This window comes from Alnus glutinosa, chromosome 14, assembly GCF_958979055.1.
Source record: "Alnus glutinosa chromosome 14, dhAlnGlut1.1, whole genome shotgun sequence".
NCBI classification, from domain to species: domain Eukaryota; kingdom Viridiplantae; phylum Streptophyta; class Magnoliopsida; order Fagales; family Betulaceae; genus Alnus; species Alnus glutinosa.
In genome coordinates this window covers 10,858,361-10,982,500 of record NC_084899.1, presented here as the reverse complement: position 1 = coordinate 10,982,500, position 124,140 = coordinate 10,858,361, and the positions used below count along the sequence as shown (strand labels likewise).

At 38.3% G+C, this 124,140-nt stretch overlaps 4 protein-coding genes across 5 annotated transcripts; 1 reads left to right on the top strand and 3 right to left on the bottom strand.

Moving 5' to 3' along the window:
* Positions 1-4,593: 4,593 nt before the first annotated feature.
* On the bottom strand, positions 4,594-55,149 carry LOC133856619 (translation factor GUF1 homolog, chloroplastic). Its single transcript, XM_062291675.1, has 22 exons — positions 54,840-55,149; positions 54,577-54,753; positions 53,263-53,349; positions 51,947-52,003; positions 48,578-48,643; positions 37,656-37,718; positions 26,160-26,204; positions 25,964-26,064; positions 17,918-18,014; positions 17,604-17,675; positions 16,257-16,411; positions 16,096-16,153; positions 14,900-14,980; positions 14,675-14,761; positions 13,701-13,772; positions 13,443-13,577; positions 13,206-13,279; positions 12,400-12,487; positions 9,616-9,693; positions 7,590-7,665; positions 7,205-7,245; positions 4,594-4,905 (listed from the first exon to the last, which is right to left on the bottom strand). The coding sequence occupies exons 1-22, from the start codon at positions 55,095-55,097 to the stop codon at positions 4,810-4,812; spliced, it is 2,064 nt and encodes a 687-aa protein (XP_062147659.1). The 5' UTR covers positions 55,098-55,149; the 3' UTR covers positions 4,594-4,809.
* A 9,712-nt stretch (positions 55,150-64,861) lies between these two features.
* LOC133857381 (phosphatidylinositol 4-phosphate 5-kinase 2-like) lies at positions 64,862-69,704 on the bottom strand. The gene is made up of 8 exons (XM_062292636.1): positions 68,193-69,704; positions 67,900-68,064; positions 67,580-67,745; positions 67,257-67,367; positions 66,952-67,145; positions 66,661-66,791; positions 66,478-66,571; positions 64,862-65,601 (listed from the first exon to the last, which is right to left on the bottom strand). The coding sequence occupies exons 1-8, from the start codon at positions 69,293-69,295 to the stop codon at positions 65,292-65,294; spliced, it is 2,274 nt and encodes a 757-aa protein (XP_062148620.1). The 5' UTR covers positions 69,296-69,704; the 3' UTR covers positions 64,862-65,291.
* Positions 69,705-75,396: 5,692 nt separating this feature from the next.
* On the bottom strand, positions 75,397-91,089 carry LOC133857129 (oxysterol-binding protein-related protein 1C-like). 2 transcript variants are annotated; one of them, XM_062292262.1, is made up of 10 exons: positions 90,165-91,089; positions 89,735-90,088; positions 86,398-86,497; positions 81,321-81,755; positions 78,491-78,597; positions 77,518-77,685; positions 77,302-77,442; positions 76,417-76,650; positions 76,208-76,321; positions 75,397-76,097 (listed from the first exon to the last, which is right to left on the bottom strand). In XM_062292262.1, exons 1-10 carry the CDS (start codon positions 90,747-90,749, stop codon positions 75,927-75,929), a joined length of 2,409 nt encoding a protein of 802 aa, XP_062148246.1. In that variant the 5' UTR covers positions 90,750-91,089; the 3' UTR covers positions 75,397-75,926. The 2 variants fall into 2 exon arrangements, with proteins under 2 accessions (XP_062148246.1, XP_062148245.1); XM_062292261.1 differs by having other exon boundaries at positions 78,491-78,646; positions 81,313-81,755; positions 90,165-91,086.
* Positions 91,090-92,636: 1,547 nt separating this feature from the next.
* On the top strand, positions 92,637-93,360 carry LOC133856707 (probable methyltransferase At1g29790). The gene is made up of 2 exons (XM_062291762.1): positions 92,637-93,125; positions 93,304-93,360. Exons 1-2 carry the CDS (start codon positions 92,637-92,639, stop codon positions 93,358-93,360), a joined length of 546 nt encoding a protein of 181 aa, XP_062147746.1.
* The last annotated feature ends 30,780 nt before the right edge of the window (positions 93,361-124,140 follow it).

Genomic DNA, 124,140 nt, shown 5'->3' with positions numbered 1-124,140 from the left:
TAAGCTGAAGGAATCCATTGAAGACCCCTTCAGGTAGGAGACCTGGTTGGGAAGCATTCATGTATAGGTACACGTCAAAGTGCAAGGTACAATCGCTACATCGGGGTATGTGAATGTACTGCTTTGTTATTAGCTTTGTCTTCTGAATAGTGGAATTCCTGGGTTTGGCTTCCTCGGAGTGTTTTTTCTCTTAATTGAGTTTTCACTTCATTAAAAAATATCTGTCTCATTTAAATTTTGCATTTTGATATTTTGTTACACATTGTTCACACACACACGGTAAATTAGAAGTCTTTATTTTTTCAGAATATATAGGGCTTTTCCTTCATTAGTAAAGTGGCTCGAGGTTGAATAATTATAAGACAATCTAGAAGATCTGGTCTAATGGTAGAAAAATCTAAGAGTTCGTTAGGAATTGATAGTTGTTGTCTTGACATAGGAGCCACAGCCGGCCAGGAAGAGGAGAGATCAACGACAGAGCTACTAGCTACTAGTTGGAAAGGAAAGGACGAGACCACCTTTCATACATTGCTCCTAGTCCAGACATTTGAATAGCGAACAAAAGACCAAGAGATTGGATCTAGAAAGCACTTCAAGCAAGGTTGATGGCTATGTGGCCCTCATTCAGCTGGAAGTAAGAAATCAATCCCGGCAAGACCGATGACTTAGTCTCCTTTTCCGCTCTGCCCCTACTAGGCATAAAGCGTTTGTAGGTGGTTTTTTAAGTTCACTGTCAAATCCCAAGGCTCAACCCTGGACAAGCGGTGGAAACTACCAAGCTAGAGAATGGTAGGTAATCTGAGAACTCGTCTGACATGTACTCTACTCCGTTGTCGATGCGCAGACACTTGATTTTCTTACCAATTTCACTTTTAACCATTTCCCTAAAAACTTTAAATTTATCAAGCACATCTAATTCTACTTTTAGAAAATAAACCCATACGTACCTTGAGAAATCAGAAATCATCGATAAAGGTCACTATATATTTGTAAGCACTAATAGATGATTGTTTCACTTTTCCAAACACGTCTGAGTGAACAACCTTCGCTCTGTAATTTTACTCATTGTATGGTAGTTGATGCGCTTTACCATTCTGACATCTGTTAGTTTGTGATTGGCTGCATTCTGTTGGACAAAATTAGTTCTAAGTAATGATGCTTTTAAACAGGGATTCAATTATTTTTAGAGTCTTCTTATTCAGAGTTATACTTCTAGAAGATTCTGCACAGATTTCAAGTAAGAGCAAACGGATCCCTTGCATCCGTCCGGGCGACGTGATATTTTGTCTGGACGCTCAACTGTCAAAGCATCATCCGTTCGGATGACGAGAACTTTCTGTTTGGACCTTCCTCTGTGTCGAGAAGCTTTGAACTACTCCAAGTGGACGTCTTAGCAACGCGGCCGGACGCCTTTCAATGTTCGACAAGGAAAAAGGATTTCGTTCCAAAACACAGATATAGGAAGACAGCTGCAACTGTCTAGACGATGTGTGTTCCCGTCCGGACGCTATCCTTGATAAGGCAAGTCGTGCATACAAAGTTCAACCGTCCAAACGTCAATCTCCATGGTCGGGACGCGCAAGCCTTAATATGGAAATAGTGTGCCATAGAAGTTCAACCATCCGGACGTCAGTCTCCATGGTCCGGACACTCAAGCCTTAATATGAAAATTGCGTGCAGCTGAAGTGCAACCGTTCGGACGCTAGGGCAACACCGTCCGGACGCGGCTCTATTCGGGAAAGAATTTCAAGCAAATTTGGAAAGCCGATCACACAGTTGTCCGTCCAGACGCCCTCTGCTACCTTCCAGACGCTACCTAGGAAAATCGCATCAAACACGATTTAGGTTTCTATAGCCTATAAATAGAGACCTCTAGGCATGTATTTTATAAGAATTCAGTATTGAATTCCGTATAGGTTAGAGAGTTTATTTTAGGAGTTGTGCTAATCCGCTCACTCTCTAGCTGTTGCCGTTGTGTGATGTTGCTGTGTTGAAACTGAAGTCCATCTTAGGGGTTGACCCTAAGGTAAATGATTCCATTAAAGACCCCTTCAAGTAGGAGACTTGGTTGGGAGACTTTTGTGTTGGGTTACACATCAGAGTTCAAGGTACGACCATTGCATAAGGGTATGTGAGTACTACTGCTTTGTCTTCTGAATAGTGGATATCCTGGGTTTGGCTGCCCTGGAGTGGTTTTTCTCTTAATTAAGTTTTCACTTCGTTAACAAAATACTTGTGTCATTTAAATTCTGTTGTTATATTATTTTGTTAACACATTGTGCGCACACACACAGTTAAAATAGAAGTCATCTATTTTTCAACACCCAGCACAAATCGTGTCTCCACGAATCTCCAATTGGGGGAAGCCTTTAAGCATCGATTACTGCATCATTATTTCAAATAAAAGTAACTAAATAAATGTACAATATTAGTGAATGTTATATGTTGTTATTTGTCACCACAAAGATATTTAGTTATTTTTATTGTCATTAGGGGGTATAAGATTTTAACTTCTAATGCCCGACAGAGTGACATGCACACGCACACATATTGTGCACAAGAATTGTATATGATGTCTTTTGAACGTATTGGATATGCATTTGGATTATGTCTTTTTGCTGTGACATCAATGTGGAAAAAGAAAAAGAAAAAATTGTGAGGGGTTCGGCCACCCCTATGGCCGAACCACCCCCAATGGCCAAAATCCTCATATATATATATATATATATATATATATATATATATATATTTTTCTTTTTCTTTTTTGGCTTGAACCGCCCCCATGAGCCAAGGGGGTGGTTCGGCCACCTTTCATGGCCAAAACCTTTACAAATTTTTATTATTATTATTCTTTTTTCCCTTTGGCCTTTGGGGTGGCCGAGCCACTCCCATAGGGGGTGGTTTCGGCCACCCTCAAGCCGGCCAAGGGAGTGGCTGAGCCACCCATTTTTCTTAATTATTTTTTTTAATATTTTAATTTTTATTAAGTTTATTAATTTTAATTTTTTAATTAATTTTTAAAGATTTTTATTTTCCATTTTTTAATTTTTTTTTATATGCCACGTGTCAATCCTTAGAACTTGGCACGTGGCAGACCATTAAATATTGGATGGAAAAATAGACGGAGGTACCAAATCCGTCTTTTCTCAAAACCCAAAAATTATATGTGATGCGAATTAAAACTGAAATACCAAAAAATAAAGTTTTTAAACCATATGTACCAAATATGTATTTAACCTTATTATTTAATAATAAATTAGAATGATATAATGATTACATACCTTCAACTTTTGAAGAAAGAGAAATTGTCAAAAAAAAAAAAAAAAAAAGGCCTACTTTTTGCTTCGTTCTAAGCAGTCTTTTCACTGTACACCTCTTAGAAAAAATAACTAAGCACTTGATTTGAATTGTTGAACGGCTTGAAGAAGAGAAATTTGACTGACTCGAACAACTTTTGCAAATCGTTGTGGTACGTATATTGTTGAACTTGTTTCAAACTTTCATAAGCAAATCAAACAAAAATATATATACTTAGGTTTTTAAGTTGGTGTTAATCAACATATTATTAAATGCCTGGTTTTGGTTATCTCAATGTTTTGGAATTTGGTCAACTCAGAAATCGCAAATCGCAATATGCAACTCACACAAGTTTAAATGATGTGTTTTGTCATATACCATATAAATTTAAAAATGCATCGTCTAACCCAAATCTCTGAAAGACTGGAAAAGCTTTGTTGGAAATGTTGATTGCCCTTGATGAGTGGCTTAAGGATAGACAACCACGACATCTGGGGTAGCTCTACCGGGATTAAGGGAAATTTTTGGGGGTCAGAGAGGGGGGAGTCCCGCCCCTCCCAAGGACATGTACAAAGTCATTGCAAAATAAATTATAGAAATTTTCTTGTGCATCCATATAATTTTTTTTAGTTTACATTAAATTAAAACACACGTTAAAACAGCTAATCATATGGTTAAACAAAGGAAAACTGAAAAAGAAGCAAAATTGACACCCACCTCTTAGAGTCCAATGCTTTTTCTTTTCTTTTCTTTTCTTTTTTTAATTATTATTATTATTATTATTATTTTATAGATAAGAAAGTCCAACGTTGTTTCTACAAAATCAATCCAAATGAACATTCTTAACCAAAACTGACATCATTATGGGAATCGCAATCGCAAATTGTGAGCTGTTGTTTGGAGGTGAATTCTGTTGGTTGAAATCACGGCGTCTTCCGTAAGCTAGTAACATTCACCTGGGTTTTCGGAAACGGACATGATCATCATGTGAGTGATGATGGAGAGTATATTGATTGAGGTTGAAGATAGGCTTATTCCCTCACAATCCCACCCGTCTTTTATTTATTTATTTATTTAGGAGGATAAATTTGTAGTTAGAATAGATATGCCACATGGAACATAGAATTGTTGCATTTTAGCGCAAGCTATGTGTCATCAACTCAGCAGTCTGACGTGGCACGCTATTAATTAATTAGACAATAGGCTGATAGAGAGACCTTAATTTGAAACTTAAGTAAAACGCAAGGACTTGTCAAAATTAAAAACCTTGGGACCTAATTGAATTATGCGCAAAGCTAGGGACTAAATTTAATTTTCCCTTTTTCTCTATGAACTCTTAGATTGGCTATTAACCGATGTGGCATAAATATGTTTACAAATTGGAGGAAATGAGAGGCTCCCAACAGGTGTCGGCACTCCCCTATCTATGAAACAAAAACCAAAAGCATCCTCATATTTCCCACAATTACTAGAGCTTTGCAATGATGTTGCAAACTACAAAGAAATATGAGATCATAATACCTCCTTTTCAAGTTTCAACACAGCCATGAAGGCTTCTTGAGGTACATCAACTTTACCAATTGCCTTCATTCTTTTCTTCCCTTCAGCCTGGTAAGAAATAGACAAGAAAACTTATGCACAATACTAACTGCAAATCAGAGATTTTATATCACAGGAATAACCCATTGCATAATATGAAGCTTATAAGTACATTAGAACTGAAAATACCTTTTCCTTTGTTACTGTTGAATACAATATGAAAAAACTGGATTTTGAAACTTACTATAACTCCCATTACCATTTACAATGCAAATTGGAAAGAAATTGATTCCTCTTATCAATTAGATAAAGGACACTCCCCTTCCGCTGTTGTCAAACAATCTAGTAAGAGTGATGCTTAAAGCACATATATGTTGTTCTTTCAAACACAATTTTTCAAGATGTCAGTCCCTTTCAGTCATACAATTATAGACTGAAGTCGAACCAGCCAGTCTCAGTAAACGTATCCAGTCATCGACAAACCTTACAAATAAATGCAAAAACAAAATCAAGACGAACATGGCCCGAAGGAAATAATCACAAGGCGGCCAGAGTTATTGAATCTCAGTTATATATCAATTCAAAATCCAAGACTGTAAAAGTACACCAAATGAGCATTTTCAACGTAACATCCCAATCATTATAGTAGAACGATAATCAATTATCCACAAACTGTTAAATCACCAGCTATTAAGCTTGTAGGACAATTAGTGATTTAACATGGTATTAAAGCAAAAGTCCTGAGTTCGAACATTGTTTTCGTCTTTCACCTCCCGTTTCAATTAAGTAGTCCACGTGCTGGACCTTATTTATTAAGAGGGTATTTGAGCCCACACATGAAGGGGATTGTTAGAATATAAATTAAATAATTAAATTCATCTATTCTTATAATTTTGGGATAACTGGTGATTTAACATAGACCACATAGGCTCGTAAATGCTTCTTGGCTAGAAATAACAGGATAAATCTGGCAATGAAAGACATGCAGGTCATCACCACAGTGACTGATCCATGGAATATCTCAAGCCCACAATGATTTCTAGTTTTGAAGACCATCCTACTATTTGACATCATGTGATCTTTTGTACCTTTATCTTGTTGTTTAATCCAAACTTTTCCTTTTACTCCAACATTCTCTCATTGTTGCTTAGCAAATATACGCCAATGCACAAAGCATGGGATCAAATAAACCATCGATAGACACCCCCCCCCCCCCCCCCCCCCCCCCACCCCCCCCGCACGGGCAAAAGAAAAATCCCAAAGTTTGAAAGTCAGGATCGCTAACAATCAAGTGGGAGTTGAGAATAGTAAACAAAATTTAGTTGTCTGGATTGACATTCAAGATCTCAGACACCAGCTCTGAACTCTTCAAAAGCCCCTTCTCAGCTATTTGACACAGCACTCACAGACAACTAAGGTTTCCCACCAAAGGGGTAATCATGGAAAATGTGAAAAGAACAACATTAAAACAAGCATGCACTTTTTTAGCATCAAGCTACTTTCTAAGGCAACTCTGACAAGAACCGAACATTTGTCACTGATTGCTAAGAAGATCAAAGCAAAATTGCAAGGGTAATACTACGTAATGCAACATGACACCAAGAGTGGGAATGATAGGTAATGCAACATGCTGAAGATATTCCAATTATATAACCATGCAACTGTATGGCAGTCAGCTCTTGTATTTTCAGTACTTTCAGGTCAATGGACTAACATGATTAAAAATCCATCCACAGGCTATACCTTGCTCTTTGAATGCCCATATTTCATCTTTTAAAAAAAGGTTTCCTGCTTCAAGTAATTGACATCCTCAACCAAAGTATAGTTATAGTTATTGAAGCAACCCCATCCAACCCACCCCCCTCCCCCCCCCCCCCCCCCCCCCCCCCTTTCTTAGGTTCACAACTGTTACTTATCAAAGGACAACTTGTTACTGTTAAAGTGTCCCATATCGCTAAGAAATACATGACTTGGGCACTTTATAAGCCATGGACACCCCTCCTCTCTCAAGGCATCTTTTGAGAGTGAGTGAGGCTCATGAACTTTTACATGGTATCAGAGCCGGTTCTTTGGACGATAATAGGCCTTCCCCCCCCCCAAAAAAAAATGTTTTGGCTAAAGTTGCCACACGTGAGGGGACGTGTTAAAGTGTCCCACATCGCTAAGAGATACAAAACCTGGGTACTTTATAGGCCATGGACACCCTTCCTCTCTCGAAGCGTCTTTTGAGAGTGAGTAAGGCCCATGGACTTTCACAGTTACATCTATAATAAGATAATATGCTTCATGATGTTCTTAAAGCCTTGCATCATCAAAACACAGAAATATAATTTGCTAACAAATCCAATACTTTTGGCAAGTGCAGCACCTGTTTTTTAAGCAGTTTCTTTTTCCTCGTAATATCCCCACCTACAAGAATTTAAAAGAAAGAAAAATATTAATGTAAATGCAGGAATAAACATCACTCACATCAGGGACAAAAGGAAGGAAAGAGTTAACCCAGAAAATTTGAAAATCTATTTATTTGAAAAAGGTTGTATGAGGACAAGGAACCCTTCAATGACAGATAATATATGAAACTAATAGATGATGGAAAGAAAAAAAGGAACTGCGCTTCTCCAGAATTACAATTCGGACAGCTATATATCTTGTGACAAAAAATCTATTTACTTTGAGCACGTATATGCACAGAAGCTCCTTCCTGTGCAGGCTTCAGAAATAACTGCACATTCTCAAGAAGATTCTAATCTTACCATAGCATTTAGATAAAACATCCTTCCTAATAGCTGATAAAGATTCACTAGCAATCACTTTTGCACCTATGCATGCCTGTCATGGATATAATACACAAATGTTGCAACCGAGTTAGCATAACCAGAAGAATCAGAGTTAAGCAAGGCCACAGAATTATGTGCTCTATCTATAGATGATTCTAGAATAGGATATCAACAAGGGAGAAAAAATTGAATACCAGAAAGAAAATATTCTAGTGGTGTGAGGACACACTAAAAAGACCAAGGTACATAGTGAAATCAAACATATTTGAAAGTAGACAGTGCAAATCAATGGTACACAATGTTCACCATACTGGCTCCGATGACAAGTTTTGTTACTTCCTTGGTTTATACTAGACATGGGTAAGTGATTATAGTTTTGATGCAACTTCACTAGACAAACAGATTAAATAATCTTCTCCAAGAACTTGTTCAAAATTAGAACCACAATAAGATTGTTCTACATGTATGAAAGTGAATACTAATCTTAGGGGTGCAAAAAGGTAGAAAAGTGAATACTTGGCATTCTCTCAAGTAGTGCTAGTACAGCACGACAGCTCATGATTTTCAAATCATAAATCCCATATGAGCCTTAATTTTAATGTAATGGTTAAATATAAATGTATCAATGTATCTGTGATTTGGGAAAAAAAAGTGACCAAATAAGATGTTTTAAGTTACTCAACAAGCAAGCTTCTGCAAATCATTTACTCAGTCTAGATGTCAAGAAGAAGAATATCATGAAAAAGTGAAGACAAAAAGATATCTCAGAAGACAACAATAATATCAACAACAACAAAGTTTCTGCTTTCCATGAAAGAGTGTTTGGCGGATTGAGGCTCCATTGAGTACGACTTTTTTTGCTTGGTTGGAGTTCCTAGGAAAGATCCTTACCATGGACAATCTCCAGAAGCGGTGCGTCATTGTGGTAGATTGGTGTTGTATATGTAAGGGATAGGGAGTACGTGGATCATTTTCTTCTTCATTGTGAGGTTGCTTGTGTTATATGGAATGTTTTCTTCAATCGGTTCGGGCTGTTTTGGGTTATGCCTAGACGAATAGTCGATTTGTATGCTTGTTGGTGGACTACTGGAAACACTCAAAGTGCTGTTGTGTGGAAGATGATACCTTCATGCCTTTTGTGGTGTATTTGGAGGGAAATAAATGACAAGTTTTGAGGACCGTAAGAAGACTTTGGAGGAGATTGAGTCTTTTTTTCAACACTATATATCTTTGGATAACTACTTATTTTTTTCTCCTTTGGTAATTAGTTTTCATGATTTTCTTATTCTTTTGTACTTAACAAAAAAAAAAATTCTTATTCTTTTTGCTCCTACTAGTTAGGTGGCTTCTTTTGTATACTCCCTATATACTTGGGGACACCTTACGCTTTTAATATCTCGATTACTTATAAAACAAGATAATATCAACAACAGTAAAATGCACCTGCAAACACTCTTGACTTCCTACTCCTAAATTCAAAAACGCTAGTTTAATTTCCTATGTCCAAACCCTAATTTTAGACATACAACCCTATTAGCTCCTCATTGGTTGTGCATTAGAAAGTTTCTCCTAGCATCTTAAAAGGAAAAAGGTCAAGTTACCAAATGTTAAACTTTCAATATCAGTCTCCAATTCCAACTAGAGGAGTTCTTGATAGCCCTCTTGACCTACAACATTATTACTCAAAGAGTTTAAGTTGTTAAAAGAAATTGGCTTTCACTTTTGAACTGAAAATGCACAAAATGCTAAAATAAACACATGCACCCACGAATACTTGTAAACGTGTCTCTGTCTGTATATTCAATCGTATGTATATATGAGAATGTAAGTAACATGATGATTCGATTTGAGAAACACTACAAACATGCATTATTTCTGAAACAAACATGTTGCACTTTGTGGAGCACATTTAAGCAGTTTTGTCAAGAACAAAACGGTAAATAGTATCATACTGCAGCTTTTGCATTACTTATAAACTACAAAAAGAGCATATGGATCTTACTTGAATGGGAATTTTAAACATCTGTCTTGGTATAAGCTCCTTCAGCTTTTGTGTCAAAGCTCTACCCACAGCATATGCCTGAAAAAAGGCAACTTGGGTTGATTGCATAACAATAACACCTTTGTCAATGTTAAATATTTTTTTTTTTGATAAGTAAGAAGAACTTTATTAAAGAAAGCGTAAGGCGCCCCTAAGTACACAAGAAGTATACACAGGAACAACCAAAGCTAACCCAAAAAAAAAACACGCAACACCAAGGCCCTAGAACACAAAAGAACCAAAACAAGCTACAAAAGATCCCAACTAAGAACAGAACTACCCACTACCCTTCAAGGCACAACAAACCTACAACATGTGTGCCTTGCCTTTCCTACGCGTAGAGGGATAGTTCGCATCACCATAGTTAATGGAACTATGCAAATTTAGAAGCTCCCTTTTCCCTTTAGACTTCTGGCGCGCAAAAAATTGGAACTCCTCTTCCATGGCATCCCGAATAGCCAATGCCTCCTCCCCAAAATCTCCATCCATCGCCCAATCTAATGGCAAACCATCCCAATAATCATCTTCATCCTCCTCCCACACCACAATCTCCCCGTTATAATCAAAACCAACTGACCAATTCCAAGATTGGGAGAAACCATTAAAGCAACCACTCGAAGGGGAAGAGGGGCCTACCACCCCTCCATTGTTGACCTCCTGAAGCGCCACGAGAAGGACTGATATTGGGGGAAGGTTGGGAAACCCCTTCCTAAAAAGGCCTTGATTCACTGACGTCATTGACTTCTTCATTGCAGGAGGCTTTGCCACCTTCTCAGCTGACAGCTCTGCACCTGAAACCCTCTTAACAACGTCGCCAATAGACATCTTCACGGCTTCCAGTGAGTTAGAAAGTAGCCCATCATTCCACTTCACAGAATGCCCTTCCCTCAGATTTTTCGCCCTCCTGTAGTAACACTGAAAAGGCTTAGAAACCACCACAGGGAGGGGAGAACGCAGCTTCTCTCCTAAAATAGCTGCTCCAGCGAGAGACAGAGCGGCAGAAAGGGGTTTAGGAGTCTGAAGCTTCCCCAATGGAGTGAACTTAAAAGAAAAAGGAGCAGGATCCACCAGAAAAGTCAGATCCGATGCCGGAGGAGGGGGGAAACCGAACAGATTAGAGGCTGGAGTCCGACTAGAAACCGCCGGAAACACCTGGGAATTGCTCGACTCACCCCCGGAAGAAGACTCCGTCCCTGTAACTGTCCCTGTACCTGCCGCCGACGAGTGCTCCAACCTAGAGGAGTCCCCAACAAAAGCCGATGAAGCTGGACTCGCGCCCTCTTTGGCTCCCAACGCTGTAACCTCCAAACCCCCATGAGGAAGTCGATTCAGAACCAACCCAGAGGACACCTCTGTTGTCGTCACCGGCGACGAAGGCGGCAGGCAGGAAACTTTAGGTTTCCGCTTGAGTCGGGCCACGCGAAAACCTAATTTTCGAAACAGCCCCGACCCGGCAAACCGGATTAGAACTCTCCACACAGCCCGGCCCAATGCCAAATAAAAACTGGGACCCAACTTACGCCACGTCCGCAATCTCGAATTTTCAAAATTCAAACGAGAGTGCTTACCCTGTGGACGTACAAACTGGTCTTTGTCCAACAGATCCAGCGGGTGAGACTCCAAGGAAAAGCAATCCACACCGATCTCGTACTAGCCTCTGCATGCCACACCGCCGGAAAAAGATCAAGCTCGCAATGTGTCGCCAACGAAGCCCTTAACCAGGAACGACCATCACCCACTATGGGTATCGTCTTCGCAGCAGTGGTCGAATCTGACCTCAAAACCTCCGCAAAAGAAGGCCCCGTCCACTTTGGAGCCAATCCCAGAGTTGGCCGAACATCCTTCACAGCCTTCTTCTCCGATGTAGAAGAGGAGCCGGGCCCGCCACCAACCGAGGCTGAGAAAAAGTCTACAACGTTTCTCATCTCGTCGGAGAATTTAAGCCATCTCCACCCTCCACGGCCCTCGGGGATAACAATGGACCCTTTCCAACCGCCCAACCCAAACGTTGTCGCCTCTAAAAAGCGCCCAGCTTTATTCCCACCTCTCCAAGCAATTAGGACCTTCGAACCTTCTCTGAACGACTTAACAAAATCTTGCTCTGCCGGGAGACCCAACGCCACTTCCAACGACGACGCAAGCCACTCGGAGCTCTGAGCATTCAAAATGACCACACCCAAGAAATTTTTCCTCTTCTCCTCCACCCTCACCGTCGACGCCCCACCCAAAACCGAAAAGGTAAAGGACTTCGACTCCACTAAGAAGTTCTTATCCATCTACGACACACCCGGGACTATGGCGACCAACCCAAAAAAGCTACATCGCCAAACAAAGAACCACCCAACAAAACAGATGACCGAATCACAAAGCTAGAGGACCAAGCAGGAGGCTAAGAGAGATAGAGAAAGTGAGAGGACGGAATAGAAATCGAACCCCTAGCTGGACGCGCTCTCACGCGCCGTCACTAGGACACAGAGAGAGACCCTAACATATTAAAAGTGTTAGGCTCAATTACCGCTCCGGCTTTCTTCGGAATAAGCAAGACAAAAGTCAAATGTTAAATATTGATACATATAAAGTCTCCAGCTAAGAGTTTACACGGCCTGACAAGACATATCATATATAAATAAGTGATATGCTAACATCACAACACACACATGCACACACGCCCACACATACTCACACTTTGTCTAAAAATTTAAAGTAACTACTATGATGAGCATGAATTGAACAGAAGTTCATTACCTTATCCTTGTGCACAATAGTTGCCAAAGGTTCCACATGATCACCATTAATCTGAATGTCAAGTTTTAATAATTCACTTTCCTTGTACCTGGGAATCAAAAAGTGGGAATAAATGGAAAGTTATTACATAAATATCATCTGTCTCGCAAAATAGTAAAACACAAACTGATCATCCACTAAGCCAGAAAGGGAGATTTGAGATGCTTAATTTTAGAAAGAAAAAAAATAATTCATTTCACAGAACAAAAAGCATCCTAGCAAACACGGTATAAGTATTCCAGTCTAATCAATAGAACAGCCTTCTTTTGTCTAATAAAGGAAGAACTGTTGAACAACTGCACAGGAAATAACCTCAAAATTTGCACCAGATGATCACTAGTGCTGAATGAATGCCATATCCGTTACATGATAATGTATCATGCATCAAATGTAAACCTTTACTAGTATATAGAAAGCAACAGAGGGAAAAAATTAAAAATTAAAAAATTAAATTAAATTAAAATGGCTTTCCATCACTGGTGAATAATTTAGAAGTTCCTCTCTGAAGCCTGTCAATGAAACTCCTTTAATATAGAAAAGTTTAGCTCCTCCTTCAACCTGTTCTATGACCAATGTCAGCTGTATAACTCAGCAACCAAAATGTTGCGTACGTTCTTGACGATTGGTTGAGCAAATAAGTCAACTTTAAAGTGGGTTTGTTGTGCAAAGAGTGCACTATGACCCATGTAAATTTATAGAAGATCATCAAGAAGCTATACATTCCATCCTATATAAATTCATGGATGAAAAATTTTACATGCATTTACCCGAGAAAGGTATATTCCATGCTAGCATAACCCTTACTTCTGGACTTCAGCTGGTCAAAGAAATCACCAACCATCTGTCATATAAAGATATGAAGACGATTAAGGTTTGAAAAAATAAAAATAAAAAATAAAACCAAAATGTAACAGGGCAGCATAAGAAAAACCAACATTAACTAAAACAGTGTTAAACATGGGAGCTGATCAAGGCAAGTTGACTACAATAAAGCAAAAGGTTACCTCTGCCAGAGGTAATGAATAGGTGATGGATGCTCTATTCTCTGTAATATATTTCATTTCTTTAAACTCTCCCCTTCTGTCTTGAGCGAGCTCCATAAGCGGACCAATATAATCTTTTGGCGTAAGCATCTCAATCTGCAAGTATTATTTCAAAATGAAATAACATATAATTTGGCAAGCCAAAAAATAAAGTTTTATCTTGATTAATTTAACATTTAAGTTAAGCAATATATATCTCAAGGTACAAGAAATAATAACCTTAACAAACGGCTCCTCAATAGACCTCCTTTTTCCAGGTTCAGGAAGTAAACATGGATTTGAGCACTCAACCTTTAAGAATATCGAGATTGAAACATTAGTAATGAGATGAACATGACATCCACTTTAAACAAAGGAGGTTTATTTGCATATAGGGAATATATAATCAATCAATTTGCCATGAGATAATATGGAGATCAGATCAAAGAAAAGAATTAAAGGAATGTAAGCTTTTCCACGAAGCAATGCCATTAAAATCACTAAGACAGACACAACATAAAACATTCGAAACTGTGTAACAAGTCCATCATATAGATGCATAAATTGAAGATTACACTATAAGTATATCCCAAAATTTCCACACTTATGTCCAGCCTTATTTTTCCAATAATAATAAGGGAAAACTTGTTGGCTGAAGGATTAGTCTGGGAAAATGATGATTGATTTTCTGATATGGACAAACATTGTGGGATAAATTAAATATAAAGGACAAGAATCTTAGTTGGAAAAAGTTGGGGCCAATGGAAATGCAACCACAACAAAATCGAACATGTAAATAAAATGCGCAAACATGCACATACAAATAACACTACAGAAAATACGAAGGAATGAGAACACATGATACTCATACTGATATCCTAAACGCAGACCTGAAACTGTACCCATTTTGTTGCGCCTGAGTGTTCCCCGGCCACATAAATATATTGTTAAGGTTAGAGTGGGTTAAGTTGTGATAACAAGACACCAATACTAAAACCCTATAAATGTATGTCTTACAATCGTTGATGCAGATATTTTTTTTGCCAATGAAAAATGAGATATATGTTTCCACTTAGTTTCCCTTGTCCCTCAAAGTTTGAACCATATGCATAGATGGCAGTTTAGTAAGAGATAAAATAATGACATCCATCTCAAATTCTTGAAATGTATAAATCAAAACAAATGCATTGAGTTTAGGATCAAGAAGAAATTACAGTATCACCATTTACACAATTCACTCTATATACAACACTTGGAGCTGTAGTTATCAGGTTCAAATTGTATTCCCTCTCAAGCCTCTCCTGTAAACACAGAAAGTAGGTACGGATAAATAAAAGACTCCAAAAGTTCAGACACATTTAAAGTACTGAGAAAAACAGCAGACACTCCATAGCCCCCAAAGGACAAAAAAAAAACAGACAATTGAAAAGAAAGCAAACCTGAACTATTTCCATGTGGAGAAGACCCAAGAACCCACATCTAAAGCCAAAACCCATGGCACTTGAGGTCTCCGGCTCAAACTGCAAAAGCAGCATTGAAAAAACAGTTTTTTAATTTAGTTTATCAATATCAACTCAGTCTATCAATGTCAAATGTTCAAGGAATTACAACATAATATGCGGAAGTCAATGTGTTCCAGAATCATGAGCTACTTAATAAATAAAGAATAAAGATGAATAGTTTGATAATTATGTAAAGGGTAAGCCTGGGGACTGTCATAGTTGTATCTCAAACAATAAAAGCACCTAAAATGTAATCATAAAGAATGAGACCACCATTCATAATTAAATTATTTAAGAAAAAGTTAAAATGATGTTTTTTAGAGGGCGAGAAACAAAAAAAAGGTACGAAGAAAAAAAAAAAAAAGTGCAAAATGCAGATTAATTTTTAATCTTTTCAATTAAACCCAATGTTTTGAAGGAGCACATTGTCCAAAAAAGCATGAGTCACTTTACTCATAGGTACATATTGTCAACATACCGCTCAAATCTCGGGTTCTCTACATATCAATCCTTTTTTTTTTTGTGGGCACATTTCAATCCTTTTATAAAAATCCAATTTATAAAACAAAGCTTTTATTGAAATTTATATTGAAAATTAACAAGTGATTGAAATAAAGAAATGCAATACTAAAACTTCTAGAGGTACATCCGGCATGGGTACTTCACTGTGATTAGTCAGTGTCCAAGCAAGTAGTGTAGATGTCTTCTTTTAACTTTCCTCAGGTTTCAAGAATTTCAGATCCAAATTCATAGTATGTAAGTTTCAACATTTTTTTTAAACATAGAGAGATACCATTGAAGCATCTTAGACAACTACTTCATCTTATGAGACTCATGTCAAAGATGAGTGCCTAATACCATAATGAAAAAGCAGATTTTTTTTTTAATCATAAAGTCGATAATAATTTCTTTCAGATCTGCTTATCATTTTTTACCTTAGTTTTTTAGCGGGTAATCATTGTTTACCATGCATAAATTAGGGGTAAGTATTGGAAATTCGAGTCTTTTTGCATCACAGCTTGGCTACTAAACTTCATGATATATTTTTACATAATCATATAACATACACTTGGTGGCCAAAAACTTAAAATAGAAGTGCTCCATTCTTATAGCATATTAGCCATGTACTGCACCTTCAATGCAGCATCATTAAGTTGCAGTTTCTCAAGTGCATCACGTAACTCAGGGAACCTGGCAACAGAAAGGATTAAATTGGATGACACTAGAGACACCGGAGCACAAAGTTCCATCCTAGAATTCAGAAAACCAATGAGAACAAGCTATTGATCAATACTGGTCTGCATCAACAGGAAACATGCCGCAGAACACCATAGGAGTGGCTTCCTCGTATCCAGGGAGTGATTTTTCTGCCTTTCTACTGTAGTGTGTAATCGTGTCACCCACCCTAGCATCAGCTACTGATCTTATAGAAGCTGAAAGATAGCCTACCTGAAACAGTAGGCTAAGACATAGTTAAACAGATATATCAAGAAATTTCTGCAGCATCAGCAAACAATATTTTCATATGAAAACCAAGACCAATTGCTTTGAAAATACTCCAGGCAAGAAGGTTGAAGCGTCAATGACGGAATATTAGATAAATCTCGTCATTAGTTTTTCTATTATTCTATTACTCTTAATAGTAAATTGCATTTCTCCACCCTGGTCCCTAAACTATGAGGTTGGTTGCTATGTGTCCCTAAACTTTAATTACGAGCAATCTAAGCTATGGAGTCAATTAGTTAAACTTAAATTCACGTGCTTATCATATTATTACATGACTAAATGCTTGTTTTTTACTTAATTTTTTTCTATCATTATGTGATACTCATATGGAAATTAAGTTTAAATATGATGAAATAAAGGAAACTTTAACAATGGGGTACATTACAAGTTATCACATAGATTAGGGGATTTATTGCTCACACTTCAGGGTTGAAAAGTACAATATACCCTACTTTTAAATATTCAATCAAGCCATAAATGGACATTAACAGGGATAAGAGAGAAGAGATAACAGATTCTACAATGGTCTTAAATGTTGCTCGACGGCAAACACAAATAGGAACATCTAAAGGGGGCCCAAGCTTAAACCTAAAACCATCATGAGACAAAACACATTCCCCATCACATCCACGGGAACCAATTCACTTATCCCTGGCACTATGCTAGGTAGTGGGGGACAAAGAGGGAAGGAGAAGGGGAAAAAGGGGTAAGGGAAGTGCATCTTTGTGACAATTAGGGTGTGCACTAACCACATCTACACAATATCCTAAATAACTTTTTGTAATTGGAACTCTTTGTACCTTCTTTACCAAATTGTTTTAACCTCAATTTTCTTTATTGCATGAGTTCTGACTCATAAACTGGAGGTGCAAGTGAATTAATCAAGAATCATGTTTATGGAATCTATAAATATTAAAAAGGAAATCTGGAGAGGATGATTATTTTGAACAAAAAAAAATTCCACTACTGACCTAGTTTTCCTTTGAAAGCAGAGAGAGAGAGAGAGAGAGAGAGAGAGAGAGAGAGAGAGAGAGAGAGAGAGAGAGGTGGGAGATGGAACGAGAAGCACAAAAAGCTTCAAGCCATGAGATACATATCATACTAAGAATCAAATTATTGAGATGTATGACTTTACCTCCCCGGCAAACAGTTTTCCAACTTGCATCTGATTGGGAGATAAAACTCCAATTTCATCAGCAAAATAATCCTGTAGTTTAGTGAATAAATGGTGTAAAAATTAGCACAAAGGATGGCAGAATTATACTTGAAGAGGCAGAAGGGAAAAAAAAATGACCCACAATCAATTCACACTGCTCTGATAAAGTTTCAGTATAGTATATTAAATAAGCAAGCAGTAGTATACAAAACAATGCATACAGATCTCAAATCAGCAGGTAATTCCGTTAAAGTAAAATCTGATGGAAGGAAGAACCAGAACAAGTACTTTACCTTCTTACTGGCCATAAAATAAATTCGGTCACCTTTCTTTACAGTCCCATCAATGACTCGAAAATATACTATAACACCTCTGTATGGATCATAGTAACTGCAAAAAGATTCAAGAAAGCAAAATATATGACTTGTGGCAAATGTGCTGTTTCTTTCAACAACTAATGGATAATTAGTATCAATGTGAAAAATATAATTAGCTTCAACAAGCATGACTGATGGATTCTGCAAATTAGTTTTGGGAAATAAGAAAAATAGTAAAATAAAAGGAAGCTTTAAGTTCCCAGGGAGTGGATCGTTCATATTGAATTCAATGTAAACGTCTGCTTTGGAAACCAAAGCTTTCATTTGGTGCAAATCCTAAAATGAGAGGGGGTTTTGCACAGATAAGTCACAATTAAGTGTACTTTTAATTGCCCATACTTCCAGCAAAATTATTTACAGCCTAATAAATTGTTTCCCATTTAGAGTATAATGTACCTATCTACCCAACATATATAGTTCCCATGTGTGAAATGGACAAAAGTGCAAATGAAGAGGAAAGTTTAAAGACAAAATTATTTTTTTTTTATTAAAAAAAAGAAAAAAAGAAAAAAAAATTAGAGGAAATCTATCAAATGAAAAACAATTGACGTAAAACCATGACTAAGATCACTACTAAAAAAGACTCTATCCCATATATTATATGGTGACCACAAATTTTCTACAAACTAGTTGGAGATTGAAATGTTCAATGCAGTAGAAAACAGATAGACTGGTTTGGTTATACCACTATTCTGGAGATGTGCACCCATGTTTACAACTTCAGATAGTTCACCAAAGGCTCCAAGCCATTGGATGCAAAAGTTCAATTGTGCCAACTCAGCTCAACTCAAGTCAACTCAGATAAGTCTTAATCCATCTAATTGGGATTGGCGACATGGATCTTTATACACCACTTGGCCTTATTTAGGGCCATGTTCCCATTTACCCTAATTGAACAATCTTGAACCAACTCATCCCTGGTAATAAGTATCCGCGCCTGTTGCAAATCAAGCCAGGCACCAGTAATTGGCAGCACTGATCCCCACTCTATAGTCCAACCTATTAATGGCCACGTAACAAGTCAAAGAATGAAACTACAAGTCTATTCTTTGTGCATGTTTAATTATCCTAGTTTGCACCTCGCCATCTTTTATGTGTGTATGTGTTTTCGTACTAAAGTCTCTTCTTTGTGCATGTTTAATTATTCTAGTTTGCACCTCACCATCTTTTATGTGTGCGTGTTTTCGTACTGGTATGTCAGACATACGTCTAATGGATCTTGAACCCAAGACCATATCCTCCACATTATTCTTAAGGTAAGATGGGATCGCCATTTAAGCTAAAGCTAATTAGCCAACCTTAGACTGACATAAATTCTTATTATATCAAGTATGGCAACCTCAATATTTCAAAGCCACAAATTGTCCTTTTATAAGTTCCTACATGCGTAGATTGTTACTATAAAGTGCATTGTAGAACCCCGATGTGCATCTAAAAAATCAAGGAATTTTGATTTGAGGATAGGGTGGATTTAGAATATTTAATTATGATGAATTTGGAGGATTATTTTTAAAAGTATGGATTTTTGACACTTCATTAATTTATTCTTCAGATAACTAGGATTTATAATCATTTTTGAGAAAAGATACATTGCATTATCATCATGGTATTTATTATTTTGATGGATTTAATTTTATAGGCTTTAATTAAAAAGAGTAAGGATTTTAGGTGGAAATTTTAATTATTTTGAGGTATTTTATTACTGAGTCTTGTTTTAAATTACGAAGGATGTGGAATTGTTAAAGGATTTTATTTTTAGGGTTAATGAGGATTTAAGAATTTTTTAACCCCAAGGGGTTGGCTCAACTAATAAGAGCCTTGGTCTTTGTGGTAGTCCCATGAGGTCTTAAGGTTCGAATCCCCTTGGGTGCAAACAGTTCTATGGAGCCAGCCCGCCGGCGAAGCCGGAGTATTACCCGATCTGAGTGGAGGGGGCGTTTTACATGAGTTTAAGGTTTACCTGAAATGGGTGGGTACACGAAGTGGCCCTACCTTGAAGGGGTTCTTTGTCATTAAAAAAAAAAAAAAAAAAAAAAAAAAAAAAAAAAAAAAGAAGAAGAAGAAGAAGAAGAAGAAGGATTTAAGAATTTTAGTGCCCTGGTCCCGGCAGCCAACGTAAATAGATCAACGACCACCGAGGTGGCAGCCACCATCATGGGTCAGGCGGCTACTAGTGGCCACCACACTAGTCTCTTTTTTTAAAAAATTTAATATTTTAATTCTTATCTTTTACATATAACAAGGCAGCCTTCACACTTGAAAAGAATTATACATATGCCATCTCCACTCCTGAAAAAAAAAAAAAAAAAAAAAAAAAAAAAAAAAAAAAGAAAAAAAAAAGGAGAAGAAGAAGAAGGGTACCATATTTAATTTTTTTTTAGGAGTGTTTTGTGAAAAGAGTTTTGTGATTTGTTTCAAAAAGTGTGTAGTAGTGCAGGCCACATGAAAATCCATTTGGGTAACTGATATTTGAGAAGAGAAGCGAAAAATGATTTTGAGAAAGTTACCAATATGAGAAGAGTTTGTCTTAGTTTCCAACCTCGCCATCTTTTATGTGTGCATGTTTTCTTACTTGTCAGTCATACATGCATCTAATGGATGTTGAACCCAAGACCATATTCTCCACATTATTCTTAAGTTAAGAGGGGATGGCATTTAAGCTAAAGCTCATTATCCAACGTCAGACCGACATATTCTTTTTTCTTTTTCTTTTTTCAAATGATGTCATATTATTAAAAAGCGCAAAGGGGCGCAATCCTAGTACACAGGAAATATACAAAAGTGCCCCTAATCAAAGGAAACAAATGAGCAGGAAATTAAAAACTCTACAAACGTAACACAACTCGGGGTATGAGCCGAGACCCATACAAATAACATATTAAGCACATTTGGACACAACTCCAAGACTGGCATTTCTACATCTTCAAAATGCCGTGCATTCCTCTCACGCCAAATACCCCACATAACACACAAAGGAACCTGCTTCCAAATTTGTTGAACTTGACCACAACCAAGCGAATTGCCCCAACTACTCAACAAATCAAGCACCCATCGCAGCATGACCCACTCCACACCAAACAACCTATAGAAAAAACTCCAGGTATCCCGTGCAACATCACAATGAAGTAAGAGGTGTTCTTCAATGGATTTTCCAGTCTTCTAGCACATACAGCACCACTCAACCACCACTATATGACGCCTACGCAAGTTGTCATGCGTCAATATCTTTCCTAAGGCCGCTGTCCACACAAAAAAGACACCCGCAACGGGACCTTAACACGCCAAATACTCTTCTAAGGAAAAGAGACAACCTCTTGACTAGCTAAGGCTTTATATAAAGACTTCACTTCAAAATGCCCCCTTTTAGAAAGACTTCACACCAACCTGTCAACTGCTCCATGCCGAATCCGATGAGAATACAAACGCTCATATAATGAAAGGACCATCTCCACCTCCCAATCTTGTGCAAGTCGTGTAAAGACAACATTCCAATGTGGAACTCCACCTACCAAAGACAAATTCTCTACCACCCAAGCGTCTTGAAAACAAGCAATACTGAACAAAACTGGATAACAAAACTTTAACGGCATATCTTCACACCACAAATCATGCCAAAATCGTACATTATATCCATCTCCCACCTCCAATCGCACAAACTTATAAAAAATATCCCACCCCTTTTGAATATACTTCCAGACACTCACACCATAAAACCCCCCAGCCGCTAATGAACACCAGCCACCACTCAAACTCCCATACTTAACGTCAATCACCGATCTCCATAAAGCCTCCTGCTCCTGAACAAATCTCCACATCCACTTCCCCAATAAAGCTCAATTAAATTGAATCAAATTTCGAACTCCCAAACCACCTTCCTTAATTGGAGTACAAATTGTATGCCAGTTTACTAAATGAAATTTTACCTCATCCCCAATGCCACTCCATAAAAAATCCCGTTGTAGTCTCTCAAGTCTCTTAGCCACACTCACAGGAATGGGGAACAACGATAAGTAATACGTAGGAATGCTGGAGAAAGTACTTTTGATCAGAGTCAACCAACCACCCTTAGACAAATATAATTTCTTCCAACAAGCCCAGTGCAAGGCTAGGCTGAAACAAAAAGCCCCAATGACTCATGAGGCATGCGTAGAAGAACCTACAACACAGTGGCAAGTGTATACTCGTCAGTCTCCTCGCAAGGAGACACCTCAGTGGAGAGTTAAACCGGAAGTGCCGAGAACGTAGTCTACTCCCAATCGTCAACTGGCTATTGAGGCGGTGTAGTCTGAGAGGGCCGAACTAGCTCCTAGAAGTGAGACAGAGGTGGTTGCTAGCGTGATGTTGTTGGCGGGTTCGAGTTCAGATGCGCCTCAGGCAAACACCACCGAGAAGTGGACTGAGGTTGTCGACAAGGTGGTTGAGGGTGGGTGTTTTGAAAAGGAAAAAGAAAAGGAAGTTTCAGCACTTGAGGGGGGCACGTCGGTGTGTATGGAGGTCGGAGGATGTGGTTCAGGGCCAGATTGTTTTGTAATAGAGGCAAGACAGTTTGTAGCCTTATTAGAACATGTAGTAGGGGTGACGGGTAAACTTGGGGTATGTTCAGAGTTAGCCGATATTACTGTTGGAGGAGCTTTGACACCGGTGGCAGCAGCTCAAAGTGTGGCTATAACGGTGGGCAGGACAGACATGACTCAGCATGAAAAAGAGCATGTTGAAGAGAGGCTGGGCAACGGCAATCCTGGGGGTGACGTTGAAGAGCCGCAGTTGTCTGGCCAGATGGGAGTAATACTTTCCATGGGTCATCCTTGAGAGATGGTGGGGTCTAAGTTCTTGTCTTCTATGGAGGTTGATGGAGAAGGGGAAGAACTAGAGGACAATGGCCCATTATCAATTGTACCCTTGGCAGTGAGTGTGGGCAAGGAGCCTAGCTCTAGTGTCTCCTAGATGGGTGGTTGAGCGGGTGAAGGGTTTTTACAAAGTCGTAGGGTTGTTGTGTGATCGTTTTGAGGATAAGTTGATGACACTTTTTGAAGAGATTGAAGCTACTAGAGATCAATCAATAGCAGAGACTGTCTATGGTTACCTCCACATCAGGGCTGAAGGGCCAGCGGGAGCGAAAGCGTTTGGATTGTTCCATTAATTATGATAAGAAGGGGGATCACTCAACTAGAAGGTAAGAAAAGGGTAGGGGCTCTTCTTGTATTAATGAAGCCTAAAATAGTAATTTGGAATGTAAAAGGGCTCAATGTGCTGAATAAAATACCATGGATTAAGGGGCTCCTAAGAGAGAGGAAGGCTGATTTTGTTTGCTTGTTGGAGACGAAAATGGAAGTCATTACTAGGGCGATGGTCCGGAGCTTATGGGGATGCCAACATGTGGATTGGTGTTATATGGAGGTAAGTGGGGCCTCGAGTGGCATTTTGATTATGTGGGATAGGCGGGTCGTGGAGAAGATTGATGAGTGTGTGGGAAGATATACAATTGCTTGTTCTTTGCGCAACATTGATGATAATTTTGTGTGGGCGTTTGGGGGGGTGTATGGGCCTAATGATGACGGGGAGAGGAGTGTTTTGTGGGATGAGATGGCTGGTTTGATGAGCTGGTGGGAGATGCCATGGTGCTTTGGCGGAGATTTCAATGTGGTTAGGTTTCCTAGTGAGAGATCGGGTGATTCTGGATTTTTTGCAGCTATGGAGGAGTTTTGGGAGTTCATTTTTGTGCAGAGATTGGTGGATATACCTCTCCAAGGAGGTTAGTTTACTTGGTCCAATAGTCAGGAAGATCAGGTATGGTCTAAAATTGACAAATTCCTATTATCTCCAGAATGGGAAGAACATTACCATAAGGCGCCACAAAGACGACTGCCTAGAATTGTATCAGATCATTTTGGATTGCGGGACGCAAAGAGAAGGGAGCAGATATTTTAAATTTGAAAACATGTGGCTGAAATCTGAAGGCTTTGTGGAACAAGTAAACCGTTGGTGGGAGACTTATGAGTTTCATGGCCTGCCTAGTTAAGTTTTGGCAAAAATGCTGAAAGCTTTAAAGGTGGATTTGAAGAAATAGAATGATGAGGTGTTCGGTGATGTGGGGAAGAAAAATGAGTTATTGGAGGGTATTCGAGAATGGGATTGTATTCAAGAGGGTCGGGGATTAGTGAAGGAACGGATGCGGAATATAGATATGATTAAGGAGTTGGAAAAAACGCTTATTTTTTAGGAGATAAATTGGAGAAAGAAATCTTGTACTTCGTGGCGGAAGGAAGGGGACAGTAATACAAAATTTTTCCATAGGGTGGCCAATTCGTATCGTAGATACAATCACGTGGAATCTTAGAGGATAAATGGGGCTATGTCTAATAATTCCTTGGAAATAAAGGAGCATATAGTACATTATTATAACAAACTGTACACCGAGCAGAGTACTTGGAGGCCTAGGGTGGATGGGCTCTCTTTTTCATCCATTTATGCGAAGGAAGGTAATTGGTTAGAACGAGAATTTGAGGAGCAGGAGGTGTGGGAGGTGGTGCAGAATTTGAATGGTGCTAAGGCGTCGGGACCGGATGGGTTCACAATGGCTTTTTTTCAAAAGTGTTAGGATGTCTTGAAACAAGATATTATGGCTATGTTTTCAGAATTCCATAATCGATGCCAGTTTGAGAAGAGTTTTAACGTAACATTTAATTCTCTAATTCCAAAGAAGACAGACGCTGTGGATGTAAAGGATTTCAGGCCGATTAGTCTAGTGGGAGGGTTCTATAAACTCATTTCCAAGGTGCTTGCTAACAGGTTCAAATCAGTACTGAGCAAGATTATTTCTAGTTCTCAAAATACTTTCATTGGAGGTCAGCAAATTTTGGATTCAGTTCTCATAGCTAATGAATGCTTGGATAGTCGAATTCGGTCAGGGGAGGCTGGTTTGTTGTGTAAATTGGATTTGGAGAAAGCTTATAATCATGTTAATGGGATTTCTTGCTCTACATGCTTCAGTGGAGTGGGTTTGGGGAGAAGTAGAGGGATTGGATAGAATTTTGTATCTCTATGGTAAGATTTTCCATCTTGGTGAATGGCACTCCGTCTGATTTTTTTAAGAGTTCTCGTAGCCTAAGGCAAGGTGATTCGCTTTCTCCTTTGTTGTTTGTGATGGTTATGGAGCCTTTAAGCTGGATGTTGAATGCGACGATGAACCAGGGATTATTGACAGGTTTTTCTGTGGGATCTAGGGATAATGAAGAATTTGTGGTGAATCATCTGTTGTTTGCGGACCGACATATTCTTACAATTATCAAGTATGGATATTGTGCATTGTGAAATATCAATGCTTCATTTCCTTCTCACTTTACCAACCGACAAATTGTCCATTTATAAGTTCCTTGCAATATAAGGCAAAAAAGCTTTAGTGAGGGTGCATTAGATTCTCTTCAGAATATCTTTGACACGAGATTAAAATGTTTAGTATGTGTAATAAATGAAGTCTCTTATCATGCCATAGCTCTCATGGCTATGATGATATCAATAAATTTCCACAGAAAATATCTCCTAAACTAATTAATAACCTTTCTATGTGACCAAGGTAGTAAATTATGAAGCAAGCAATACGAACAGGAAAGAGTGAATGCATCAGTCATAATCTTTATGCAAGGGTATTGTGTCTCTTTTGTTTGAAAGATGTAACAGTTTTAAAAATCATTAACTTAAAATAGATTATCGAACATATTAAATTCAATAAATTCAACAAACATAACCTTATTCTAAAGAATTCAAAATAGGAAAATTGATAATTACTATTGAAGAGGGTAGAAAAATGTACTGGTATCATTCAGGCATACACAATAGAGAAATATAAAATATAGATATAAGAAAATGACGACAGCATAATGAAATGGAGTTTTTTTTTTTTTTTTTTTTAATGAAATGGAGTTGATTGCCATTGAAAAGATGTGATTCAGTCAAAATATGCACCTGTCAAATATTAAAGCCCTCAATGGCCTTTCAGCAGTATCCTTCGGTGGGGGAATCCGTTCAACAATCGCATTGAGAATTTCAGTTATACCAATTCCCTCCTACAAAAGAGAAGGAATACCAATACTATTGCTTTCCATGAGGTACAGACTTATGCCATGTGTTCACTATAAAGATAAAATTAACAAAAACTGACCTTAGCAGAGCAGAATATGGCACTGCTACAATCTAACCCAACAACCTACATTAAAATAGTTTAGAACCAGTTAAGAAATTGACCCACTAGAAACCATGACTTTCTAATTGTGACCCTCTGGTCCGGAACATGCAATATGAAAGTATAGAAGTACCTTTATAACAAAAGTTTTCTGATAAGTACCTTCACAAAGAAAAGTAGGCCCTTTTTTTTGTGGGGGGGGGGAAATGCTCCAAGGATCCCTTGGGTTTTACCTTTTATCAAATCGCTCCTAAATGTTTAAAAGTGATCAAATCACTCCCTAAGGTTCTACTGTTATCAAATAACTCCCTCCATTCCCCTTCCGTTTTAACTTTGTAATGGTAATGAGTGACACGTAGCCATTAGACCACGTCAAGTCCAATAAAAACAAGACACATGTCCAGACCATCCAAGCTTGCATCAAACACACACCATGTTGGATGTGCCACATCATTAACACATCAATCTAGAACTTAAAAATTGGACACATCAGTGGGAAGGAAAAAAAAAACCCCTGTTGTGGGAGGGGTGGCCACCCCTCTGCTGTGGGGGGAGGGGGTTGGCTAGATGGCCACCCCTATCTATTGTGGGAGAAGTGGCTGTGCAACCACCCCCATTTGTTGTGGCCCCATCTACTGTAAGAGTGGCTGGTCATGCGCTCATCACCATCTATTGTGAAAAGGGGTGGTCGCGGAGGAAGTGGCTGCGCAGCCACCCATCTTCTACAACACAAGGATGACCACGTTACCACTCCTCTCACAATAGATGAGGGTAGCTACGCCCACAACTGAGGGGGGGCCACACAGCCAGTCCTCCTCAAAAGGCCTTTACCCATTCTCTATACTTGCTTTACCCTAGGTTTTGTGATTTAGTGCAAGTTGAAATAGCAGAACAAGAGAAAAGAGGAGAGAATACGACTTCTTTGAAAAGAGAACACTAAAATTAGGGTTCTCCTCCTCTTCATGTATTATTTATAATATTCTCACATAGTATAATTACATAAATGCACTCCAATATGATCATAAAAAGAACAAAACTATAAAATAACACATCACACTTCCCCCTCAAGCTTAGGTAAAGATATCCCGTATACTTGACACTCCTTTAGTCAGAATATCTGGAAGTTGTTGTCCTGTTTTCACATACGGAATACGTATTAGACCTGCACATAGGTTTTTTGTAATAAAATGCTTGTCAATCTCAATATGCTTGGTTCAGCCATGTTGGATTGGATTGTAAACAATGTTAATTGCAGCCTTATTGTCAAAATACAGCCTCATGGAATCGTCAAAATCATACCTACGTTCTTTCAACAATATCTTCAACCATAACGTTTCACACACTCTATGGGCCATGGTTCCGAATTCTGCTTCAGCACCAGATCTAGCAACCACTAACTGTTTTTTACTATGCCAAGTAACTAAATTACCTCTCACAATGTGCAATATCCTGATGTGAACCGTCGATTCATAACCTATCCAGCCCAATATGCATCTGTGTAAGGTTCTATTGTGAAGTGATCATGTCAAGAAAATAACAAACCCTTACAAGGTGAAGATTTTAAGTAAACTATTCGGTAAATTGCCTCCATATAAGACTCTCGTGGTGAACGCATAGACTGGCTTACCACATTAACAGCATTGGCAACGCCTGGATGAGTATGAGACAAATAAATAACTTACTAACTAATCACTTATACCTACCTTTTCCCATCAAAGGACTCATTATTTATTTTTATTTTTTTTATATGTAAATAAGTCTTATTGAAAGCGTAAGGCGTCCCTAAGTACACCGGGAATATACAAAAGGAAACACCTAACTAGGAAGAGAAAAACAAGCAAGAAAATCGACAAAACTAAGCGACAGAAGAGACAGAAAAACCACTGTCCAAAGATACAGAGTATGAAAAAATATAGCTAAAATATCCTCCATGTAGCTCTCTACGTCCTCGAAACGCCTAAGATTTCTTTCCTTCCTTTCGCAGCAATCCTCGGCCTTCCAGAATTCCACCAACAAGCAATTTTCACCCAACTTAACATTTGTCTCCATTGAATTATCAATGACTTTACACCCGAGCATCCTTGTTTCCTTAAGAAGATCAAGGACATATTTTCAATGGAAAATAGATATACCATGTCTCAATCTTGCTACCTCAAAGCCCAGAAAATACTTCAAACGGTCCTAGTCTTTTATTTCAAATTCACTGGCCAAATAAATTTTTAATCTTTGTATCTCCTCCTCATCATTTCCTATCAATACGATATCATCAACATATACAATAAAAGCCGTTACCTTTCCTTGAGGATAATACTTAATAAAAAGCGTATGATCAGTTTGACTTTGTTTATAATCAAATATTTGCATAGCTCAGGAAAACCTGTCAAACCATGCACTAGGAGATTGTTTCAGACTATACAGTGCTTTTTTTAGCTTGCACACTTTAACATTAGAAAATAAAAAATTCAAGTCCTAGAGGAACATTCATGTATACTTCTTCTAGGGGTCTCTAAGAAAAAATGAATTTTTCACATCAAATTAGTGTAGTGGCCAATCCAAATTTTCTGCCAATGAGAGTAGAAGTCTTATTGAGTTCATCTTTCCTACCAGATCAAATGTCTCTTCATAGTCTACTCCATAGGTTTGTGTAAAACATTTTGAAACTAATCTAGTCTTATATGTTTCCGTAGAACCATCTAACTTATGCTTTACAACAAACACTTGCTTGCATCCAGTCACCTTTTTTCCACTAGACAACTCAATGAGATCCCATGTATGATTTTTATGAAGGACTCTTATCTCCTCCTGCATCACTTCCCTCCACCATGGCTCACTAAGTGACTCCTACAAACTTTTAAGTATAGACACAAAAGACAATTTGGATACAGACAAATGATATGAGGGTGAAAGATGTTGATAGGAAACAAAGTTAGATATTGGATGCTAAGTACATGCCCTAACTCTTTTGCGTTGTGGAGTAGGAAGCTCTCTATCATTGACAACAAGTGTTGAAGAGTTTAAATTAGGAATAGAATTTTAGTATTACCTAAGTTAGAGTCAGATGCTTGACAAGGGGCAAAAGGAGTGGTCTTACTCTTGTGGCGTCTGAAGTAAACTCTCAACCCTCCACTTATGGCTCATATGACTCATGAGTGAGATAATGTGACTCATAAGCAAGTGGTTGTTTGTCATGCTCTAGTGTAGGAGCAGGGACATGAAAAGGACTCATAGAAACCTTCTTTTCACTCTGACTCTCCCCCGGAAGAGAAGTTTGGGTTAATGAGAAATAAGGTTGCGACTCAAAGAAAGTAACATCCATCAACACAAAACGTTTTCGTGATGGGAGATGATAACACTTACACCCCTTCTGAATGGGTGAATAACCCACAAAGACACATTTCAGAGCATGAGTATTTAATTTACCCCAAGTTGGACCATGTATGTGAACAAAACAAACACATTCAAACACCTTTAGTGAAGCACCTTTGGAAGCAGATCAAGGTGGGGACAAGATATTAATAGGTGTCTTGAAGTCTATTGATAGGGTATGCTATTGATGGGGCAACTGAGTAAGTCATTAATAGAGATATATCTACAACATTCATGAAGTCTGGAGACCAGTTAGCTGATATGTTTACAAAACCTTTATACCGTAACTGGATAGAGTTTATTTGTTCCCAGCTGGACTTATATGATATATATGCTCTCCAGCTTGAGGGGGAGTGTTAGAAGAGTTATTAGGTTTTGTGGGTATTTTGGTCATTGTTATATTTCTCAATACCTATATAATAAGATGTGTGAGGTAGGTTGCGTAACATTAACGTGCCTCCTCTTTTCTCTCTAATGGTTTGCATATAAACATCACAACAAAGTACAATCCTAGTACACAAAGTGTATAAGAGAACCCCCTAAATTATAGAAAAAGAATAACATAATTCCCAAAGCTAAGAAAAATTTGAAACAGGCAAACTAATCCACACCACTCTCCATGTATACAAAGATTGTAACATCATCTTCTTCATCTCTAGCAATCCAGTCTCACGATCTTTAAAGTTCCTTACGTTCCGCTCCCTTCAAAGACGCCACATTAGACACAAATGAGCCAACCTCCATATTTTCATAGCATTACGGTTTCCCAATTGTCCTCTCTAACTTCCCAACAACTCACTCACCCTTCAAGGCATAACTCAAGCAACATCAAACAACTGAAGAAGCACACTCCACAACTATGTTGCAACCTCACAATGAAGGATTAGATGATCTATACACTCTACATTTCTTAAAAATACAGCACCACTCCACCACAATAACATTCATTGTTCATAAATTATCCAAAGTTAAGATTTTTCCTGAAGTCGCCGTCCACACAACGCCACTTCCGAGGAAGCCTTAACTTTCCAAATACTCTTCCAATGAAAAGTGGACCTTACAGAATTAGATAACAACTTATAGTAACACTTAATTTCAAATGATTTCCTTTTAGATGGAATCCAACAAATTGAATCCTCGCCTCTATGCCTCACTCTTTACAAATAGAGCAACTCAAAGAACCCAGAAACTACTTCCACCTCCCAATCACTCAGAAGTCTAGTAAAAATAACATTCCAATGAAACAAAAAGTTATACGAAGAAAACAAGGAAGATATAACAGTTATATGATCGGAGGTCCCTAAGTTAATGACCCAAGGATCCTCAAATTTAGTAGAGGATGCATTCAAAGCGTGGCTAAATTACCTGTATGAGCAGAGGACAACGCAGTAACAAATGTTTCTAGTCAAGACATAAGCTGACAAAGTGTGTCTACCTCTTCCTTATTAAGGCAACAAAAGTAGAACTAGGATCAAGTGTGGAAATTGCCGCCTCAACTATAGAAGTACGATTGGCACAAGGCCTGGTTACACCTTCTGAATGACCCTCTCTATCTCTCATAGGACGATCATGAAGTCTCCAACAAGTTTGGGTATGTCGGGACTTATTATAGAGGTCATAAAATAAATTGTTCTTGACATCTAAGGTAGCATCTGTTACCTTTCCACCAACCCGACTTAGGTAATCTCGTTTAATATTATGTTGAGATGGCACTGACTAGGGAAAATTGTTCATGTAAAATGGAATGTAGCAGAATACTATGATGACTCTCCTCATTCTAGACATATGCAAATACTTCCCTCAGAAAAGGAAAAAGCTCCTTTCCCAAAATCTAAAAACAAACTGGATTATTCTGAGTCAAACTAGCAGGGAACTCTTTTTTTTTTTTTTATAGGTAATAAAGAAATAGCATTAAAAAGCGACGGGTGCCCCTAAGCATACATGGATTATATAAAAAGGACACCAAAACAGAAAGGAAAAAAAAAAAAAAAAAAAAAAAAAAAAGGAAAGAGAAAAGACCCTCAAAAACCAGAAGACAAAATAACCCCCAAAAGCCCCACTACAGAAACCCAACGCCCACAAAGAGACCTAGGCTACATTACAACCGCACGAGACCTCCTTCCTTTCACCAGGCTAGAACCAACTCCCCTGCATCGAAGTTGATCGAACATTTTAAATTGTTAATCTCTCTATACCCTTTAAGTTTAGAAGCATGGACAGAGACCTCTTGGCGTTGCCCTTCATCAATTAGAGCCAAAAAAATCCAGAAAACCCTTCTCATTCCCCCCATAGGAGACCCCCATTGTGCGATAACACGACCTTGCCACTTGCACTGTCCCAGGGTATCCAATAACCTCTCCCTCAAGATCGCTCCATTTCGAATATATGCCCACCTTGAAGACACAAGGAGATTATTACTCCCTCCAAGATATTCCAGGCAAAAACTGCGGGGAGCACACAATAACCGAGGAGAGCAATAGCCTAGGCGGCACCAGCGAAAAACCCATCAACTGATCACCCATAAGACCACCATCCCACTGAAATGAGAGAGGGAACTCACCCACTCCGAAAGGAGAAAGAAGAGCAAACCTAGCGCCACCAAACGAGGATTGGGCAACCGATGGACTCTAGACCACAGCCCCGAACAAAAGCTAAGAGAGGCCACCCAAAAGTGGAACCATCGAAGCACTAAATACCGCCACAGCTTCGGTCAACAAAGAATCGTCCACTTGAGCTACTCTGCCTACCTTCGATCTCTGGTAGTATTTCAACACCGACTTAGACTCCGAGGGGTAGATGGGAGCGCCACACTCCAACGTCACCGGATGAGAAAAGCGGAGCTTCTCACCCAAAGCAATCACTGTTGAAGAATTGGCACCGTAGGCAACTAGCCCAGCTCCAGAAAAGTCTGGCATCAGAAAAAAAAAAAAAAAAAAAAAAAAAAAAAAAAAAAAAAAAAAAAAATCCTTAAGAATCGGTGACTTCCTCTTCAACCACAGTCACTGAAGAAGAGGTATCGAATGAAGAGGACCCTGTACCATCACCGAAAAACGACAAAGCAACACCCAACTGGCAACCCACGACCGCCGTCGAAGGACCAATTCATAAATGCGCCCCTTTTCTATTATTCTCCTAATTTTTACAACATCTATTGCACACTCAGTCTAAAGATTCTGATGATGATCCAATTCCTACTACAAACCACGAAGCTTATGAAAATAGGTGGTGACAGACCTCTCATCTTGGGTTTTCCCATGTATTCGTTGTTTCAATTCATAAATCTGTGTTGCATTCCCCATCTTCAATGTTTGAGTTGCTGCATCCCAAACTTCCTTTGTGGTGTAGAGGAATAAGTATCTCTGACTAATCTCCAGCAGCATAGACTGTAATAACCAAGACATGATTGTCGAATTTTCTACATTTCACTTATCAACTTTCCTCGACTCTTTTTTTTTTTTTTTTTGATAAGAAAGATTTATTAAAAAAGCGTAAAGGCTAGGTACACAGGAAGTATACGACTATACGCCGAAAACACCCATAGCTAACCCGCAACAACCAACAAAACCAATAGAAAAAACCCCAAAACCCAAGAAAGAACAACCACAAAGGAGCCCAAACAAAGTTACAAGAAAAAACTAGACGCTCAAGAGACAACCCACAACCCATCAAAACAACAACGAACCCTACAAAATGTGGGCCTATCTTTTCCTATGCCTGGAGGAAGCTAAACCGTTGCCATAATTAATGGAGCTTTGCAGATTCAAAAGCTTCCTCTTGCCTTTTGACTTTTGGCGTGCTAACATTTTCTCTCTCAGAAACTCTTCCTCTACTCTTAATATATAAAATGGTTGACTGCAACCAAGCAAGACAATTAAGCCCATATAAGTTCACAGTCGTGATTTGAAGAGTTGGATTTTCACTACGGGAGATCCTTTGACACTCTATCTCATTTTAATGATTTTCTAAAGTCTACCTCGTCTCTGACATCTTAGGCAGGGACCAATTTGGACAGTTTGAAATGACAAAATGTTATGAGAATGGCTGCCCTTGAGCCTTGAGTTCTGTCTATTATAAAGGCTTTACACGAATGCTATACATGGAAAGAAAATAAAGTCCCACATGATTTTAGCTCTATACATATAAACTATATTCGGTCAAATATATGCCAACTATACAAAATAAGAGATGGAGAAATAAGGAAAGAATCAGAGGCTGAAACGTACGGAAGCAATAAACAATTATGGACAGCACAGCTGTCCATTGACAGCCCCTTTCAAATTGATGCAGGGTGATCAACAAGCATCAATTTGCTACTTAGGAAGCAATGTCGATGACGAGTGAGAGCCTTGGTGAAAATATCCACAATTTGTAGATCAGTGGAAATATGTGGAAGAGTGATAATCCCATCTTCAAAGGCTTCCCGGATAGAGTGACAGTCCACTTTAATATGCTTGGTGCGCTCATGATAGACAGGATTGGCCGTGATCTGAATAGCACTGGTATTATCGGCATGTAGCGGTGTAGGGTCAGTCTCAAAAAAATCTAACTCAACAAGCAAACCACGAAGCCAAATAATTTCTGAACAAGCAAGAGACATGGCGCGGTACTCAGATTCCGTAGATGACTTAGAGACTCTGTCTTGCTTCTTACTTTTCCAGGAGATCAAGGCATCACCTAAGAACACACACCAACCAGTGATGGAGCGACGAGTATCCGCACAACCAGCCCAATCAGCATCACTATAAGCGGCAAGGCAAGTAGAATTGCTAGCAGGAAAGAATAAGCCACGAGCAGAAGTGCCGTGAACATAGCGTATAATTCTTCGGACAGCAGTTAAATGTAGATGACGAGGAGTCTGAAGGAACTGGCTAACTTGCTGGACAGCAAAAGAAATGTCCGGTCTAGTAATGGTGAGATAAACGAGGCTCCCCACCAACTTCCGGTATAAGCTGGGATCAGCTAGTAAGTCCCCCTCCTCTTTGCGAAGCTTGACATTTAATTCCATGGGAGTATCAACAGAAGGAGCCTCTTGAAGACCAGCTGTAGCCACCAAGTCACTAGCATACTTATGTTGATTGAGAGAAATGCCGGCGGGACCACGATGCACCTCAAGACCAAGAAAATATGTGAGAGAACCAAGATCCTTCATATGAAAGGACCCCGAGAGATGAGTTTTGAGCTGGTCAAGTAAAATAGAATCGGAACCAGTGATCACAATATCATCAACATAAACCAATAGAAGAACAATACCCATGTCAAATTTCCGAAGAAACAAAGAGGTGTCATACTTGCTCTGCTTGAATGAAAATTGTAATAAAGTGGTGCGAAATTTATCAAACCAGGCCCTCGGAGCCTGTTTGAGACCATAAAGGGAGCGACGAAGCTTACACACATGTGAAGTCGGAGATGAAAACAAGCCTGGAGGTGGCTTCATGTAAATACACTCTTTCAGATCCCCATGAAGAAAAGCATTCTTAACATCCATCTGATGTAGAGGCCAATCATTGGAAGCAGCAAGGGCTAGAATCGTACGAACAGTTGTCATTTTAGCCACTGGAGCAAAAGTCTCTTCATAATTGACACCATACTCCTGATTATTTCCAAGAGCAACAAGCCGAGCCTTGTAACGATCCAAACTCCCATCAGATCGAACTTTGACTGAGTAAACCCATTTGCATCCCAGAGGCACAACAGTAGGAGGACAGGGCTCAATGTCCCAGGTGTGATTGGCCTCCAGAGCGGCTATTTCTTCCTGCATAGCTTGTTGCCAACAATCATGCTTGGCAGCATGTGAGTAACAGTTGGGAATATCATAATTGGCCAATGTAGCAGTAAGAGCTGAAATAGAATTGTCAGCACTGGAAGAAGAAAAGCCATACCTATCCAGAGGGACAGACACTCGAGAAGAGCGACGAACCAAAGCCACCGGAGGTGCTGCCACGGACTGAATCTGGAGCGCGGTAGGATCAGATACCGGGTGTCCCACATTGCTAAGAGATCCTTGTCTTGTAGACTTTATAAGTCATGGACACCCCTCCTCTCTCAAGGCGTCTTTTGAGAGTGAGTAAGGCCCATGGACTTTTACATGGTATCAGAGCAGGTTCCTTTGACAATGATGGGCCTTTCCCTTCCGTTGTTAAACACGTGTTTGGCCAAAGATGCCACACGTGAGGGGGCGTGTTAAAGTGTCCCACATTGCTAAGAGATCCTTGTCTTGTAGACTTTATAAGTCATGGACACCCCTCCTCTCTCAAGGCGTCTTTTGAGAGTGAGTAAGGCCCATGGACTTTTACATGAAAACCCCTGGGACCTTCAAGGTACTTTTTTTTTTTTTTTCATAAGTAAGCAAAAGTTTATAAAAAAAGCGTAAGGCGCTCCTAAATACACTAGAAGTATACACAAGAGAGCCAAAGTTGACCCACGAAAACCCAACAAAAACCCCAAAAGCTAAAACTTAGAAACCAAAATAACAGCCAAAAAGCAACCCGCAAAAGAACCCAGCAACGCGCCCACAATAAACCAAGAAAACCGCATAAAACCCTAAAGAGCAATCTAAGGAACAGCCCACAAACCCCCAAGGCATACAACACTACAATATGTGGGCCTTGCCTCTCCTACACCTAGAAGAAGCTTTAATGTCGCCGTAATTGACGAAACTTTGCAGATTCCAAAGCTCCCTCTTTCCTTCGCACTTCCTCTTCCCTTCACACTTCTGGCGTTCAATCATCTTGCCCCAGATAGCCCTATACCTCTTACTGTGATCCTCAATCACCGCGTACATCGTGGTCACCCTCCCCAAAGCTCATCAACCTTCTTCCAAGCCTCCCTCTCCCAATTTTTGTCATAAACCTAGGTTTGGGAGAGGTCGGTACCATCCTCCCAAGACGAAATACTTTGACAGGAGTAGATAAAAACCTTCTCAAGAGAGTCCTCCTATGGAAGCATTGTATCCTTCTTCAAAGGGAGATCCCACTCTGGCATCGACTTTGCACCCAACTCAACTGAAGAGATTCAAGGTACTTTTGAAACCACAAGGACCGATTTTCAGATGATATGGACCCCTGAGAGATGAGCGAGAATCTCCAATTGCTTAGGGGCTGCACTTTTGTCTTGCTTGGTGGACAAAATCTTCTCTCCTTTTAGAACTCTTTCTCCCACACATCTTTGCCCTCTTTCACTGAAGATGAAAGAACAATTTGGAAAGCAGACAGTTTGCCCCAACCATGTGAAACTAAGGATATGAAAGAGTTTCCAACCAAATAGCTCCAATACATAACAATCAAGCTTAATAAAAAATAATGCAGCTATCAAAACTTTAATTCATATATCAAAACCTCATATTCAAACAATAAGCAACATCTCTCTCTTTTTTCTTTAGCTGCTAAACAACTATCTTTTAGAGTTCGTACCTATCGTTTGACCCGTCGCTGAATGACTTGCCATTTTGCTCAGTGTTGTGCGACCTATCACTTTCTCAACTTCCCTTTCTCTCTTGTTTCTTCTCCTACCTGTCCCTCTCCATCTATTCTGCTCTAGACTATTTTCTCCCTCTCTCAAAATGATTCTGCTTGTTCCTATCTCTTCCTCCTATTTTTTCTCTGTATGAGCTTCTCCTCTCATTTGTATTCTGATCCCATTCCTTAAGCCATAAGACTCTAGATTTTCGCCTTCCATTCACCTCTTTTGAGGTTGCAAATCACGCTGATTCCCTGTTTTACTAACTACTCACTCTGATGTGTAAGTATTTGCAATGGGGAACAAAAGATCTACGGTGCACATTGGTGCTGTGGTAAAAATAAATAATTTAGTACCCATATTGTAGCAAGTAACTAAATGTTAGTTCAGCTTATTCTACTCTCCCATTTATTTTAGATGCCATATAGATTGGTGTTAAGAAAGAGACACTGGTGAAAATCGGGCTTGGCTCATATTTGCCCCGTCCTGCTCAAACAAAATATCTAGGGAGGATTTGCTCTTCTGGGAGTAACTAGCAAAGCCAAAGTTTCAAAGAGACCAGACCCAGAAAATATAAATTATCTTTCCAGCATCCCTGCCAATATATGCCACACACACAATAGACATAGAATCTTTCAATTTTTTTGCACCAACCTCTTCAATCTCCCGGACAACACGATCTGGTTCAGCACCTGGAAGATCTATTTTGTTCAAAACCTGTAACATAATATTCTATGAAAATGAAAATTTATTCACATAAAACTATAATTTTACCTAACCATGAATTGGCTGGAGCATTAATTAAAACAAATACCAAAGGATGAGGAAAAAATGAGTGTATCAAACTGTTCGTGAGTAATTCCAACTTCAAATGAGTCGTGTAAGTACTTGTAGAACATGTTTTCTGGAGGTTACATGGCATGTTACATGAGTGCAATGATACCAGAATATCTCAATTAACACCAGAACATGAGACATGCAAGATAAAAAGGGATCGCAGTATTCCGCTAGATGTTCTTAAATGATGATCTCAGAGACACAGTTGATTATTACTATGCATTTGTTCCCTAGTACTAAACAGTAGGTTAATTATAATAGCATTTGTAAGTCAAGCAGCCCCATGACTGGCTTCCCGCTGTAGAGAAGTGGAAACAGATTATGTCCTATATGATGGATATACCCTCAAGTATTTAGCCGATATTTTATGAAATACTAGCGTACAACCCCATCCCAACCATTTAAAATAGTTGAATCTTCATTGGCAGCATCATATATAAAAGTTATATGCGCACACAGCAATAGCAATGGCCACCAAAACAATTTTAGAAGATTTATCTATTTGCCCAAAAATTATATGCAAAACAGCCAGCAGCCCAGTGCAAACTCTTACAGGCCAACTGAGAGCAACACAGATTCGATTTATATTTTGTTTCTAGACCATTACTTCTCTTGATAGGCTTGGTAAGGCAGTAGCCATTCATGGCAAGGCAAAGTGTGCCCTCTTTCAAGGCCAAAGGCAACTAAGAGAAGAAGTGGTGCTTTAGGATTTGTACCTTACTGAGCTCAACAATATATCTATATACAAGGGCAGGCAGCCACACAAGGAAGCCAAGAAATATTTTTTTGATAAGTAAGAAGATTTTATTGAAAAGAAAGCGTAAGGCGCCCCTACGTATACAGGAAGTATACACAGGAGAACCACAGCTGACCCGAAAACCCAAAAAAAACCCAGGAAACAGCCCCCAAGTCAAAACCTAGAAAACAAAGAACCAACTAAAATACTATCTGCAAAAGAAACCAAACAACACCCAAAAAACCAAGAAAACCTAAGAACAACCCACCAAAAAACCCTCAAAGCAACCAACCCTACGACCTATTGGCCTTGTCTCTCCTACACCTCGAAGAAGCTTTGATGTCTCCGTAATTTACGGAACTTTGTAGATTCCGAAGCTCCCTCTTACTCTCGCGTTTCTTGTTCTCAATCATCTCACCCCAAATCTTCAGATGCTTCTGTCTCTGTTCTTTAGTCACCAACGAATACACCTAGGAGATCTTTCCCCAGAGCTCTGCCTCGATACTCCAACAATCCTTCTCCCAAATTCTAATCGCAAACAGTAGGCTGATCCTTCTTCTCTTGAAGCTTTGATACCTCCTTCCTCCACCAATGGATTGCATCTTGGACTTTCTCTGCCAAAGTCGAATCAGTGGATAACTCTGAAATTCGACTAGGATCTTCAGCAGACTTCTTCTCTTCTGCTGGATCTGCAGAGACATGTAAAGAAGAAGCTGTGTGGGCTTGCACAGAAGGAACCGCAGGGACCAGAGAGGAGGAGGACACCGGAGAAGAGTTCAACTCAGAACCGACCAACAAGGAGACAGAACCCAGAGAAGCTGCCGGAGCCACCGGAAGCAACAACTCCGGTGCCGGCGGAGGAGGATGACAGAACCCAAAAGAACCCAATGACACCATACCCATACCCTCAGAAGATTCTTTAGAGGCTGGCGTCTGGCTTGATAGCACCGTATGGACGTTGCTCCACTCACCCCCGGTGGGAGGCATAAACGACGTCGCCCCTGTAACTACCGACGACGAGGGCTCCGACCTAATGGAACCCCCAACAAAAACCGAGATCGCCGGACCCACGCCCTTTGTGGCTACCGACGCAGCAACCTCCAAACCCCCAGGAGGAGATCGAACCAGAATCAGCCCATATGACACCTTCGACGTTGTCTCTGGCGGCGAACTCGACGGACGGGAGACTTTAGCTTTCGGCATGAGACGAGCCACACGGAAGCCAGAAGATTTACGACTTAGCCCCGACCTGGCAAAACGGTCCAGAAGATTCCTTATGGCCCGGCCCAAAGCTAAAAAAAACCCGGTACCCAACTTACGCCACGTCCACAGCCTCGAACGTTCGATATTCAAATTTGAACAAGAGGGACGCTTCTTACCCAGCGGACGAAGAGGACGGTCTTTGTCCAACAGGTTGAGCTGATGCGACTCCACCGAAAAGCAATCCACTGCTGATCTCTGTACAGACTCTGCACGCCACCCCGTCGGAAGAAGATCAAGCTCACAAGGCTCCGGCAATGAAGCCCTTGACCTGGAACGACCGCCACCCACGATGGACAACTCCTTCGCAGCAATGGCCGGAACCGACCTCAACACCTCTGCAAAAGAGGGTCCCGTCCACTTCGGAGCCAAACCCATACTCGGTTGAACAGCCTTCACTTCCTTCTTCTCCGAAGAAGAAGAGGAACCACTCCCACTACCCACCGGGCCAGAGAGAAAAACAACAACCTTGATAGGAGTGAAAATTTCGGGGCCATGGTCATTGGGCTTGGACGTTGCGGCTGCTGGAGTTGGTTCTTCAGTGTCTTGGCAGCACGAGTTGAAGAGGCCGCTGATTTCTCCTCAGGTGAACCAGCCAAGGCAGCATGCAGTCTCTAGTACCGAATGCTCTGAATTGGCTGAGGTTCAGGAGGATACTCGGGGTCTTGAAGGAGCTGGAAGTAGGAAGGAATTGAGTATTGCTGAAGAGGGGGCAAGAGCATTGACTGTAGCGGAGGAGGTGGGAGGAGCTGCTGATTTGGGTACACTACCTCCCCTTTATTCATATTCTCCAACATCAGGGGGTTTTTCGGGGTATTCTGACTGGGTCATTCAGTGTGCAAATGAAATCTATCCTATTGTGGGAATTTCATTTGAAGGCCATAAGCAACAACTGTTGGCACTCTTAACATTTCTTGAGGGGGAACAACGTTCAGAAGCGATGGGTGAGCGTTCTAGTATTGCGGAGAAAGGCAAGAGGGAGGTCAAGAATCTAAAGAGTGCAGTCAATTACAATGCTAGAGGCGCTTCTTCCAGCCGCAGGAATAGGAAGGCAAAGGGGGACCCAGTTGTGTTATGAAGCCAAGAATCCTTTCTTGGAATGTGAGGGGGCTGAACAAGAGGAGAAAACGACTTAGGATTAGTAACTTGCTCAGAGATTGGAAGGCGGATGTTATCTGTTTTCAAGAAACTAAGCTTAAAAGTCTCTCTCGTAGTGTTTTGCGCAGCTTATGGAGATGCAACCATTTTGACTGGTGTTCTTTAGACTCCAGTGGGGCCTCTAGGGGCATTCTCATTATGTGGGACACAAGGGTGGTGGAGATGGTCGAGAAGTGTGTGGGGGAATTCACTCTCGCAGTCTCCTTCAAGAACGTTGCGGATAATTTTGTCTGGGCCTTTGCAGGGGTTTATGGCCCGAATTCTGGGTTCAATCGAAGACGTCTTTGGGATGAGTTGGCTGGTTTGTGTAGTTGGTGGAGTCTGCTGTGGTGTATAGGGGGAGACTTCAATGTTACACGCTTTCCGAGTGAAAGATCTGGTGACGTTCGTCTTTGCTCGGCTATGATTGAGTTTTCGGATTTTATTGCAGACCAAAGCCTCTTAGATCTCCCCCCTTGCTGGAGGTTCCTCTACTTGGTCGATTGCTCAAGATCCTCCCATGTGGTCAAGGATTGACCGCTTTCTAGTGTCACATGATTGGGAAGCCCGGTTTCCTTTGGTTTCGCAAAAGAGGCTTTCTCGCCTTATTTCGGACCATTTTTCGATACTCCTGGATTGCGGCAATGTTTCTAGAGGGAGAAGGCCTTTTAAGTTTGAAAACATGTGGCTCAAGGAAGAAGGGTTCGTGGGTTTGGTAAAACAGTGGTGGGATTCTTACTCGTTCCAAGGTTCGTCTAGCTTTGTTCTAGCGTGTAAGCTGAAGGCTTTGAAGCAGGATTTGAAGAAATGGAACGATGAGGTGTTTGGCAACATAGAGCAAAACAAGAGGAAGCTGACCGAAGGTATTCAGGCTTTCGATGTTATTGAAGAAAGAAGGGCATTAGGGGAAGAGGAGATCTTGAGAAAGGCTGAGACTGTCAGAGAGTTAGAGAAGTGTTCTCTTTTGGAGGAGGTGAGTTGGAGGCAGAGATCTAGGATGCTGTGGTTAAAGGAAGGGGATAAGTGCACTAAATTCTTCCATTTTATAGCCAATTCCAATAGAAGGTACAATTTTTTTTGATAAGTAATTGCAATTATATAAAAAGCGCAGAGGGGCGCAACCCTTATACACGGGAAGTATATAAGAGAACCCCTAACAGGGACGAACAGAGAATAAATTTAAAAATTCTACATAAGTAAAAGAACTGAAACTATGATGGGGCGCTATCCAAAAATATAAAGTATTGAGCAACCGCTTCCGAAGCTCCACCATGGATGTCTCTACATCTTCAAACAGCCTAGCATTCCGCTCCCTCCAGATACACCACAGCAAGCATAAAGGAGCTAACCGCCAAGCCTCAATAGCAAGACCACCCCCAAGCGCCGCCCCCCAACTATTCAGCAACTCCAACACCGTACGTGGCATAACCCACTCGACCCCAAATAAAGTAAGGACAAAGCTCCAAAGAGCCTGGGCTACCTCGCAGTGAAGCAACAAGTGATCAATAGACTCCCCACTCTTCTTACATAAACAACACCACTCAATTACTATCACCTTCCTCCTACGCAAGTTATCATGCGTCAAAATTTTGCCCAAAGCAGCTGACCAAACGAAGAAGGCCACCCTAGTTGGAGCCTTAACACGCCAAATATTCTTCCAAGGAAAACACGGGACAACAGGGCCACCTTTCCTAATAAGCTCTTTATAGAAGGATCTCACCTCAAATAGACCTTTTCTAGAGGGATTCCACACTAACCTGTCACCCTCCCCATGTCGAGCCGAACTGAAGTATAGACGATCGAAGAAAGAAATGACCATATCCAACTCCCAATCCTGAATATGTCGCATGAATAGAACATTCCACTGAATAGCACCATTATGAACCACCAAATTATCTTCTACCGTCGCGTCTTTATTCCTTGCTATACTAAAAAGAGCTGGAAAGCATTGCTCCAAGGATCTATCCCCACACCACCAATCTTGCCAAAAGCTAATATTTGATCCATTCCCCAGTTCAAACCGAACAAAATTACGAAATTCCTCCCACCCCCTCCTAATATGCTTCCATACACCTACTCCAAATGAACCCGAAGCCTCTTTCGAACACCACCCCCCCTTTAAACTCTCAAACTTGGCATCAATCACCAAACGCCATAAAGCCTCTCTCTCCCTACCATATCTCCACAGCCACTTACCCAAGAGAGCTCGATTGAGCTGGATGAAATTGTGAACTCCCAACCCACCTGCAGGCAAAGGTGTGCAAATCTTGTTCCAATTAACTAGATGAAATTTGGTCTCGTCACCAATGCCACCCCAAAGAAAATCCTTTCGAATTTTATCAAGACGATTAGCCACCCTCACTGGAATAGGAAACAATGATAAATAATAAATGGGGATGTTGGAGAGCGTACTATTAACAAGAGTCAACCGAGCACCCTTCGACAAGTACATCCGCTTCCAACCCGCCAACCTCCTTTCCATTTTTTCAATAACACCATTCCAAATAGAGGTGGACTTGTAAGAAGCACCCAACACAATTCTTTGAACCCCTTAGTGATAGGGGACTCTCTATCCTCTGATCAGTCAGAAATCGGTGTGCACATCGTCAAGTTCTACAAGAAGCTGTTTACGGAGCAGTGCAGGTGGAGGCCTTTAGTTGAGGGTATCTCCTTTGATTCTATTCTAGAGTCTGAGGCCAGTTGGATGGAGAGAGCTTTTGAGGAGAAGGAGGTCAGGAATGTAGTTTCAGCAATGGATGGAGATAAAGCGCCAGGTCCTGATGGCTTTTCTATGGCCTTCTTCAAAGAGTGTTGGGATGTTTTGAGGGGGGACATTATGGAGGTGTTTCGGGAGTTTTTTATCGGGGGTTCTTTCGAAAAGAGTCTCAATGCTTCGTTCATTTCTCTTATCCCGAAGATTCCAGGTGTTAATGATTTAAAAGACTTTCGGCCTATTAGTCTTGTGGGTGGAGTTTACAAAATCATTGCCAAAGTTCTAGCAAATAGACTTAAGACGGTTTTGGAAAAGGTTATTTCTAAATCTCAAAGCGCCTTTGTCAAGGGGAGACAAATTTTGGACCCAATACTTATTGCTAATGAATGTCTGGATAGTAGATTAAGATCTGGGGAGCCTGGAGTCATGTGCAAAATGGATCTGGAAAAAGCTTATGATCATGTTAATTGGAATTTTCTCTTGTTTGTATTGAGGAGATGTGGATTTGGGGAAAAATTGTGCTCTTGGATAAAACATTGTATATCCTCTGTGAGATTCTCAGTGATGGTTAATGGCTCTCCTAATGGATTCTTCAGTAGTTCTCGTGGGTTGAGACAAGGGGATCCTCTCTCACCCTTGTTTGTTTTTGTGATGGAGGCATTGAGCCGAATGATTTCAGCTGCGGTAGGAGGGGGCTTACTCGAAGGATTTAGTGTTGGTAATGTTTCCTTCTCACACTTGTTATTTGCAGATGATACTTTGATTTTCTGCAATGCTCGCCATGCTCAGTTGCGTTATCTTAGAAGCCTCTTTCTTCTGTTTGAAGCTGCTTCAGGCTTGAAAGTTAATTTGGCCAAGTCAGCTTTAATTCCTGTGGGAGACGTAGTTCAAGCGGAAGGTCTTGCCGATATTTTAGGGTGTGGGGTTGCCAATCTACTGGTGAAGTATCTAGGCCTTCCATTGGAGGCTTCCTACAAATCTATTCATATCTGGGATGGTGTTATTGAGAAGGTTGAACGTCGGTTGGCCAGCTGGAAAAGGTTATACCTTTCCAAGGGAGGTAGAGTTACCCTCATCAAGAGTACTCTTGCCAACTTGCCCACGTATTTTTTGTCTCTTTTTCCTATCCCGGCAAGTGTAGGTGCTCGAATTGAGAAGCTACAACGAGATTTCCTTTGGGGAGGAATTGGTGATGAGTTCAAGTATCATTTGGTGAAATGGTCTAAAGTGTGCACTCCAATTTCAGAAGGCGGGTTGGGTATTAGAAATCTGGTGGTGTTTAACAAGGCTCTATTAGGCAAATGGCTATGGCGTTATGGGATTGAGAGGGAAGCTTGGTGGAGAATAGCGGTAGATTCCAAGTTTGGAAGTTTATGGGGAGGTTGGTGCTCCCTAGAGCCCACAGGTACTTTTGGGGTGGGGTTGTGGAAGAACATCAGGAAAGGGTGGAAGAAATTTGTAGGATTCTCTAGATTTGAGGTGGGAGGTGGGGCTAGAACAAAATTTTGGCATGATTTGTGGTGTGGGAACTCAACTCTTAAGGAAGCTTTTCCTGTTTTATTTGGAATTGCTCGTGCGAAGGATGCTTCAGTTGCGGATAATGTGGAGCTTGTGGGTGGCTTCAATCAGTGGAGCGTGTGCTTTTTTAGAGAAGCGCATGATTGGGAAGTGGATACCTTTGCTGCTTTTTTCCAGGTATTGCACTCGGTCAGTTTTAATAGAGGTAGTGAAGACAAATTGTGGTGGATCCCCTCCAAAAAAGGTTTGTTCAAGGTTGGGTCTTTCTTTAGCTCTCTGGCTTGCGATGTGAGAAGTCACTTTCCTTGGAAGAGTGTATGGCGGACTCAGGCTCCTCTGCAGGCGGCTTTTTTCGCGTGGTCTGTGGCTCTAGGCAAGATCCTAACGGTGGATAACCTCAGGAAAAGGCATGTCATTGTGGTGGATAGATGTTGCATGTGCAAGAGAAGCGGGGAATCAGTGGATCATCCTCTCCTTCACTGCGATGTTGCATACGCTATGTGAAGTGCTATTTTTTCTCGTTTTGGTCTGTCTTGGGTTATGCCTCTGAGAGTCCTTGACTTGTTTGCGTGTTGGTGAACAGCTGGTAGGCCGAGGAGTGCTGTTATTTGGAAGATGGTGCCGACATGCATTCTCTGGTATGTTTGGAAGGAAAGAAATGATAGGTGTTTTGCGGATTTGGAGAGATCCTCGGAGGATATTTTAGCTTCTTTTTTTCATACGTTGTATCTTTGGACGGTGGCTTTTGTGTCACCGTTGTCGTTTACCTTTGATGAATTTCTTGTTCGTTTTTCACTTTCTAGCTAGGTGCGTTCTCTTGTATACTGCCGGTGTATTTAGGGACGCCTTACGCTTTTAATAAGACCAACTTTTTACTTATCAAAAAAAAAAAAAACCATGCCTAAGAAGGATGAGTTGTTCTACACCCTAGTTAGTTTAATTTAGGTAGAACAATTCATACTTGCCAAAAGATGATTTATGTTTATCCCTTGATTACATGTATGCTAATTAAGAGATTTGATATTTCATACCTAAGGAAGACGGATCGTACCACATATTTGTGGTTAGGTGGCCTATTTGTACTAGCCAAGGATGAGTTATTCTTATCTCTTAATAAAATAAATTTCTTGACGACATCGTTGGGTGCTTGTGAAACACACGAGTCATATCATTGATGTAAGTGAAACTCCCACGTAAAATGCAATTTACCATTATTATGAGCTTAGTGGTGAAATCAATCCCCTATATCTTCTCCAACTTATTTTACTTCTATTTTTACGTTCCTATTTAGTTTCAATTGTAAAACAAAAATCAACATATTTTATTAATTATATTAGAGTTAATTTCAGTAACTTAACAACAATCAAACAGTCCTTGAGGTCTAACACCCTCACATAGACCTATCCTACAAAGATTCGTTTTATTGCGAGTGGTTATTTTATTATTGATACACTCAAGACCACATCAAGTAGTCTGTACTATAAAAGCACACAATTGTTTTGCATGTTATACAATTAATTGAAAGTTGAGTTTACTTGAAATCCACCTTCTGCTCCCCTTTCTCTCAATTCCTATCCACAGTTTTTGGCTTCCTTCTTGCTGAAATTCACAACATTCTCATCCCATAATTCTCTCTTAGTTTCACTTCCAACAAATCAATTAACTTTCCCCATTCATATCCACCCAACCTTATCTTTTCCCCTTGACTCTCATCACATTCCTAGCAAGACAGCCCTTTGATTACAAGAATTCCAACATTGTCCTACATCACTTGGAAATAATGTATTAATTAACAAACTTGAAGAATGAAGCTCAAACCAAAGATCAAATTATTTAGAGATTCAAGTCAAACCTCCTTGAACAGAGCAAGAATACCCACTTCACTTAAATTTATTTTCAATGTTTTGCCAGACTCTGATTACCCATCCCATTTCTAACTTCTTCTTTTTTTTCCTTTTTTTTCTTTTTTTATGACATGGAACCTCACCAAGGCAGGGCCCTTCGGACCCATTTCTAACTTATACCATTGGAAGTTGAAAAATTGGTTTTGTTGGTGAAAGCTAACATTGTAACCATACCAACGAAAAATATTAAATATTCTAATAAGTACATGTACAAGTGCTCCCTGAATCTTAGACAAGAAAAACAACTAAATCATGAATCACCGACAGGTTCTTCCTCATGTAAAATGGTGCATTGTCTTGTTGAGTTTTGGACATTGTTAAATTAGTGTACCCTAAGTCACCCACTACCTCTACCAATATATTTAAAACAGTAGTAACATGCACATAATACATTATGTTAAATCTATAACAAAAATTTTATAGTTGCATAAAATATCAATTATAGACAGCCTATCCTGCCAACAATAACCAAATAGAAAAAAAAAAAAAAAAAAAAAAAAAAAAAAAAAAAAAAAAAAAAAAAAAAAAAAAATTGTGTAACTAATAGTTATATTAAAAAAAGAACAAAGAAAAAAGGGGGGAAAAATTAATTAATTAAATAAATAAAAATAAAAATAAAATAAAAAAAGAAGAAGAAGAAGAAGGGATGTCCCAACAAGAGAATTATTTAAGTGGGTAATCTTGTATATTCAATGCAGCATTGTTAGGTATTAGTTAGTTTGGAGGCATATTTAGAAAAACTAGACTGTTAACCCCCACCAAACTATACAGTTATCAGTTTAATGAATGTCCACAAAAAAAATAGAGGGGCAGGTATTCACAGTCTTGAAAGGGAAGATGATAGGTGATCAAGAAATTAATTATACGGTTCCATAAATTGATCCCTTGAAGTAAGAACTGGTCCCTCACCTTTTAATCTCTGCAAATACATAACCTAGGGTTTTGAATTTGGGGGTTTTGAACATGTAGAGGCTTTTATGTCAATTGATTGATTGTACTTTCATATTGAAATGAAAATTGGATATTATGGTTACATAATTGATTTTAGCACAGCAGTAAACTTAGGTCTTGCAGATGTTTCATAAGTAAATCAGCCTAAATTTGATTCAAAGGTTCCAATTTTGTAAAACCAATTTTGTAAAACAACTTACAAATTTGGGTTCTACGTGAAATTTCATAAAACTTTCCACCTTCTCTATAAATATTCTAAAAGATCTCAAGACTAAAAGTTCACCTAAAGCCAATCTTTTAAAGAAGTATTGTCCCTGCATTCAAGGCATTTACAAGCCCTTCCAACAATTTATGAATAACTCACAATTGAAGCAACTATATTTAACTAATGTGAAAACATTTAAAAAAAAACAAAAAAACAAAAAATAAAAGATGATAATATCAACAAAATGAACAAAAAATAAATTATAAGACAAAAACCAGCAGTAAAATACAATAATAAGCACAACTTCCTACTTACAGGGATGATTTCTAGGTTGTTTTCCAAGGCCAAGTAAACATTAGCTAGTGTTTGTGCTTCAACTCCCTACAACATAATAAACATGTTCAATAATGTTAGCTTTGGAGGATGTTTTAACAATTGAATTTTGCAAGAAACAAGGCTACTTTGAAGTTTCATCATACCGAATTAAAAGTAAAAAGTCAAAGTATATGATTGATAAATTTTTAGTTTCTCCTCTTTGGGAAGAGCATTTTCCAAACTCAATTCAGCGTCGGCTTCCTAATCCCTTGTCAGATCACTTCCCCTTATTGCTTGACTGTGGAGGTATGATCAAAGGCTCAAGGTCTTTTAAGTTTGAGAACATGTGGCTGAAAGCTGAAGGTTTTGTAGAGCTTGTCAAACAATGGAGGGATTCTTATCAGTTTCGTGGCACTCCCTACTACGTTGTAGCTAACAAACTAAACCAGCTGAAGGTTGGCTTGTTTCGTTGGAGCAAGGAGGTTTTTGGGAATGTAGAAGTGCGAAATAAGGCCTTGTTGGAGGAGATTCAAACTCTTGATGGCTTAGAAGAGGATAGAAAGTTGGCAGTTGAAGAGAGAGTGCGGAGGGACAAGGCGAAAACGGATTTGGCGGAAATGGCCCTTATGCAAGAAATCAGCTGGAGGCAGAAATCAAGGGCTACTTGGCTAAAATAAAGGGACCATAACACTGTGTTCTTCCATCGTCTTGCTAATTCTCATAGAAGAAACAACTTTATCTCTAGTCTTTGTATTGATGGTAGTGTTACTTCCAAGCAAGAGGTGATTAAAGATACCATCTCCCGGTATTATTCAAATGTCTTCACCAAAACAGCTCCTTGGCGCCCCAAATTAGATGGTTGGAGTTCCTCTATTTAGATTCTTTAGAAGCGGTTTGGCTGGAGAAACTGTTTCAAGAGGTGGAGGTTTTTCAAGCGTTGCTTAGTATAGATGAAGACAAAGCATCGGGCCCTAATGGCTTGACTATTTCTTTTTATCATTCCTGTTGGTCTATTGTGAAGGCTGGTCTTAGGAGTTTCTTTCATAACTTCCATGAGCATGAGAGGTTTGAGAAGAGCCTAAACGCTACCTTTATTGCTCTTATACCGAATAAGGTTGGTTAGTTGGAGGTAAGGAACTTTAGACCTATCAGCCTGGTAGGGAGTGTGTAGAAGATTTTGGCAAAAGTTCTTGTGAGTAGATTGAAGATAGTGGTTTAACAACCAGAATTCTTTCATTGGGGGAGACAAATTCTAGAGTCAGTTCTAATAGCCAACAAGTGTTTGGACAGCAGGTTGAGATTAGGAATTCCTTGTGTTTTATGCAAACTTTACCTGGAAAAGGCTTATGACCATGTCAACTGGGACTTCCTCTCCTATCTTTTGAGGCCTAGTGGTTTTGGCTCTAAATGGTAGCCCGCTTGGCTTCTTCGGAAGTACTCGGGGCCTTCGCCAAGGGGACCCTCTCTCACCACCTCTCTTTGTTATGATAATGGATGCCCTTAGTAGGATGCTCTCTAGAGCGATGGTTAGGGGTTTACTTTTTGGTTTCCGACTAGACAATCTCAACAATACCCCTCTGGAAATATCTCATTTGTTGTTCACAGATGATAGGCTTATTATGTGTGACGCAAATGTTGATCAAATTCTTAATTTGGATCACATTTTCCTGTGTTGCGGGGCCATTTCGGGATTGAAGGTTAACCTCCAAAAATCTAAATTAGTCGACATTTGGGAGGTTCCACATATTGAGGAGCTGGCTAGTATTCTCTGTTGTAACATCTCTTCTCTTCCTTTGCATTACTTAGACCTTCCTTTAGGAGCTCCCTTCAAATCAAAAGCCATTTGAGATGGAGTGGTTGAGAAAATAGAAAAAATGTTGGCTAGTTGGAAGAAGATTTACTTGTCCAAGGGGGGACGTCTTACTCTCATCAAGAATACACTTTCTAGTATTCCTATATATTTCTTATACCTCTTCTCTTTACCAGCTGGCATAGCTAGGAAAGTGGAGCGCCTTTAGAGAGATTTTCTTTAGGACAGTCCAAGCGGGGATCCCAAATTGCACTTGGTGAATTGGAAGATTGTTTGCTCCCCAACTTCTAGAGGGGGGTTGGGCATAAAAAATCTTATGTTGTTCAACAAAGCCATTCTCGGTAAATGGCTATGGAGATTCGGGAATGAACAAGATTCTTTATGGAGACAAGTGATTGTGATGAAGTATGGGATCCAGAGAGGGGGTTGGTGTTCAAAGGAAGCTCAAGAGGTCCTTACGGAGTGAGTCTTTGGAGGAATATTAGAAACCATTGGGGAGCTTTTTCCAACTTTGTTTCCAATTAGGTTGGGGACAATTCCCGCAATTGCATCTGGCATGACACTTGGTGCGGAGAAGGGGCTCTAAAGAGCTCTTTTCCATAATTCTATTCTTTAGCTCGTAACAAGGAGGCTTTACTGTCATATTACTTGGATCTCTCCAATCCCCACATTTTTTGGAATCCTAGCTTCATTAGAGCAGCTCGTGATTAGGAACTTGAATCTCCTGACTCTTTTCTTAATCTATTATATTTTGTGACACCCCATCCTAGAGAAGTAGATAGTATGGTGTGGACTCCTTCTAGACACCATGGCTTTGTGGTGAAGAGCTACTTAATATGTTACAGTCAGGTGAGCATAGCTATTTCCCTTGGAAAAGTATTTGGAAGGTGAATGCCCCTCCTCGCATTGCTTTCTTCTTATGGGCAGCTGCTTTGGGTAGAATCCTCACGGTGGATAACCTTAGAAGGCGGGGGTTCCAACTAGTTAACGGTGTTGCCTTTGTAAAAAGAATGAGAAAACTTTTAATCATCTCATCCATTGTGAGTATGCCACTGACATCTAGCACTTAGTTCTTAACATTTTCAGGGTCTCTTGGGTCATGCCTAGTAACATCGTAGAGATTCTCCATTGCTGGAAATTGCAAGGGCGGGGACATCCCAAAGAGGAAATATGGAAAGTTATTCTTGCTTTCTTAATGTAGAGCATTTGGAGAGAAATGAATCGGTGTCTCTTTAAGGATAGCGAGACCAATGTGTTTTTCCTTAAATCCTCATTAATGAGATCTCTTTTGGATTGGGTTATTGTATATGTTCCTAATTTTGCCTTCGGGAATCTGGCAAATTGGATTTGTTTTTTTTCTTATATTGTAGTAGCATCTAAGGCCTCGGCTCTCTTGTATACTTTTCGTGTACGAGGGCTTTGTCCTTTTTTCCTATAAAATTATTATTAATCATCAAAAAAAAAATATCCACATTACAACTATAATCATGTGTAACAAATGTGAAAGGTTTAGTGCTATGAATGAAAGTAAAAACAAATTGAATTGGCAAAAGATTCACCTGAGAAGCATCTACAACAAGGAGAGCTCCCTCACATGCAGCAAGAGATCGAGAAACCTATATACAGATGAATGAGTAAAAAGTAAAATATAAAATATTAATTAATAAATCACCTCTATGCACTGCTACCCAATTTCTGACTGAAACATGTTAGAGAATGGACAGATTAGAGTGGCTGACAAATCCACTAATAAAAAATTTATGCTAAATAATTTGATTCATAACTCTAGTAGGCAAAACCAAAATAAGTAGTACCAGGCAAAGATGCAAGAGAAGCAACAACTATGTCCGGAAGTCATTGATAAAGCGAAAGATAAATGAAAATATAAATTCATTTTGCCATGTTAAAGCAAAGGCATTCCTGAACAATGACCCCCTACAGCACAACCTGGCTATAATAAGATTGAGCAGAGAAAATGAACCAACTTCTAGAAGCAGCTTGATCTACAACTTTGGCTGATGCTAAAGATTAGTTAAATAAGCACACCTAAGGGCATTAATATAGTCCTTAGAGCACTAGCAGCAGCTTCCCTAAGATTTCCTTAAATTTAGGAACCAAGCTACTTTTTTCTTCCATATTCAAATAAACTCCACAATAGGTTCCTTTAATCTTACCCGATACCATTTAAATATTCTTTCAAATAAATGATAGGGGAAAGAGCGAGGAAAGATAAAGTTTTTTTATATTAAAATAATGTTAAGGAAAGCAAAAGTGCTAGCCTATATTTTGGGAAGTAATTTTGGTTTCCTTAGTTTAGGGAACACCAGGGAAGTCTATTGCAAAGAGTTTTTTTAGAGTTTTCCCAACATTTAGGGAAGAGGATGAAATTTAGGAAAGTTGTTGCTAATGCTCTACAAGCAAAAATCTTAGGCTGCTGTGAATTGAAATTAATACATCTCCAAAATGCTAATGTGCTCTTAGGCTAAGAAATTTGCTATTGTATAATCTTACCATTAAGTCATGTTTTGGAGAAAAATGTTACATGGAACAAGGCAAAATTTCCAATTATAACTATAACAGAAACTAGCATGATGATATACAGAAAATACATAGAATAAATACTTTAGAAATGTTTAAAGAACCTATCTAGTAATAAGGGGACCAAATGGCATGGTTTGGAGATTATAAGCATTGGATAGCACAATATTTTTCTTATCCCAGTTGATGGGTTTCTCATGTAAATGTGGTAAAGACGATCAATTATCGACAAGGATCCTAAACCAGGAAGTGGTAATGCATTTGTACGCATCACTGTAATATTAAAGCACAATAAAAGCATTATATCTTGACTAACTAACATGCCAAATTCACATACCTCATAAGAGAAGTCTACATGCCCTGGAGTATCAATTAGATTCAGGCAATATGGTTCACTTTTAAAGATATAACGCATTCGAGCGGCCTGACACAAAGAGAAAGACAAATAAAATCAGTTTATCGAATGCTAATGTTATAACAGACCAATAAAAATAGATCACAAACTATTGAAGGCATCATATTTAGAAAAAGAAATTGATGATCACATACCATACAACAGTTACGAACATCATGACCTGTTTGTCTCAACACTAATGCACACTGACATATATGCCAAACTGATAGGAATATGCACTAGTTGGCATTAAACATCCAAAAAAAAAATGAAGATAAGACCTATCATGCCAGTTGCAGCAATAATGTCAGGGAAATGAGCAATTAAATCCTAGAATCCAATTAGAGAAATACAGAGAATGCTCGCTATCGCTTGCCTGGTGCCAGTTCCGAAGAGAGAAGGGAACCTAGTTACTACTAATGCATAGCAAGAAGCTCTTTTGGGGGCGGAAAAAAAAAAAAAAAAAAAACTACAGAATCAGACTTTTTTCACTGGTAACATATTTGTTTTTGATAGGTAACACTGGTAACATATTAAAAAAGAGCAAAATGCAAATTCAATGTAAGTTGAGAGTGCAAAGGTGAGCAACATTTTATGTGCAAAGAAACTCATCAGGTCTATACGCAGAACCCCAAAAAAATCATATACAAATAGCAGACTTGGAACTGAGGAAGAATGAATCCTTTCTATTTGATTGGATGAAATACTAATTCATGCGAAACAAATATCTAATAGTACCACAAAAATAGCATAAAATCGAGATAGAAGCATTAGTATGCTGCTGATATTGTATCTTGCAAAGGAAAAGAAGCATTAGTAATTGAGTAAATGGGGCAAGTGCCTGCCGCCAATGGATGCATGATGCATCACATAACAAGCTCGAATAGAAAAAAAATGAAGGTGCAATGTAGGAATTAGTAGACTTCACATTGGAGATATTATTTGGCATTTCCTTTTTTAGGCTAAAATAACTAGGCAATAGTTACAATAGCACTAAGTTCTCATGTTTATCTTTCTGCTCCCATAAGTCCAATTTAAATGCCTAAAGTTTGATTAATATACTTTGCATATTTTTTATGGATATACTGGGCATATCATATGTGCCGGTGAGTGTGGTATTTGGTCCAGATTACGAATCCTCTCAATCAAATTATATCAATGCAACATGCAAGTTAAGAATCCCAACTAAGCCATTCAGATGATGTGTTACAGGAGCAAGTTTAAATCTAGGGATAAATCTCATAAAACTGTTCAAACCTGCAGTTTGATAGTGATGCCTCTCTCTCTCTCCAAATCCATGTTATCAAGAAACTGTTCCTTCATCTCTCGCTTCTGTACGGTTCCGGTCATTTGGAGCAGTTTATCCGCCAAAGTTGATTTCCCATGGTCTATGTGCGCAATGATGGAGAAATTCCTGATGTTAGACACAGGGACCTGCAGTTTTAAACCCAAAACAAAAAGTTAGCTGAGCAAATACTCCTATACAAGGAAGTCAGTTGTTTAATTTGTAAGCAATTGACCTTGAGAAGGCGATCTTGGCCGACTTGGACAGCGAGGTCCGGGCCGGAAAGGCCTGTGTACTGGCAAAGGACTCGGAACCTCGTCGGCCGAGAGAGAGAGGCTCTGGTAGGGAGAGGAAGTGGAAGCCTAGACAAGTCCAAGGAGCTTCTACTTCTTCTTCTTCTTCTTCTAAAGCTAAAGGTTTGGCAGCAATGGTGTTGCTGTTGAGTGTTGTTAATGGATAAGAGGAGCGCGCCAGAAGAGAGGCCTGCGGCCATTACAATTTACTCCACTTATTTTAGTGCTCCGTGTAATTTCTTCTATGCCCGCTTAATCGCACCCATATCTATATAATTTAATTTAAATATATATATCGCAGCATGGAATGGTTTCCAAGGGAAGAACCAACGCACTAGTGGCGTGCGGCGTGTCGTTTTTTAGCCGCATAAAAAAGGACAAGATGAACCGGAGAAGATCCGGCTAGTCTTATTTTAAGAGTAAAATTGTCTTTTTATATTTTTATAGACAATTTTACTCTCTAAACGTAACTAATTGGATGCTTTCCAGTTCAGTTGAACTAAAAAAGATCCAGAGACCCTAAAAAAAAAAGAGGCTAAAACCCTGGGGGCGGGCTATAATGGTTTCGTCCATTGCTAAAAAATTTGATAGTTAACTATAAAGTTGACACGGATTTATTACAAAATTAATAAATTAAAGTTAAAAAGTTTGACATGTTTAATTAATTGAGACCGTTAAAATTGACATTTACAATCTTATGCCTATATTTCGACACAACTTAAATTCAACATGCGATATTTAGAACTTATAATTTTTTATACGACCCGCACACCCGACACAAATCCAATATAAAATTAACGGGTTAATATTGAGAAGTCTGATTTGTTTAATTAAATGAGTTGAGTTAACATTGATCTACATAGTCTTATACTCTTACATCGACACAACTTTTAAAAACATTAATAAACCAATCAAACCATAAAACACTCAAATTTGTTTATACCAACACTTTTTCATAAAATAGAAAATTAAAAAAACGAAAACAAAAAATCTATCAAAAAAAGAAACAGAGCCAATATTAATTAATGGGTTGGAGATCAATTTGGCATAACCCTGAACCAACTCTTCAAAAAGACTAAAATCCCCTGAACTACAGAAAAGTTTAAGCTGTTTTGTTTCCATGCAGAGGAAGAAATCTGATTGAAATAAAGCCATGATAAATTTGGAATAGGATCCTCTCAATTTCAAATGAAATTGATACTATCAATTTCATGGTCAGAATTTAAAGTATTTAGATTATCGTTCCTTTAGTATGATCATTCCCATTAAATTTAAAACAAGAAAAATATTCTTTATCGCTTTTTTTTCATGATAAAGGATTTGAATTTTTTTTTTAAAAAGGGTATTCACACAATACTACATGCGATCACGTAATGAACGGAGATATTGACCATTAAAGATCTCAATCACGTATACATCAAAGTGTCCTACACTTTACATCTGAATTCAAGAACTTCTCAGGATTTAGAATAACTGTCATAAGTCGTCATACACATACATCATTCTTTATCACTATGTTTTATAGAAGAATGATGACTCACGTAGTCCTGTTCGGTATATAACACTACATTACCTCTCTCTCTCTCTCTCTCTCTCTCTGATTCACTTATTTTTGTCTCTTTCATGTGGGCTTTTTTGTATCTCTCTTTTTCAAGGTATGCTCCTAATATTTTTGATTTCTCATTGAGAATTGTTGAGATTTTGCTCAAAACCTAGGTTTTTGGTGTTTTGCAATTTTGCAATTTTGGGTATTTTCAGATCATATGCTTTTGCATTTAAGATATAGGTTTGTCATTACATCTTCTTGACACACATTTGTTGGTTTTTTAGAGGATTGATGTTTGGATATTCTAGGGTTCTTAATTTTGAAATTAGAGTTTTTAATTTCGTGACCTATTTAGATGTTGTGACGTGTTTTTCTCACTTTTTTTTAGTTCATTATATCATGTTTTCATATTGCTTTGGGAATTTATTTCACAAATCCATAGCGCTTTTGGTTTATTGTGTTGTTTTGAGGATGCCTATTTGTAACTTGCTGGACTTTGTTGGTTGTTACTTTGCCTTACTATTACCTTGGATCCCTTGAGTTCATCTTAGCAATCTTGTTGGATTGGTTTGCCTTGTGTTAATTTGTATTATCTTGGTCCATGAGTTTTAAAGAAAATTGCATGCTCTATTAGTATTTGCTCACATATTATGTGTTGCTTGGTTGCATTCTTTGGGAACATGTGTTGTGCATCCCTGATGCATTCCTCATTGCATTTCATGCATTCCGCTCCACCCTAGTGTCTAGGTGGAGTTCGGGTAGGCTTGGTGTAGCCTTGTGTGTATTTACCTTTGTTTTTGGGAATTTTTTTTCTTTTTTTTTTTTTCCATTTTGGTTGGGTGTTGTGTTTTGCAATAATCATGAACTTACCACTGAGACAAAAGAAGACCAAGTACCTGGCTTTGAAAGGAAAAGTGTTCCACAAGAAGGAGCGGATTGAAAAGCTTCAGAGGCCTCAAGTGAATGGAATGTCTAATTTCATTACCGATTGCGAACAATAGGATTTTAGACTACAAGGTTTATAATCTAAGATCTTGTGTGATAATATCATTACTCATACCATATACTATATTTGATGTAATCTAAGGACCATTTACATGGAAATCATAAATAAGCATATAAAGAAGATTATATGCCATATGCTCAAATAAATCAATAAATAACAACTTTATTTACTACAAACAATAATGTTATATAAATAAATACATTGGAATTTAGGACATAATCTTCAACTGCGGCATAGTCTTGCTCGATCCTAGCGAGAAAAGCTACCCTCTCGCAACGCTTGTTTCCCCCAAGACTGGGATCCTTAAGCGGTTACTCATCTTCCTTCTCCATCTAAGCGCATCCATCTGACAAATGGCCCTAGCTCCAAATAAAACCCTAAACAAACAACATTCAAAAAAGAAAATGGCCCTACAACTTTTTGGTAATTGGTAGTCCAAAATTTTGCTTCAAATCATGCAGATTTTGTTTCATATATATATAACCAAAACAAAAATTGTATATAATGAAATCCAATATCGTAAATAAGAAGTTACATGGGTGGTAGACCGAGTCGTCGTTGGCTGAAGAATCAGATTTGTGATACGTGAATACCGGTGAAATGGGAACCCCTTTTCAACAGTTAGGTTTATACAATACAACACACTGCTCCAAGAAACTTCGAGATGCTCACACCAATTTTAAGTCTCAGCTCTTAAGTTTAAAATGCCATCTGTCTTACCCGAATGGCATTTTCGTAATATCTACTCCACTTTGGTCTTAGTTCTACCACTTCGTTCGTGTGTATTGTTTCAAAGGGCCATTTAGTAATTTCACATTTAAAAATAAGGGCATTTTCGGCAGTTTATGTCATGTCCTGTCACGTGCACGACACATGGTGGATTTTCCATCCAAATTGACAAGGAGACCTAACAAAGTGGCCACTTTCAAATATATTGGTAGTTTGGGGTAGGCTTGGCAATTCGTGCATTCAGGTCGGGTTCGTGTCAACCCGACCAACCCGATTACATAAACGGGTTCGACACGAACCCGACCCGATTATTAATCGGGTAACCCGAACACGACCCGATAAACACGACTAATAATCGTGTAACTTGTTAACCCGACACGACACGACACGACCCGACACCAATTTCACATGTTTCAAGTTTCAACCTTCAATTTTAGTTTTTACCTTCATGTCTTCAATTGCCGGTTTCTTTCTTTGATATTTCTTTTCTTTCTTCATTTTCCACTCGGTTCGTAATTGATCACCATCTCTCTTTCTGTTACGGATGGGAGAAAGAAGAAGACAAGAGGAAGGAAGAAGAAGAAAATCAGAAGGGAGAGGAGGATGATTCTCTCTCTTTTCTATGCTGCGTGTTTGAACAAGAAGGAAGAAGAAGTGAAGAACCGAACAACTAAAAAGGGAAAAGAACAAAGAAAAGGGGAGAAGAGGGTGAACCGTGAACGTGAGGCGTGAATTTTTTTTTAATCGGGTTATAATCGTGTTGGCGGGTCAACCCGCGGGTTGACCCGCCAAACACGATTATAATCGGGTCATAATCGGGTCAACCAATTATGACCCGAACCCGATTATAACAAACACAAACCCGGTTTTTTCGTGCCGTGTTCGCGGGTCGTGTCAAAAATTGCCAACCCTAGTTTGGGGGACCAAAGTCCTAGCGTTGATGGTTTGGGGGGTTACTTCCAAAACGACTAGTAGTTTGGGGGGCTAAAAAGTAATTTTCTCTTATAATTAAGTACCATAATTCGTAAATGATAGTATATTACTATCACTACAAAATACACCATTTCTTGAACATTGCTAAAAAACCAGTGAAAACGTTGTGTTTTGGTTTCCAGTGGATTGAAATTAAGTTTAATAAATTATTAATTAAATATTAATTATTGACCGTTGATTGAAACAATGTCGAATGTGGGTCGTTCGATGCGTGATGGTAGGTTATAGCTTTAACGCATGTTCTTGAGTGGAAAGTATTTTGTGTTCTGCTTGTTCATGAGCACACCTAGATCCAACAAGTTTTAATGAATCATCAAATGCCCAACTGTAATCCACGATAAAGATGTCTAATTTTGTTGACCTGGCGCCAAGTTTAGAATAGACATGCCTGTAGGGAAACAATTTTCACGAAATTTATTTAACACGGTTTCACTTTAACGCATGGTGACCTATGCCTGACAACGTTCCTTTCAAAATTTAAAACGTGCATGCCTTGGTCTTGTGTAAATGTGTAGGATTATGGAGTATAGCTGTAAAGTCTCTACTGCAATCCAATGTAACACATGGACCATTTATCTTGTTTTGTAATCAGAATGAATGGCCTTCATTCAACCATCAGATCATCGGACTCCAATTCACGGTCTGCTACAACTCATCCATACATGTGGCAGGTGAGATCACCAAACCCACTCCCATATAATTATCTAGTACTTGTGTTTTGTTGAATATTAAATTGGCATTCCTTGCTCAAATAAACGCATGTCAAAAGTACACCTAACACACTATGATTGTCTCGAGAACTTCAATTTACTTCTTCTTCTTTTTTCTTTTTTTTCTTTTTTTTTTCTAGACTTCAACTAAACACTAAAAGCTCTTAAACATTCTAAAAAATAGAAAATATATTAAACAAAAAACCAAAAGCTTATTCTTCCTGAATTCATCCTTCTTCTAGACTTAGATGGTGCAAGACTTCACTACACCTTCATGTAGATGGCGCAACAGTTCTCAATACTTCTTTCAGACTTCATCTAAAGCTAAAAGCTCTTAAACAAAACACTAATCACACGTCTCAACACGTCTGGCGTTCACTGGCTTGGTCCGACGACGTCTATCGACAGCGGCTTACATCAACAGCCAGTTAGCGATGGCATTATTGTCCACTCAAAGTGGCAACACCGCAACAAGGCATCCAGAGAAGTTCTACCGGGGGTATGGGGTAAAGGATTATTTTGGGAGTCGGGGGTCGTTTTAACCCTCTTGCCCCTTGCTCGCTGCTGTGTACACAGTGGCCGTGCTTGGTGCTTAGTGGTGCAAATCTTGGGTATTTATTTTTTTAATAAAAGAAGACACCACCCAAGTCGAGCCGAGTACTCAATAAGGCACTCGGCTCAACTAATGAACGAGTTAGAGCTCGAGCTTGTAGAAAGATTTCTCCCTGGCAAGCCAAGCTCGAGCCCAGTTTCTTGGCTTGACACAAGCTCGAGTAAAAACTGGACGAGCCGAGTTAGAACAAACACTACTCGCTTAAGCTCGGCTTGTTTACACATCTAGTCCACAAACACGATTATATCACCAAAACTCAAGAGTCCTTTAACAAAAATCACAAGGCCAATACTTCTAGAATCCATCTCAACAACACTGTGATAATTTGGCCAAGCCCCCACAAGGGAAACCCACAATCAAAATAAGCCTTAATCTCAAACAACACCAAACATTCATTCGATTTCCCAAAGAAAACACCCCAATACTTTCCAACCAAAACAATCGATTACAACTACCACCGCAAATCAAACACTTAGAGCCAAGCTACAATCGACCAACTCCTATCACTACTCAAGAAATCACATACCACAAAATCTTCAACATAATGGAAAATTAAATTGGGGAAAGAAACCCCAAATAATGGTACCCACCATTCGGTCAACATTAGAAATGGAAAACTCATTCGGACAACGACCGAAATACTGAAGAGGATCAAACCCAAACATCAAACCCTCAAATTCATACAATCCATTCTCATCAACCTCTCCATAAAGTAACCCAATTAATTTAGACATCACTTTTACAAAAATACTAGGAATTACCTACTGGAAGAGTTTCTAAGCTTAGACACCACCGGTGTTGGCATTACTCCGCCACTCACAGTGTCTGAGTTGAGTTTATCTAAGCTGAGCCCAAACTTGCTCATGATTGTTTATGTTCGTTTACAATCCCAATAATGATGATGCAAAATTATATTAAAGAAGAAAAGAAAATAATTCATATATATAATTTTTTTTTTTTTGAAAAGAATAGATTGACTTTATTGATATTAATCAAAAAAGTAAATATTATAGATAAAACGTGGGATATCCTCCATTCAAATCTCATCTATGACATGCTGAACTTTGGCCTTGGCCAAACCATGGGCTGCAGAATTTTCTTCTTGCTTGACATGGCCAATCTATTATCAAGGCAACAAGTAAAGTACCCCTCTGGTGTCCTTCAGTATTTAGGGGTGTACAAGCGGTACGGTTATTAACCGGAAATAACCAGTAACCACTAATAACTGGCAACAACCGCTAATCAGACAAAACCGAAAAATTGGGAAACCGAAAATAACCGCAACCGGTTTTTATAATTATAAATAATATATATATATATATATATATATATACCACCTCAGCACCTCACGCATGTGGAACTGCGAAAGACTCGGGAGTCAAGACTTTAAGTATTTGATTTCAAAAAAAAGAATGAAAATAAATAATGACTTATAAACAACCAAGTGTGTGTTCGTGTGCAACAAAATATCTTAAATGCGGAAAAAAGAAAAAAAAAAAAAAAAAAAAAGAAAGAAAAAAGAGACAAGATATTTATTGACGAAATGGAAACTCTGTGAAGAGAAAAATTACTTTGGGGTAGCCAAACCCAGGAAATTCACTATCCAAAGACAAAGCAAGTTACAAAGCACTCGTACTCACAAAACCTATTGCAATAGTCATACCTTTAACTATAACACGAAGTCCTTCGTGAACGCTTCCCAACCAAGTCTCCTACTTGAAGGGGTCTTTGATAAAATCATTTACCTTAGGGCTGACCCCTAAGATAAATTTTATACGAACTGTTGAGCACATACCGGCAACAGCTAGAGAACTAGTGGATCTTCAAATCTCTATAAACACCCTCTCTAAGCACTATGGAATTCTATACAGACTAGACCCATCTATTTATAGGCTTCAGAAAACTTAATTCTAGACAAATTTGGACTCTGGCTGTAGAGCGTTCGGATGGAAGTTAGCCTCGTCTGGATGGTTTTCTGCGACCTCTTTTCTAGAATAGCGCGATTCTTCCCAAAACAGGATCAAGTCTGGACGGCTTGGCTGAGCATCCGAACGGTCTTCACTGTAACTTCTTTCCACGTTCGTAAAGGAAACCCTGAATATTCTGGAACGCTAGGTGGCGTCCGGACATGTTGTCACGTCGTCCGGACATCTTGCAGAAACTTCCCAAATAGTGTCGACTGAAATCCAACTCCGTGTAAAAATCGGAGAAGTTTAACCTAGCGTCCGGACGGTGTTGCTCTGACGTCTGGACGTCTTCAACACTGAAGCTTCTAGATATTTAGGGGCGTCCAGACGCCTTCAAACGCCTGTTCGGACGGGTGCACAGGAACTGGGTTGATCTGACTTGAAAAATGCATGGAGTCTTCATGGACATCTTCTAGAACTTTGTGACCAGTCACATGGCTTGAAACGAACACTGTTCATATAACTTGAAGACTTTGAATAAAAACAGATAAACCTGCTTAAAATGCAACCGTTACATAAAGTATTTTTGTCATCCAGAATGTTGCCAACATAAAATACTAACACAAAGGAAGTAATGTTGCATTGTTGTATACCACCTTGGTTTGGTTGTAACTTTGCATTGTTGGGGTTTAGCTTGTGACAAATCCCTCTTTTCATCTAACCCAGATTTCTCTTGATTTACCGTGTGAGTCTTGAGAAACCACTGTGCAGTTACTGCATGAGGAGTAGGAACTGCGTTGTTGGGGTTTGGCTTGTGACAAATCCCTCTCTTCCTCTAACCCATACTTTCCTATTGTTTGCATAATTTGATTTCAATTTTTGTAAAAAAAAAAAAAAAAAAAAAACAAGAAAAAAGAAAAATTCAACAATTAAAGAAAACCGATTATTCGGTTAATAACCGGTTTAAAATAACCGGATAACCGGCGATTAGTAAAAATCGCAATCGGCCTACCGATTACGGTTGCGGTTGTTAAAATAGGAATAACCGGGGACCCCGGTTGCGGTAGTGGTTATGAGCAAATAACTGCTACCACAACCGGTTGTACACCCCTACTAGTATTTTAGCAAATCTACTCAAATTCCTCTCTTAGGATTTCATTGCATTGACCACTTGTAATGCATTTCCTTCTAGAATGATATGCCTTTGGCCTAACTCTCTGCAAATTTTCGCTACACAAGGAGCTCCCATGGCTTCTGCCACTATGGGGTCTGGGCTAGCCTCTTTTGTGAGACTTTGACCTACAATGACACATCCTTCTTTGTCCCTGACAAGAATGCGAGTACCAATACACCCATTTAGCTTATCTACCGGCACGTCCCAATTTGCTTTTTGAAACCCAGTCGATGGGGCCTTCCATCTTTCTTGGGTTGAGCTAGTCCCTTCTGGCGCCTGTTCTTTGTCTTTCAAGTGGGCTTTCCTGAATTCATCAATGGAAATTGTTGCCTAATGAACTAGGTCGTTCAGGTCTTTAAAATCCCCCTCGTGCACTACAAAATTTCTTCCGAACCAAATCTTTCATGACATAAACACAAAAAATATCCTAAGGTGGTATGCCCCTTGTCTTTCTTTCTCCATATGGTATGCACCAGCGTACAGAGAAATATCCTAAGGTGGTTCCCCGCCATATCACAACATCCTTGTGGTTGTGAATTTACCTACCTCGTCTCGTCATTGGTGAATATTTCTTTGATCAACCTAGTATAGAAATATTCTGAAGGGAAAAACACACTTAAAAAACTTGATTGTTGCGAAAACATTTTTCTTTTCCATTTTGTGAGAATTTGTCCGCATAAAAAATGGGGTTTAGCGTGGATTTTCCTGAAGGAAATGCAGACAAGCTGCCTATACAGAATAGCCACATAGAGCTTGGCTTATGCTTTTGCATGAGCATTTTCACCGTGGGTACGTGCCAATTGAAAAAGTTCATCCGTGTTTATTATAAATACATTCTTTTATGCTTACGTGGCAAAGCATACACATTTTGTTGTAGAGGCCAATCCATCCAATACCAGATTCTCTCTCTCTCTCTCTCTCTCTCTATATATATATATATATTTTTTTTTGGTTTTTCGTACTTCTTTTTGGCATTGTTCAAAAGAAACAAAAGGGATGATACAATACAACAGTATTATTGTTATTCTACTTCTCAAAACTTTCAACGGAGAAAGGATGAGAGACAAAGAAAGAACATGAGCCAAGGGAACACCCATATCTTCCTTTGTTGTGCTTTTTCTCTTCTTTTAATGGCTTACTCACTGCAAAAGCAACACAACCACTTTGAATGCATGTGTGTTTGTGTTTGTGTGTGTGTGAGAGAGAGAGAGGGCCCTCCCTCCTCGGGTTACTTTTTCTTTCTTGCTCCCCAGGCAAACCCTCTTTTTAGGAGTGAAATTCATCAGTAACATGCCAAGAAAATTTTTGTTCAATTCCAATATCCATCTTTTTCTGACTGTACACTTTTTTATTTAATCCCCACCTATTCCTCATTCCTCTTGGAGCATTTCTCTATTTTACATACCCTGCTACTACCAGAGACCAATATATCTGAATTGCCCACCACAAATAAAACAATTGAAAAAAGAACGTTTTGATCACCTGCTGTATCTCTCTTAAAGATATACACCTTCATGCGAACCACCCACCCCCTCCTTGTCTCTCTCTTTATCAACACCTGTCAAAAAGTTATCCATTTAACGTCCCTAGGGCTTTTCCCGCCATCGGCCGATTAGCCACACCGCCTATTTGCAGCATTCACACCCTGGCGTCCTGCTGTATGGCGGCTTTCACCCGGATTAAGCCACCCAAAAAAATTGGGTTTTCTTCAAAATTTCACTTGTCCACCACAAAAATTCTGTGTATGAAGTCTCGGAATCTTTTTGAGTATAGCTTTGGATCCACTGCTGAAATGGAGGTGGGATCCACTTGGAAGGACTTGTAGGCATGTTCTAGCTTTTTGCTAATATCATAATCTTGGAGAATGTCAATGATTCCAAAGAAGAGAATCACGTCAAAGATCTCCCGACCACACTGTGATGGGGTTGAATTGCTACTTCCACTACCTGAATCCTGATCCAATCCAACCCTCAACACCAGCTCTGCTCTTGCAGGCATGTTTGCCCCTAGCCGGATTAGTGGTCCCCTGGAATATTTGAATGCGTAAAAGATTAGTACATGAATTACACAAACATCAATGAACATGATACCATCATTCAAGACACATTCATACAAATAAAGTCAATCATTGGCACAATCATCACTCAACTACTACTAAAGTTTATAACCTAGAATTCACATTCATATAGGCAACAATCTGATATTGAGAGTTATCATTCAATAAGTCCTTAAATAGCAATTCATCTAATATAAAAAATAAATTATCAATGGAAAAGGTATGAGAATTCTTTCCAATTTATCAGTCAGTGACTGGAGATGGACCAAACAATTCAAAAAACAAAGCTTTCTTTCTATCTAGGCAAGCGCGAAGACCCCACACGCACCTCTTACCTATGAAATTCCTCCCAATTTGCCACCACAACTCTATGTCACTTTCAATCATTTCGCACAACAAGATCAAATTCTTAGAAAGAGATTATTTGATACTTCACTTCAAAAAATGATTGGGAAATAAATATATCAACCACAAAATTTGTGGTTTTCTTGTTTGTAAATTGTGGCAGATGCCTAGCAATGAAGTATGTGCAACTCATGGGCCCCAACATAAGATTTCCATAAGAAGAAATGCTGTATCTGGGCTTAGTCATCTGATTTGTAAGCTTAACCAGCACTTTCTCTGGTACAAATTCAGTATATGAGGAAAAGTAGCAATCCCTAATTACCGGAACAACAAATTATGAGGTGCATAAGAATGTCTGCAGCACCAAATAATGTATTTTTGTCTCATAACCAAAACAGCAGAGCGGATTTACATTGGAGAGTATGATCTATGGCAAGTTACAGCAATCCTCGGAACTAATAACAAAGAGCATAAGCAACAATATAGAGCAAAAACACATACCGGTCTACCAGAATCCAATCCTTATCCTGCAGCTCTACTTTATTCAAATGATATCCTCGAATGAATGTCTCATTGTGATGCATATCTCTTCTGCCTGAAAAAGGCACAAGACACAGTAGTTAAAGCTTTTTAATTGTCCAACATATTTCTCGAGTTCTATTTTAATTTGTGTTGAAAAAGCACCTGAAAACATATCGAATGGTGACATCTTCATCTCACCACCTGAGTATTCATCACAGAAGTGAACACCAATTAAAAGACTGTAATCCATGATTCTTTCCCCTTCCAAGAATTCACAGTCTCTATCAATTTGCCTGAGTACAAACCATGATATAAGACCAAACTTTAAGAATATCATAATTGGAGCACACACGCGCATGCACATATTCAAGGAAGAGGGGGTGGGGGGATGAAGGGGCAATAGTAAAATATGAATGAATGAGATTAAATTATATCGAACTCATAGGAATTTACCAGATAAGTTCTTGAAACCATGAACCTTCCAAGTGAAACACATATTTCAAATCAAGGTCCTTGAGTGTTGTTGTCTCATCTATTTCCTCCTCGGGCTTATCAGTTGTGCGGCCATAAGAAGAACCTTTGAGGTCAAACCGTTTGTGGATACGGTATTCCGAACAAAATAGATTGCCCATCACGATAAAACGTGTCTGGTTTATTTATGGTGACATTACCAATATTAAATGAATATAGAGAAGTGTCAGAATATGAAAGCACTCGAATGCAACAAATAAATAAAAAATAGTCTCTCAAAATCTTACCTTTTGACCTCCCACTGGTTTAACACAATGAACGCCAAAAAATTTTGTTACCAAAGAGTTCTTGTACTGACAAAAATGTTGGTAGTAACTTGGAAGCATCCTAATAAGCACCTGAAGATGGTTACAAACTAATAGTGACAGTCTATTGACACTGGATTAAATGTATTTCAAACAAAGAATGTAAGAAGTGGAAAGGAGTATATGGAAACAAGTGCTTGTTGTCAAATCTGCAACTAGAGTTTATTGTATACTTTTCCTAGTTGCGTGTTTTGTTTCTTCTCAAATTTAATGAATTTAGAAGCCAAAGGGGGCTAGCAACTAACCTTGACTTCAGATTTCTTGACAGTTTTTATCACAAGTCGGTCATCTTGAGTGAGGTAGAATAAACTTCCACTCTTTCCAGGAGAAGACAACTCCCTAAGTGCGTCATTTCCACAAATAGCAAGCATGTAATCCGCCGGATCTATTGCAAATAATTCCCTCAGATGTCTAAATACCAAAGAAACAGGTTACCACCATTTTGTTAGGAAAGTCAACATATACGCAAGGGAACCCAAAATGTCAATCCAACCAAATTACGTAGGAACGCTGGAAAAAACAAAGCCAAAAGACAAGCAAAATGGTATATCTGAACACCAAATACCTGAACACCATTGGACAATAATCCTTCCATTTGAAGTCCATCGATTGATGTGGGGGCGTACACTTGGATCCTTCCGGTGGAAACCTCGTCCAAAACTTTTCATTGGGGTCAAAATCCCCTGGCCTAAGCTCCCGCAGAATTGAAGCATGCTTTCCCACAGAGTATCTGCAAGCGAAAATCAAGCAAATAACCAAAAAATTATTCAAAAGAACCAAAGAAGAAGACAACAAAAACAAAACTGGAGGCAACCAATAATAGCAAAGGGATAAAAAGTGCAAAAAGAAACAAAGCACCTGATGCCCAGTTGGACGTTAAGCATCAAATCGTAGTTCTTGTGCCCCTTGGATACCATCTGCCCCGGCTTCTTGATCTCGATCTCCCCATTGGCAGACAAACCCGGACTCCTCGGTGTCTGCGCGATAGAACCTGCATACCTACACTCCTTGCCGTCCTTATAGAACATAGAGGCCTCCACATTATCCACTATATCACAAGTAATATCCCCAGCCTCTCCATCCAACTCCCAGATACAAATCCGCGGAAAATTCACGTTCCTGGCAACATCGAAATCCACATTATCCACGTCCGCCGACGACCTCTTCCTGGCAGCCCCCACCTGAAAATGGAAATCCTTACCCCAATTGCCGGCATTGCTACTCCCATCGGCCCAAGTGAAGACTCCTCTGCCCTTGGGCGCCCCATTCTCCCAGTGGCCTTGATACGTGTTCCCGTTGGCCCAAACCAAAACCCCTTTCCCGGAAATGACACCGTTCTTCCACTCACCCACATACTCATTCCCATTGCTCCACACATACCTCCCCCCGCCATCCTGCAAATTGCATTTCCAGGAGCCTTCGTAGACATCACCATTGGCGTAGCACTTCTCTCCCAAGCCGTGCTTGCGATCGGCGACCCAGTAGCCCTTGTAGGTGTCGCCGTCGATGCCAATGAAGGTGCCGTGGCCCTCCATTCGGCCCGACTTGAATTCCCCTTCGTAGGTGGCTCCCGAGGGCCACGAGAACTTGCCTTTGCCACTTGCCTTTCCCTTCTTCCACTCCCCTTCGTACATGCACCCGTCCGACCACAGATACTTGCCGCTCCCGTGCGGCACGTTCCCCAAGAACGCTCCCGTGTACAGGTCTCCGTTTGGGAGGACCTTTTCCACGGTGGCGTTCGTGGTGCCGGCGGTGGGAGTCACGCGCCGCGACCCGGCTGGGGATCGCGTCCGACCCACCACCACGCGCGGTGGAGCGACCACAAACAGCACCTCCTCTTCTTCTTCTTCTTCTTCTTCTTCTTCTTCTTCTTCTTCTTCAGATTTTTGCTTCTTATAATTGCTGTTGTTGTCAGTTGGGTCAATGGTTTTTTCAGAGAAACTCAGCAGAGTCTCTTGCATTTCTCTTTCTTTCCTCTTCTTCTTCTTCTCCTCTCCTTGTCGTTGTTCTTCAGATTTGGGGCTGACACCGGAAACCGGGCAAGGAGGGCAGTGTCTTCGGCAGCATTTCTCTTTCTCTGATTTTGGTTTGATTTGATGATTTAAAATCTGGTTACTGTTGCTTTGGAGAAGGGTAGAGAATCCTACAAACACAGAGAGAGACAGAGAGAGAGAGAGGAAAGCAAATGGAATGAAGATGTATTTTTCATTCCATTGAGAAAAACAGAGGAAAATACTACTCTATAACCGAGGAAATAAAAGAGAGAGAAGATCCATATATAATTTTAACTTTAAAGAAATCGTAAATTTTTTCAATTACTTCCTCTTTAGGCATCAAAATCCTTAAAAAAGAAATTGCTACTTATAAAAATGTGTCATGTTACCAAAGAATTTTTCTCTTAAAATGATTTATTTTTACTTTTATAAAGACATTTTTTCTTTGTAAAATCAAAAATTAATTTTTTCTTCAAAATATTTTTAAGAACAAAAACTCAATAAAAATATATTCAAATCTCAATTATAACCGGAGCACAATTTTAAAAACGATCAAAATTACATAATTTGAAAATAACAAATGGGAGAGAATCCTAATTGGGCGGATGATGGGGCCCAATGCCTTTGCCTAGGGAAAGGGAACGTTGGTGGTGTGTCTACCACATTGCCGTTTGCAAATTGCAAATTTTGCAAAAGCAATAATAAGATGTGCGAGCCACTCCCAGTCCTCCACCCCTACCACCACTCTTTCCTTTTGCTTTTGGACTTTAATGACCAACTTGCCCTCCCCGATTTCCCATTATTCCACACCTGCAAATCTCTATTTTTTTATTTTTCTACGTGTTTTACCAATGCGTGATTCTCGCCGACGCTATCAAAGTGGCGGCGTTTGCCTAATTTCCATTGACTGCGGTGACTCTGCCTTCCGGCGTTCTTTCAATTTGTAATTTCACACGCCAAAAAGCCTATTTTTAAACAAAATTGTTATAAAATAAATAAATAAATAAAAAAACGTTTAAAGAATGATAGGGAATTTTGGGGTACTTGGTGCTATTTGGAAAATTCAGAATACGGACATTCAAGAATATTAAATTCAGATGGTGGGGAAGTGATTGCACGATTGGTAAACCAAGTTACAAGTAGGGAAGGGGATCTTATTGAAAGCAGTGTATTTCCTTCTTCCAAAAAAAAAAAAAATTGTCAAACAATTCAAAGAAGAAAAAAAAAAAAGGTCAAAATTCACTTAGACAAGTTCGGAGAAGACGGAGTAATCCAATACTTGAGGATATACGAGCTTCAAAGAGCTTACGTGTTTTAATAAAGCACTATTAATTAGTAAAACAGTGTTGGAGATTGCTATTAAACCCAGATAACATTTTGTCAGCATGTGATTTGCTCAAATATGGGCTTTCATGAAGAATAGGGGGATCGCAAAGATGTTAAAATTTGAAAGGATAAGTGGATGCTAAACCTGATTACTTACTCTGTTGAGTCACTGAGGAGGATGGAAGATGAAGATCTCAGGGTAGAAGAGCTCGTAGACCAAGATGTTAAATAGTGGAATATTACTTTTATTAAAGAAATATTTTAGGGAGATAAGGTAAATATAATATGTCAACTACCTTCAATTAATAACGGCAAAAAAGACGTGATGATTTGGAGAGTTACATCTCCAGGAGATTTTTATGTGCATAGCACTTTATTATATATAGAAAAAATGAAAAGATATGAAGCAAGCGGAAGACTCTAAACGTTAGAGATAAGGTAGATTGTGGAAAACAATTTGAATACGAAGGTGCCAAATGACGTGAAGATGTTCCTATGGAGAACATCCAATGATCTTCTCCCAATTGAGAACTTGTTAAAAAGAGGTTTTGTAAGGGATTCTTTATATTTTACATGTAGGTTGGAGGGTGGGAAGTGTTAAACATATTTTATGAAGTTGCTCGTCAGCTAGGGATGTATGGGGTAGTGTGGGAAAAAGGTTCAAAAGGGTCATGGAGGGGGACCTACTTTTATAAATATCATGAAGGAAATGTTAAAAAGGTGTAATGAAGAGGAATATGAACTTCTAGCAGTGATAGCACAGACAACTTAATTGGTTTAAGAGAAATACAGTAGTTCATGGGGCGTGTTCATTCATTCCAACCAAAATCTCCGCAGGGCAAGTGTTGACTAATGTTGTAGAAACACAACGGAAGTGGAAAAATCCCCTACATCAAGGTTGGGTAATCATAGCTAGAAGCACAACCGTGTGTGTAATATTAGAATAAGTAGTGGCAGAAGCATTGTTTGCATTAAATGCAACGGAGTTTAGTCGGGATATGGGGTTATAATAAATTTGTTGGTACAGTTTCCGATATGGTGACTTATTGCCTCTAAATGCGTTATCTCCGCAACCTATAAGACAAAAAGATTAAACAAATGAGCTTGTCGGATGTGCTAACGAGGTCTCACTCTAATGCCTAAGTCAGATTCTTGTAAACAAATATCAGGGAATATGAGAGCACAGTAAAGTCAGAGAGATCAAAGAGTTTTGATACCTCAGCCCTGGGGTAGTGACCTATTTATAGGCATGTAGTTCTAATACATTAAGTGTGCTTTGATTATAGTTCGATTACGATTATAACCCCTAGACTGTGTAGGATTAGGTCTTATTCCTTGGGGAGTCCTGTTCGGGTAGGACTAGTCTTCAGCCGAATTCAAACAGGTCTCTTATCTCGTATCTCGTGGGATAAGTGGTTATCCAGAAAATTTCGAGATAGTCATTCTACGGCTTTCTAGGGATTATGGATCAGATCTTCCTATAATCTCCTTCGACAATTTTGGGATAAGGCTTCCAGCTTATTCAATCCATATCTCCTCGTGGTGGTCCCGAGAAATCCGTTATCGTGACCAGCTAGATATTAATATGTTGTGTGTATTCTTCTCATGTTCCTGGGACAGTGATAATCCCAAGAGGTATCAACTGTGCTTATCCCCGGCTCTAGTAAATGAGAATATTTATAAGATTTTGTAAGGAATATCCAAAACAGTTATGACCGACCCAATCTTCATGGGCCTTTCTTCAAGTCGGATACATCGACTGAGCCCACAAGCAAACTGTTATGGGCTTGTTTCGGCTTTGGGAATGATTATTTCCCCAACAAAATTATTTTGGAGGGTGATGCGATACTAGTAGTAAATGAGGTCGTAATACCCCAAAAATAATAAAATAAATTAAAACATAACAAGTAACTAAATCTCATCTTTACTTGCATTGGTAATTTATTCATTTGAGAGCTTTGAAATAATTTTCTTAAAATATCAAAATAAATATATATAATTTTAAACCATGCCTGAATGTTTGAAACATCTTTGGAATGTTCGATGTGGACCCCATGACTCGAACATTCAAAGCATCTATGGAACATTCGATGTGGACCCCTTTCCTTGTTCAAAAACAATACACTGAAGTTTGAAGCATCTTATAGGAAGGATAAACAAGAATTTTTAGAGGTAGAAGATGATAAATAGTATACTGTTGGAACATCGTGCGAGTTGTTACAATAGTACCGTTCGAGCAATGGTCAAGACCGTTCTAAGGATGTTGACCATTTGAACACTACTCAAAGACCGTTCTAATGGTACATGACAGAATGCAAAATGCCTAGAGCTTCAAGTGCTAGAATAGGGTTTACGATTTAAAGACCCAACTAATGATATGATATTTTGTTGACGAAGAGGTTGAGGCTTTTCGAGGAAGGATTTATAGAGGACTTTTACAACTAAGGTGAGTAAACTCACGTGAAACCTAAAATAATGATTGTTTGACATTCATGTTTTAATATGAAATGTGCATCTTGTATTACCATGAAATGCTTTATGATTTAATGTTGTGAGCCCTGAATTTCTAAGTAAAGTAATAATTTGTACGCTATATAGAAGAGAGTTACGACTTGATGCATAATTATAAATATGTATATAAGTACTTCATCAACATGATTTATTGTCTTACTTACCTATTGAGAACTCCTACTGCCTGAAATTTGATATACTCATATGTTTCATAAAAGAATAGGTCCACTACATACTTATGTGTTTCATGCGTAACTACTCACTAAATCGTAGATAGAATTACATTTCATTTTCCACTTGTAAACAACCTTGTTTTATAGCTAAGCTATGCTTAGACCATGATGAAGGGGAACCCGAGGCCTCCTTACCTAGTTTTATATTGTCGAGAGCTATGTGAGACTATCTTTGTATTTAACAATGTTGTACTTCTCTTCAAAAAAAAAAAAAAAAAAACAATGTTGTGCTTAAGTTATGACTGAATTTACTATGACGTAAGATCTATATTTAAGATTAACTTATGATGAGACTTACTTATTAGTAGAATTGCTAGGTGATGATACCTAAGTTTTTCCATTGCAAAACTCGCTAAAGAGGGATGATAATAGCATCCCTGGTTAATTATTAGTTCATTAAGTTGGAGGCTTTATAGCTAGGCCATGATTGGGTGGTTGTTGATTGAAGAATACTTGAACCTCTTGAGGTTGTTGGACTAGCCTGTGTGGAGAAGATGAATCATGGCCGGAAGCCTGACTTGAGACCCATTCCTTTATGGGTTATGAGCCTGATTGGCATGTGAAGAATTTCGGGTCAAAAGCCTAATAAAATATGTATGGGCCATAAGCTCAAAAAAAATATGGTATGGGTCATAAGCCTAATAAATATGTGGATCGTTGATGGAAATGTTGTGAGCTCTTTTTAGTGAAACTTTGGCCTAAAATCATGGTCCAATTTGAATCGGCCTCTTCCATTGAATGAGATTGTACCACATGGACTGAGATAAAAACATCAACGCTCAACACTATTCACTTTCTTTTAGCCTTTAGTTCAGTTCTTCTTTAACTTGAAATTGTTGGCCTAATTGTTCAAGAGCCATTTCCTTCTTGTTATATTTCAAAAAAGTTCTTTGTTCTTTCGAGGATTGAGGAAGTTTATCAATAATAGACAAGACAATCATTTCCTCATTCATTTTCATGTTATATTGGTTAATTAATCTAAAGATTTCATTGAATTGTTCAACAACAGGATTAGAATCAACCATCTTATCGTAGCATGAAATTTTTTAGGTTGTGCCTCCAAAAGATACTTAGTCTCAAGTCCATCCCATTAAAGCTATTTTCATCCTAGACAATTTGCTAGCAAGAAAATGAACACCCAATCCATATAGTCAAGATGGTATCCCTCTACTTCTTGGAAACAAGGGCAAACTAAAGTTTGAAACAAACTATGGCATGTCTCATGTAGGAATGTACATGCGGACATATATTAACCATTTGCATCCGCTATCCGCACGTGCGGTTAGCAAAAACCATTTTTTACGTATGCGGATGTGAATAGAAATTTTAAGGTATTCAGATGCGGTTATTATCGCATCCGCATACCCTTCGTATATAATATATATTTTATATTTAATAAATTCACTAAAATGACATCGTTTTAGATTAGGTATAAATTATGTTTGTATTAATTTGATTAACAACATTGCTATCTCGTGTAGAACTTTGGCAAAAAAGCAAAACCAATGTGAAATCAATATATTTTCAAAAGATTAGCTAGGCTTAAAAAAAATTTAAATAAGCCCAAAACACTAAAAATTGGCCTAAATTATTTTAAAAATCGTTTAAAATAGGTTTTAATAGAACCACAAAAAAAACCCAAAAGACAAAAATAAACCCATTACCTATTATGCAAATAACGGATAATAACCGTATGGATGTGGTTAGTAAAAACATGATGTAGACATCTAAAAGTATGCGGTTATGAATACTGCAAATAACCGCATTCGCATGTACACCAATAGTCCCATGCATGTTGAGTGATAAATAGTTGTAGATGGGCGTAGTGATAAATAGTTCAAAATGTACACAAATGTGTTTTAAGTGCATTCAGTATAGAATAATGATAAAGATTACATTTTTATCCCCACAATGCTGAATTTTTGACTCATTGTGGTATATAACATTCATTAGAATATAATGGTACTGGCACTAAGCTTGTTAGAATTGAAATCACGATAACCAACAATATTCCCTTGCTTTAATTGGCTTCTGATACTTCATTACATCATTTATTGCTTTCACTAATGGAGTGAGGAAGATATTTGAGTATGTTTACATTATCAGTAACATGTTATATTTGTTAAAAATATATTCTCGTTTCTTATCATGAACATCAACTCAAGTAGGATATCTATTGCATGTACCTCTGGAAGGAACGGGCTAGCTAGCAGCCACATGTTCAAAACTTGGAGATGGCAAGTCGGGGGAGAGCCTTCCACCAGGATGGGATTGATGTCTTTTATATACTAAGCCATAAGACCATCCTCAATCTTGTTTTACGCATTTTCTGTGCCCCTCTTGAACTGCTCGGAATGGCAAGCAGGGAAGCTCATCTTCCAGTATATTTGAAGAAATAAACAATTTTTTTTTTTTTTTTTTTCAAAGCCTTCTATAAAGAAAGAAGAGACGGAACGGTAAAAGAAATAATCAGGGAGAGGGAAAAATGTGTTTTTTTTCTTCTTCTTCTTTTTTTGTGGTGGGGGTTGTTACTCGAAGTTTGGATCAGTTGGGAGTAGGTGTCCAAAAATGTTAGGGCATCCTTCCCAGTTATGCTTTTCCCTCGCCTCCCAGTAACCACCAATATAGCGGTATGTATGGCTACTTTTGTCCTTAGCAAACCATCTTGGCTTCCACCCACTCTCTTGCATCTGCCTTGCCTGCAAAGTCATATTGACAGGATTTCCATTATTGCCATCCATTTTCCAAGGTATGGGGAAGAAAGAAGAGAATAGAAGTAGTATTTAATTAAGGCGTGCGTGGACTGTACTTGTCGCTGTTTCTGTTCTAGCCGCAACTTCTCTGAATTGGCCATTTCATACTCCCCATTCTCTAAACACCTCTGATCAGGCCTGAGTCTTGAATCTGTTGGTGGCAGCTTCTCCTGTTTATTAAATTTAATATCAGCAGTGACAATGCTAGAATTTGTTCTTAACCTTAACAAATGGGGAAATTGGGGGAAAAAGAAAAGGCAGTAACCTTAAGTCCAGGCGTAAGCTCATTCATCGTAATGGCAAAGCGCGTTAGATCATATCTGGTCGGATATTTGGATGGCTTGCTCCGCTTCCATAGCAAATGGGGGGTCTCCAACAATGAATTTGATCTTTTCTCTTTCCTAGAACCATCGCCTGTTACATAACGCATTCCCTCATCCCATTTCCCAATCATAGTTGCCATTGTTTTACCATTCTTATCTTGGACAGAACCTTGCACCTGCAATGAAATCATGACAAAACTCTATATCTGTTAGAACAAGATCAATAAATGATGTGTAAGTAGATGTTATCGATGGAACCTACTCTTAATTTTTATTTTTTATTTTATTTTAAAATGGTTTTATGAAAACAAGTTTAGGCATTCTCTTTGCATTTGATCGTGGCTTCATTACATCTGTAATATACATGATCTTTTGCACGTTATGGTTGCTTACTGCAAAGACCTGCCTTGGGGCTTATTATTTCCTCCAGGATCTATGTTTAGGTCAATGCATGTGGGTGTTGTACAAAATTATCTAGCCTCTATAATGGCTATGATATTCTTGTCTCCGCTCTAAATATTAGTCAAGGTTGCCTCGAGAGAGCTGGTTAGGATCTGCATTGCATAATTTTCGATCTCTTGAATCATTTATAGTCAATTTCATTTATTCTTTTTATTCCTTACCTTTTGCGTTCTCTTTTACTTCTTGTTTTTGTTGCTTATATGCTTCCTGGGTGCTAGGCCCCCTTTCCACCATTTTATTACTTACTTCTAATCCTTCCAAAAAAAAAAAAATCCAAAATATGAGAAACAAATGTTATAAATTAATAACATACAGACACACACATGTAGAGAGAGAGAGAGAGAGAGAGAGAGAGAGAGACGCACCTGGTGAGGATTTCTATCGATGATTGATTGCTCCTTGAATCTTAGCTTACACGAGTAGTCACGATTTCCCTCTATGCGCATCGTACCATAGTGGTCGCAGTAGAGTTTTCCTATAATGAGGTTGTAAATGGATGTTGTTACCTGATAGTAGAGTGTTAGCTAATCATCAGGCACCTTACAGAAATCGGAAAGTGCAATCTAATGTCAAAAACATACCTTGCTCCACTGAAAAACTTCTCCATCATCAAACTCCAAAGTCAAAACGCCAACAGGATCAAGTTGAATCGTACGACCCCAAAACTTACTTTTTAAATTGCTGTCTCCTGAAAATCTCCAGCCCCGCCCCTCACAATAGCATGCAACAATCGTGGGGTGATGACTGACCTGTCTCAAGATGAACAGCATAAATACTTGTTTCTAATTATCAAAATCACTAATACATATTGATCACACACAAAAGAAAGTAATAACATAAATAGCATTCAGACCAAAGTATAAGATAAAGGTAGCAAATGAGATACACCTATTATGTAAGATATGAGTTTAAAATAATATCCACCCACAAAAATGCTAAACCAATTTCATGACACTAGCAACTAATTCATACATGGTCAAGAAGTTGATATGACATCTACAGTGTTACAATGCATAGTATCTTTTTTATTAGTAAAAAAGAGGCTACAGAAATGGAAAAAAAGAAAAAAGAAAAAAGGAAAAACAATATTGTTTGTTGGCAAGAGAAACCACAATAAAGGTACAATTCAACTCCTTTTTACTTTTCCTTTTTTTTTTTTTTTTCGTGGGCTGGGGGAACTCTAGGTATCTGACTTGTATAATTATAACAGAAATAAATGTGCATGCTATGCTAGCCCACAATCAATAAGGACTGTTAAAACTCATTGACTACATGTAATCTCAAACATTACAATCAAAATTTGCTCATATATGCCTCAAATATTGAACCGAAAACAAAATAAGCTAAAACTTAAAAATCAATTCCTCATGCAATTTCTAATTTCATTGGACCCAAATCAATGGACTTTTGCAGTTGATCTTTATGATCATCTAAAATGTCTTGTTGGTTTTATGTTAAGTATACAAAAGTTTGTATAGAAAAACTATAAAAATAATATATATTGAGCATCAAGAAACGAATTTCTTACAAAGCCTACTAACAGTGGAGTAATACCTTCTCAGAGATAAAACGAAGGCCTTTGTCTGGATAATCTGCTTCGTATGTCTCACCCAATAGTGGATTAAATGGCTTGCAAGATCTTCCATCCGTAGAAGCATACCCTGATACCGCAAATGCTGCTACATTTAGAATCCTCATAAGGCTATTACCCTACAAATTTTTACCAAGGGCGTTAAAAGAGTTCTTCAAAGGATAATAGATAACTACGAAAACTTTAAATATACCCAAGACAAACCAAATACAGTAAACTAGCTGCAACAAGGGCATCACAGGGTTGTATAAAACAATAAAGGTAAAAGTTAATGAACACAACAAAGTGACTCCGCTGATAAATATGCATATCCAAGCATTTCAATGATCACATTTCAACTAATACATCTTTACTAGAGAATTGATATACCAGAACATTGAGTGTCATATCATAAAAGCCAAATTAAAAAAGGAAAAAGAAAAAGGATAATCAAAATCAAAGTTGCAAACCCCCTTCATGTAAATATAGTTGAGAAATCAACTTCACTTTGTATCGTAGAGCCTAGTTTGATTTGGCAACATCCTAGCATGGTTCTTAATGCATATCAACAAACATTACACATTTCAAAATACATAAGAACTGAATCAGTAACTAATGGATTCTATAAAAAAAAAAAAAAGAAAAAAAAAGAAAAAAAATAGAAAAAAAAAAAGAAAAAAAGAAAAAGAAAGAGATCACTACAATTAGTGTGTTGAGGGCTAAACAAAACGTCAGTCCTTTTTGCTGCACCTCCCTCCCAGGACATGTACCTAAACAAGGAGGCATTCCTTACATTTCGGCAGGAAGGGCACCAAGAAAGTCTGTCAAAGATTAAAACAGGAATTGGATGCCATTTACCACCTCTAGTTTCCAAATTGAAAATGTTGCGATTAGTAAGTCCATGTTTGAATCCCTTGGGGTAATTCCAAATAGTTAAACTGTTCAAAAGCATGACATTCTAGTGTGCTCATGATTACTTAAGGGCTACGCATCAGTAAAAATAAATAAATTTGGACCCTTAAAACAAGATATTAGCGAAAAAAAGCAAGCTAACACCCTTGCTAAATTTGAAGTACTGAATAAACTCAAACCACTCACCTCCGAGACTCTAAATCAAAATCAACTTGTTCAAAAGCAAGCTTTTACATACTTCCAAATACTCCCACAGTTTGTCTATGGCAACTGAATAGCTAGCACCAGCAATGAAAAGAATCCAGCACAAAGGAAGTCTTCTGGCTTTTCTAGTATAATATAAAGGAGGACTACTTTCTTTTTCCCTACTGCTATATTGTTCGTCATAGTAAAATGAAGATATTATTCAATTTTCCATAAAGGAGACAGCTGGTTTCAGTTGGTAAAGTCAGCATCACACCAAAGACTTGATATCAAATACCGCCTTCAATGGGACTCGGGAAATCAAGAATTTCCAGAGAGTTAACTCCCATTGTCAAGTCTGTAGAAACAAACTCCATGCAAGATCCAGGAATATACATGCATATATACACAAACACATAATACAAACATACCTATATATATATATATATCAGAAGAAATGAGGCTATCCATTGCACTTAGTAATCAACTTTGAAATCCAAACTCAAAAGGAAATGGGAAAATAGTTTAATATGTGCAGCATATATTATTAATGAATACACACATATATACACAGACACAGACACGCAGCCATAGTTACAGAAACACTCTGGAGACCAGATGACATCCCAGACAGCTAAACGTAGTAAACAACAATACCAATTTTTTTTTTTGGCTGGGTAGAAAATTACCACTTAAGGAAATGGGTATAATATATAAGACAATACAAAAGAACTTAAGGTATATTAAATAATTACAGAGGCATTACTATGACATAAGTAATAAGTAATTGGGCACAAAGTAAAAAACCCAAAAACCATAACTCGAAGGCTACAAGGCTTGCTATAATCTCTCTCTATTTTTTTTTTTTTCGCTCGTTCATGAACACACCTAATAGTGAGAACTTACTCAAAAAAAAAAAAAAAAAAAAAAAAAATAGCGAGAATTAAAACAAGGTTAAACTGTTAGAATTGATAGAACAGAAAAGCTTGCATCTTCAAGATTGTTTCTTATTCTGTGGATTAATTAAGTGAACAAACACATCACGTCTTAGACATTATACATTCTAAAATGTGGAAGGTACAGATATTGACCAATTTACTTCCATTTGGTGCAACAGTAATAATAACCATGAGAACCATTCAGGATCCCATCACAATGTTTGTTTTTCTGTGATATTATCTCACATGCAACTATGGTATAGAGCGTTAATTATTGGTGACAGTCCTAATTGCAACTATTGAAGTATCTTTTAACACTATTATCTAATGATCTTAAAAGGCTTAAGAACAATTAATTAATGCATCTTTAAAAACCAGACATTGTGGCAAGAAAGAGACTTTGCAATGGAAAGTTGGAAATTTAATGTACTTTCAAAAAAATTCAAATGATCAGAATATAAGTCAATTTAAGGAATACATCCTTCTGACACACTGCAGAGGCTGTATGATGTCCACAATGAAACATATATAGAAGCAAATTGCAATCCCCATTCAGTAAGGATATCTGGTAACTGCTAATGGCTCAGACAAATAAGGCCCAACAGAGCAGACAATAGTAACATGATGGTCCTCTGAAAATGACTCAATAAATGATAAACAAAAAAATATACCAACCAATACGGATATGAATATAGAACACATGAAGTTGTTTGCAACCAACCAACTTTAAGGAAGTGAAAGGAAACACCATCAGATCTTAAGTAAAGCGTTACCGTTTTACCCCATTCATACGCTTGATCTAGAAGGAATGAGTATTCCATATCTTCAAAACATTTTTGTAAAGAAGACAGGGGCTCATTAAAATAAACTGGAAGACACACTTTGGTGAGATCCTTTCCAATATTCTCTTTGATCATTGACCAAAGACTAACTCCCTTCTCTTTTTCAACTGGTTCAGGCAATTTCTTACGGCGCCTAACACAAGGATGGTTAGATCCAACGGATCTAATGCGGAAACCAACACCATTTTCAGAGTCAAGACCCTCTTCTTCATCATCAGAATCAAGTGGTGATTTCTGAAAATCAGACCCATTACTTTTGAAAGAACTTGATGAAAGAAAATCTTGAGTATCAAAAAATGCATTGTCATCATCATCAGTTTCTTCCTCTCCCTCATGTCTGTCGTTGTCATCGTAGGAATCACTTGCACTTCCCTCTGAAATATATTTCACAAAAATTTGCTGTCAGTTATTTGGCTTTAAGGACAAAAGCATATGGGAAGGGCAAATATAGCATACAGAAACGAAAACAAAAATGCCTATCCTTAAGTCTATGCTGGTTTCCCTTCTACAAATATTCAGAAACGAGAAATGCTGGATCATCAGTTTATAAAAGCAACTCAAGACCTTTCAAAATCAACGCAAGAACTAGATTAATATAGCATAACAATACATAAAAAAGGCCTCAAAATGTTGTGTTATGATACAAATAGATGTGAATCAAATGTATATACGGACAAGACAATTTGAAAGGATTCCACAAAGCATATGAAAGGCTTCCTCGAAAGCATGCCTTGTTGTAGACTCCAAAGTTAAAATGAAGGATGAAAAGTTACTGACCAGAGCATGCTGCTAGAATTACTCATACAAAAATGCAAGTTAATCAATAAGATACTGTATTGGAAATCGAGCCCTACAGACTTGTTCAATTTCTGTTACTGTACTATATCAGGAATATGCTGCTGGCCACAACATTTGGGACACATTGCAGAATACGTTAATTGACAGATAGTCCAAAAAAAGAATTATTAATTCGAGAGCCCCTACTGATATGATCATAATTATGTGATATTTCCCATGTCGTGCTACAGTCCATATCTCCGTAGATTTTATAGTCCAATAAAGAGTTAGATTCCTTCCTCATTAGATTTGTCATAGTCTTAGAAGTCAAGACCTAATTAGTCTATTATGTAAACCGCAATATATTATTTCTCTATTTCAAGGGGAGCTATCAATAAAAAAAGTAGGAGTTGATTATTATTTTAGAATATAGTTTTTTGTGTTTTGGAGGTCAAGGCTCCCTCGAAGTAGCAATTGGAGATCATGGCTCTCTCGAAATAGCCAATTTATCATTTCCTATGTTTTGTTACTAGTGGGTTTGCATCAAGTGGTATCAGAGCAAGGTTGATTGTTTCTACAACAATCACCGATCCATGCCCATTACCATGTTTTTCCAAATTTTCTTGAGTGCAGAGCAACAAACAAGGCTAAAAAAGATGCGGTCAAAATTCATCGAGTGGAATGAAAAATTCACCAAAATGATGGTGGAGCATATGAAAAAAATTAAAAGTTTGTCTCCACCACGCCTCTCTTCAGCAAGTCAATCCTTGCCCATAACACCTACCCCACCGGTTGCCACTGTCACAAAAAAGAGGAAGAAAGAGCTGTTGAAGTAACAAAAATCCATCCGCCCCAGCGTCCCACCAAACCACCGTTGATCGGCCGTAGATCAGCTCACCCCAGCCGCAAATTTAAAAAGCACAAGACCCAATCTTTCAAACGCGCCGTCATCAACCCACGCCGCGCCTCCACGCCTCTGGGAATCACTTGTGTTTACTGTGGTGCAAGAGAGATAAAGAAGAGAGCCTTTGTTTGGCTTTGGTTCGAGAGAAAAAAAAAAATATTGATGGGGAAAGAAAATCACGTGATCCCAATAACAAGAAGAAAGGTCTCTGACATGCACTAGGATAAAGTTGGGACTTTGTTTACTGTGATATTTCTTTTTAGTATTTATTATTGTTATTTGATTTTCATTGTCTAGTAGTGTAGTTTTAGAATTTTTTTTTTTTGATAGGTAATAGCAATTTATTGAAAAGCGCTAAGGGGCGCAACCCTTATACACGGGAAGTATACAAGAGAGCCCTTAAGCGGGTCGAACAGAAAGTAAATTTAAGAAGTCTACAAAAGTAAAGACACTCAAACTACGATATGGCGCTATCCAAGAGTATAAAGTGTTGAGCAACCGCTTCGTTAGCTCCACCATAGGTGTCTCTACATCTTCAAACAAACGAGCATTCCGCTCCCTCCAAATACACCACAACAAGCATAGAGGAGCTAACCGCCAAACCTCTTTCGCATTCCGACTCCCAATAGCTGCACCCCAACTAATCAATAACTCCAATACCGAATGTGGCATAACCCACTCAACCCCAAATAAATTAAGAACGTAGCTCCACAGGGCCCGAGCTACCTCACAATGAAGCAACAAGTGACCAATAGACTCCCCACTTTTCTTGCAAAGACAACACCACTCCATTACTATAACATTCCTCTTACGCAAGTTATCATGAGTCAAAATTTTGCCCAAAGCTGCTGACCATACGAAGAAAGCCACTCTAGTTGGAGCCTTAACACGCCAAATATTTTTCCAAGGAAAAGAAGGAAGAGAAGGGCCATCTTCCCTACAGAGCTCTACATAGAAGGAACTCACCTCAAATAAACCTTTTTTAGAGGGATTCCACACTAATCTGTCACCCTCACCATGACGAATCGAAGTAGAATATAATCGGTCGAAGAAAGAGAGAACCATATCCATCTCCCAATCCTGGATATGTCTTGTGAAAAGAACATTCCACTGAACTACACCATTAAGGACCACCAAATTATCCGCCACCATCGCGTCTTTGTTCCTTACAATACAAAAGAGAGCTGGAAAGCATTGCTTCAAGGAACTATCCCCACACCACTGGTCATGCCAAAAACTAATATTAGCTCCACTCCCCACTTCAAAACGAACAAAATTGCGGAAATCCTCCCACCCCCTCCTAATATGTTTCCATACACCCACTCCAAAGGAACCCAAGACCTCTTTCGAGCACCACCCGCCCTTAAGACTTTGAAATTTGGCATCAATAACCAAACGCCATAAAGCCTCTCTCTCCCTACCATATCTCCATAACCATTTACCCAAGAGCGCTCGATTGAACTGGATGAGATTGTGAACTCCCAACCCACCTGCGTATAAAGGTGTACAAATCTTCTTCCAACTCACTAGATGGAACTTTTTCTCATCACCAATGCCTCCCCAAAGAAAATCCTTTTGGATTTTATCAAGACGATTAGCCACCCTCACTGGCATAGGAAACAAAGATAGGTAATAAGTTGGAATGTTGGAGAGCGAACTTTTGATAAGAGTCAACCGGGCACCCTTCGACAAGTACATCCGCTTCCAACCCGCCAACCTCCTTTCCATTTTTTCAATAACACCATTCCAAATAGAATTGGACTTGTAAGAAGCACCCAACGGCAAACCCAAGTAAGTCATAGGCATAGAGGCAACCCTACATCCAAGAAGATTGGCCAACCTTTCAACCTCCTCTACCCCACCAATTGGGACAATTTCTGATTTTCCTAGATTAATTCTCAACCCAGAAGCTGCCTCGAATCCTAAGAAGATACATCTCAGGTGGCGAATTTGTTCTTCTTGGGCACCACAAAAGATCAAAGTATCATCAGCGAACAGCAGGTGGTTCATAACTAGTGCCTCTGGATCACTGGAACCCACTGAGAACCCTGTCAAGTTACCCTGGTCCAATGCGGCAGTCAACATCCGACTCAACGCCTCCATAACCACCACAAACAACGGAGAAAGAGGATCTCCTTGACGCAATCCCCGAGAGCTATTAAAGAAACCCGAAGGGGTTCCATTAACAAGAATGGAGAATCTCACCGTTGAAATACAAAAACGTATCCAATCCCTCCATTTTTCCCCCAAACCACATCTTTGAAGCAAATATAGCAAGAAATCCCAATTCACATGATCATAAGCCTTCTCCAAATCTAGCTTACACAAGAGTCCAGGTTCCCCCGATCGAATATGACTATCCACACATTCATTTGCAATAAGCACAGAGTCTAAAATTTGTCGACCTCCGATAAACGCATTCTGAATGTTGGAGATAATCTTGCCCACAACGGACTTAAATCTGTTGGCAAGGACCTTTGAGATAATCTTGTAAACCCCCCCTACCAAACTAATAGGGCGAAAATCTCTGACATCCATGGCACCAGTCTTCTTAGGAATCAAAGAGACAAAAGTAGCATTCAAGCTCTTTTCAAACTTTCCTCGAGAATGAAATTCTGCAAAAACATCCATAATGTCAGTTTTTAAAAAATCCCAGCACTTCTGAAAGAAAGCCGCCGTGAAACCGTCAGGACCCGGCGCCTTGTCACCATTCATATCCCTGATTACCTCCCACACCTCCTTCTCCTCAAAAGCTCTTTCTAACCAAATGCTCTCCTCCGCCTCAATGGATAAAAAAGATAGGTCCCCCTTTACCTAATCTTTGATATTTCTCATGTCGTGCTAGAGTCCAATAAGAAGTATATCTCCGTAGATTTTATAGTCCAATAAAGAGTTAGATTCCTTCCTTATTAGATTTGTCATAGTCTTAGAAGTCAAGACCTAATTAGTCTATTATGTAAACCATAATATATTGTTTCTCTATTTAAAGGGGAGCTATCAATAAGAAAAGTAGGAGTTGATTATTATTTTAGAATTCAGTTTTATGTGTTTTGGAGGTCAAGGCTCCCTCGAAGTAGCCATTGGAGACCACGGCTTTCTTGAAGTAGCCGATTTATCATTTTCTATGTTTTGTTATTAGTGGGTTCGCATCACCTACATACATAAATATATACACACACACACACACACACACACACACACACATAGACATATAACTGGTTCTAAAGAATGATCTGTATATATTTTACTGCAAATTCTACCAGCATGAGTTCATATTAACCAAGTAAAAGGTAAAAAATAAAATAAAATATAAAATAAAATATTTTACATCATACCACTGTATTTGTCTAGCCTTGAACTAAAGGAAGTTCCTTCCTCTGTTGCTTGCCTTTGGCTCTCATCAACAAGTGTGTTCTCCAAGTCAACCTTTTCTGTCTAGAAGAAGCAATAGGTAGAAGAAACTTTAGCATACCAGTGACCAAATATCAAAATCAAAGATAACTCACAAAGTCAAGTGACAATTACAATAAACAAGGGATTGCTAATTCCAGAAAAGAATTCCAGGTATAAGAGCACTCCCTCCAACTTCCCTAAACCCCCATTCTCTTCCCTAAATCTAGGGAAAACCCCAAAAACTCACTTGCAGGAAATTCTCCAAGTGTTCCCTAAACTAACCTTGAGCTGCGGTGCTACCCAAGATCTTGGGTAGCACTGTAGATACCCCATTCATTATTTTAATCAACAAAAACGCTTCTCTCTTCATTCAATTTCTGATTCAAGCCTGTTGGTTGGTTCTGACTATAGCTTGGCTCCCTTGTTACAGCTGAGAAAAAGGTCCTCCTCGATGACTGTCAATGGCCGCCAAGTGCTGCACCCACACCGCCTTCTTCTTCCACAAAATAACCCAACGCACGCCTCAAATCGCCATTTCTGAATTAGGCATCAAAGAAAGGAAGCTGAACAGCTTCAAGAACCAAACTTTACGACTCAATAACTCAGAAGTTGTCCCTTTTAACGCAGAAAGCAAGCCAATATAGCTTCATCTCCAAACCTCTCTCTCTCTCTAAGCTCAGAAATGCTCCTAAGAATCAGCAACCTACCATACCTTGACCTTCAAATGTCTCTCCTCTCTCGCTCTCTCACTAAAAAGAAAATCCAGAAATGCTTCCAAAATTAGCAAAAAGTCGCTTGGATTCCTATATTTAAGGAAAATCTAAAGGAAGCTGTTGGGAGTGCTCTAACAGGTAGAACATGATAAACTCAGAAAATAAAGTTTAAAAAATATATGTTAAAAGAATGAACAAGAAAAAGTAGAAATAAAATAAAGGATAAAAGTCAATTTCCAAGGGAGAGGAAAAGGCTTACTGTGTCAAGCATTTTATTGCGAAGGTAAGCAAGAACTGCCAAGGATGTTAACTTTAATAAGTTTGATGTTAACACATAAATTTTTATAACTATAAGCCCATTGACAAAATCAAGATAAGGACTCAGATTGTTATATTTCCTTTGGAAAGAAAAAATGCATTTAAAAAATCTAGTTGATGTAGATGTTTAATTAGTGAATATACTTACTTTTAAAGAAACAAAATTTTTCATTGTAAAGAAGATACACCTCTATCCTTTGCCGAACTATAGAGGTGTATCTTCATACTTTACTGGTTGTAAACTTCTACATGTTGCAGTTCAACTTTGTTGGCTGGCTGCTGGGCCCTAGAGGCAATTCACTAAAGCGGGTGGAAGCTTTTACAGGTTGCCGTGTGTTTATTCGAGGAAAAGGTTCGATAAAAGACCCAGACAAGGTATTATTTTTCTCTTACAACATACTTTTGCAAGTTAACTCAACGCAGCCTTAATTCTAGCTAGGTGGAGTGGCTACTTTAATCCTTTACCACTTTTACATTAAGGATTAATGTACATCTAATTCCATCAGAGAACACAAATAATGCAATTGAAACGTTTGAAGTGATCCCACTTGAGATGCTATAAAGCATGTTCAATAACCCAAGCAAACCAAAACAAGAGAATAAGGTTTCCCCTCATTCCACATTCTAGTATGAAAGCCTTCTCGCATGATGCCACTGAACCATGGGCTAGATTGAAAGAGTCCGATTGTTCTAATCCCAACTTCTAGAATTAGTTACTGTTGTACGCCCCGATGCTTCTGTGCAGAAAAAAAGGACAAAAAAAAAAAAAACCATGCACTATATATAAAGACTGCAAATAATTTTTACGAAGATAAAAAAATTTTTCTTCAAAAAAAATAAAAATATATTGTCAATGATCTTTGAATTAAATGGCAAATACTCTCTCCATAAATAAGGGATGGATTCGAAGATAAATTCAAGAATGTAGATGCATGAGTTGTATTTATTATTTACCTACCAAAGAAGGAAACAAATTTTTAAAAACATTGTATGAAGAAAACAAACACCTGATCGGTTAGCCATCTCTCAATATTTGAAGTTTGACAGTGCGGATAACTTTGTGGGTCTCTACTCCTCCGGCTGATCATCATCTTATATTTGTCCAATAATATCAAAATGACCATATATTCTTTCCTTTCTTGCTTTACATGTTTAAAAGCCCAAAATTATATAAAGGGGTCTATCCCAAAAAAGACAAAGAAACTTGCTTTTACCCCAAGGGGGAAAAAGAAGAGAAAAAGCTTGAAGTCCCAGACGAATCAAATCATACTCAAACCACTTCAATCCTCTTACGAGAAGGTTGAGCATAGCTCAACACCAGTAATTTCCAATTTTCTACTTTCCATCTACCTCCCCCGATCTTGCTAAAGATAGTAATAATCGAGCTTACAAATTTAACAAGTATACAAGAAATTTGTTATCATATTTCAAGACAGTTACCCTTAAATAGAAACAATTCAAGTTGTTCAGTGTTATGAAGTACTTCTTTAGTAAAAGTAATCCAGACTAAAAGCCAGAATCTGTGCTCTTCCAGTACGATAAATTTAGCATGCTTCATACAAACACAATCCCAAATATACGCACAATCAACAACCCAACCCCACCCCCCTCCTCCTTCCTAGTCCTGGCTTATCTTTAAAAGTTACAGACAAATATCATCAATTTCTCAAAGTGAGACACAGCCCAAAGTTTGAGAGTGAAATCTTAGAGGTCAGTCTTGAAATTGCCAACTCTTGCTTTATTACATAACAAAACTTTTTGAACCCAGCACTGAAATCCATTAAAAAGCCGAAACACAACCACATAAGTAAGATGTGATCATGTAATATAACTATCAAGTTCAAAAGTGTAACACGAGTTCATGAAAAATGCATATCCAAGGCAAGCTGTACGTATCTCAATAAAACCCTAAAATGAAATATACGCATACCTATCAACAAGAAGGGAAGATGTCAAATTAAATCAGAATTTTTAGACCCATCAACACATCTTCCACAATGTTAATCTTCAGATGCTCTTCTACGAGAAAGAAATATAGTACATTATTATATCCAACCCTAGGAAAAGATGGACATTGGTCATTTTGCGGTACAATCCACCCAGTCCCTTTAGAAATCGTACACTAAATGATTTATAATCAAAATTAATTTTAACACCCAAAAACGAAAAAGAAAATAATATTAATAAGAATGTCAAAAGGCAGAAAAACTAAGATCAAATAAACAGAAGTGATAGGGGATAATAGTACCTCCAAGTGACGCAAAGCGTCAATGAGCAACAGCTGCTTCTGCTTGAGGACCACAAGATGTTTATGCATTTGGGAAAGCTCAGCCCTCATAATGTTCTCGCAGTCCTGTATAGCGGCCTCGCTCAGCCCCTCCTCCAAGAGCCGCTGCCTCAACCTCTCCGTCGAAACCACCATACTCTCCGCCATCAGCTCCGCATTCGACACCCGCGGGAACATCTCCTTCACCGCCCTCAGCGCCTCCACCCACGCCGCCCTGTCCTCCCCACTCTCCGCCCTCAGATGCACTCTCTTCTTCGTCCCCGTGTACATCGAGAACCTTCTCTCGTCCGACTTACTCTCCCGAATCGAGCAAACCTACACACACATTTACCCAACAATCACATCCCAAATAATTCATACAAATTAAAACCTGAAAATACGATCGACCGACCTTGAGGTGGAGTTCGCCCACGGGTTTACGGAGGCGGGGTTGCGTCCGGGGTTTGCGGGAGAGGCGACGGAAGGAGTCTCCGCCGATGACCATGGATCCTCGTTCCGTTTCATGACTGAGCGTGATTTTCTTTGGGCCGTGGATTTTGTAATAGGAGAGAACGCCGTCTTGGAGGACGAACCACCGGGGACGCCAGCCCCGCCCGTAGTTGACCCACTTGTGCAGAACGCCCGAGATTCCACTCCCTACAATGTCGTTGATCTTGACCTCACGCTGATCCACCATTAGGGCCTGGCCATCCCGAGCGGACGGCTGCCGATTGAACCACTCTGATGCTGAGGATTTGGATCGCTGGATCAGAATGTTGTTGTTGTTGCTGTTGCTGGTGCTTGGGATGCGGAAGCTGTGGTTGGAGGATGGCATAGAAGGGGATTCACGGTTGCTGCTCGGGATGGAGAGCGATCGAAACGACGGCGTCGTGGATGGCATGTTCAGTAGGTCCGACAAGGATGAGGACGGAGGCGGAGTCGTGCCGGCCTGGGTGGTGCGATCCGGTACTGTCGCCACGCAGCAGAACTGATGCATTTGCTTTGTGATCCAACGATCACAGAATGACCATTACGAATCAGAGAGAGATGGACAGGGGATGATAACGGTGGTGCCTTGCCGCGAAAATCGGACGGTAATTTGATTTTTTTTTTTTTTTCGTTACGCGCACGTTTACCGGTTTACGTTTGCTTGAACTTGAATGATTAGAAAAAAAAAAAAACATTTGTAGTCTTTTTAATTGTGTTTTAAAATGAAGAAATGAGGAGGTGTGGACTGATAATAAATAAATAAATAAATAAAAATTGAAAGTAAAATTATGAATGCTACGGCCCTAAGAATGAACGTGGTTCGACCCTGGTGTGGCACTCCCGAAAACTCCGCCAGGGACGAAACGGACGGACTGGCGTCGAAATAAAAGAGGGAGACGTTTGAACGGAGCGTGACGACAAGTCGGCGAGGTAACAAAACTACTCTGTTTTTAAAATGCCTAAGGATATGGGATGGAAAACAAAGGAAGCGGTTGGCTTGGACGAAGACAAATATTTGTACAATTTGATTCTTTTTTTTTTTTTTTTTTTTTTTTTTTTTTTTTTTGAAACAAGGAGAAATTTTCATTATAATATGAGACTTACAGGGCGAGAAGCAGTAATTAGGAGTAGAACAACTCTTAAAAATAAAGTTCAAGATTGAATCCTAACTTGGGGAGCAATTACCTAAGCAGATGGACAAATAATATAAGCCTTTCTTTACACATGAGTTCCATTAGAAGAGATAAGCGAGTGTAGATTCTGATATAAAAACAATTATTACAGTCCAGTTTAGATCTAAAATATACCATGGCAGGCTACAAGGATAACAACATAACACAAGCTTAAAAAACTAGAATAATAATAAAACAACATTGGCTGGCTAAAATGAGCATAGAGAGTCGTCGGTGATGGCGTGTGTATACCATGCACCCGCACCAGAAGATCGCCCATTATCAAAACAACCACAAAAACTCCTGAGAACCGCCAACTACGAATCGGAGGAGATGATGAAGCCAACACACACCGGAGAGTGAGGAGCGCTTGTTTGCACGTGCACACCATGCTCCGTTGTACGGACAACCAGAGAAAACATGCCTGGGTGCGATAAAGGTGGGGGACGATGGGCGTGTAACATACAAATATTGACGGAAAATCATAGATCTGGCTTAAAAACAATCAGCCTGTGAACTGAGCCAAAATACTTTTCTTTCACTAGGTGGCCGCTGGCACTTAACCCAAATAAACCCACCAATAGATTGAAACCCTCAACCTTTCAAATCCTCAGAAGGATGGGAGAAAATTACCTTTTACCTCTTGGTTTCACAAAGCGACATTGAGAGAGAAGAAACAATAGCAGCCCACGACTCAGTGTCGGGCGGAAACAATAAGGATTGAAAGCAGAAACAAATCGAAAAAACAAACAGGGGGTTGAGGGGCAAGTCCCCTCCCCCCTCAAACCGGAAAAACAAAGAGAAAACCCTGGCGGTTAGGGTTTCTCGAGAGACAAGGAGGTTATTTTTAAAAGTTACAATTTGATTCTAGTGTACGCTACGCGTGTTATTTTCCATTCCTTTTAGCTTGATTGTTCTTTTTTGGGTAAATATAAAATAAATCTCTGGGTTTTCACGTATATTTTGAAAAATTCCTTACTTTTTTTTTTTCAACATTAAATCTTTTAGTTTTTCACGAATTTGAAACCAGTCCCTTTATGAGTTTTCTGTCCATTTTCGCAACCTTTGTTAATGTTACGTCAACATTTTCGCCACTTCATCTTAAAATATTAATTTTTAATTAAAAATTTTATTTATTTTGGTGGCTCGCGGAAGCCCCTAGGGCTGAGGGTGGCCCGAAAGCCACCCCCAAGATTAACTTTAGCATCGACGAAGTATTGGCGATGAAGAAGGCCGGCATGATCCGTATCAGGCCTGACCTTGCCCGTGGGGTGGCTACTTCTGCTGTGAGAATGATGGCGAGGAACATAACCATCGCCACGACCTCCATGAACTTGAACGGTCAATTCAACAACTTCATTGCCGCAAGAGGTGTTGTGCCGCTGTACATTAGCATTTCCCAGAGGCTTCCGTTCTTCGACAACACATTGGACATCGTGCATTCCATGCACGTGCTGAGCAACTGGATTCCGACCACGTTGCTACACTTCATGATGTTTGATATCTACAGAGTGCCTAGGCCTGGGGGTTTGTTTTGGCTCGACCATTTCTTCTGTCTAACAGTACAGATGGAGGAGGTCTACCAGCCGCTGATAGAGAGCGTTGGATTCAAGAAGGCGAAGTGGGTGGTGGGGAGGAAGCTCGATCGTGGTCTAGAGCGTGGGGAGATGTACCTTTCTGCTTTGTTGGAAAAGCCACTGAAACAACTCTTGGTGGATTTTTTTTTTTTTTCCTAGTTTATTCATACGAGGTTTGATTTGTTATGTTTAGTTGCTGTTTCCTAGCTTGTAAGAAATTGCTGCAACGCAGAGTAGGTTCATGAGCTGGTGAGAATTGGCTGCCACTAGGACTAGGAGTATCTTTTCCCCCTCTGTTTGTTGTTGTATCTAGGGATTACTTTACATTGAAGAATTTAGTAATATTCATTACTCTTGGGCAAAAGTGTAGTCTATCGTTAAGAATCTGAGATATATGGTGAGAATTAATGCATTGAAATTAGCTCTGTTCCTTGAAGAAGAGCTGCAACGTCAGCTAAAGCAGATATCACAGTCACAAGAGTCGCCTCTGTGGGTCTCACACCTGCAGATGCCATTTCACAACATAGAGCGAGCGACTCATCCGAGTGCCCATTTTGAGAATAAGCAGCAAGCATAGAATTCCATAACACAACATCTATTACTTCAATTTTGTCAAAAACTTGTCGAGCACTCTCCACGCAACCACACTTTGCATACATGTCAACTAAATCCGCACCCACAAACACATCCGTCTCCCACCGAGTCCGTATCGCGTGTTCATAAATGTTCCTCCCCTTTTCAACGGCAGAAAGTGTAGAGCATGCCCTGAGATTCATACGGACCATTCCACGCATACCCGCGAATCAAAACATTCCACAGAAATAAATTGTCTTTAGGAATTCTATCGAACAAGAGGTGTGCATCAGTTATAGAGTCACAGACACAATAAAGATGAACAAGTTTAGTAGCTGTAAACATACCAAACCCGAGACCCATGTGGAAAAGGTGGGCATGAAGTTGTTTCCTGGGGTTGATCAATTTCCAGGCAATATAGGATTCAAGGAGAGAGGCATAATGGTTAAGAGGAGGGTGATTGATTGCGGGCTTAGAAGAAGGATAGAGGGTTTGTTGTCGAGGAGGGGTTGGCGAGGGAAAGGAGTGATATGGGAGCCAGAGAAGAGAGTAGTGGGAAGATGAGGATGGAAAGGTTCTATTTAGTTTTGTTATGGAGTGAACTGTTGGGGTGTACAACCGGTTGCAGTTATTTGCTTGTAACCGCAACCGCAATCAGGGTTTCTGGTTATTCATATTTCAATAATCGCAACCGCAACCGCAGCCGCAGCCGCAACCGGCATACCGGTTGCGGTTTTTACCAACCTCCGATTATCTGGTTATTTTAAACCGGTTATTAACCAGATAACCGGTTTTCATATATGTTGAATTTTTCAATTTTTTTTTTTCTAACAAAAAAAAAATTCAATATTTGCATTCAATTACATCATTTTTTGTCCTAGGTGTCCATAGTGTAGCAAAACATGAAATACCAAATTACTAAATTTAAGTAAAATAAGAGAAACCCATATACTCGAAGTAACCATACCTGCAAATTTACATTGAGAAAACAATTATTACCAAGATTTTGCAACCAACGTCCAACAGCACCCAAAAGACCAACCACGTGAAACCCAGAACCTGAAACCCCGTTCATACAAGACAAAGTCCTAAACCCATGTATGAGATTTCTTAGTATTGTCTTTAGGTTTACGCCTCCTTCAATTTTCATTCTATTTGAACCAATATTGTCAGTTTATTTGTCTTTGAGTATGTGATAGAACGTATAAGCGCAATGAACCAGAGGACAACAAAAAGAAAAGAAAAAACGACTTGCGATTGACAAAATGAAAAACATGAGGAAATTTCAATATTAATGAGATTTAGGTTTAGGGTTATCCGGTTATTATATATATATTAATAAAAACCGGTTGCCGTTACCCGGTTATTAACCGGTTTTTCAAAATGCAATAATTGGTAATTGCAACCAGGTAACTGCAACCAGGTACCTGGTTATCTGATTATCCGGTTGCGGTTATTTTCAGTTTTCTGGTTAGCGGTTATTGGCAGTTACCAGTTATTTCCGGTTAATAACCGCCCTGCTTGTACACTCCTAGAGTGAAGTGGCATTTGATTATCTAAACAAGAAGAAGATAAGAGGGGGGTGGACAGCCACCCCCTTAGAGAGGGGGGTGGCCTGCAAGCCACCCCTTTAGAGAGGGGGGTGGCCTGCAGAGAAGCCACCCCCCCCCCCCCCCCCTTCCCTAAGTGGCAGCCACCCCAAATCCACCTCTTTCCATTTTTTTTTTAAAAAATTAATTCAAAAATAAAATAATATAATAAGGAAATAATATTTTAAGATAAGGTGGCGGAAATGCTGATGTGGCACTAATGGAGGTTGCGAGAATGGACGGAAAACTCACGGAGGGGTTTCAAATTCGCGAAAACTTGGGGATTTATTTTTTATTTACCATTCTTTCTTTCTTGAGCATATGTGTTTCTATATATATATATAAACGAAACTTTTGAGTATTTCATTAATCAAAGATTACGAACATAAAGCTTTTACATCACAAAGTATAAAGCTATGCAAATTATAGACACATGCTATGAGGTTACATAGTCATAGATACAAACGAAAATCTCACAATAAAGTGCTATTGATGACTTTCATCTTCTGCTAACCCATATATAAAAATAGTTAAAGAGCCGATCTGCTTCGAGCAGACTAGATCTAAGACAAAGGTAGCCAAATATCTTAAAAATTTATTTAAACCGGTTGTGAGAGATAACCTGATGTGAACCCGCATGATGAAATCCCCTTTGAACCCACAATCAAATTGAAACCTACCCAAGAAAGCCAAAAATCAAGTCCAAAGAATCTAGACCCGTTGAAATCTTGTTTCAAGAACCTAGATTTGGTGAGAACGCCATAAAGGGTTTGCCTTTGATAGGTTCTTAGTTCAATCAAGAACAAGTAGAGAAAACTAAAAAGTTTTCTATGAAGAACAAAACTTCATCACAATCAACTTGTCTAGCATATGCGGCTACAAGTCTTTTTAAAACCTCTCCATAAAACCCTAACCCTACTAAGGCCTACATCAATTAAAAGACATGGGCTGAACATCTTCAAGCCCAAAATATCCTAAACTACACTTCTATAGCTAATAAAAGAAGTCCACTTAATAAAACAAATAGGCCTAAAGGCCTACAACCATAGAAACATAAAAATAGGCCCATATGCCTATACTTAGTGAAATAAAGAGTTTGCAAGAAACCACTAGGCTATGCCGCCCCCATCTGTTGCTTGTATCACATGAATTAAAGTTTGTTCTTCTTCTTTCAAGCCCATCTTGAATGTTGGAGTCTTGCTCGATAAATTTGCAAACTCGGCCCAAGTGGATTGCACCAATCCTTGCATTGCCTCCTTGATCTTCTTCACCCTTGACTTTGTGATTGGCCCATCTGGAACTTGTAAGGGATCTTTAAGATTCGGCCTACCATGGGGCCCATCATTCCCCCTCTCCTAAAAAGGATTCGACCTCGAATCGTCACCTGCATCATAGGGAGAAAGATCAGAAACATTGAAAGTAGCAGAGACATTATACTTACCGGGAAGATCTACTTTATAAGCATTATCATTAATTTTCTCAAGGATTTGGAAAGGTCCATCGCCGCGAGGATGCAATTTAGTCCTTCTATGGGCTGGGAATCGTTCTTTGCACATGTGAACCCAAACCCAATCGCCTGGTTCAAAGATGACACGCCTTCGCCCTTTATTGGCTTGGGAAGCAAACTTTTCATTCTTCTGCGCAATTTGAAGTCGTACCCTCTCATGAATTGACTTCACCAATTCGACCTTCCTGTGTCCATCCAAACTACTCCTGTCATCAATAGGTAAAGGCATCAAATCTAAAGGAGTAAGTGGATTAAAACCATAAACAATTTCAAAGGGAGAATAAGAAGTAGTAGTATGCATAGTCCTATTATATGCAAACTCTATAAATGGTAAACAGTCCCCCCAAGTTTTCAAATTCTTTTGAATGACAGTGCGTAAGAGTTGAGTTAAAGTCCTGTTGACTACTTCAGTCTGTCCGTCAGTCTGTGGATGACAAGTAGTGGAAAAAAAAAGTTTGGTACCTAATTTTCCCCACAAAACCTTCCAAAAGTAGCTAAGGAATTTAACATCCCTATCAGAAACAATACTCCTAGGGACACCATGGAGTCGCACTATTTCCTTGAAAAACAAATCAGCTATGTTGGTAGCATCATCTGTTTTATGGCAAGGAATGAAATGTGCCATTTTACTAAATTTGTCCACTATCACAAAAATAGAATCACTACCTTTTTTTGTCCTAGGCAACCCCAAAACAAAGTCCATAGATATGTCTACCCATGGCTCACTGGGAACGGGTAAGGGTGTATACAACCCGTGTGGTAAAACCTTAGATTTGGCCTTGGGACATGTAATGCACCTATCACATATTCGAGTGACGTCTCTTCTCATCCTAGGCCAAAAGAAATGTTCGTGTAAAATTTCTAAGGTTTTCCTCACACCAAAATGTCCCATTAATCCCCCACCATGTGCCTCACGTACCAATAATTCACGCATTGAACAATTTGGCACACACAATTTGCTTTCTTTAAACAAATAACCATCATGCTTGTAAAACTTACCAAATGCCGCTTTATCACACGCTATATACACATCAGAAAAATCAGCGTCATTGACATACATGTCTTTCACATATTCAAACCCAAGCATTTTAGCACTCAGAGAAGTAAGAAGTACATACCTTCGTGATAAAGCATCAGCAACAATGTTCTCCTTCCCTTGCTTGTAACGGATGACATAGGGAAAGGTCTCAATGTATTCAATCCATCTAGCATATCGCTTATTTAATTTACCTTGACTCTTGAGATGCTTTAATGATTCATGATCGGTGTGGATCACAAATTCCTTAGGCCAAAGGTAGTGCTGCCACGTCTCTAGAGCGCGAACAAGAGCATAAAGTTCTTTGTCATAAGTGGGGTAATTCAAGGCCGCCCCACTTAGCTTCTCACTGAAGAAGGCTATGGGCCGCCTATCCTGCATTAAAACGGCTCCAATTCCTATTCCTGAGGCATCACATTCAATCTCAAAAGTTTTGTTAAAATCAGGTAATGCTAACACATGTGTAGAACATAACCTTTCTTTGATAGTAGCAAATGCATTTGCTTGATCACTCCCCCAATGAAATCCAACATTCTTTTTAATTATTTCAGTGAGTGGTGCAGTAATGGTGCTAAAATCCTTAACAAAACGCCTATAAAAGCTAGCTAAACCATGAAAGCTTCTTACCTCAGTGATGCTTTTAGGCGTTGGCCACTCCTTGATAGCCTTTACTTTTTCTTCATCCACCTCAATACCTTTTGTACTAACAACATAATCAAGAAAAACAACTTTTTCCATACAAAAGGTACATTTCTTAAAATTAGCATACAACTTTTCACATCTCAACACATCTAACACACATCTTAAATGCTCAATATGTTCATCTAAGTTCGTGCTATACACTAAGATATCATCAAAGTAAACGACTACAAATTTGCCTATGAACGCACGTAATACATGGTTCATTAATCTCATGAAAGTACTAGGCGCATTTGTAAGTCCAAATGGCATAACCAACCATTCATAAAGTCCATGTTTAGTCTTAAAAGCAGTTTTCCATTCATCTCCCTCTTTCATTCTAATTTGATGATATCCACTTTTAAGATCTATTTTACTGAAAATACATGAGACATGCAATTCATCAAGCATATCATCTAATCTAAGAATGGGATGACGGTACTTTACCGTAATATTGTTGACCGCTCTGCAATCAATGCACATCCTCCAAGTCCCATCCTTCTTTGGCACTAGTAGCACTGGTACTGCACATGGGCTCATGCTCTCCCTAACGTACCCCTTGCTCAACAAATCTTCAACTTGCTTTTGAAGCTCCTTGGTCTCCTCCGGATTACTCCTATAGGCTGGTCGGTTTGGAATAACTGCTCCGGGTATGAAATCAATTTGATGCTCAATGCCTCTAATGGGTGGCAACCCACTCGGCATCTCCTCCGGAAATACATCATCAAACTTCTGCAACAAAGAAAGAGCCAAACTAGGAAGAGATTGGTTAGTTTCATCAAGATTAAGATAAGATTCTTTGTAAACAAGAAAAATCATAAGCTGATATGCTAAGAAGGCCTTTTTAACCTCACTCTCCTTTGCATAAAAACTCATCTTTGCCTTCCCTTTTCTCTCTGCAAGTCCTCTTTCTTTTTTCTCTCGTGGCTCCACTCTCTTTTCTTTATTCTCAAGCACCTCTCTATTTTCTTTTTCACTCTTTCTTTTTTTGCTCAATCTCACTTTTCAGCTTCAGTTGGTCCTCATAGACCTGTTTTGGGGTTAAAGGAGCAAGCTTGAATGTTTTTCCATCCTTCACAAAGTTGTACCTGTTTGTAAACCCATCATGAATCACCCTCCTATCATACTGCCATGGCCTCCCCAACAAAATATGGCCAGCATGCATAGGAACTACATCACAAAGCACCTTATCACTATACCTCCCAATGGTAAAAGCCACCAAAACTTGCTTATTGACCTTGACCTCCCCACATTCATTCAACCATTGCAACTTATAAGGTCTAGGGTGCTTCAATAAAGGTAAGCTCAACTTTTCAACTAGGGTGGTACTAGCTACATTGTGCAACTTCCCCCATCTATAATCATACTACACACCTTGTTGTTTACATAACATCTGGTATGAAATATGTTCTCTCTCTGTTGCTTCATATTGTCTATCTTAATTTGCGTATTGAGAGCACGCCTGGCAACAAGAGACTCACCTTCTACGGGGTATTCCACTCCATCATCATCACTAGCATTAACCAACTCGGGCATCTCATCACTATCATCTTCACTATCAGTCATCACCTCTCCATTGCCTCACAGAACCATCACTCGCTTGTTTGGACATTGAGACGCAATGTGCCCTGAACCCAAACACTTAAAACATTTAATATCTCTATTCCTTGAAGGTTGGAAATCAACCTTGGGTTTGTTCTTGCTAGTTTCCTCATCTTTTCCCTTAGGTGGTTCGGCCTTCCCCTTTACTATAGCTTGATCATTTCTATCCCACTTTGGTTTCCAAGGAGTGCTAGAAACTGAAGTATACCTTGCTGCCCCCTTTCTCTTTAATTGCCTCTCCACCTTCATAGCCATGTGCACCATATCTTCTACCTCCACATAATGTTGCAACTCAACTACATTGGCTATGTCCCTATTCAAACCACTTAAAAATCTGGCCATTGTGGCCTCCCGATCCTCCTCTACATTGGCCCGAATCATAGACACCTCCATCTCCTTATGGTAATCTTCTACACTCCTTGACCCTTGTGTAAGGTTTTGTAATTTTTGGTAGAGGTCTCTATAGTAGTGGCTAGGTACAAATCTTCGCCTCATGAGAGCTTTCAACTCACCCCATGTTTCTATAGGTCTCTCATGATTCCTCCTCCTATTGGTCATTAATTGATCCCACCAAATAATTGCATAATCAGTGAACTCAATTACCGCCAACTTCACCTTCTTCTCTTCTGAATAATTGTGACAATCAAAAATCAACTCTATTTTCTTCTCCTACTCTAAATAGGCTTCAGGGTCAGTCCTACCTTGGAAAGATGGTATTTTCATTTTGATGCTCCCAAGGTTCCTATCTACCTCATCTTGACCCCTTGGATTTCTCCCATGTCCTCTTCCACGCCTACCTCCTCTAGGTCTGTCAACTCCGCCCCTTCCAACTTCAGATGCTATGTCTTCCTCATCATCATCATCTCTTTCGTTTTCAAACTCATTTTCAATGCTAGGCGCACGTCTCCTCCTATCTCGCCCACCTTGCAGATTTCTAATGACTACCTCTTGCTGATCCATCCTATTCTTCACCTCCTCCAACACCAAATTCAACTGTTCAAACTGTTGTTGCATGGCCCGCAATACAAAGAATGAATTATCCACCTCCTCCTTAGGTGTTGAATCACTCTTATGAGACATTTTCAATGCACTACAAAACAAAAAAATATGTTAGTGGTAAAAACCTCACACACTCCCTTACGTGTTTACACTCAAATATTGTCACTCCACTCGTGTTTCCACTATTTTAGTCTTTCACCTCACCTGTTTTCCCTTTCAAGTTCTTTAAGAACTAGTTGAACTAAATCAAGACATCACCTTGTATTATTCCAACCAGCAAAAGATTCCAGAAACAAGAAAGGAATAAAATGACACGGATCTAAAAGAATTTGTACGAGGAAAGAACAATTAGGACACAAGATACTAAAGATGATACACTCGATCCCTTTAAAGATAAAGATCAATCAATACCAAATCACTTCAATTTTTGGATTGCAAAGTATATCAAATAGCTTTTTTTTTTGAAATTTCTTTCTTCTTCTTCTTCTTCTTCTTCTTTTTTTTTTTTTTTTTTTTTTTTTTTTTTTTTTTAAAAAAAAAAATTTGAAAAATTACAGATATGGAAGTTAAAGCAAGGATTCAAATCTGAAAAATTTAAGCAAAGATTTACAAAAGCATTCAAGAATGGAATTCAAATCTGACAATTTCAGATTTGAAAAAATTGAAGCATAGACTGGTGTAATTAATTAAAGAATTCACAAATTTGAATTCCTGAATCAATTACACAAGTAACCAATTGTGAAAATCACAGATCTGAATTCTAACACACGATTTTTTTATTTTTTTTTTCTTCGAACAGAACACACGAAATTAATAAGAATGAAGAAAGGAGTTGTAGATCCAAATGCAAGAACTAAAAAAAAAAGGAAAAGAAGAAAAAGAAAAGGAAAAGGAAAAGGATAAATAAGAAGGATAAATAAGACCTGATTTGGAGCCTGAGCTCTGATACCAAATGATGTGAACCCGCATGATGAAATCCCCTTTGAACCCACAATCAAATTGAAACCTACCCAACAAAGCCAAAAATCAAGTCCAAAGAATCTAGACCCGTTGAAATCTTGTTTCAAGAACCTGGATTTGGTGAGAACGCCACAAAGGGTTTGCCTTTGATAAGTTCTTAGTTCAATCAAGAACAAGTAGAGAAAACTAAAAAGTTTTCTATGAAGAGCAAAACTTCATCACAATCAACTTGTCTAGCATATGCGGCTACAAGTCTTTTTAAAACCTCTCCATAAAACCCTAACCCTACTAAGGCCTACATCAATTAAAAGACATGGGCTGAACATCTTCAAGCCCAAAATATCCTAAACTAAACTTCTATAGCTAATAAAAGAAGTCCACTTAATAAAACAAATAGGCCTAAAGGCCTACAACCATAGAAACATAAAAATAGGCCCATATGCCTATACTTAGTGAAATAAAGAGTTTGCAAGAAACCACTAGGCTATGCCGCCCCCATCTGTTGCTTGTATCACATGAATTAAAGTTAGTTCTTCTTCTTTCAAGCCCATCTTGAATGTTGGAGTCTTGCTCGATAAATTTGCAAACTCAGTCCAAGTGGATTGCACCAATCCTTGCATTGCCTCCTTGATCTTCTTCGCCCTTGACTTTGTGATTGGCCCATCAGGAACTTGTAAGGGATCTTTAAGATTCGGCCTACCATGGGGCCCATCATAACCTCTAACACCGAACTATCCAGGCCGTGAGAGATAACCCATCACACCTCACTAACCTTCATCCCATAGATCGTCCATGATGACAAATTTATAGAGAAGAAAACTCTAATTCAAAGAAAAAGCACAATCAGCAAACAATAGCAACAGTCAAGGAGGAGATGAACGGCATAGAACGGAAGTAGATGGACAGATGCATAGCGGAGATGCTAAAATTGCTGATTTGGTCGGAGAACACCTACAAAACAAAAGAAAAAACCAGAATGGGAGGGGAAAGGCAGGAGCGGGCAGTAGAAAGGGAAAGTGATAGGAGGATGGAGTAGCTCAGGTTTGTTTTCTGAGGGGTCCACGTGTCATAATTCTATAATTAATTTAAAACTTAATTGTATATAGATGTATGTGTTTCAATATATATATATATATATATATATATATATATATATATATATATATATATATATATATATATTGTAAGTTGTTTTGAAAACTTTTGTTAGATTGATTGAAATAAAAATAAAAAAATAGACGAATGGACGAATGAGAGTACTGTTGGGATAGTTTTTCAACTGGTGACGTGTTAACAGTTGCAAGACAATGAATAGTTAGAAAAATAGTTTACCGGAGCAGGCCAGCAAAAAATAGTTCTGATACCTAAGTTAGAATTACTCTTTTTATATAATAAAAAAAAATTCACAAAGCACCTCAGAATAAATAGTTAGAATACACTTACCTTTGTCCCCCTTTTTTTCTTTATGTACTAAGTAGGTTTTTCATGAGGCTGGTCCCTTTTACCCCCACAAATCTCGAGATTGGGAGCATGATGTGGCCTTGGACGTGGCAAGGCACCATGTGTCGGTAGGGGATGATCCCTGTACTCCATGTGTAAGGCTGTAGGTGGGACTCGAGGCTGACTCAAATTGATGTCACATATACTTTTCTTGAAATTTGGGGGCACAAGGAATGGTGAGCTGACTACACCAGGCCCCACTTGACGTTATTTAGCTGACACGGATGGGCAAGATGGGAGATGGGACGGAGATTCAATCCCTGGTTTGTTATGCCCGACAATCGACAATCTGTTGAGAAGGGGGCGATCTCTAGGCACCTAATGAGTTATGAGCTTCGTTGGCTAAGGCTTGGCATCGAGCCTCTATCACTTAGTGGGCCTTTGGCTTGGAAAATTGGTGAGTGAAATTAGGCATGTGGACCGCTAGCCTACATCTCAACAGTTACGCCCAATTCTTTTATCTAACAAGTTGAGCAGGATAATGGGAATTTAATGCATTTCAGGATTTGCACCGGTCTTTTGAGTTTTCCCACCCCTTGAGCATTTAAAGCGTTTGTTTAGATTTTTTTACCCTTGAGGAGATCGAACTTGCCACGCGAACGAGTTTTCTTTTCAACTAATGGGCAATTGGAATTTTGAAAGCTTATTATGCCTTTAAGGCTTTAAATATCCCACTTGTCAAGCTTGATTTGTTCTTTATCTTCTCCATCTTCAAGTTCTCGCGATCTCTAGCGAAGCCTTCTTCTCTAACCAGATCTCACCTTCACAACTTTTACCATTTCTTCTTTGTCAGGGCCGCCTTCTTCTGTGTGACTGTTCTCAAAGTTCCTTCCTTCAAATATTGTCTAGGATTTAGCAATCCCTTGAAACAATTTATGTTTCTGGTTTTGCCTGTTCCTGAGCTAGCAGTACCACATCTCTGGCTGAGTTTTGTGCACTCCCTGCTTCGTTCTGGTTGCCATCGAATCCCGTACCTTTTGCTTCCAAGCGCTCTCTTCTTAATGGGTAAGGACTAAGGAGGATCCGAACAGCCTTGCCAAGGAATCCAAGGAGGATATTTACGAAGACGATGAGAACCCAAAACTGAAGGCATCAGATGTCGCCCTTCATTTGTCTTAGAGGTCAATTCTGACTATGAATGGTGCAGACAGACTACGAAAACCAACGCCATCTCGGGAAAGGTGGCTATTAGGATCCCAGGTCCCAATGAGGGAGTGGAGCCTAGCTTCAAGGTTAAAGAGATTGTGGTATATGAAGCGATGTTAAAGGCAAGACTCAGACTCCCGATCCCACCTATGGTCCGAGAGTTATTGGTGGAGCTAAATCTAGCTCCCATTAAGATTAAACCCAATGGGTGGTGATACTTGATATCGTGCTGCATATTTGGGAATATTTTTTGCTTGAAATTCTGTTTTTTGAGGCAAAAAGTCAACTCTTACCGAATTGAATTTTGACTTCACAGAACTCAAGTGACAACTATTTATTTACTAAATTGAGTTCATAGATGCCCCAAAGGATATTTGTCAACCCCAAATGGATATTTGTCAACCCCAAATTTAGAAATAAATTGACAGTAAAAAAATGTCATTTTTTACGAATGAAGTCACATATATGCCAAAAAAGTCAAAGAGTGGGCTTTTTCTAAAATTATACCCACCAGGTAGAGAATTCAGATATGAGTACAATGGGCTTCAGTTTGGCTCAATCTTAATTCGTTTGACTTAGTTTCAATTTAGTCAAAGTGTTAATTAGCTCAAAATGCTTACCTAGACTTTTAAAAGGTTAAAACTTGATCAAAATGATTCTAAATTTTAGAGAAATTTTTTAAAACAATTATAAAAGCTTGATGATATTGTTTCCTTAACATTATTACTGAGTTCTATAAATAAATGTAAAAGTTTTAAATTTCCTGGGTGCTACAAGATAAAGGCACTTTGGGTAGCCTTTTGTTTTTGATTATTTTTTTTAAAAAATAATGTTTGGGTAGGTTTTTAAATTCAAATTCTACTAAGGTTTTATCAAATTTTTTCCAAATTTGTCTAAAGTTCTCTAAACCATCCAAACATAATTTCAAAAAACAAATTTCATTGGTATTCACAATTTTGAATATAGTAAAGGATAGTAGAATATAATACAAAAAAAAAATCGCACACCCAAGATAATGTTTTAACACAGTTAGCCATCTCGTAATTTATTAACTCTTCAGAATTCTTCATCAGGTCTAGGCTCTGTTAGAGCAATATTTCTATTAATAGAAATTTTTATGAAATCTAAAGCAACAAGAACCTTTTGTTGCCAACATTTAAAACTATTTCCATCAAAAGGTTTAACTTTTGTAGCTTCTAGAAGAACATTAGCGGCAACAAGAATTTGTGCATCCATCATAATCAACCTTTAAAATTGTTGAAAATTATTTTGATAGTGCAAAAATTCTTGTTGATACAAAATAATATTAGTCCAAAAATTAACAATAAAATAAATAGAATGCAAGAGATTAAATTAAAGTAAAGAAATATCTCACAATGGTATAGAATCACGTAAGATCTTTGTCCTAAAATGTTGATTTTGTGCCTTTTGAAGTATTTAACTCGGTGTGTTTGGATCTCTTGACATTCCACCTTCTGGGATTAGACTATAGCATCTACCTTCGTTAAGGATGCACTTTCAAAAATGAAGGCTAATAGAACAACCCTTATTTTCTTGTGAGATAATCTCAAAATTCTTGAGCAATAGAAGAAGAAGAGTAAAAAGTGATATCATCTCAAGTGCTCTCTAGTGGACTTTTATAGAAGAGAATGTTAGCTTATACATTAAGTTAACATCCAATGATTCCAAGAATATCCAATCCCCAACAGTTATAACATGTGTGAGCGTAAAAGCTAGAGTGGAAAAGGTCAAAAGACTTTTAGTATGCGATAGATAGTGTCAACTACTCAAGGTTAGTTCAAAGAGAAAATAATTATTCAAAAACTACAAATAAATGGGCTGAAAAGAAACTCATAATTAATAAAATAAAGGATAAGTAAAAAGTGTTTGGATCACACACTCCAACATAAATTACGACGTTTCCTTTTATGCTTAACCGTTATACTTTTTTGACTGTTAAGAAATTGGAAGAATAATATTTAATAATATAAAACTCAATCGAACTTGAACTCGGCTAGGGTCTTGTTGAGCTAAGCTTGAACAAACTTTGAAAACTTCGCTTTAGTTTAAGCTGAATTTGATTACCCACACGATTTTGCCGAGTCGAGTTTGAATAGTAAGTAATCAATTCGACTCGATTACTGCCCTAATTATTACCATATTGTTCGGTACCCTATGTTCTGCATCAAAGTTGTTAAGTTTTTAGTGTTGGCGAATTCGATGTCAAAACTTATTTTGTTGTAAGTTTTAGTCTACTCATTAAATCGGTGAGGAAGTTTATCCAAGACATGATGATAGTCTTAAATTCAAGTGGGCAGAATCCAACTCAAATTAGAAGACCCAAAAGATGTGGGTAAGCCTAATCAATCAAGGGAATGAGGAAATTGGAATTTCATTAAGTGGAGTTAAAATCGGATTTTTCAATTCTAGATTGAGCATATCTCCGTATTTTGACCCGGACTTTTGGCTCATGTATTGTAATGAGGTGAAATTAGCGGCATTGGAAATCTAACTCGAAAGGCAACAAATATCTTAGAAATAGGATTTCCCTAATTTGGACGTTTACTATGCCAAATTTACCTCACAATATGATCTAAGAAAATGTGGGTGAATTTTGCTGAAATCCTATTGTAACTCGAACTAGGTTTTCTTCAGAAGTCTTTTTAAAGGACTTCTCGACACGAATTTATTAAGGATTCTACTCTAGAATTCAGTGTGCTAAAATAGGGTTTTAGACCTGAAGTGTTAATGTTATATCTTTCTTAGAGTTTTGGTGATTATTTAACCATCAACCTTGAATAATTGAAGCCATTTGGAGTTTCGGTTAAGGATATCAAGAAGAACTCTCAAGAAGTTCTGGGTGAGAAGTAGGCAACCTTCGGTTATCCGGTTATTAACCAGATAACCGGTTTTCATATATGTTGAATTTTTCAATTTTTTTTTTCTAACAAAAAAAAAATTCAATATTTGCATTCAATTACATCATTTTTTGTCCTAGGTGTCCATAGTGTAGCAAAACATGAAATACCAAATTACCAAATTACTAAATTTAAGCAAAATAAGAGAAACCCATATACTCGAAGTAACCATACCTGCAAATTTACATTGAGAAAACAATTATTACCAGGATTTTGCAACCAACGTCCAACAGCACCCAAAAGACCAACCACGTGAAACCTAGAACCTGAAACCCCGTTCATACAAGACAAAGTCCTAAACCCATGTATGAGATTTCTTAGTATTGTCTTTAGGTTTACGCCTCCTTCAATTTTCATTCTATTTGAACCAATATTGTCAGTTTATTTGTCTTTGAGTATGTGATAGAACGTATAAGCGCAATGAACCAGAGGACAACAAAAAGAAAAGAAAAAACGACTTGCGATTGACAAAATGAAAAACATGAGGAAATTTCAATATTAATGAGATTTAGGTTTAGGGTTATCCGGTTATTATATATATATATATATATATATTAATAAAAACCGGTTGCCGTTACCTGGTTATTAACCGATTTTTCAGAATGCAATAATCGGTAACTGCAACCAGGTACCCGGTTATCCGATTATCCGGTTGCGGTTATTTTCAGTTTTCTGGTTAGCGGTTATTGGCAGTTACCAGTTATTTCCAGTTAATAACCGCCCTGCTTGTACACCCCTAGAGTGAAGTGGCATTTGATTATCTAAACAAGAAGAAGATAAGAGGGGGGTGGGCAACCACCCCCTTAGGGAGGGGGGTGGCCTGCAAGCCATCCCCAAATTGGTGGCTTATTTTCAATTTGTATCAGAACAGGTTCACTCTTATTGGATTAATTTCCTGACTGCAATTCTTGACTCCTTATTTTATCATGTTTCAAACTCTTAATTTTGTTCATGCCTTTGATGGCACTATGGAAACCTAGGACAAAGATCAGAGGAAGGAGAAACCCGATCCACCATGGATCTGGTGGATCCGAGAGCTGGGACCCAGAGAACGAGGTAGCCGGAGAGGGAGAGAACCGGCGAGCTCGTGACTCGGGGGAGGCCGATCCTTCTGTGGGTGATGCTGGCGACGTGATTCTCGGTGGATCGCCTTGCAAGACCCGTGACCATGATCCGAACTGAGAGAACCCCTGTGTTTCGATCCTCAATGGCGATTTTTGGCGACCGAAAACCGAAATCCGGCGATGGAGGAGCTCCGGCAGAACCCAGGAGCTTGGACCCGCGACTCGTAAGCCCAAAAAAAACCCGAGAGACCCGTGACCTGTAACCGTGAAACCCGACCCTCTAGGAGCGATTTTCCGGCTGTTCAGTGAGGCGATTCCGGTGGATTTGCTGAGAAAAATTCTCGGGGTAATTTCTTATAATCCACTTTGATTATTCTAGGTATTTACTTTGTTGATTATTGATCGATTGAAGTAATTAATGGATTTTAGTTTACTGATTTACTGTAAAGTTGGATGTCTTAATTTTTGGGTTTGTTGGTGGTTGAGTGTTAATAGTTATTCGAGTATGGGATTTCAGTGTGAGGTAGAACTATGTTGTTTTGGCCTTTGGATGATTTTGAGATACTTTATTTGGAGTAGCCGAGTGGGTGTATTGAACTGTGGAGGTTTTTCTGTGTTAAGGTGCTGGCCGGTTAGTGTTGGTGTATTCACTGTGAAGAGCTGTAAATATGGGTTGATGTTCGGTTGGGTGTTTGAACTGATTATGGATTTGTAAAGGATTATTATGATTTTAGTGTTTAAAAGAATTTTGTGGTGAGGGTTTTGGATTGGGTATATTATGGATTTGATGTTGTTTAAGGAATGTGGTGAGTTGGTTGGTAAAATAGTTTTAGTTGATTGTTTAGCTTTGGGTGTTGGCTGTGTTCTTGTTGAACGGTCTGTTGGGGTGATTAGAAGAGAGAGAATTTCAATTTTTATTGAAATTCTATGTATGAAAGTTTTAGTCAAATAGAAATAATGTATACTTATATGTTGTAAATCTGGATAGGGATTTTGTATGTAGAATATATATATATATATATATATATATATATATATAGGATAATTTAGTTAAGTCTTAGAACTGAAATTTCCGAATGCTCCGCTAAATTTATCCTTGTGTTTTATTTAGGTAAAAGCTCGACCATGATGTTAATGGAAAATCTAGGTAAGGGGATACAACACCGAAAAACCCCAACATGATTTTATTACAAATCTTTTGAAAAAGTGTTGGGGAATTTTACGGAGCATTTACTTTTGTGATTTTTAATGTCAAACTTTATTACTCATATGTTATTATTCAAGAATGTTGTGCATAAACTACAGTTATGATTAAGAACATTTTAAAGTATTGGTTTATGCATAATTACAGTTGTGAATAAGAGTATTTCAAAGTTATTACAGTTATGATTAAGAGCATTTTAAAGTTATGATTTATGCATAATTATAGTTATGATTAAGAGCACTTCAAAGTTATGGATTATGCATACATACAGTTATGAATAAGAGCATCAAGGTTATGATTATAGAGCATTCCAAAGTTTATGATTTATACATGAATACAGTTTTGAAATGAAAAGATGATACAATTTTGAAAAGAAAAGATGATTTAAATTCTGCACATGACTATAGTTTTGAAAGCGACTCTTACAGTTTTAAAGCAAAGTATACAGTTATAGTAGAGCCTACAGTATTACAGAAAACGTTCATGTGCAGTAATTGTTTAACCCTGAGGCACTACTACAGTTATGATCGGTACCATATAGGGTAGCATGGCAAGCATACCAAAATACGGTGTGTGCTACTGGCCGGGGTTGGCCTTCACCTAGGGAAGATCCCCAACCCAGCGATTCTTCTCTGTGACGACAGGCTAAGTCTATTGGTTATTTGGACAAAGCCAACGTGCGCCGCTCACGGGAATTGGCAGTGTAGAGTTTATAAAGGGATAAACCGCAGTTATAGTTTTAAAGAGAAAACAGATAAAAAGAATTTATTGTATCATTATAAATTCAGTTTAATTGTTCATTTTGTTATTCTGCATAAACTGTCATTCCTATGCCATTACTCATATTCCCCATTCACTACTCATAAATTCCGTTTAATCGTTCATTATGTTATTCTGCATAAACTGTCATTCTTTTGCCATTATTCATATTCCCCATTCACTACTCATAAATTCTGTTTAATCGTTCATTATGTTATTCTGCATAAACTGTCATTCTTATGTCATTACTCATATTTCTCATTCACTTACCCATAAATTCTGTTCAACTGTTCATTTTGTTATTTTGCATAAACTGTCATTATGCATGACTAAAGATTATGGAAAGAAGATTTTATAGCATGTTTTATTTTCCTGGTGTTGTATTTCCTTACTGAGTTGTCGAACTCACCCATTTTTCCCCAACCCTTTTCAAATGACCCAGTAAGACGAAGTCATTTTCCTTGTAAGGGCGTAGACCTCGTTAAGAGCAATAGATCGTTGTGGACTGACTAAACCTTTATATTGTATAATTTGTCCTTTTTTGGAGTTCGAGGCATTGTAAATAATTATTAATAGACAGGAATTATAAAATAGAAAGTTAAAAATCTAGATGTTGTAAATGCACGCTTTCATTTAAATGTTTTTAGCACTTAAGTTCGCGTTTCCCCTTATATCCCAAAACGGGGGTGTGACATTGGAAGATGAGACATTCAATGAGTTTTATACTAGGATCAGCGACCTGAGAAACTCAGTGGTGAGTCTAGGGAAGAATGTATTTGATGTAAAACTCATCAAAAAGATTCTAAGGTCTTTGCCAGAGCATTTCAGGATCAAAGTTACCATCATAGAAGAAACCTAGGACCTGTATTCTATGAAAATTGAAGAGTTGGTGGGATCTCTTCAAATTTATGAGTATTCCCTGCCTCCAGTCAAAAAGGCAAAGGTGATCGCTCTCAAGACATCCAAAAAGAAGGCCAGAATCTCCTCTAAGGAAGACTCTTAAAATGATGATGAAGATGCAGTGGCGATGCTGGCCAAGAATTTTGGGAGACTAATGAAGAACGAGAAATTCAAAAGTAGTTAACTGAAAGACTGAAAAAGGCCCCCAGAGAAAATGAGCCAAAAGAAGCTGAGAAGAAGGATCTAAAAGGTCCTAGATGTTTTGAGTGCTCTGGCTTTGGGCATGTGCAGGCAAACTGTGGGAATCTCAAGCAGGCCAAGGGGAAGGCCAACAATGCTACTTTAAGCGAATCTGAAGAAGAGGAGACCCTAGGAAAAGATCAGAAGTTTCTAGCCTTTGTTGCTCCACACGAAGAATCAGAAGAGTCAAAATCCTACTACTCAAAGAGCAGCGATGAAGACGGGGAAGAACTCTAGGAGGCCTATAAAGTCCTCTATGTAAAGTTCTTAAAGCTGAGGGAGACACACCAACATCACGTATAGGAACTGAATAGCCTGAAGACTGAAAGAAGCACAATGCTTATAAAGATCACAGATCTAGAAGAGAAGCTGTTAGAGGCCCTGCTGCAGATAGAGAGGCTGATTGATGAGAAGTTGACCCACATGCTATCAGTCCAGAAGAGCCCAACAGACAAGACAGGAATCAGGTATGTAGTCTCTAGCTGAAATATCTCCTCTAGTCCTCGAGCCTTCTCACGCCTTCATGGATAAGGGGAAGGCTGTCATTGGAGGAGAAGATTTAGTTGTTGCAGAACTCATTCAGAAGCCTTCTACCAAAAAAGGCCATCCCATATGCCACCACTGTGGTGTAAGTAGTCACATTAGACCCAGGTGTCCTCAGCATCAGGCTCAAAAATCAAAGGTAAAAAAGGAGCCGTATGACAAGCTACATCTAGCCTAGACCTCCGACAGAATATCAGGCTCCGCAGCATTAGCGGTGACAATAGCGATTTGTTCCTGCCAATCGGAGTCGCAAACCAAAGAAGAAGAAATCAAGGCACTACAAGGAGAAGCCACAGAAACCTGAAAGCGACCAATCTTATAAGGGGTTGCCTATTTTGATGCGGAATTTGCTGAGATGGATGGACAACCAGTTGAAGGGCTATCAACAACCACCACAAGTAAGGCAGGTTTGGGTCAGAATGGATGAGGGCACTCTGATGAGTGCAAAATATTGCATATTTAAACCCCTTAATTTACATTAGTTAATTCATTAGCTGTATCTTAATCTAATGTTTTGTTTTAAACCTGTATTTTTAGTGTTTTGTAGGTTGCTAAAGGAAAACGGCAGCTTTAAGGTGAAAAATACAAAGCTTGAAAGAAAGCACACTTTGAGAAAACCTAGATAATGTGGTTATTTTTAACCAAATCAATGAAATGACTAAATTGGAATTTCTCTAATTGGAGTCAAAATCGAATTGGATTAAATTTCAAATTCTGCACATGTCATAGTATTTTGGCCATAACTTTCTACTCAAGCATCGAATTAAGGTGAAACTAGTAGCATTAGAGAGATAACTCAAAATACTACAAATCATTGTGAAATAGAATTTTTCTAATTCGGATGTCTGCTATGTCAAACGTGTCTTACAATATAAGAATGTAAATCTGGACGAATCCTATTCTGATTTTAACTATGATTGTTTCCTAATTTGATTAGGAGATTGAAGTACAATTTTTATGGGATCTATAGGGTTTCTAGGGTTTCTTTGCTCCCTATAAAATAGACTGCTAAGCCTCAAGAAAATAAAGAGGAAGAGTTGGAGACCAAAAATATTTTTTCCTCTGAGTTTAGTTTTTCTTTAGGTTAGGTTTTATTTTTCATAATCATGTGTACCTAATTTCTCAACTAAGGTTGAGGATGAAACCTAATCGATGAAGAACAACAATACTTCTATGTAAGTCTTTATTATCCAATTTTATTTGGTTTAATTTTTTCAATGTTTTACTTCTTTCGAATATGTGGAATGATTCTTGGATATTTTTTGTGATTCAATGGTACATTTGATGATCTAAGATAATTTCACATAATTGATTGCTTGGTTTTTATTTATAAAACAATTGGATATCCCTTGTGATTTATTCTACAGTTACAATTGATGTTTTGATTTAAATTGGATATCTTTTATGATTCAATGATGCATTTGATGATTTAAGATAATTTCACATAATTGATTGCTTGGTTTTTATTTATAAAACAATTGGATATCCCTTGTGATTTATTCTACGGTTACAATTGATGTTTTGATTTAAATTGGATATCTTTTATGATTCAATGATGCATTTGATGATTTGAGATAATTTCACATAATTGATTGCTTAGTTTTTATTTGGGGTAATTACCTTTTCCCCCATCAACTACCAGCCATTGTCAACATACCCCCATGAACTGACACCTCGACCAAAAGAGAGTATCAAATTACCAACTTTACATATTTTACCCCATTCCGTCAGTTTAATTCATGAAAAGACTTAAATACCCTAACTCAAATTCAAAAATGACATAAATGCCCTCAACTTTTTTAAATATATTAATTTTAATATTTTTTTTATTAATTACTGTTGGAGGGCATTTTGTTTTTTAAACCAAAATTAACACCAAAAAATGACATATTTCGTCCAAGTTAACGGGATTCCCTGACGGAATGGGGCAAACTATGTAAAGTTGGTAGTTGGATACTTTCTTTTGGTCGATGTGTCAATTCATGGGGACATGTTGACAATGATTGGTAGTTGATGGGGGGAAAAGGTAATTACCCATTTTTATTTATTAAACAATTTGATATTCCTTGTGATTTATTCTACAGATTCAATTGATGTTTTGATTTGAATTGGATATTTTGTTGTGATTTATGGCTACACTTGATGATTTGATTTAAATTGGATTTCTTTTATGATTTGTGTAAAGAATGGATAGATGGGATGATTTTGATTGAATATTTGAAGCATAGTAAAACATACCTAGGATTTTAATTGTAAGAACTTTGAATTAATATTGATAAACATGGAATATGTTATGATTCGGTGGGTGTGAATTCCAAAACCTTAGTACATTTTCTTTTTGTTTTACTTTATTTATGTTTTCTTTTATTCATCAAAATCAAACTTTTTTTTTTTTTTTTTTGAATTAGGTTAGGATTTGATTAATTTAGTCATAATTTTTTTTTTCAAAAACATAATTCCTGTGGGATCGACCTCGCATTTACAATCTATTAACTGCAAACGATTCGTGCACATGTGAGTACAATTAAAATTCACAACAAGTTTTTGGCGTCGTTGCCGGGGAATTGTTTGATTTTTTAAAACAATTTATTTCTAAATTGATTTTATCTTTCTATTAGTTATAATTAAGATTTTTATTTACAAATTATTTTTGTTATTCTTTTTTTTCAAAAAAAAAAAAAAAGATTTTTTCTTTTCTCTGTTTTGTTTATTTTTATTTTTTTAAAAAAATGGTTGATGTTTTATGTGAGATATTTGCATGCTAAAGAGTGAGAGTGAAGCATGAATTTTTCTTTTGATAATTATGGCAATTTTTGTGCACAACATGCTTCGTTAAGTGGTAGGACACCTGCTCCAACCAACTACCCTCACAATTTCTACCCACATAAACCATGTTCATATTGCTCCAATCCTTATCATAGTTCTAGTAATTATTCATCCTGAGGACAACTCTCCAATTTTTCATATGAGCCATTGAATATCAATTTCTCTAGCCTAGGGTTTGAATCAAATTCCAATTTTTAAAACTCGAATTGGAGCAACCATTCTGATTTCTCGTGGCAAGCTCAAGCCACGGAAAATTATACACCCCAATACCATGAACTGCACCATCCTGAATATTGTTCAATCACCAATCTTCCTATCATTCGTCCTACAATTATCCAGTACAAGAATTATCATTGGAAGACACACTCAAAGCTTTCATACAAGAAAGCAACCAGAATGTACAAGAGTTTCAGAGTGTCACCATGAGCAATAGCCAGAATATACAAGAGCTTACAAATGAGACCAAGGATTCAATTCAGTTCATGCATCAAGCTATTATCAAGATGGAAGGAGAAATCGATTATCTGGTTGCTGAATTTAACAGAATAGGGGAAGAAAAGTTTCAAAGTCAGCTGATGGCTAGAAATTCTTGTCATGAGCTTGTCCCTGCCACCACCATACTTGAGAGTAAGGAAATTGTGGATAATAATGAGGAAGAAAAATAGGAGCAAGTTGAGTCCATAGAACAAGTTGGGCACACAAAGCCTGTTGAGCCCCCAGTAGATACAAGTTTGTCCAATGCCAAGAAAGTGAGTACTGAAACTCATTCCTTCATCATTGTCCCTTTTGAGGCACTTCATGAACCCAAAGCTTTAGTTCTTCAATGTCTCAAAGAACCATATTATGTCAAAATTCTCAAGGATTTATGTATGCAAGCGCGCAAATCTAAGAATCATCGTCATAAGAAAATCGTTCGAAGCAAGCAAGTTGGCTACCTAAGATGACCAAACATCATTCCAGACTGCTATCAAATTTTAAAGAAGAAAGGGTGGAAGGGATTGGTTGGACATCCACATGATCGAGGAAAGTATGGTAATTTTTTATTTTTTATTTTCCGCACTTAATTTCCGAATTCTTTTTCCTTTTTCATGTATTTCTTGTCATTTTATTTTTGTTTCTGACAGCAATTAACTATTTGATGTTTGTTTCTATGAGAAAATATTGCTGTTAGTTTTGTTGACAGGTGTTCTGGTGTTTAAGGTTGGGGGACGCCCTGACCTATTTCATAGCTTGATGTTTTCTTACTTCTAGTAATGTATTTCTATACTACACATTGAGGGCAATGTGTAATTCAAGTTTGGGGGTATGGAAAAATACTCTGTTTATTTGTTTGTTTGTCTTTTCGTTCTAGAAAATTTTCAAAAAAAAAAAAAAAAATTGTGTTATGTTGTTGATTGATCATGATTTCATCGCAACTATGGTTTATATGTCATTGGTTTGTTTAACATGGTGAACACTGTATATCATTAGAAATCTGAATCTTTTGACTCATTTGTTGGATTAGAGAGACTTCACTTGTTTGAATTATTTTCACAAGCACATTAGCATAGGTTTTGTGAGGTTTGAGATTTGAATTAAGGAATGTGTGTCTTGTGATTTGTAGGATGATTTGTTGATGAAACCTGGGCTTAAAAAATAAAAAATAAAAAAAGAAGAAATAATAATAATATCATCAGTTTGAGTTCTCATGAGTAGCCGGGCCTCTTGCCTCACTAAATATTGAGTGTTTGCGTAAAAAGATGAGAAATTATATATATGATTTGATCTTTTTGGAAACTTATCTATATAGAATTTCTCATCTTTTTATGTGGGAGATGTATACAAACAGAAAACACTTAAGATCCTTAACAATACATCCTGCAACAACTCCAACTAGTACATGTCATGTTATGAGGGAGATGTATACAAGTTTTTAAAAAGATCAAATCATATATAGAATTTCTCATCTTTTTACGCGATCACTCAGTGCTTAGTGAGGCAAGAAGCCCGGTTACTCAATGAAAACTCAAACTGATGATATTATTATTATTATTATTTTAAGCCCAGGTTTCATCAACAAATCATCCTACAAATCTCAAGACACACATTCCTTAATTCAAACAAGTGAAGTCTCTCTAATCTAACAGATGAGTCAAAAGATTCAGATTTCTAATGACATACAGTGTTCAACATGTTAAACAAACCAATGACATACAAACCATAGTTGCGATGTAATTATGCTCAATTAACAATATAACAAAATGTTTTATTTATTTTAAAAAAATTTCTAGAACAAAAAGACAAATAAACAAACAAACAAATAGACATAGTGTTTTTCCATACCCCTAAACTTGAATTACACAATGCCCTCAATGTGTAGTATAAAAATACATTATCAGAAATAAGGAAACGTCAAGGTGTGAAAAAGGCCAAGGCCTCCCCCAAACATAAACACCAAAACACCTGTCAACAAAATTAACAACAATATTTTCTCATAGAAACAAACATCAAATGGTTAATTGCTGTTAGAAATAAAAATAAAATGACAAGAAATAAATGAAAAAGGAAAAAGAACTCAAAAATTAAGTGCGGAAAATAAAAAAGAAAAAATTACCATACTTTCCCCGATCATGTGGATGTCCAACTAATCCCTTCCACGATTTCTTTAAACTTTGACAGCACTCTGGAATGATGTTTTGCCATTTAAGGTAGCCAACTTACTTGCTTCTAAAGATTTTCTTAGGACGACGATTTACAGATTTGCGCGCTTGTGTGCATAAATCCTTGAGAATTTTGGCATAAGATGGCTCTTTGAGAACTTGAAGAACTGAAGCTTTAGGTTCATGATGTGTCTCAAGAGGGACAATGATGAAGGAATGAGCTTCAGTACTCACTTCCTTGTCATTGGACAAACTTGAATCTACTGGGGGCTCAACTGGCTCTGTGTGCTCAACTTGCTCCTCTTTTTCTTTATCCTCATTGTTATCCACAATTTCCTCACTGTCAAGTATGATAGTGGCAAGGACAAGCTCATGACAAGAATTGCTAGCATCATCCTCAACAATCATGTAGTGCCCACTAGCCATCAGCTCACTATGAAACCCTTCTTCCTCTATTCTGTTAAATTTAGCAACTAGATAATCGATTTCTCCTTCCATCTTGACAATAACTTGATGCATGAACTGAATTGAATCCCTAGTCTCATTTGAAAGCTCTTATATACTCTAGCTATTGCTCATAGGGTTGGCAATTTTTGACACGACCCGCGAACCCGACACGAACACGACACGAAAAAATAGGGTTTGGGTTTATCATAATCGGGTTCGGGTCATAATCCAGTCAACCTGATTATGACCCGGTTAAAATTGTGTATGGCAGGTCAACCCGCGGGTCGGGTTGACCCGCCAGACACGATTAGACCCGATTATATTAAAAAAAAAAAAAAAAAAAGTCTACAAAACAGCAAACGTGAAAAGTCGTAGCAGCAGAGATGCCCGCATCACTTTTCTAGTTTTCTTTTCCCTTCACCTTCTTCACGCTGCAATGCGGCACGCCTATTTGCTCCAAGCCTCCAAGAGTCTGTCCAGAGACTCCAGACTCCTTCTTTACTTCACTTCACATCTTCACGATTTATCTTGCGTCGGGGATTTGAGCGTCGGGGATCTTGCAGTCTTGCTGTTGGAGGTCATCAGCGGTAGGCACGCTATTGACGTGAACTACAGCCCACCCTCGGTGGTCGACTGGGCGGTGCCGTTGATCAAGCACGGCGAATTCGTCAAAATCTGTGACTGCCGGATCAATTCTCACTTCTCGGATCCAACTGTCTAAGCCCAGTCGAACCTACTCTACCTCATGTCCTCCGTCCTCGTGGCCGGTGGGGTGAGACGGTGCCGGTGAGTAGTGGCTGGTGAGCCAGTGAGCAGGCGTTAAGCACTTAAGCCGTTAACAAAACACGTTTGTCGGGTAACTCGGGTTCGTGTTGTGTAACCCGATTCATTATTGAGTCGTGTTCGGGTTTGAGGTTATGACCCGATTAATAATCGGGTCGGGTTTGTGTTGAACCCGATTATGTAATCGGGTCAGCCGGGTCGACACGAACCCGACCCGCTGACCCGAATTGCCAAGCCTAATTGCTCATGGTGACACTTTGAAGCTCTTGTATATTCTGCCTGCTTTCTTATATGAAAGCTTTGAGTTTGTCTTCCAATGATAATTCTTGTGCTGGATAATTGTAGGATGAATGATGGGAAGATTGGTGACTGAACTATGGATATTCAGGATGGTGTAGTTCATGGTATTGGGGAACATAATTTCCCGTAGCTAGAGCTTGCCATGAGAAATCAGAATGGTTGCTCCAATCGGAGTTGTAAAAATTGGAATTTGATTCAAACTCTGGGCTGGAGAAATTGATGTTCAATGGCTCATATGAAAAATTGGAGAGTTGTCCCCAGGATGAACAATTACTAGAATTATGGTAAGGATTGGAGCAATATGAACATGGTTTATGTGGGTAGAAATTGTGAGTGCAGTTGGTTGGAGCAAGTGTCCTACCACTAGGCGAAGCATGTTGTGCATAAAAATTGCCATAATTATCAAAAAAAAAAAAAAATTCATGCTTCACTCTCACTCTTTAGCATGCAAATATTCCACATAAAACATCAACCATTTTTTTTTAAGAAAATAAAAATAAACAAAACAGAGATTTTTTTATTTTTTATTTTTGAAAAATAAAGGAATAACAAAAATAATTTGTAAATAAAAATCCTAATTATAACTATTTGAAATATAAAATCAATTTAGAAATAAATTGTTTTAAAAAATCAAACAATTCTCCGGCAACGGCGCCAAAAACTTGTTGTGAACTTTTATTGTACTCGCATGTGCACAAACCGTTTGCAATTAATGGATTGTAAGTGCGAGGTCGATCCCATAGGGAATTGTGTTTTTGAAAATAAAAATATGACTAAATTAATCAAATCCTAACCTAGTTCTAAAAAAATGTTTGATTTTGGTGAATAAAAGAAAACATAAATAAAATAAAACAAAAAGAAATGGTAAGGTTTTGGAATCTACACACACTGAATCATAACAACATATTCTATGTTCATTAATATTAATTCGAAGTTCTCACAATTAAAATCCTAGGTCTGTTTTACTATGTTTAAAATATTTAATAAAAATCATTCCATTCATCCATTCTTTACATAAATCACAATCATCATCAAATGTAGCCGTAAATCACAACAAAATATCCAATTTAAATCAAAATATCAATTGTATTTGTAAAATAAATCACAAGGGATATCTAATTGTTTTATAAATAAAAACCAAGCAATCAATTATGTGAAATTATCTTAAATCATCAAATGTATCATTGAATAACAAAAGATATCCAATTTAAATCAAAACATCAATTGTATCCGTAGAATAAATCATAAGGGATATCCAATTGTTTTATAAATAAAAACTAAGTAATCAATTATGTGAAATTATCTTAAATCATCAAATGTATCATTGAATAACAAAAGATATCTAATTTAAATCAAAACATCAATTATATCCGTAGAATAAATCACAAGGGATATCCAATTGTTTTACAAATAAAAACCAAGCAATTAATTACGTGAAATTATCTCAAATCATCAAATGTATCTTTGAATCACAAAAGATATCCAAGAATCATTCCGCACATTAAAAAGAAGTAAAACATTGAAAAACTTAAACCAAATAAAATCGGATAATAAAGACTTACATGAAAGTATTGTTGTTCTTCATTGATGAGGTTTCATCTTCAACCTTAGTTGAGAAATTAGCTACACATGATTATGAAAAATAAAACCTAACCTAAAGAAAAACTAAACTGAAAGGAGAAAATATTTATGGTCTCCAACTCTTCCTCTTCATTTTCTTGAGGCTTAGCATTTTATTTATATAGATCAAACAAACCTTAGAAGCCCTAGAAATCCCATAAAAATCGTACTTCAATCTCCTAGTTAAATTAGGAAGCAATCCTAGTACAAATCGGAATAGGATTCGTCCAGATTTACAATCTTATATTGCGGGATACTTTTTTCATAGTAGACTTCCGAATTAGGAAAATATTATTTCACAACGATTTGTAGTATTTAGAGTTAGCTTTGTAACACCACTAGTTTCACCTTAATCCGATACTTTAGCGGAAAGTTATGGCCAAAATACTATGAAATATGCAGAATCTAAAATTTAATCAAATTCGATTTTGACTCCAATTAGAGAAATTCCGATTTAATCATTTCATTGATTTGGTTAAGCATAAACACATCATCTAGGTCTTCTCAAAGTGTGTTTTCTTCCAAGCTTTGCATTTTTCATCTTAAAGCTGCCATTTTCCTTTAGCAACCTACAAAATACTAAAAATACAAATCTAACACAAAACATTAGATTAAGATACAGCTAAAGAATTAACTAATGTAAATTATGGGGTTTAAATATGTATTATTTTGCACTCATCACACTCACCTCTTGAGGGGGAGTGGACCCACTTAGTTGGTGGGTCACACATGCTTAGGATTTTGGTTCCTAATCTTAGAGCGTGTAAGGTTTGCTTGCATTGCATTGGTTTCTCTCTATCATATCTTTACATATTTTTTGCATTCTAGGAACCATATTTGCTTTTTCCTCATATTTTATCTTGTTTGCCTTAAGGAAAATTTCTGCAGGTCTTTGATAGGGATGATGGAAAAAGCACGTCAGGCGGTTGTTTTTCTGTCTTGGTAATTTCAAACTGCTCTATGAGGAATAGGTTTGCTCTTACCCTACATGCTAGAATTAGATTTTATCTATTTTCCACATAGCATGTCTTTGTTATTTTTCTATTTTTTTCACAAAAAAAAAAAAAAAAATTGGGGGAGAAGATACAGAATTTTTATTTTTTCTTTTAATAGCTTTTCAGATATTGCATGTATTTTTATCTAATATCTTAGTCATTGTGCTTTAATGACATATGCTTATATATGATTGAGAGTTTATGCATGATATCTGCTAAAGCGTTATGTTGTATCTTAATGATAAATAGTTTCTCTTCATGCAATGAAAAGTTGTGCACTATTCAAAGCTCCCCTAAGATACATTTTTTCTCTCTTTGATTTTGAACATTTGAAAATTTTGATAAGAGAGATTTTTTTGCTAAGATCATCAAATTGACCAACTCTCTAGTTGAACCTAGGACCCATAAACTCTGGCATTATTTCTAGGTTAAAGCACTAGCAATAATGAAAAGCATATAAGAATTAGAAAATCTGGATTCTAAAAGATCCATTGCTGAACATGCTTAAAAATGTCTTGAACTTGTCCTTATCGAAACAGTCACTGACCATTTCATTGTGAAAATAGACGATCACTAATGGACTAAGTAAAAGAAAAGTGCTGCATCTTTGGGGGAGTGTATCAAATGAGGGTGGCTATGCCTTAGTAAAATAAGGTTTGATTTTTGACTGATTTAACATTAATTTTCTCTCTTGTTTAAAAAATCCAGTTGCTTTAAATCATATCAACAAACATCATACCTTACTGAGAAAACTTTCACACACACACACACACAGATGCATGGCATGAGTTGGATAAATTGTTTAAAATTTCTATCTGCAAAGAAATTTATGCACATTGATTACTTGACTCTTTGTTATATGTTTGCATATTTTTGAATTACTATTTGACTATTTTATCAATTTTCATTACATGCGTGTTCTGAAGCTAACCTTAGAGAAAATTATTTTTCTACAAATTTTTCTCTAATTTAAGCTTTTCAGTGTGGAGTGTCCGGACGGACTTGGCTTAAAGTCCGGACGCGTGCGACCCTATCAATTGCTGATCTGGCAGTGGACCGTCGAGATGGGTTAGTAACATGTCCGGACGCGATCCCTACAGGTATATATCTGTCGCTTTCTCCTCGCTGAGCCATACCTTTTCATCTTTTTTCCCATATTTCTTGCGGTTTCTCTCAAATTTCTCTGAGTTTTCAGCCATTTTTGTCAGTTTTTGCATACTTTATCTCATACTAGGTATTCTTATTGTTTCCTTTTGTTCTTTGAAGTATTTTTGCTTTTTAAGAATAATGTTAGGACATTTATTTTGGAATATTGTTGAGATATTATGCATGAAATAAATTTTCTGTTTGTGTGTTGGTATTGGTCTGATATATCTGTGATACTTGGGTTGCTAATTTTTGCATTGTGTAAATTTCTGGGCATCCAAATTATAGCTTTTATAATGCCAAAAAATTTCTAGAACTAATAGGATCTAATTTATTTTTGGTATTATTTTTTTTTTGAATATTTATGTTAAAATTTTTCTTAGGACAATGTCTTCCAGCGCAGAGTCCGCCAGAGGACTAAGGCAAGTCTTGAGGTTACTAGAGCCGGGGTGGAACAAAAACAAGTGATTATTGAGAGAAATGTCATTAGAGTCGACGTTATGGTACCTCCATTCTCCTTGATTGATCAGATGATCCAGGAGAATCATTGGCAGTTTTTCTACATCTGCTCCGACATCGTCTCTCCCAGATTGGTCTGAGATTTTTATGGATGCATGAAAGTAGTCCAGGATGAGCAAAGCAGTCTCACGTTGCAGACCATAGTTAGAGGAGTGACTTTCAGGATAGGTGTTGCACTTATTGGCACTTTCATTGGGACCGGTCCAGTGCCACTTGAGGGTGTTCCCTATCCAGATTCCGTGGATCCCCCCTCCATGGAAGAGATGATTGAGTTCTTTGATCCTCATCATCGAGCTCAGGACAGAGCCCCTTAGTCTATCAAAATCGGTGTATTTTACTCTCCTCATCAGCTTCTAGCAAAGATTGTACAACACAATCTGTAGCCTATAGCTTGATGGAGTGAGCTAGTGCTCAAGAGAGTTAGGTTTCTGTATGCCCTTATACAGCGGGTGCCTTTTTACCTTTGCAAGCACATTGTGCTTACTATGCTCGAGATGCGAGACGAGCATCAGACATGTCTTCCTTTTGCGTGCTTAGTCACAAAAATCTGTATGCGTTTTGTACCTGAGATCACAGACTTGGAGACAAAGGAGAAAAACAAGGATACTCTTGGAAAACATACAATGATGAAGTCTAATGCACAACTGTGTTTTGAGG

Coding starts and splice junctions, on each gene's coding strand:
- LOC133857381 (XM_062292636.1), bottom strand. CDS start 69,295: ATGCAAGAGACTCTGCTGAGTTTCTCTGAAAAAACCATTGACCCAACT. Junction 68,065..68,192: donor AACGTCCAACTGGGCATCAG/GTGCTTTGTTTC, acceptor TTTCGCTTGCAG/ATACTCTGTGGGAAAGCATG. Junction 67,746..67,899: donor TATTGTCCAATGGTGTTCAG/GTATTTGGTGTT, acceptor TTTGGTATTTAG/ACATCTGAGGGAATTATTTG.
- LOC133856707 (XM_062291762.1), top strand. CDS start 92,637: ATGAAGAAGGCCGGCATGATCCGTATCAGGCCTGACCTTGCCCGTGGG. Junction 93,126..93,303: donor AGCCACTGAAACAACTCTTG/GTGGATTTTTTT, acceptor TGTTGTATCTAG/GGATTACTTTACATTGAAGA.
- LOC133856619 (XM_062291675.1), bottom strand. CDS start 55,097: ATGGCCGCAGGCCTCTCTTCTGGCGCGCTCCTCTTATCCATTAACAAC. Junction 54,754..54,839: donor GCCAAGATCGCCTTCTCAAG/GTCAATTGCTTA, acceptor TTAAAACTGCAG/GTCCCTGTGTCTAACATCAG. Junction 16,154..16,256: donor TTTCCTGTTGATGCAGACCA/GTATTGATCAAT, acceptor TTCTGTTGCCAG/GTTCCCTGAGTTACGTGATG.
- LOC133857129 (XM_062292261.1), bottom strand. CDS start 90,749: ATGCATCAGTTCTGCTGCGTGGCGACAGTACCGGATCGCACCACCCAG. Junction 86,498..89,734: donor ACGCTTTGCGTCACTTGGAG/GTACTATTATCC, acceptor TGCTTCTTCTAG/ACAGAAAAGGTTGACTTGGA. Junction 81,756..86,397: donor AAGGCTAGACAAATACAGTG/GTATGATGTAAA, acceptor AATATATTTCAG/AGGGAAGTGCAAGTGATTCC.